Source organism: Entelurus aequoreus, linkage group LG20 (genome assembly GCF_033978785.1).
Source record: "Entelurus aequoreus isolate RoL-2023_Sb linkage group LG20, RoL_Eaeq_v1.1, whole genome shotgun sequence".
Lineage (NCBI taxonomy): Eukaryota > Metazoa > Chordata > Actinopteri > Syngnathiformes > Syngnathidae > Entelurus > Entelurus aequoreus.
The window spans coordinates 2,445,147-2,585,362 of record NC_084750.1 but is presented as its reverse complement, the minus strand read 5'-3'; the positions used below and the strand labels follow the sequence as shown (position 1 = coordinate 2,585,362).

The following is a 140,216-nucleotide window of genomic DNA, read 5'->3' as shown; positions in this document are numbered from 1 at the left end:
GTGAGCGCTTTGAGTATCTAATAATAGAAAAGCGTGATATAAAATCTAATCCATAGAATAAAATTCTAGCCAAACTTTTAATAAGGTCAAACATTCAATAAATCCTGCCTTTGAAAAGTCTGATTTAAAGGCCTACTGAAATGATTTTTTTTTATTTAAACGGGGATAGCAGATCTATTCTATGTGTCATACTTGATCATTTCGCGATATTGCCATATTTTTGCTGAAAGAATTTAGTATAGAACAACGACGATAAAGATTGCAACTTTTGGTATCTGATAAAAAAAAGGCTTGCCCCTACCGGAAGTAGCGTGACGTAGTCAGTTGAACATATACGCAAAGTTCCCTATTGTTTACAATGATGGCCGCATGAAGTGAGAGAGATTCGGACCGAGAAAGCGACAATTTCCCCATTAATTTGAGCGAGGATGAAAGATTTGTGGATGAGTAAAGTGCAAGTGAAGGACTAGTGGGGAGTTGAAGCTATTCAGATAGGGAAGATGCTGTGAGAGCCGGGGGTGACCTGATATTCAGCTGGGAATGACTACAACAGTAAATAAACACAAGACATATATATACTCTATTAGCCACAACACAACCAGGCTTATATTTAACATGCCACAAATTAATCCTGCATAAAAACACCTGCGTGTTTGTTATGCTAGCTCCTAGCTCCTCTGCTAGCTCCTAGCTCCATAGAACACGCCAATACAATTCAAACACCTGATCAACACACACAATCACTCAGCCCAAAAGACCGTTCACCTAACCCAAGGTTCATAAAGCTTATATATTTTAAAAAAGTTACGTACATACGCAAAAAAAAGTTGCGCACATACGGTCAAGCGATCAAATGTTTAGAAGCCAAAGCTGCATACTCACAGTAGCATGTCTGCGTCTTTGTCATCCAAATCAAAGTAATCCTGGTAAGAGTCTGTGTTGTCCCAGTTCTCTACAGGCGTCTGTGTATCAAAGTCAAAAGTCCTCCTGGTTAGAGTCTCTGTTATCCGAGTTCTTCCATCTTGACTGCATCTTTTGGGAATGTAAACAAAGAAGCGCCGGCTGTGTACTGTTGTTGCTGACTACGTTCGAAAAATACGTCCATTTCGCACCGACAACTTTCTTCTTTGCTTGCTCAGCTTCCTTCTCCATAATGCAATGAACATGATTGCAACAGATTCACGAACACAGATGTCCAGAATACTGTGGAATTATGAAATGAAAACAGAGCTTTTTCGTATTGGCTTCAATGTGGAAGGCATACCCGTGTTCGCCGGTCTACGTCACGCGCATACGTCATCCTCAGAGGCGTTTCGAACCGGAAGTTTAGCAGCAAATTTAAAATGTCACTTTATAAGTTAACCCGGCCGTATTGGCATGTGTTATAATGTTAAGATTTCATCATTGATATATAAACTATCAGACTGCGTGGTCGGTAGTAGTGGCTTTCAGTAGGCCTTTAAGTCATTCTCCCCCAGGAAATGACCAATATTGTCCAATATTTCACGTATCAATGTTGGAAGTCGTCATGGTTGTCTGATGTCTACCACCTGTGTCCTCTGAGAGCTTCACACCTGGCTAATAATAGGCGTGCTAATCAACTTGGAATATGCAAATGAGAAACAATGATGGCGGCCTCGGGGGCCAAGTTGTCAGATGTCGACACCCCCCCCCCCCCCCCCCCTACACACACACACACACACACCACCATATTTGCTCCATGTCACGTGTTTGAGAGCCATCTTCGAAAGCGGGATGTTTGACGTGAGTGCGTCCCAAGCACGCGCATGAAGGTCAATTTGACGCACGACGCAGAGCGGGACAACCCCCACCTCCCCCCCCCACCCCCACCCCTCACCACCCGTGGCGCGCTTCACCACAAATGTGCGAAAATACCTCAATAGTTCCGTTAATAATCGATGTGGAGACGACGACGACGCGGAAATGTGTCACCTTCATCCATCTCCTCCTCATTTCCCCCCCCACGCAAGATTTTCCAACCCACTCGAGCCAATTAACGCGTCGCCGTGTTTACCGTAATGCAGGAGGGCGACGGGCATGTAAAAAAAAAAAAAAGGATATACATTTTCTTACCTTTTCACGGCGAGTTCGTGGGGTGAGTCGTCAATGTCAGCCTGCTGTCTGCGCGCTCACACCACTGCAAGCGGCAGCGACGTCCTGATGACGTAGCAAGGATGCACCCTCCCTTCTTGCCTCCTTTCCTCCTTCCCTCCTTGCCTCCTTTCCTCCTTCCTAGCTACTACCCGGCACCCCCCCTCCCCCCCCCCCCCTCCCCCCCCCTCCCTTCACTACTGGCGTCATCCGGAGGACAAGAGAAGGACGATGAATCGGTCATAAACGCCAGAAAGTGGTACGGCCACGGCGCATGCGCAGACGCAGACGCCTGGTGCAGTGGCGCGTGTTAGCTCTCTCTCTCTCTCTCTAATTGGTTGGCAGGAATTTCCTCCAGGACGCCCCCTTGTGGAAAATCCGATTTAAAAAAAAAACATTAATTGAACGTGTTTCCTATTTCCCCGCCACTAAACAAAAGAAGCAGGGTTCAAAATCATCCGGGTTCTTGCTCTGACTAAACCGGTTTGGACAATTGAACATGTGGAAAAGTACAAATATTTTTATTTTTTAGATTAACACTGAAGTCCACTTTATTCAAAACTATACAATATACTATACTATATTTATTTTTTATTTGTTTCTGTATTATAGTTATAATTATATGCTTTTACTTGTAATTGTATTGAGTTTGTGGACCCCAGGAAGACTAGTGGGTTGTTGTGGCAACCAGCTAATGGGGATCCTTAATAAAAATCAAAACTATAAGTCATATATTATTATTCTTTTTAAACTTTCAACACTTTAAATTCTTCAACAGCTTCAGATCTATCCATAGATGTAAAGTGTGTATATATTTGTTGTCTTTTTACATGTGTTATTAAAGTTAAAAAGTTAAAGTACCAATGATTGTCACACACACATTATGCTCTTTTTGTAAAAAGAAAAAAAAACACTAAACACTAAATGAGGAATATTTTTCAATAACGATAAATAAGATAATTACAACCTTTAATAAGTCAATAATTCTTAATAACACTGATTTTGATGCCTTATTATTTTTGGAACTATCCTGAGTTCCAAAAAACGGTCACGCTCAAAATAAGTGTATTGTTTTTTTGTTTTGTTTTTTTACTTTCAACACCTAAAATTCTTCAACAGCTTCAAATTTATCCATAAATGTAAAGTTTTTTTTATTTTTATTTAAAAAAAATTTTTTTATGTTTTATGCTCTTTTTGTAAAAAAAAACAAAAAACTAAGAAAAACATTTTTTATCATGGTGAAAACACAAAATATGTAATATTTTCTAAAAACGAGTTGCAAAGGGGAATACTTTAGATAAGATAATTACAGCCTTCAATAGGTCAATAATTCACAAAAACTACTATTTTGATGCATTATTATTTAGGGACAAGCTGTATAAAATGGATGGGATAGATTATTTTTGGAAGTATGACAAATTTTCCAAAAATTCACACTATTCCTCCTGAGTGACAAAATATATTTTTTAAATATGTTTTATGCTCTTTTTGTAAAAATAAAAAAATAAAAAAAAGATAAAAACGTTTTTATCATGGGAAAAACACAAAATATGCAATATTTTCTAAAAAGGAGTTGCTAAGTGGAATATTTAAGATAAAATAAGAATGCTCCAAAGCATTCACACATATGCTTTTCTACACCAAAATTCTAGTTATTATTCTTCTTCTCCAGATTTTGGCGCGCTCTACCTTCCACATTTTTTACCCGATTCAAACCGTTCTAACTTCAAACTGTTCAGCCTACTCAGGAATCGCGGGGTTTCCTTTGACAAATTCCAAAAATTCCCAGATTTCCCAGAATTCCAGGTTTTCCAGGACTTTTTTCCCATTCAAAATTTCCACATTTTTCAACCGATTCAAATCATTCCACCTTCAACACATTCCACCTTTCTAGAAATTCAAACTTTTTTTTTCAACTTCAAATTCCAGGATTTTCCAGAATTCCTGGTTTTCCAAAGCCCTATTTCCACCCTTTTTTCTGGCAACTCCTTCTCCCACATGTTTCAACCCACTTCACCTGTTCCACCATCCAAACATTCCCCTCAATTAGGACAAAAAAACCAAGTTGTTTTTTGAACTGGAAAAAATTCCCGGTTTTCTCGAAATTCCAGGAATTCCGTAACACCCAGTGTGTGTGACAATCATTGGTACTTTAACTTGAACTTTAATACCGTTTGTCAATTCAACATGTTACTACTTCAACATTTCTCGAACGAATTGAAAAATGTCAACACCAACCATTTCAAATCATTCAAGTTTTTTTTTACATTTTCAAAAAAATTCCAGCTTTTCCCGAAATTCCCAATTTTTTAGGAAATTTCCATTGAAATCAATGGGACATTCTTCAAAGTTCCACAATTCCCACATTTTTCATCTGATTCAAACCGTTCCAACTTCAAAATATTCAGTCTGTTCAGGAATTGTGTGCTTCAACAATTCTAAAAAAAATTCCCGGATTTCCCATAATTTCTTTTCAAAAATGAATTGGCCATTTTTCAAACTTCCACAATTCCCACATTCTTCAACCCATTCAAACCATTTCACCTTCAACACATTCAACTCATCCTGGACATGTGAACTATCAATTTTCCGGGAATTCCCGTTTTATGGTAACCTATTTCCACCCTTCTTAAGTTCAACTACTCCTTTCACATTTTTCAACTAATTTCAACCATTCCACGGTCAAAATACTCCTTATATTCAGGACAAAAACCAAGTTGGTTAAGGAATTAGAACAAAGTTGGTTAAGGAACTAGAACAAATTCGCGGTTTTCCCGAAATTCCAGGAATTTCTCAATTAAAAACTGTAAAATTTCTTGACCGATTTGAACAATTCCAACACCAACCAATTCAGCTCCTTCAGGACATGCATGCTCCTAATCATTTTTTTTTTAAAAGTCCCGCTTTTCCCAAAATTCCCAAATTTCCAGGAAGTTCCCATTAAAATGAATAAGACATTTTTCCAAGTGGCACAATTCCCACATTTTTCAACCTATTCAAACCATTCCAACATCAACACATTCCACTCATCCTGGACATTCAAACTAATACTTTCCCAAGTTCCACACCAAATCCCGGTTCCCCTGGAAATTCAAACTCTTCAACATTCAAAGCAATTCCAACATTCAAACCATTTCAGCGTTTAAACGATTTCAACATTTAAACCATATCTACATACATCCTACATCCCATTAGCATTTCAGTTCAGCGTCAGCTTTTCAACATTCAAACCATTCCAATATTCAAACTATTCTTACATTCATACTACATTCTGTCAGCATTTCACTTTAACTTCAGCATTGGAGCATTCACACGCAATTCCTCCAGGAATTGCCTCTTCTAGTAATTATTTTTCTTCTCCAGATTTTGGCGCGCTCTACCTTCCACATTTTTCACACGATTCAAACCGTTCCAAGTTTAAACTGCTCAGCCTATTTGGGAATCGCGGGCTTTCCCTTGACTGATTCCAAAAATTCACAGATTTCCCAGAATTCCAGGTTTTCTGGGACATTTTTCCCATTCAAAATGAATTGGCCATTTTTCAAACTTTCACCATTTCCACATTTTTCAACCGATTCAAACCATTCCACCTTCAACACATTCCACCATTCTGGAAATTCAAACTATAATTTTTCCAACTTCGAAAAAAATTCCAGGATTTTCCACAGTTCCTGCTTTTCCATTTTTCAATCCACCTCAACTGTTCCACAATCCAAACATTACTCTTAATTAGAAAAACAAACAAAGTTGTTTTTTGAACTGGAAAAATTTCCGGTTTTCCCGAAATTCCAGGAATTCCGTAGTACCATTTGTCGATTCCACATGTTACTACTTCAACATTTCTCGACCGATTTGAAAAATTTCAACACCAAACCAAATTCCGGTTTTCCTGGAAATTCAAACTCTTCAACATTCAAACCATTTCCAACATTCAAACTATTCTTTCATTCATTCTACGTTCTCTCAGCATTTCAATTCAACTTCAGCATTGGAGCATTCACACGCAATTCCTTCAGGAATTGCCTCTTCTAGTTATTATTCTTCTACTTCTTCTTCTCCAGATTTTGGCGCGCGCGACCTTCCACATTTTTTACCCGATTCAAACTGTTCAAACTTCAAACATTCCTCTTAATTAGGACAAAAAACGAAGTTGTTTTTTGAACTGGAAAAATTCTCAGTTTTCCCAAAACTCAAGGAATTCCGTAACACCATTTTTTCAATTCAACATGTTACTACGTCAACATTTCTCGACCAATTTGAAAAATTTCCACACCAACCATTTCAACTCATTCAGACCATTGAAGTTTTTTTTTTTTACCATATTCAAAAAAAATTCCCGCTTTTCTCGAAATTCCCAAATTTTGGGGAAATTCCCATTGAAATCAATGGGACATTCGTCAAAGTTCCACAATTCCCACATTTTTCATCTGATTCAAACTGTTCCAACTTCAAAATATCGAGTCTGCTCTACTTCAAAAATTCTAAAAAAAAAATTCCCGCATTTCCCATAATCCTTTTTTTTTTTTGCATTTTCCCCATTCAAAATGAATTGGCCATTTTTCAAACTTCCACAATTCCCACATTCTTCAACCCATTCAAACCATTTCACCTTCAACACATTCAACTCATCCTGGACATTTAAATGATCAATTTTCCACATTCATCAAATCTCCAGGAATTCATGTTTTTGGTAACTTATTTCCACCCTTCTTAAGTTTGACTACTCCTTTCACATTTTCAACTAATTTCAACCATTCCACCGTCAAAACACTCCTTATATTCAGGACAAAAACCAAGTAGAGTGTCCGCCCTGAGATCGGTAGATCGTGAGTTCAAACCCCGGCCGAGTCCTACCAAAGACTATAAAAATGGGACCCATTACCTCCCTGCTTGGCACTCAGCATCAAGGGTTGGAATTGGGGGTTAAATCACCAAAAAATATTCCCGGGCACGGCTACCGGTGCTGCTCACTGCTCCCCTCACCTCCCAGGGGGTGATCAAGGGTGATGAGTCAAATGCAGAGAATAATTTAGCCACACCTAGTGTGTGTGACTATCATTAAAAGAAAGAATAAGAGAAAGTTGGGTAAGGAACTAGAAACAATTCTCGGTTTTCCCGAAATTCCAGGAATTCCGTAACACCATTTCCTAATTCAACATGTTACTACTTCAACATTTCTCGACCAATTTGAAAAATTTCCACACCAACCATTTCAACTCATTCAGACCATTCAAGTTTTTTACCATATTCAAAAAAAAAATTCCCGCTTTTCTCGAAATTCCCAAATTTTGGGGAAATTGGGACATTCTTCAAAGCTCTTGACCGATTTAAACAATTCCAACACCAACCAATTCAGCTCCTTCAGGACATTCATGCTCCTAATCATTTAAAAAAAATCAAAAAATCCTGCTTTTCCCAAAATTTCCAAATTTCCAGGAAGTTCCCATTAAAATGAATGGGACATTTTTCCAAGTGGCACATATCCCACATTTTTCAACCTATTCAAACCATTCCAACATCAACACATTCCACTCATCCTGGACATTCAAACTAACACTTTCCCAAGTTCCAAACCAAATTCCGGTTCTCGTGGAAATTCAAACTCTTCAACATTCAAACCATTTCCAACATTCAAACCATTTCAGCGTTTAAACGATTTCAACATTTAAACCATATCTACATTCATCCTATAGCATTTCAGTTCAGCGTCAGCTTTTCAACATTCAAACCATTCCAACATTCAAACTGTTCTTACATTCATACTACATTCCACCTTCAACACATTCCATCATTCTGGAAATTCAAACTATCATTTTTCAAACTTCGAAAAAATTCCAGGATTTTCCACAGTTCCTGCTTTTCCACAGCCCTATTTCCACACTTTTTCTGGCGACTCTTTCTCCCACATTTTTTAACCCACTTCAACTGTTCCACCATCCAAACATTCCTCTTAAAGGCCTACTGAAATGAATTTTTTTTATTTAAACGGGGATAGCAGATCTATTCTATGTGTCATACTTGATCATTTCGCGATATTGCCATATTTTTGCTGAAAGGATTTAGTATAGAACAACGACGATAAAGATTGCAACTTTTGGTATCTGATAAAAAAAAAGGCTTGCCCCTACCGGAAGTAGCGTGACGTAGTCAGTTGAACATATACGCAAAGTTCCCTATTGTTTACAATGATGGCCGCATGAAGTGAGAGAGATTCGGACCGAGAAAGCGACAATTTCCCCATTAATTTGAGCGAGGATGAAAGATTTGTGGATGAGTAAAGTGCAAGTGAAGGACTAGTGGGGAGTTGAAGCTATTCAGATAGGGAAGATGCTGTGAGAGCCGGGGGTGACCTGATATTCAGCTGGGAATGACTACAACAGTAAATAAACACAAGACATATATTTACTCTATTAGCCACAACACAACCAGGCTTATATTTAACATGCCACAAATTAATCCTGCATAAAAACACCTGCGTGTTTGTTATGCTAGCTCCTAGCTCCTCTGCTAGCTCCATAGAACACACCAATACAATTCAAACACCTGATCAACACACACAATCACTCAGCCCAAAAGACCGTTCACCTAACCCAAGGTTCATAAAGCTTATATATTTTAAAAAAGTTACGTACATACGCAAAAAAAAGTTGCGCACATACGGTCAAGCGATCAAATGTTTAGAAGCCAAAGCTGCATACTCACAGTAGCACGTCTGCGTCTTTGTCATCCAAATCAAAGTAATCCTGGTAAGAGTCTGTGTTGTCCCAGTTCTCTACAGGCGTCTGTGTATCGAAGTCAAAAGTCCTCCTGGTTAGAGTCTCTGTTATCCGAGTTCTTCCATCTTGACTGCATCTTTCGGGAATGTAAACAAAGAAGCGCCGGCTGTGTACTGTTGTGGCTGACTACGTTCGAAAAATACGTCCATTTCGCACCGACAACTTTCTTCTTTGCTTGCTCAGCTTCCTTCTCCATAATGCAATGAACATGATTGCAACAGATTCACGAACACAGATGTCCAGAATACTGTGGAATTATGAAATGAAAACAGAGCTTTTTCGTATTGGCTTCAATGTGGAAGGCATACCCGTGTTCCCCGGGTTACGTCACGCGCATACGTCATCCTCAGAGGCGTTTCGAACCGGAAGTTTAGCGGCAAATTTAAAATGTCACTTTATAAGTTAACCCGGCCGTATTGGCATGTGTTATAATGTTAAGATTTCATCATTGATATATAAACTATCAGACTGCGTGGTCGGTAGTAGTGGCTTTCAGTAGGCCTTTAATTAGGAAAACAAACAAAGTGGTTTTTTGAACTGGAAAAATATCCGGTTTTCCCGAAATTCCAGGAATTCCGTTATACCATTTGTCGATTCAACATGTTACTACTTCAACATTTCCTCGACCGATTTGAAAAATTTCAACACCAAACCAAATCTCGCTTTCCCTGGAAATTCAAACTCTTCAACATTCAAACCATTTCCAACATTCAAACTATTCTTTCATTCATACTACATTCTGTCAGCATTTCACTTCAACTTCAGCAATTGGAGCATTCAATTGCCTCTTCCAGTTACTCATCCCTTTCACCGTCCACCAGTCTTCCAACAACTCACATAGCCAACAGTTTGTCAGTCCTTCATGTTTGTCGACATCTAGTGGCCACATGGGGTTACTGCATGAGGTCGCCAGCGAAATCCTTGACTGCTTTTTTAAATCAAAATGACTGAACAAGTAAACAAATACTCAACAACAACAAAAATATCAACATATTTCGTTTTTCTAAGAGATAATTTTTGTATTATTTCACGCACTTCCGGTTCGTGCGCGCTTCAATTGACGCGCACCCGCGCCGCGTCGACTCTCCCCAGGCGAGCGATCAGCGGATTCGCGTCCGTTTCGTCCACGGTTCTAAATTCGGCGCGTGTGGAGGTTGCGGGTTCCACAGCGGCAGCATGAGGCCGCGCTTGTGCCTTGCTGCTGCTGCCGTGCGAGCGGACACGTGATGGACCTTCTGTGGAGGATCCTGGCGGCTCTCAGCCTGGACTGTCTCAGGTCTTCGTCCTCCAGCAGGTCAGCTTTTGTTCCCCCCCCCCCCCCCCCCCGAACCTCGGCTCGCATACAAAAACAAAAAAAAAGATGATATATCTCGCATCGTGTCGATGGGCGACACAAAACAACAACCGAATAACTGCGACGGGGGTCAATGGGGTTGTCATGGCAACAGGTGCTCAGTTAATTGGACGTGCAGGTGTGTCGTCGTTGTTCTAAGGTCGGACTGCACAATTTCTACGTGGACCAAAAGAGATGCGCTATAAACGAGGTTGTGGGAGTGACGTCATGATCAGCGATGATTGATTGCAGCTTGTTCACACTTTAGATTAGTGATTGGAATATTAACAAACACGTATGCAATATCACCGTAATCTTTTTTTACTATTGATCATTTTATCAAAATAAAAATGTAACTTTTGATCATTTTATTACATTTAACATTTTTACTATTAATCATTTTATCATAATTGTATTATTCATAATTTTAATCACAATACTACCAATCCTTTTATCAAAATATTTTTTTTTACCATGAATCATTTTATCACAACAATAATTGAACTATTAATCATTCTTTCACAGTAATAGTTTTACTATTGATCATTTTACTACAATAAATGTTACTATTAATCATTTTATCCCAATAATAATTTTACTATTAGTCATTCTATTAAAAAATATTTTTACTATTATCCATTTTATCCCAATAATTTTATTAATCATTTGTCAAAATATTTGTTTACTATTTATATTTTTCTACTCTTAATCACAATAATTTACTATCATTATATCACAACAATAATTTAAGTATTAATAATTTTTTCACAGTAATAATCTTACTATTGATCATTTTACTACAATAAATGTTACTATTAATCATTGTCCCCTAGAGGAGGACAATGTACCGAGGATGTCGTTGTGGCTTGTACAGCCCTTTGAGACACTTGTGATTTAGGGCTATATAAATAAACATTGATTGATTGATTGATTGATACCCCAATAATAATTTTACTATTAGTCGTTTCATTAATAATTTTATCACAATAATTTATTAATCATTTTATCACAACAATACATGTTACTGTATGCTATTGATATTTATAGTATGCTTATATATATATATATATATATATATATATATATATATATATATATATATATATATATATATATATATAGTATGTTAATATATGCTATGAATATATAGTATGATGATATATGTCTACGTGGAAATACTTCCTTGTGGTCTACATTACATGTCATGGTGCTTTCACAATATTATGTCAGACCCACTCGACATCCATTACTTTCGGTCTCCCCTAGAAGGGGGTGTTACCCACATATGCGGTCCTCTCCAAGGTTTCTCATAGTCATTCACATTGACGTCCCACTGGGGTGAGTTTTCCTTGCCCGTATGTGGGCTCTGTACCGAGGATGTCGTTGTGGCTTGTACAGCCCTTTGAGACACTTGTGATTTAGGGCTATATAAATAAACATTGATTGATTGATTGATTGATACCCCAATAATAATTTTACTATTAGTCATTTTATTAAAAAAAATATTTTTACTATTATCCATATTATCCCAATAATAATTGTAATAATAATTATTATCCCAATAATATTATCCCAATAATAATTGTATTAATCATTTGTCAAAATATTTTTTTACCATTTATATTTTTCTACTCTTAATCATTTTATCACAATAATAATTTACTATCATTTTATCACAACAATAATTTAACTATTAATCAATCTTTCACAGTAATAATTTTACTATTGATCATTTTACTACAATAAATGTAACTATTAATAATTTCATCCCAATAATAATTTTACTATTAGTCATTTTATTAAAAAAATATTTTTACTATTAATTTTATCACAATAAATTTCATCATCTTGTCAAAATATTTTTTTTTACTATTTATTTTTTTAAATTCTTAATCATTTTATCACAATAATTTAACTATTAATAATTTTTTCACAGTAATAGTTTTACTATTGATAATTTTACTACAATAAATGTTACTATGAATCATTTTATCACAATAATAATTTTACTATTAGTCATTTTATAAAAATATATTTTTACTATTCATTTTACCACAATAATAATTTTACTATTAATCATCTTGTCAAAATATTTTTTTTTACTATTTACATTTTTTTACTCTTAATCATTCTATCACAATAATAATTCATTAAGCATTTTATCACAATAATAATTGAACTATTAATGATTTTTCTACATTAAATGTTACTATTTATCATTTTATCACAATGATAATTTTACTATTATTCATTTATCACAATAATAATTTTACTATTAATAATTTTATCACAATAATTTATTAATCACAACAATTTTACGACAATACATGTTACTGTATGCTATTGATATTTATAGTATGCTTATATATATATATATATATATATTAGTATGTTAATATATCCTATGAATATATAGTATGATGATATATGCTATGTATATGTACATATGTTAATCATTTTATCACCATAATTTTGTCACAATAATATTGTTGCTGTTATTTCATCACAATAATGTTATTAATCATCACAATGATCATGTTAGTATTAATCATCTCATCACCATAATGTTGCTATTAATAACATCAATATGAATCATAACAGAATGATCCCTCCAGTAGGATCGTTGCTGATGTTTTAAAATGATCGCTCCTCTTTGGGGAAAAATGTTTTAAAAAAAAAAAAAAGTAACTTCACACAAATTAATATTTTCATTTTCACACCGCATAAATGTATTTTAGTCAACATTATTTCATAATTTTTTATGTGTGAAGGAAGTCTGAGCCCGAACTGAACAGAAGGAAATTTCACGTAAACAATTCAATCTGATAAGTTTAGTTTAGTTTAGTAAGAACACAGCAGACTTTGAAATAAAAAATAACTTTGTTGGTATATTTTGAATATGTTTGCTGGCAGGTCTCCCACCAAGCTGAGCTCCAGCGCGGAGAGCAGCTCCCTGACGTGCTCCATGTCTCTGGGCCCCGAGCTGCCCCACTGCCAGTCCTGCATCTCCTCGCAGGCCCGCCTCAAGCGCCTGTCATGCGGCCATCTTTACTGCGCCGCCTGCTGCGACCACATCGTCGACTCGGCCTTCCTGGACATCGAGGGCCTGTCCGACTACCCGTGTCCCCTGTGCAGGGCCGTCAGCGGGCCGGCGGTGCCCAACACGGCGGCCGCCCCCTGTGACCTCTGCGAGGCGCCGCTGACCCCCGTCGTCAATAATCAATAACAATAATTACGTCTTGTCAGCCTTTTGGTCATTTTAACTGCTTTTTTTCTTTAATCCCCTAAAATCGCATCGTGACGCTTTTATTGTTTTAAAAATGCTGCTGTACCTTTTTAAGTGTTCCAGATCATATTTATTTTGTTTAAAAAAAATAAAGACTGTGTGCAACATCCTTTTTCTTCCCCCAGTTTTGTTCTGCAGGACAAAAAAACACGCTGACGCAGCAGGCAAGGTTGTATTTTTGCCTCACACCTGTGAGAATCCTGCGAAGGACTGTGGCATTAGGGGAGCAGCTGTAGTGTGCGCAAACGACCACCAGGGGGTGTCTGTGAGCAGATAATACTGTATTTTATTCAAGTGAGGGATGAGGCAAAAAGTTATTAAAGCACAGAATGTAACTGATGGTTTTAATCAAGTGAGTACCTTGGTGTAGAAAACATGCTTTTTTTTTTTACTTGAATAAACATTCATCGCTTTTTAATGCACTGTAAAAATAAGTAGATTTTACAATTAAAAAAAAAAAGAAAAATGGCCGCTCAATCGCGAGAATTTTATCATAAAATTGACAGTATTTGTTTCTTTACGGTAAAATTCTGGCGACTGGCTTTTTATCGTGAAATGTTTTTTTTTTACAGTACACTATAATACATTTTCATCAACATGAACAATCAGAGATAATAATTTTACGTTTAAAGAAAGGAAATGTCAAAGTGCCTTTAAGAGAAAAAAAAACTACGAAATGAGCAGCTTCTCACAGGACACTTCATTAGGTACACGTGGCACGACTCAAACACTGTTGATAAAAACTTCATAATCTTGTGCTAAAAAAAAATAATTTTTTTTTATCATCTCGCGGCCAATCATCGCGCAGGTGTCGCTCGCCGCATCACGTTTCCAAATTTGCGACTCCAATCCGTCGCGGTGCTCCCCAAAGCACATTTGACATATTTTTTGGCCCGGATGACGCATTTTTAAGGCATTAAAAAAAATGTCTAAATAAAGTAAAAATATCAACGCGACAGCAGAGGAGAGCGAGCCAATCAGAGCACTGTTCAGTATCGTGGCTCCTGATTGGCTCAGCCTCAGGCAGCGTTACTATATTGGACTAAAGGAGTGTGAAAGGGAATAAATAACTCAATCATGTTTTTGTTCCAACTCTGAAACTATTTCATTTGTAATTAGCGTTAATTCCGGACTATGAACCGCTACTTTTTCCCTGCGCTTAGAACCCTGCGGCTTATAAAACGACGCGGCTAATTGATGGATTTTTCTGCGCTGACGGCCATAATGCAAAAAGTAAACAAAACGAGCGAAGACACTGGAAAAAAGTGTCTTATTGCCATCTTTTTGACGAGTTCGGTCACTGTTCAGACAGCGATTTCAACCGGAAGTAGAAGTGCTGTTCCGTTCTCTAGCCGTCCATAGCGTTTCTACTTGCATGGATTCTTCCTTCATCACTCCAAGCAACACAGTTGTAAGTTTTACAATATAACTAAAACAATTCATACTTACTAAACTGTCGCATGTGTTGATGTCAGAAGTAGTGTTTTCATGCATATTTGCATGTGCTATTGTAATGTAATCAAGCTAGCGTCGTTAGCATTAGCCAATATGCTAACACGTTTAGCAATGAATGCAAACACTCTGAACATTATTGCTCTTTTATATCCTGCACTACAACGAGCAAATGCAACAACATTTCGTTCTTATCTGTACTGCAAAGTTCAAATTTGAATGACAACAACCAAGGAAGTCTAAGTGTAAAATTGTTTCACTTTCGTAAATTCCCCAAAAAGTCACCGTGGAGTTTGAGTCCAAATATTTTTTTTCTTCTAAAAATGAGTGGGTGTGGCTTTTGGAAACAAGGATTCATTTACCAAGGGAACCGGTTCACAGTTAAAAACGGTTTACCCCAATTTTTGCGTTGGAACTAAGAATCCCAGCTTTTTATCTATTGCGTACGACTAGAAAATAATCCACCGAGGGGCCAAAGAAAGTTGCGAGTGCTTTGATAAAGAAGGTTAGAAACACTATTGGACAGAAGTTGTAATAAAGTCTACTTACTGTCAAATGATAAAAGATTTCATGTTTGCATGTGTGTAGAAATATTTGAATCCAAAGTGCTAGTGAATACCAAGAGATTGTAGTAAAAGTACTAGTGAATACTGGTAGATCATAGTACAAGTACCAGTGAATATTGGGAGATCCTAGTACAAGTACTAGTGAATACTGGGAGATCCTAGTACAAGTACTATTGAATACCGGGAGATCGTAGTACAAATACTAGTGAATACCGGGAGATCGTATTAAAAATACTTATGAATACCAGGAGATCGTATTAAAAATACTAGTGAATACCGTGAGATCGTAGTACAAGAACTAGTGAATACCGGGAGATCGTAATACAAGTACTAATGAATACCGGGAGATCGTATTAAAAATACTTATGAATACCGGGAGATCGCATAAAAAATACTAGTGAATACCGGGAGATTGTATTAAAATTACTAGTGAATACCGGGAGATCGTAGTACAAGTACTAGTGAATACTGGGTGATTGTAGTACAAGTACTAGTGAATACTGTGAGGTTATAGTACAATTACTAGTGAAGGCTGGGAGATCATAGTAAAAGTACAAGTGAGGACTGGGAGTTCACAGTACAAGTACTAGTGAATACTGGGAGATTATAGTACAAGTACTAGTGAAGACTGGGAGATTGCAGTACAAGTCGTAGTGAATACAGGGAGATTGTAGTACTAGTGAATACAGGGAGATCGTAGTACAAGTACTAGTGAAGCCTGGGAGATCATAGTACAAGTACTAGTGAAGACTGGAGGATTGTAGTACAAGTACTAGTGAAGACTAGGAGATCGTAGTACAAGTACTAGTGAAGACTGGGAGATCGTGGTACAAGTACTAGTGAAGACTGGGAGATCGTAGTACAAGTACTAGTGAAGACGGGGAGATCATAGTACAAGTATTAGTGAAGACTGGGAGATCGTAGTACAAGTACTAAAGACTGGGTGATCGTAGTACAAGTACTAATGAAGACTGGGAGATCGTAGTACAAGTACTAGTGAAGACTGGGAGATCATAGTACAAGTACTAGTGAAGACTGGGAGATCATAGTACAAGTACTAGTGAAGACTGGGAGATCGTAGTACAAGTACTAATGAAGACTGGGAGATCGTAGTACAAGTACTAGTGAAGACTGGGAGATCATAGTACAAGTACTAGTGAAGACTAGGAGATCGTAGTACAAGTACTAGTGAAGACTGGGAGATCGTAGTACAAGTACTAGTGAAGACTGGGAGATCGTAGTACAAGTACTAGTGAAGACTAGGAGATCGTAGTACAAGTACTAGTGTAGACTGGGAGATCGTAGTACAAGTACTAGTGAAGACTGGGAGATCGTAGTACAAGTACTAGTGAAGACTGGGAGATCATAGTACAAGTACTAGTGAAGACTAGGAGATCGTAGTACAAGTACTAGTGAAGACTGGGAGATCGTAGTACAAGTACTAGTAAAGACTGGGAGATCGTAGTACAAGTACTAGTGAAGACTGGGAGATCATAGTACAAGAACTAGTGAAGACTGGGAGATCGTAGTACAAGTACCAGTGAAGACTGGGAGATCATAGTACAAGTACTAGTGAAGACTGGGAGATCGTAGTACAAGTACTAGTGAAGACTGGGGAATCATAGTACAAGTACTAGTGAAGACTGGGAGATCGTAGTACAAGTACTAGTGAAGACTGGGAGATCATAGTACAAGTACTAGTGAAGACTGGGAGATTGTAGTACAAGTACTAATGAAGTCCTGGAGATCGTAGTACAAGTACTAGTGAACACTGGGAGATCGTAGTACAAGTACTAGTGAAGACTGGGAGATCATAGTACAAGTACTAGTGAAGACTGGGAGATCGTAGTACAAGTACTAGTGAATACTGTGAGGTTATAGTACAATTACTAGTGAAGGCTGGGAGATCATAGTAAAAGTACAAGTGAAGACTGGGAGTTCACAGTACAAGTACTAGTGAATACTGGGGGATTATAGTACAAGTACTAGTGAAGTCTGGGAGATCATAGTACAAGTACTAGTGAAGACTGGAGGATTGTAGTACAAGTACTAGTGAAGACTAGGAGATCGTAGTACAAGTACTAGTGTAGACTGGGAGATCGTAGTACAAGTACTAGTGAAGACTGGGAGATCGTAGTACAAGTACTAGTGAAGACTGGGAGATCATAGTACAAGTACTAGTGAAGACTAGGAGATCGTAGTACAAGTACTAGTGAAGACTGGGAGATCGTAGTACAAGTACTAGTAAAGACTGGGAGATCGTAGTACAAGTACTAGTGAAGACTGGGAGATCATAGTACAAGAACTAGTGAAGACTGGGAGATCGTAGTACAAGTACTAGTGAAGACTGGGAGATCATAGTACAAGTACTAGTGAAGACTGGGAGATCGTAGTACAAGTACTAGTGAAGACTGGGAGATCATAGTACAAGTACTAGTGAAGACTGGGAGATCGTAGTACAAGTACTAGTGAAGACTGGGAGATCATAGTACAAGTACTAGTGAAGACTGGGAGATTGTAGTACAAGTACTAATGAAGACCTGGAGATCGTAGTACAAGTACTAGTGAACACTGGGAGATCGTAGTACAAGTACTAGTGAAGACTGGGAGATCATAGTACAAGTACTAGTGAAGACTGGGAGATCGTAGTACAAGTACTAGTGAATACTGTGAGGTTATAGTACAATTACTAGTGAAGGCTGGGAGATCATAGTAAAAGTACAAGTGAAGACTGGGAGTTCACAGTACAAGTACTAGTGAATACTGGGGGATTATAGTACAAGTACTAGTGAAGTCTGGGAGATCATAGTACAAGTACTAGTGAAGACTGGAGGATTGTAGTACAAGTACTAGTGAAGACTAGGAGATCGTAGTACAAGTACTAGTGTAGACTGGGAGATCGTAGTACAAGTACTAGTGAAGACTGGGAGATCGTAGTACAAGTACTAATGAAGACTGGGAGATCGTAGTACAAGTACTAGTGAAGACTGGGAGATCGTAGTACAAGTACTAGTGAAGACTGGGAGATCGTAGTACAAGTACTAATGAAGACTGGGAGATCGTAGTACAAGTACTAGTGAAGACTGGGAGATCGTAGTACAAGTACTAGTGAAGACTGGGAGATCATAGTACAAGTACTAGTGAAGACTGGGAGATCGTAGTACAAGTACTAGTGAAGACTGGGAGATCGTAGTACAAGTACTAGTGAAGACTGGGAGATCGTAGTACAAGTACTAGTGAAGACTGGGAGATCGTAGTACAAGTACTAATGAAGACTGGGAGATCGTAGTACAAGTACTAGTGAAGACTGGGAGATCGTAGTACAAGTACTAGTGAAGACTGGGAGATCATAGTACAAGTACTAATGAAGACTGGGAGATCGTAGTACAAGTACTAGTGAAGACTGGGAGATCGTAGTACAAGTACTAGTAAATACTGGCTGGCAGTAGAGTAATGTGCTGGTGTTCCTAATGAAGTGTCTGATGATTTTCTTCCTGAGACGCGTCCAGGTGCATTGTGGGTCATCACCAGGTGCATTGTGGGTCATCACCAGGACACTTACTTCCCTTAGGCATTAAGAGAGGATAAAAAGGATTTTGGATCTCAAGAATCATTGGAGGCGTCGCTGCTTTTGTCCGCTTTGGCGTTGGGGCGTGTCTGTGCGGCGGCGGGGGCGTGGCCAAAGAGGAAGGTGTGTCTGTTGGCGTTGACGCCCCTGGAGGCGGCAGATGAGGGCCGAGGAGCCCTGCCGCTGTTGTGGTTGAGGGAGGTGGGCGGGGCCGTGGCGCCTTTGGCCACGCCCCCTCCTCGAAGAGGCCCGGACGCGGCGAAGAGGAAGGTGGCGTTGTTGTCCGTGGTCTGGTTGGAGTTGGCGTCGCGGCGAGGCTCGGCCGCCGTCTTCCCGGCGAGCGAGTCGGGTTGCAAGTCCGACGCCGCCTCAGCCAACTTGTCTCGCAGCTGCTGGACCTCCTGGCACAGTCGCTCCAGCGGGTGGGCGGAGTCAGCCGGGGTGGGGTGCGAGAAGGCCTGATGGACGACATCATCAACCGTTACTCGCCAAGAAGTAATCCAGCATGTACTTTAGTGTACTCTGTTGTGTACTTTAGTGTAGAAAAAATTAAAAAAATTTAAATATATATATCATAGAAAATACATATATAATGCACGATTCATCTATTTTATTTTTAAATGCGTTGAATTATATATTATGGCTGTACACTGACTACTCGGAAGTATACTTCTTACAGTACTGATCTTGGACCAAATATAATAAGAATACTAATAAATAATAACAAGATTTTTGTGTATACGAGCAGGCAGCGAGAACCTGGCATGTTGTACTGGCAGCAGATTTTCTCCTTTGCCCCCTCAAAACATTTGTGCCCACTCGCTCGCTGATCGACGAGTTCTCCCGTTGCCATGGAGACAGCACTATAGAGCATGACAGCCTCTTCACGTACATATTGGGAAATTAAATATATATATATATACACATATATATGTATTTGACTGAGGAAAGATGTTAATGCACTAAAAGAGTACACTAATGATGATGTAGGCATGTGCAAGCAAAACCATCTGTCTATAATTTATACTTTTTCTATATTTTATACTTTTTCTATACTTTATTGTTTTTGTATATTTTATAGTTTTTCCATAGTTTGTTTTGGTATATTTTATAGTTTATGTACTATATAGTATAGTATATATACATATTTTTTTTTACTTAATGCTTTTTGTATACTTTATACTTTTTGTATCGTTTCTTGTTTTTGTACATTTTCTTGTTTTTGTGTGTATTTTATATTTTTTGTTTCTGTAGATTTAATTGGTTTTGTATATGTTTTGTTTTTGTAGATTTTATTGCTATTGTATTTTTATATTTTAATACTATTTGTATATTTTATACTTAATATAGTTTTTTGTTTTTGAATACATTATTTTTTGTAAAGTTTGTTTTTGTATATATTTTTGTTTTTGGATAATTTTTTTTTGTATAGAGTATTGTATTTGTAATACTTTGTTTTTGTAAATTGACTATATACAGTCAAGAAAATAAGTATTTGAACACCCTGCTATTTTGCAAGTTCTCCCACTTAGAAATCATGGAGGGGTCTGAAATGTTCACGGTAGGTGCATGTCCACTGTATGAGAGATAACCTAAAAAGAAAAATCCAGAAATCACAATCTATGATTTTTTAACAATTTATTTGTGTGATACAGCTGAAAATAAGTATTTGAACACCTGTCTATCAGCTAGAATTCTGACCCTCAAAGACCTGTTAGTCCGCCTTTAAAAGTCCTCCTCCACTCCACTGTATTATCCTGACTCAGATGCACCTGTGTGAGGTCGTTAGCTGCATAAAGACACCTGTCCACCCCATACAATCAGTAAGACCCAAACATTCAGCATGGCTAAGAGCAAAGAGCTGTCCAAAGACACCAGAGACAAAATTGTACAACTCCACAAGGATGGAAAGGGCTACGGAGAAATTGCCAAGCAGCTTGGTGAAAAAAGGTCCACTGTTGGAGCAATCATTAGAAAATGGAAGAAGCTAAACATGATGGTCAATCTCAATGGGAGTGGAGCCCCATGCAAGACATCACCTCGTGGGGTCTCAATGATGCTAAGAAAGGTGAGGAATCAGCCCAGGACTACACGGCAAGACTTGGTCAATGACCTGAAAAGAGCTGGGACCACTGTTTCCATGGTCACTGTTGGTAATACACTAAGACGTCATGGTTTGAAATCATGCATGGCACGGAAGGTTCCCCTGCTTCAACCAGTACATGTTAAGTTTGCCAATGACCATTTGGATGATCCAAAGGAGTCATGGGAGAAAGTTTTGTGGATAGATGAGACCAAAATTGACCTTTTTGGTCATAATTCCACTATGCGTGTTTGGAGGAAGAAGAATGATGCATACCATCCCAAGAACACCATCCCTACTGTGAAGCATGGTGGTGGTAGCATCATGCTTTGGGGGTGTTTTTCTGCTCATGGGACAGGACGACTGTACTGTATTAAGGAGAGGATGACTGCAGCCATGTATTGTGAGATTTTGGGCAAAAACCGCCATCCCTCAGTCAGATCATTAAAGATGAGTCGTGGCTGGATCTTCCAACATGACAATGACCCAAAGCACACAGCCAGGAAAATCAAGAAGTGGCTTCATAAGAACCATATCAAGGTTCTGGAGTGGCCTAGCCAGTCTCCAGACCTAAATCCAATTGAAAATCTTTGGAGGGAGCTGAAAGTCTGTGTTACTCAGCGACAGCCCAGAAGCCTGACTGATCTAGAGAAGATCTGTGTGGAGGAGTGGGTGAAAATCCCTCCTGCAGTCTGTGCAAACCTGGTGAAGAACTACAGGAAACGTTTGACCTCTGTAATTGCAAACAAAGGCTACTCTACCAAATATTAATGTTAGTGTTCAAATACTTATTTTGAGCTGTATCACACAAATAAATTGTTAAAAAATCATAGATTGTGATTTCTGGATTTTTCTTTTTAGTTTATCTCTCATACAGTGGACATGCACCTACCATGAACATTTCAGACCCCTCCATGATTTCTAAGTGGGAGAACTTGCAAAATAGCAGGGTGTTCAAATACTTATTTTCTTGACTGTAGTGTGTTTTGTATATTTGATTTTCTTTTTATAATTTATTGGTGTTGTATATTTTATATTTTGTATACTTTGTTTTTTATATAATGTATTGTTTGTGTATATTTTATACTTTTTGTATACTTTAAACTTATATAGTTTTTAGTTTTTGTGTATTTTATTGTTTTTGTATATTTTATGTTTGTGTAGTTTGTAGTGTTAGTATAATTTAGTTGTTGTATAATATATAGTTTTTGTATGGTTTGTAATTTGTTTATATTCCATAGTTTTTGTATATTGTCTAGTTTTTGTATGTTCTATAGGTTTTGTAAATTGTATAGTTTTTGTAGTTTACTGTTTTTGCATATTTTATTTTCTGTTTTTGTATACTTTATTGTTTCTGTATGTTTTTGTATATTTGACAGTTTTTGTATATTTGATAGTTTTTGTATATTTTACGGTTTTTGTAGAGCTTTTGCCATTTCTCCATGGAGATAAATGATGGACAATGAGGTAATGATGGAAAGCACACCTCTTGACATACCTGGGCATGCAGCGCCCCCCGGTGGTAGCACTCTCTCCACAGCCCCACACAAGGTCCCATCAGCAGGGGTATGAGGGGCTGGTAGGGGTCCACTGGTCCATGAAGTCCTGAGTTGAAAGCATTGACTGCAGGGACTTCAGTGAGGGACCAGGCTTTCATCAGCCTCTCCAGCCCAGGAACGTTCTCCGAGGACGGCGCCCTGCGGTGGCTCTTCCGGTAAACACCTGACGTGCCGCCGCTGCGCCAGGGAAGCAGGTTGGCAGGACAGGAGAAGATTCCTCGGGAGAGGAGGAAGACAGAGCCCGGGATGGCATCGGTCAGCTGGGGGAGAAGAAAATACATGTAAGCTTCTAGTAGTTTCTTCCTGCAGCCACAAGAGGGAGCTAGTGCACTGCTTTGTTGATAACTAAGATCAAATGTATGGATATATATATTTTTTTGACACTGAATTTTGTAAAGTAAATTTTTTTTTTACATCGAATTATGCAGAAAATTTCATTGAAAAAAATTTGTTAGCAAAATGTGTGTGTTGAAGAACTCGAGTGTTTTAAAATTCAGCGTAAAAAATTCAGTACTGAAAAATTCAGTGTATAAAAAAATCAGTGTAAAAATATTCGCTGTAAAAAATTCAGCGTAAAAAAGTTCAGTACTGAACAATTCAATGTATAAAAATCCTGTGTAAAAAAATTCAGCGTAAAAAAAGTGTCCAAAAATTCAGTGTCAAAAAATTCTGTGCTGAAAAATTCAGTGTAAAAAATTCAGTGTAAAACTTCGATGTATAGACATTCAGTTTACGAAAATCAGTATATAAAAATTTAGTGTAAAAAAATGTAGTGAAAAATTCAGTGTTGAAAAATTCAAGTATAAAAATTCAGTGGAAAAAAATTCTGCGTAAAAAAAGTTCAGTAATGAAAAATTCAGTGGAAAAAATTAAATCTATAGACATTTAGTGTAAAACAATCAGTATATAAACATTTTGTGTAAAAAAATGTAGTGAAAAATTACGTGTATGAAAATTCAGTGCTGAAAATTTCAGTGTAAAACTTCAATGTATAGACATTGAGTTTACAAAAATCAGTATATAAAAATTTAGTGTAAAAAATGTAGTGAAAAATTCAGTGCTGAAAAATTCAAGTATACAAATTCAGTGGAAAAAAATTCTGCGTAAAAAAGTTCAGTAATGAAAAATTCAGCGTATAAGAATTCAGTGTAAAAAAATAGTGTAGATAAAATTTAGTGCAAAAAATTCAGTGTAAACAAAATTAGTGCTAAAAAATTCAATGTATTAAAATTCAGTGTAAAAAATTAAATCTATAGACATTTAGTGTAAAACAATCAGTATATAAACATTTTGTGTAAAAAAATGTAGTGAAAAATTACGTGTTTGAAAATTCAGTGCTGAAAATTTCAGTGTAAACAATTCAGTGCAAAACTTCAATGTATAGACATTCAGTTTACAAAAATCAGTATATAAAAATTTAGTGTAAAAAATGTAGTGAAAAATTCAGTGCTGAAAAATTCAAGTATACAAATTCAGTGGAAAAAAATTCTGCGTAAAAAAGTTCAGTAATGAAAAATTCAGCGTATAAGAATTCAGTGTAAAAAAATAGTGTAGATAAAATTTAGTACAAAAAATTCAGTACCGAAAAATTCAGTGTAAACAAAATCAGTGCTAAAAAATTCAGTGTATTAAAATTCAGTGTAAAAAATTCAGCGTAAAAAGTTCAGTACTGAAAAATTAAATGCATAAAAATCCCAAGTAAAAAAAATCAGCGTTAAAAAAAAAAAGTGTATAAAAATTCAGTGTAAAAAAAAATTCAGTGCTGAAAACTTCAGTGAGGGATTTAAATTAAATTAAATTAAATTCTGTGTAAAAAATAATAATTTTGTAACAAAGACACAAATTCAGCTGCATGCAAATGTGTCGTCACATTTACTGGACGCTTCCTGAGGCCGTGGGCCGATAAAAGCGCAGCTCCCTCCACTGCCACCAGAGGGCAACGGTGTGCAGATCTTACCCTGTTGGCGTCCGGGTCACTGTTCAGGTTCCCGTTGAGAAGCGGCTGCAAAGGACGCGTCGCCGAGACAGGCTGCGTGAAGCGGGCTTGTCTCTGCTCGCTGCACTGCAGGGACCAGTCCCACACCGAAGGAAGGGGCGGGTCAGGCGTCTCGGATGCGTCCCGCCAGCCGTTGACCGGCGTGTAGGTCTGGCCCTGGTTCTGAGCGGAGCAGGAACTGGTGTTTATATAAATACGAGTGTCAACAGCAAAGTGTTTCAGTACCTGAGAGCGTCGGCATCGCTCCCGCTGGCAGTTCCCCAGGAAGCTGGAGAAGAGCGGCAGGTGAGTGCTGTCGTGCAGGGCCAACAGGAAGTCGTCGGTCAGCTGGAACCGGGAGGGGTACTGAGACCACAGCTGCCAGACGCAGTCCAGGAAGAGCAGGAAGACCGGAGCCTGGGGGCGGGGAAGAACGCCGTGAGCGGACAGATGCCGAGCCAACACGGCGGCCGCCTTACGTCACCTCCTCCTTGTCGTTGTCACGGTGATAGTTGATGCGGCTGTAGAAGCGGTGGCCGGCCGTCACCCACTCCTTCTGCACCAGGCTCTGGAACCCCAGGCGGCTCCGGCAGTGGGGGTCGCACATCACCTGCACCAGGCTGGACACCACGCAGCCCATGTCTCGGTCGTCCGCCTCTGACACACCACACAGCTTTCCATGACGTCTGCACTCAATAATGCCAGCGAGTCACGAGTCATGTGACTCACCTTGCAGCACCACGGTCATGTGACCGCTGCGAAGAAGGCAGGCTACCTCGGACGCTTTCTTCAGACACGCCCTAGAAATGGAGAGGCGGGGTCGTTAGGATTAGAGATGTCCGATAATGCCTTTTTGGCTGATATCCGATATTCTGATATTGTCCAACTCTTAGTTACCGATTCCAATATCAACCGATACCGATATATACGGTCGTGGAATTAACACATTATTATGCCTAATTTTGTTGTGATGCCCCGCTGGATGCATTAAACAATGTGACAAGGTTTTCCAAAATAAATTAACTCAAGTTAAGGAAAAAAAATGGCAACATGGCACTGCCATATTTATTATTGAAGTCACAAAGTGATGAGGTTGATGTGGGCGGGGTTGAGGTGGGGGTTGGGGGGGGGGGGGTGTATATTGTAGCGTCCCGGAAGAGTTAGTGCTGCAAGGGGTTCTGGGTATTTGTTCTGTTGTGTTACAGTGTGGATGTTCTCCCGGAATGTGTTTGTCATTCTTGTTTGGTGTGGGTTCACAGTGTGGCGCATATTTGTAACAGTGTTAAAGTTGTTTATACGAATGCTCTTACGACATTTTAGCGAAAAAAAGTTTGCCAAAAAATTGCATTTTCTGCCATTTTCGGGTTTTGTCGGGACTCCTGAGGACGTTTTGAGACATCTCCTACAACTACAGCACCAGAATTGTGCTGCTGAAGCAAGTCCGTTTTTTGGAATTTTTTGTAATGGTCCCTCCCCCCTTACGACATTTTAGCAAACATTTTTTTTCGTAAAATATGCGTTTTCTTACATTTTCTTACATTTACGGGTTTAGTCAGGACTCCTGATGACGTTTTGAGACATCTCCTACAACTACAGCACCAGAATTGTGCTGTTGAAGCAAGTCTGTTTTTTTGAAATTTTTTATGACATTTTAGCAAAACATTTTTTTCGTAAAATATGCATTTTCTTCTAATTTCTTCCATTTTCGGGTTTTGTCGGGACTCCTGATGATGTTTTGAGACATCTCCTACAACTACAGTACCAGAATTGTGCTGCTGAAGCAAGTCCGTTTTTTTGAATTTTTTGTAAGGGTCCCCCCTTACGACATTTTAGCAAAAATGTTTTTTCATAAAATATGCATTTTCTTACATTTACGGGTTTAGTCGGGACTCCTGATGACGTTTTGAGACATCTCCTACAACTACAGCACCAGAATTGTGCTGCTGAAGCAAGTCTGTTTTTTGAAAAAAATTTTGTGAAAAAAAGTTTTCTCAAAAAAAACATTTTCTGCCATTTTTAGGTTTTTTCGGGACTCCTGATGACGTTTTAAGACACCTCCTACAACTACAGCACCAGAATTGTGCTGCTGAAGCAAGTCCGTTTTTTTGAATTTTTTGTAAGGGTCCCCCCTGACGACTTTTTTGCAAAAACAGGTTTTCTTAAAATATGCATTTTCTTCCATTTTCTTACATTTACGGGTTTTGTCGGGACTCCTGATGACGTTTTGAGACATCTCCTACAACTACAGCACCAGAATTGTGCTGCTGAAGCAAGTCCGTTTTTTTTAATTTTTTTATGACATTTTAGCAAAAAATAGTTTTCGTAAAATATGCATTTTCTTACATTTACGGGTTTAGTCGGGACTCCTGATGACGTTTTGAGACATCTCCTACGACTACAGCACCAGAATTGTGCTGCTGAAGCAAGTCCGTTTTTTTGAATTTTTTGTAAGGGTCCCCCCTTACGACATTTTAGCAAACATTTTTTTTTCGTAAAATATGCGTTTTCTTACATTTTCTTACATTTACGGGTTTAGTCAGGACTCCTGATGACGTTTTGAGACATCTCCTACAACTACAGCACCAGAATTGTGCTGTTGAAGCAAGTCTGTTTTTTTGAATTTTTTTATGACATTTTAGCAAAACATTTTTTTCGTAAAATATGCATTTTCTTCTAATTTCTTCCATTTTCGGGTTTTGTCGGGACTCCTGATGATGTTTTGAGACATCTCCTACAACTACAGCACCAGAATTGTGCTGCTGAAGCAAGTCCGTTTTTTTGAATTTTTTGTAAGGGTCCCCCCTTACGACATTTTAGCAAAATGTTTTTTTCGTAAAATATGCATTTTCTTACATTTACGGGTTTAGTCAGGACTCCTGATGACGTTTTGAGACATCTCCTACAACTACAGCACCAGAATTGTGCTGCTGAAGCAAGTCTGTTTTTTGAAAAAAATTTTGTGAAAAAAAGTTTTCTCAAAAAAAGCATTTTCTGCCATTTTTAGGTTTTTTCGGGACTCCTGATGACGTTTTAAGACACCTCCTACAACTACAGCACCAGAATTGTGCTGCTGAAGCAAGTCCGTTTTTTTGAATTTTTTGTAAGGGTCCCCCCCCTTATGACTTTTTTGCAAAAACAGGTTTTCTTAAAATATGCATTTTCTTCCATTTTCTTACATTTACGGGTTTTGTCGGGACTCCTGATGACGTTTTAAGACATCTCCTACAACTACAGCACCAGAATTGTGCTGCTGAAGCAAGTCCGTATTTTTGAATTTTTTGTAAGGGTCCCCCCTTACGACTTTTTTGCAAACTTTTTTTTTTCGTAAAATATGCATTTTCTTTCATATTCTTACATTTACGGGTTTTGTCGGAACTCCTGATGACGTTTTGAGACATCTCCTACAACTACAGCACCAGAATTGTGCTGCTGAAGCAAGTCCGTTTTTTTGAATTTTTTGTAAGGGTCCCCCCTTACGACTTTTTTGCAAATTTTTTTTTCGTAAAATATGCATTTTCTTCTATTTTCTTACATTTATGGGTTTAAGTCGGGACTCCTGATGACGTTTTGAGACATCTCCTACAACTACAGCACCAGAATTGTGCTGCTGAAGCAAATCCGTTTTTTTGAATTTTTTGTAGGGGTACGACTTTTTTGCAAAAAAATGTTTTCCAAAAAATTGCATTTTCTGCCATTTTCGGGTTTTGTCGGGACTCCTGATGACGTTTTGAGACATCTCCTACAACTACAGCACCAGAATTGTGCTGCTGAAGCAAGTCCGTTTTTTTAAAACTTTTTGTAACTTACGACATTTTAGCGAAAAAAAGTTTTCCAAAAAATTGCATTTTCTGCCATTTTCGGGTTTAGTCGGGACTCCTGATGACGTTTTGAGACATCTCCTACAACTACAGCACCAGAATTGTGCTGCTGAAGCAAGTCCGTTTTTTTGAATTTTTTGTAAGGGTCCCCCCTTACGACTTTTTCGCAAAATTTTTTTTTCGTAAAATATGCATTTTCTTCTATTTTCTTACATTTATGGGTTTAAGTCGGGACTCCTGATGACGTTTTGAGACATCTCCTACAACTACAGCACCAGAATTGTGCTGCTGAAGCAAATCCGTTTTTTTGAATTTTTTGTAGGGGTACGACTTTTTTGCAAAAAAATGTTTTCCAAAAAATTGCATTTTCTGCCATTTTCGGGTTTTGTCGGGACTCCTGATGACGTTTTGAGACATCTCCTACAACTACAGCACCAGAATTGTGCTGCTGAAGCAAGTCCGTTTTTTTTAAACTTTTCGTAACTTACGACATTTTAGCGAAAAAAAGTTTTCCAAAAAATTGCATTTTCTGCCATTTTCGGGTTTAGTCGGGACTCCTGATGACGTTTTGAGACATCTCCAACAACTACAGCACCAGAATTGTGCTGCTGAAGCAAGTCCGTTTTTTGGAATTTTTTTATGACATTTTAGCAAAAAATTGTTTTCGTAAAATATGCATTTTCTTACATTTACGGGTTTTGCCGGGACTCCTGATGACGTTTTGAGACATCTCCTACAACTACAGCACCAGAATTGTGCTGCTGAAGCAAGTCTGTTTTTTTAATTTTTTGTAAGGGTCCCCCGTTTGGTAAAACAGTTTTGGGGTGTGAACGGGACGCCATCATGTAATTTGTAATATCTAACAAAAATGCTCTGGATAAAGGTTATTTATATATTTAAAGACAAATATTTGTGTTTTTGTTCATTTATAGTATCAGCATGTCAGATTTGTATTACACGATGCCTTTATCTCTATTTTTACATTTTGATAAAAAGAGGTATTCTTTAAGTTATGTACATGTTGAGAGTTCGAGCAGAAATATGTCGTATAGGAATTAATTATACACCATAAAACATTAACAAAATGCTATGTCACATGAATGGTTATTAAAGTAATTACTTTGTGGAGTTAAAAAACACAAGTGATGTAAAAAAAAACATGGTGTTTACAAAACACAAAGCATTTTGGCTAATGAAGATAAAGTCAAATAAACAAGCACATGATATCACACACAAGTAAACACGCTGCAAGTCTGCTTGTATCGCACATGACATCACACACAAGTAAACACGCTGCAAGTCTGCTTGTATCGCACATGATATCACACACAAGTAAACACACTGCAGGATTGCTTGTATCGCACATTATACCAGACACATGTAAACACACTGCAGGACTGCATGTATCGCACATGATATCACACAAGTAAACACGCTGAGGTCTGCTTGTATTACACATATCACACAAGTAAACACGCCGCAGGACTGCTTGTATCGCACATGATATCTCACTCACAAGTAAACATGCCGCAGGACTGCTTATATTGCACATGATATCACACAAGTAAATACGCTGAGGTCTGCTTGTATCAGACATGATATCACACATAGGTAAAAACGTGCAGGTCTGCTTATATCACACATTATATCTCACATAAGTAAAACACTAAGGTCTGTTTGTATTGCACATTATATTAAACACACAAGTAAACACGCTGCAAGTCTGCTTGTATCGCACATGATATCACACAAGTAAACACACTGAGGTCTACTTGTATTAAACATATCACAGAAATAAACACGCCGCAGGACTGCTTGTATCGCACATGATATCTCACTCACAAGTAAACATGCCGCAGGACTGCTTATATTGCACATGATATCACACAAGTAAATACGCTGAGGTCTGCTTGTATCAGACATGACATCACACGTAGGTAAAAACGCGCAGGTCTGCTTATATCACACATGATATCTCACATAAGTAAAACACTAAGGTCTGTTTGTATTGCACATTATATCACACACAAGTAAACACGCTGCAAGTCTGCTTGTATCGCACACGATATCACACACAAGTAAACACGCTGCAAGTCTGCTTGTATCGCACATGATATCACACACAAGTAGAAACGCTGAGGTCTGCTTGTATCGCACATGGCATAACAAACAAGTAAACACACTGCAGGATTGCTTGTATCGCACATTATACCAGACACAAGTGAACACTCTGCAGGACTGCATGTATCGCACATGATATCACACAAGTAAACACGCTGAGGTCTGCTTGTATTACACATATCACACAAGTAAACACGCAGCAGGACTGCTTGTATCGCACATGATATCTCACTCACAAGTAAACATGCCGCAGGACTGCTTATATTGCACATGATATCACACAAGTAAATACGCTGAGGTCTGCTTGTATCAGACATGATATCACACATAGGTAAAAACGTGCAGGTCTGCTTATATCACACATTATATCTCACATAAGTAAAACACTAAGGTCTGTTTGTATTGCACATTATATTAAACACACAAGTAAACACGCTGCAAGTCTGCTTGTATCGCACATGATATCACACAAGTAAACACACTGAGGTCTACTTGTATTAAACATATCACAGAAATAAACACGCCGCAGGACTGCTTGTATCGCACACAATATCACACACAAGTAAACACGCTGCAAGTCTGCTTATATCGCACATGATATCACACACAAGTAGAAACGCTGAGGTCTGCTTGTATCGCACATGGCATAACAAACAAGTAAACACACTGCAGGATTGCTTGTATCGCACATTATACCAGACACAAGTGAACACTCTGCAGGACTGCATGTATCGCACATGATATCACACAAGTAAACACGCTGAGGTCTGCTTGTATTACACATATCACAGAAGTAAACACGCTGCAGGACTGCTTGTATCGCACATAATATCTCACTCACAAGTAAACATGCAGCAGGACTGCTTATATTGCACATGATATCACACAAGTAAATACGCTGAAGTCTGCTTGTATCAGACATTATATCACACATACGTAAAAACGCGCAGGTCTGCTTATATCACACATGATATCTCACATAAGTAAAACACCAAGGTATGTTTGTATTGCACATTATATCACACACAAGTAAACACGCTGCAAGTCTGCTTGTATCGCACACGATATCACACACAAGTAAACACACTGCAAGTCTGCTTGTATCGCACATGATATCACACACAAGTAGAAACGCTGAGGTCTGCTTGTATCGCACATGGCATAACAAACAAGTAAACACACTGCAGGATTGCTTGTATCGCACATTATACCAGACACAAGTGAACACTCCGCAGGACTGCATGTATCGCACATGATATCACACAAGTAAACATGCTGAGGTCTGCTTGTATTACACATATCACACAAGTAAACACGCCGCAGGACTGCTTGTATCGCACATGATATCTCACTCACAAGTAAACACGCCGCAGGACTGCTTATATTGCACGTGTTATCACAAGTAAATACGCTGAGGTCTGCTTGTATCACACATGATATCACACAAGTATACATGCCGCAGGACTGCTTGTATTGCACTTAATGTCACACACAATTAAACAAGCTGCAAGTCTGCTTCTATCGCACATGATATCACACACAAGTAAACACGCTGCAGGACTGTTTGTACCGCACATGATATCTCACACACAAGTAAACACGCCGCAGGACTGCTTATATTGCACATGTTATCACAAGTAAATACACTGAGGTCTGCTTGTATCACACATGATATCACACACAAGTATACACGCCGCAGGACTGCTTGTATCGCACATAATATCACACACAATTAAACACGCTGCAAGTGTGCTTCTATCGCACATGATATCCCACACAAGTATACACGCCGCAGGACTGCTTGTATCGCACATAATATCACACACAATTAAACACGCTGCAAGTGTGCTTCTATCGCACATGATATCACACACAAGTAAACACGCTGCAGAACTACTTGTACCACACATGATATCACACACAAGTAAACACACTACAGGACTGCTTGTATCGCACATGATATCACACACAAGTAAATACGCTGAGGTCTGCTTGTATCAGACATGATATCACACAGATAAAAACGCGCAGGTCTGCTTATATCACACATGATATCTCACATAAGTAAAACACTAAGGTCTGTTTGTATTGCACATTATATCACACACAAGTAAACACGCTGCAAGTCTGCTTGTATCGCACACGATATCAAACACAAGTAAACACGCTGCAAGTCTGCTTGTATCGCACATGATATCACACACAAGTAGAAACGCTGAGGTCTGCTTGTATCGCACATGGCATAACAAACAAGTAAACACACTGCAGGATTGCTTGTATCGCACATTATACCAGACACAAGTGAACACTCTGCAGGACTGCATGTGTCGCACATGATATCACACAAGTAAACACGCTGAGGTCTGCTTGTATTACACATATCACAGAAGTAAACACGCTGCAGGACTGCTTGTATCGCACATAATATCTCACTCACAAGTAAACATGCCGCAGGACTGCTTATATTGCACATGATATCACACAAGTAAATACGCTGAAGTCTGCTTGTATCAGACATGATATCACACATAGGTAAAAACGTGCAGGTCTGCTTATATCACACATGATATCTCACATAAGTAAAACACCCAGGTATGTTTGTATTGCACATTATATCACACACAAGTAAACACGCTGCAAGTCTGCTTGTATCGCACACGATATCACACACAAGTAAACACACTGCAAGTCTGCTTGTATCGCACATGATATCACACACAAGTAGAAACGCTGAGGTTTGCTTGTATCGCACATGGCATAACAAACACGTAAACACACTGCAGGAATGCTTGTATCGCACATTATACCAGACACAAGTGAACACTCCGCAGGACTGCATGTATCGCACATGATATCACACAAGTAAACATGCTGAGGTCTGCTTGTATTACACATATCACACAAGCAAACACGCCGCAGGACTGCTTGTATCGCACATGATATCTCACTCACAAGTAAACACGCCGCAGGACTGCTTATATTGCACGTGTTATCACAAGTAAATACGCTGAGGTCTGCTTGTATCACACATGATATCACACACAAGTACACACGCCGCATGACTGCTTGTATCACACTTAATATCACACACAATTAAACAAGCTGCAAGTCTGCTTCTATCGCACATGATATCACACACAAGTAAACACGCTGCAGGACTGTTTGTACCGCACATGATATCTCACTCACAAGTAAACACGCCGCAGGACTGCTTATATTGCACGTGTTATCACAAGTAAATACGCTGAGGTCTGCTTGTATCACACATGATATCACACACAAATATACACGCCGCAGGACTGCTTGTATCGCACATAATATCACACACAATTAAATACGCTGCAAGTGTGCTTCTATCGCACATGATATCACACACAAGTAAACACGCTGCAGAACTACTTGTACCACACATGATATCACACACAAGTAAACACACTACAGGACTGCTTGTATCGCACATGATATCACACACAAATAAATACGCTGAGGTCTGCTTGTATCGCACATGAGATTACACATTTTACACGCAAGTACATATAATCCATACTTGTTTTTTGCTGGTATCAAACCAATATCCAAATAACATCGCATTGGGATGCTTTTCATTCCAATCAGGTCGGTCAAAATTAACCCGTTAAAGGGGAACTGCACTTTTCTGGAATTTTGCCCATCATTCACAATCCTAATGTCAAACAAGAACACATTTTCTTATTTTTTAGGCATTTTAAGTCATAAAATATGGCGAGTAAGAGGTGGCTAACAATGCAGATAATGGGAGTACACTATCATCCGAAAAGCGCCAACAATACTCCATTTACATGTCGTGACCTGAATATGAACAAGTATTAGCAATATTGTTATTATAAGCGCTAACGCAGACAGACTATTCTTGGCGGCTAACTAGCTTACGCTGCTATATTGACATATTGAGCTGCTGCATCGCCTCTGAGTTGGTGAAAGTTAATTGTAGATTATAAGTCATGCCTCTCACGTAGACAGTACGTGAGAGGCATAAACTGAGGATATATATTATGATTATTACATTTTTTGAGTAAAGAGGGTGATTTGTGTTTTGACAAGACAAGTGTCACCTGGTGTAGTCCAACCAGTGAGTTCCTTCCAGGGTGGACAACCACTTGTCGTCAGGCACGGTCACGGACGTGGAGATATCTGCACAGAAAACAACAACAAGTTGTTTTCTCGCGCCGTTTGAAGAGTACAAAATCAAAGAAAAGGAACATGAAATAAAACACAGTAATTACTTTAAAACCAGAGATTCTCAAACTGTGGCTCCATCTAGTGGTACGCCAAATAATCACTTAATTGAATACTCAAACACAGTGTTACTGTTCAAACAGTGTGTAATGCTACATTGGCCAAAAATATTACCGTAAACCCAAAACTACAAGCCGCTATATTTTTCCTACACTTTGAACCCTGCGGCTAATTTATGGATTTTTCTTCGCTGAGGGCCATAATAAAAAGTTTTCCAAAAAAAAAACAAAAACAAGGAAATACTCTGAGAATGTGTTTTATTGTTTGTGCTATGGTGCTATCTTTTGGATGAGATCGCTCACTGCAGTTTGTCAGGTTCAAACACCGATGACATCTATTAAACAGACGAGAAGCAAGGAATCATGCAGAGACAGAGTTCAATTTGGCTCAATGAGCAGACACGTGTTTTGGGCTGTATTCTAGTTACAGATCCAAACTACGTTCTAAAAGTCCAGCCCGCGTGCTTCCTCTATTTATTTGGGAGGTCCCTGTTTACATCACTGAAGCTGTCGCTGAGGGAAGGGGGTAATCTCGACAACTCCAGTTAGACACAATATATGATTATACAAAAATGCAAATGTATTGACGCTGGTGATATTGCCTTGTCTCTGCTCTGTCTGCGTCACGGCGGTGTTCGGCCTTGGCAGTCAGCAGGCCGTTCCAGGGTCTGAACACTGATACCAGACTGGCTTGCAATCTTTTGGATTGCCAGCTTTGCACAGACAAAGAAAAATACCACTTCAGCACAATTGACAATAATTATAGCAACGGCCCTTAAAGGCCTACTGAAAGCCACTACTACCGACCAAGCAGTCTGATAGTTTATATATAAATGATGAAATCTTAACATTGCAACACATGCCAATACGGCCGGGTTAGATTACTAAAGTGCAATTTTAAATTTCGCGTGAAATATCCTGCTGAAAACGTCTCGGTATGATGACGCCGGTGCGTGACGTCACGGATTGTAGAGGACATTTTGGGACAGCATTGTGGCCAGCTATTAAGTCGTCTGTTTTCATCGCAAAATTCCACAGTATTTTGGACATCCGTGTTGGTGAATCTTTTGCGATTTGTTCAATGAACAATGGAGACAGCAAAGAAGAAAGCTGTAGGTGGGAAGCGGTGTATTTGGGCCGGCTGCAGCAACACAAACACAGCCGATGATTTTTACATTCCCGAAAGATGACAGTCAAGCTTTACCATTGGCCTGTGGAGAACTGGGACAACAGAGACTCTTACCAGGAGGACTTTGAGTTGGATACGCAGACGCGGTACCGTGAGTACGCACCTGCGGCTTCCAAACATTTGATCGCTTGCCCGTACATGCGTGCCGCTATGTGCATGTCACGTACGTAACTTTGGGGATTTTGGGGAAATACATGTGCTGTATGAACTTTGGGGAGGTGAACGGTACTTTGGGCTGTGGGATTGAGTGTGTTGTGCGGGTGTTTGATTTGTATTGGCGGGTTTTATGGACGGGAGGGGGGAGGTGTTTGTTATGCGGATTAATTTGTGGCATATTAAATATAAGCCTGGTTGTGTTGTGGCTAATAGAGTATATATATGTCTTGTGTTTATTTACGGTTTTAGTCATTCCCAGCTGAATATCAGGTCCCACCCGCCTCTCACAGCATCTTCCCTATCTGAATCACTTCCACTGCCCTCTAATCCTTCACTCTCACTTTCCTCATCCACAAATCTTTCATCCTCGCTCAAATTAATGGGGAAATCGTCGCTTTCTCGGTCCGAATCGCTCTCGCTGCTGGTGGCCATGATTGTAAACAATGTGCGGATTTGAGGTGACGTCACGCGCATATCGTCTGCTACTTCCGGTACAGGCAAAGCTTTTTTGTCAGCGTCCAAAAGTTGCAAACTTTATCGTCGATGTTCTCTACTAAATCCTTTCAGCAAAAATATGGCAATATCGCGAAATGATCAAGTACAACACATAGAATGGACCTGCTATCCCCGTTTAAATAAGAAAATCGCATTTCAGTAAGCCTTTAAGCATAAAAGTTGTGTGATAATATATACATAATTATTCTAACATGTTGCTGCAGTGTCCTTCCATTTACTGGTAGTGCTTTCAACAGGAAGTAGAATTGCCGTTCCAGTCTTCTAGCCGTCCATAGCGTTTCTACTCAAATGGATTTTTCATTTTTATCACGACAGGTAACATTTGTAAGCTTTACAGCATAACTAAAACAATTACTGCATACTAAACCGTCTGTAGGAGTGTTTTCACGCATATTTGTACGTGCTATCGTGATGTAATGACACTGGCGTCGTTAGCCTTAGCTAATATGCTAACACAATTGCGAGTGTCTGCGTTAGTATTATTAACTTCCAACGGCATTCTTTTTGTATTGTTTCAGATTCTCAAATTCCTCAGTAAATTCACCAATTCGCTAGCTTGCGCAGCTCGTGGGTCCATGACGATGACTTCTGCTATGTTTGATCTGCCGTGTTACTGACACCGTTTGGAAATAATTAAAGTATGTAATTAAACATTTACAAAATATTTCTGTGTAAATACCTAATTTCTCAACATATTTATAGTCCGGTGCAGCTAGTATATGGAAATATTATTTTTTCCCTAAAATTTAGTGGGTGCGGCTTATATGCTGGTGCGCTGTATAGTCCGTAAAATATACTTGTTAAATACAATTTCTGCCTTGTTTATAATGAATACTTATGCCTACTATGCTACTGTACTTTAATGTCGGTCATTATGGCGGTACTTGGAGAGCAAAGTGTTTTCCGAGGTGGTACTAGGTGACAATTTTTTTTAAAGACAATAGGAACAAGGTCAAATCTGGCATTCAGTACATAATATGTAAATGGCAGCGGTACAATATAAAAACATACAGTGTACTACAAATTTACAAAAATGATTTTATATAAAAAATAAGCAGATAAAGTAGATTATATGCGAATGAGATAAGATACTATCTGCCTTGCTTTTCTGTGCGGTTTAGTTTTTTCAGCAGTTTTAATGTGCGGTTTAGTTTTTTCAGCAGTTTTTATCGTGTGTGTGTGTGTGTTCTGGCAATGCTTACTTAATGGGGACATCGCTCTGTTTACACAGTCACCTTTAGGGGGCCTCTGACGGTATGGGGACAAAAAAACAGGTCCCCTAAAGGGAAACCTTTTTAAATGATAGTCAGATCTATTCTGAAGATGCCCAAGTGATTTTCATAATTTTAGAATATTTATGTTCTTTATGTTCAATGTTGTTAAAAATAAAAAGTAAAAACAAAAGTTTAAATGAGTTTGTATTTTATTTCTGTGGTTTAAGGTAAGATAAGATAATCCTTTATTGATCCCACAACAGGGAAATTTGGGTTACTTTTTTTTACGTGTTTCAAATATTGGTAAAAGAGAAAATAAATGTTCTTGAAAAGTGAAATATTTGTTATCCTGGCATTAGTAGTACTGTGATTCTGTATGGTATCCATCCTTAGTTGAAACAAATATATTTTTCCAAAAACAAAATCTGGTTCAGTGTTCCTTAGGATGACATTTTCATACAGCATGATTATAAAACATTATTGCCTTAAAGTATGATTCACATTAAGAATTTTCCATCCTTCTATATATGGTAGTTGGAGTTGCAGACAACTTCATTACTGCTAAATAGCAGTTTTCAGTAATGTCACAGAAGATGCAGGATTTGCTTTAACATTTAAGTGGTGAAACTTCCTATAAGAGGACAGCTGTAGTGCTGTATTCTGACCATCATGTCATATTTAATTTGAAGTTTTTTAAAATTTTCAATACATTTTTTTAAATGGTCCTCAGTCGTCACGTTCAAATTTGTGTGAATTATGCACAATTATTTAAATTTGGTCCCCGTGAACCATATTAACTCTTTTTCCCCAGGGTCCCCAGTAAGAATGATCAGCACATTACTTCATCAATCCAGAGATTTAAAGACGTGTATGAGCTAACTGGGCAGTGGCCATTTTACCTCATTTTTGTATGCCTCCACAACCTGTAGAAAGGGTGGTCCCCACAAGTGATGATCAAAAACTTGGTCCCCATTCCAAATTATAACCAGTACATGTGGGTGTGTGTGTGTGTGTGTATACATGCATTATTATTATGTATTATCATTACATCAGTGGTTAATTTAGTCTCAAAAAAATAATGCCAATAATATCGTTTATCTGCAATAACTTGTAGGTCAATATACAGTATAGTCAAGCGAAATTTGGGATCGGCCCAGGCCTAAGTATATATACACTTCATACTGTCTTCAAAGTAGTGTTGTACCGGTACCAAAATATCGGTACCAAAATGTATTTCGATACTTTTCTAAATAAAGGGGACCACAAAAAATTGCATTATTGGCTTTATTTTAATAAACAATTGTACGGTACATTAAACATATGTTTCTTATTGAAGTTTGTCCTTAAATAAAATAGTGAACATACAAGACAACTTGTCTTTTAGTAGTAAGTAAACAAACAAAGGCTCCTAATTTAGCTGCTGACGTATGCAGTAACATATTGTGTCATTTTTCATTCTATTATTTTGTCAACATTATTAAAGGCCTACTGAAATGAATTTTTTTTATTTAAACGGGGATAGCAGATCCATTCTATGTGTCATACTTGATCATTTCGCGATATTGCCATATTTTTGCTGAAAGGATTTAGTATAGAACAACGACGATAAAGTTCGCAACTTTTGGTCGCTGATAAAAAAAAGCCTGGCCTATACCGGAAGTAGCGTGACGTCACAGGAGGAAGGATTCCTCACAATTCCCCGTTGTTTACAATGGAGCGAGAGAGATTCGGACCGAGAAAGCGACGATTACCCCATTAATTTGAGGGAGGATGAAAGATTTGTGGATGAGGAACGTTAGAGTGAAGGACTAGAGAGGCAGTGCAGGGCGTATCTTTTTTCGCTCTGACCATAACTTAGGTACAAGGTCTCATTGGATTCCACACACTCTCCTTTTTCTATTGTGGATCACGTATTTTTATTTTAAACCACCTCGGATACTAATTCCTCTTGAAAATGAGAGTCGAGAACGCGAAATGGACATTCACAGTGACTTTTATCCCTACGACAATACATCAGCGAAGCTCTTTAGCTACTGAGCTAACGTGAAAGCATCTGGCTCAAATGCAGATAGAAACAAAATAAATAAATCCCTGACTGGAAGGATAGACAGAAGATCAACAATACTATTAAACCATGGACATGTAACTACACGGTTAATAATTCTCAGACTGGGCTTAACAATGCTGTTGCTAACGACGCTGAAGCTAACTTAGCAACTTAGCAACCGGACCTCACAGAGCTATGATAAAAACATTAGCGCTCCACCTACGCCAACCAGCCCTCATCTGCTCATCAACACCCGTGCTCACCTGCGTTCCAGCGATCGACGGCGCGACGAAGGACTTCACCCGATCACAGATGCGGTAGGCGGCTAGCATCGGCTACCGCGTCTGCTATCCAAGTAAGTACTCCTTGTTGTGTTGCTACAGCCAGCCGCTAATACACCGATCCCACCTACAACTTTCTTCTTTGCAATCTCCATTGTTCATTAAACAAATTGCAAAAGATTCACCAACACAGATGTCCAGAATACTGTGGAATTGTTCGATGAAAACAGAGCAGTTTGTATGGTGACACATTGGGTACGAATACTTCCGTTGCCGTCGTGACGTCACGCGCATACGTCATCATACATAGACGTTTCCAACCGGAAGTTTAGCGGGAAATATAAAATTGCACTTTCTAAGTTAACCTGGCCGTATTGGCATGTGTTGCAATGTTAAGATTTCATCATTGATATATAAACTATCAGACTGCGTGGTCGGTAGTAGTGGCTTTCAGTAGGCCTTTAAGGACAAGTGGTAGAAAATGAATTATTAATCTACTTGTTCATTTACTGTTAATATCTGCTTATTTTCTGTTTCAACATGTTCTGTCTACACTTCTGTTAAATTGTAATAATCACTTATTCTTCTGTTGTTTGGATACTTTACATTAGTTTTGGATGATACCACAAATTTGGGTATCAATCCGATACCAAGTAGTTACAGGATCATACAGTGGTCATATTTAAAGTCATCATGTGTCCAGGGACGTATTTTCTGAGTTTATAAACGAAATATAAATAAAAAAATTAAAAAAAAGGACCGGTATTTTTTTAAAGGCGGTATCGTACCGAATATGATTAATTAGTATCGCGGTACTATACTAATACCGGTATACCGTACAACCCTACTTCAAAGTGTGCTTTTTTTTTTTTACTAAACTAGGGACTTTTGTTGAGGCTCGGACCAATTATTAACGTTTACATCGTTTCCCATGAGGAACTGACTTCACCATATGAACTTTTCAGTTTACGAACCATGTTCATGAATTTGTAAATGGAGGTTCCACTGCACTGCATGTGCACTTTGATTAAAAACTGCTGCACTTTATATACTTCTGCACTTTAAACGAAGCTGCTAAAATGCTGATTTGTAATTCACATACCCTCTATGTATTGTACTCGTATTTTCAACGTGTTTATCATTATGTAATTTTAATATTGTTGTGCATTTTCAATCCTGTGTAATTTTATTGTGGATGTTAGATGCACCATAAAAGGACTAGAGATGAAAATTAGCATGGTGCTAAATCTGGTGCAGCCATCTTCTTAATGTCACTGCACATTGTTCTTCAAATAAACAAATGCAAACAAACAAGCTCTTCTGTATGTTCGTTGTTGTGCAGTGTGTGTGTGTGCGTGTGTGTGTGTGTGTGACCTACCGCCTAGACAGAGAGAGCGCAGGCGGCCGTGTGCCAGCTGGACGTCGGCCGGCGACGGCAGCTCCTCTCCCAGCTCTACGACCACACACAAGGAGGAATGGCTCCCGAACAAGATGAGCTCCAGGTTCCTGCAGAACACACACGACCCCGCCCTCGGTCAACCTTTCGCTAACACACTAAACATGGTACTACGATGACTCTCCCAAGAAATGATCCGCATGATTCTCCCAGAGGACACTAAAAAGACACGAGCTAACTGAGAAGCGTCTGTGAAGTGAAATAATGACGTCTCCTTAGGTGGCGGACAGAAAAGGTGTGCACCTGATGTCGTCCTTCTCGTGGTAGATGTTGTTCTGGAAGCTGGACATTCGTAGGAGGTCGCTGCCCCTTGGGTGCCGCCAGCACCAACGCTGTGGGGGATAAAGTCATATTTTTTAGGACATCTTTTGCAGCACTTGTGTTGCGTCAAAACAGTGCCAAAATCTGGTGCATTAAAAAAAAAACCTCCTTGCCCGCGTGTGGATTCTATTTGCGTTTGCCCATGTCTAGGGTCGGCAACCCAACATGTTAAAAGAGCCATATCGGACCAAAAATACAAAAAACTAATCTGTCTGGAGCCGCAAAAAATTAAAACCTTAAATAAATGTTATAATGAAGGCAACGCATGATGTAAGTGTCTATATTAGTTACCGTATACTATCAAAATGACTGTGTGTCGCAAATCTTCGTTAATCTATTTATTCTACACATTTTTACAACATTGGAAAACATTAGCAAAACTTCTCAGAGGGTGAAATAACTCCGGGAAATGACCGGCTTAGAGTGGCCAAAGGTGTAGGTGTGTGTGTCCATGTTAAAGGAAACGGCAGGCTGTCTTCTTCTAATGGATTTATTACGATCTTTGCAAGGTAGGAACGTTTACTGTGGTCTGGAACAACCTGGCACACAAACAACTATCAGAAATGCAGCCAATATTACATACAGATAATGTGTCATGAGGCATGCAAATATAAATGAAGTCCACTGACAAATTAAATGAGCTCAAACATACCTACAAACAAGGCATCATGATTCTAGCCTAAATAGCATGTTAGCATGGATTAGATTGCAGTCATGCAGTGACCAAATATGTCTGATTAGCACTCCACACAAGTCAATAACATCAACAAAGTTCACCTTTGTGCATTCATGCACAGCATAAAACGTTTGGTGGACAAAACGAGACAAAGAAGGAGTGGCATAAAACACGTTTTCCTTTGGCAGCGTCGGAGAGAGTAATAAATGTAAACAAAACGGTGAGTTCAAGGACCGCCGAAATTAGTAGGACAAAACGGCACGCGCCAAATACTCTCATCATTGAAGCATGTTTAATATAAAGAGTAAGATTTCTAACAAGGGCAGCACGGTGGAACAGGGGTTAGTGCATATGCCTCACAATACGAAGGTCCTGAGTTCAATCCCGGGCTCGGGATCTTTCTGTGGGGAGTTTGCATGTTCTCCCCGTGACTGCGTGGGTTCCCTCCGGGTACTCCGGCTTCCTCCCACCTCCAAAGACATGCACCTGGGGATAGGTTGATTGGCAACACTAAATTGGCCCTAGTGTGTGAATGTGAGTGTGAATGTTGTCTGTCTATCTGTGTTGGCCCTGTGATGAGGTGGCGACTTGTCCAGGGTGTACCCCGCCCTCCGCCCGAATGCAGCTGAGATAGGCTCCAGCACCCCCCGCGACCCCGAAAGGGACACGCGGTAGAAAATAGATGGATGGAAGATTTCTAACAATTTAAAAGGTTTGTGTCATGTTTGTTCTCCTACAGAAACCATATTGAAACAAAAAATATATTTTCCCCCTCATCTTTTTCCATTTTCAAACATTTTTGAAAAAGCTCCAAGGAGCCACCGGCGCTAAATAGCAGGTTACTATTTGAGTAGGCACCGGGCCCCTCTGTAGTGGAAAAGTCGGGATCCAAGGTCAAAAACCTTAAGAACCTCCGCTTTAATAGGTAGTAGTGTAAAACATATAGAGTAGTACCCAATACCAATATGTTGGTACCGGTACAAAAATGTATTTCCATACTTTTCAAAATAAAGGGCACTACAAAAAATATCATTATTGGCTTTATTTGAACATATAATATTATGATACATGAAACATATGTTTCTTATTGCAATCAAGGAAGAATTTATGCATGAAATAAGATGTTGAACATACTAGACAACTTGTCTTTTAGTAGTAAGTAAGCAAACAAAGGCTCCTAATTAGTCTGCTGACATATGCAGTAACATATTGTGTCATTTATCATTCATGAATTATTAATTTACTTCTTCATTTACTGTTAATATCTGCTTACTTTCTGTTTTAACATGTTCTATTCTACACTTCTGTTAAAATGTAATAATCACTTATTCTTCTGTTGTTGGATACTTTACATAAACCTTGTTTAAAGTAGTTACAGGATCATACAGTGGTCATAATTAAAGTTCTCCTGTGTCCAGGGACATATTTCATGACTTTATAAACACTACAAAAATGACAAAAGATTTTGTGATAATACCAAATATCGATGTATTCATTGTAGTATCGACTACTTGGTATTGTTACAATCAATATTTGTAAAGATCCACCCATTTGTTTACATTCAGGAGCGCTTATAATCAATTAAGAATCATTACAAGTAAGAATTACGATTCATTCAAAAATAAAAAATGTTGACACCCCTACAAATGATTAATTTTAAATACTGAATACTGGTATCGTATGTGTATATATCCGTTGATTTAGTTCTGGTGTAGTTGTAAAAAAAAAAAAAAAAAAAGCAGACAATGTCAAATTTCGGCGCAGATAATTAGCCCGGCCAATGATCGATCTCTAACTTGCTTTGGTTCCTATGGGAAGAAAATTGTTGAAAAATCTGAGCATTTCTGCTGCATAAAATAATTTTCTGTCAGATAATGTCATAATCTGCGTTTCATTACCCCTAAATATCGCAATAAGAAACTGGTAATGGAAACACCCATATTTTGAAAAACCTCTCAAACATCGCTAAAACATCCATGTGCTCTCAAAGTGTTTTTTGAAACATTTCGATCTTGAAGTGTTTCGCAAAAGCATGATGGAAACACTTTTTTCGCATCACCGAAACACCGATCCAGCGGGGCACAGACGCAAGACAACTAGGTCAGACTAGTCTCCGTCTCGCTTCCAATCGGTTGGCCGGGGCGAGCGAAACTTGCGGCCGTGAGGACGTTGCCTTTGAGCAATCACCCTTCTATTCTTCTATTGACATCACGACGACAGCTAATCTAACTAGAAATTTCCCGCGGAAATTTTGATGGGCCTGCTATCTGTGCCCTGGACCTCTGGCCGGGGGTTGCCGGAAGCCGCCATACTTATTAGATGGTGCCGAGTGTCTGAATCCGTGAGTTTTAGGTGTAACTGTACAAAATGAGCCACAGAGCTATCCTAAAACAGTAGCATGTTTACATAAAAATGGTAACACTTAGCATGTGTGCTAACGATAGCATGATAACAGTCAGCATGTTTCAAATACCAAGTTATATGACTCAATGGTCTATGGCTGCGGAAATAGAAAAAAAAGTGTAAAATTTGATTAAAAAGTGGAGAAATGGCTGAGTTAGAGCGAGTAGAAAATTAAGAATTTTTGTGTTTTTTGGCGCCGACATCTAACTTTGGAGTCAATGAGAGATTTAGCTGACTTTCTTGGCTTTGAGGGCCACCAGAAGCCAAATGGGACACATGACCTCCATAAAAGTGATATTTTCTGAGAGAGGACACGTGTGTCAACGTTTTCACTGAAACACATGACATTGGCATAAAAGATGTGGCCGTGAGGAAAGGTCGTTCACCAAAAGAAAAGCTAATTTTCAGGGCTTCGACGCTCTAGTAAATTAAGAGTGTACGCCATCCGCTTTACTGGAGGAAGTCCGAAGGCGCTCGCCTCATTCCGATGGCCATCAATCCAAAACCAAACATTGGACGTCAAAACCTTTTAGCCAGGGTTAGAGTAGACAAGTGTGTGAACAAAATGAGATGTTAAGCACCGAGCTACGTGAAAGTATGGCTGAGCTACAAGAGGAGGTAATCCTGCAGGTTGTTGCGTTCTGCTGGCAATATCCGCCATTATAAAAGGTTGTGTATCTATTCAATTGGCCCATAGCTATTCGTTTTCGGAATAGCGTCGCAAGGGTAACAAGAAATGTTCCCAACTTAAAGTTCCGGTTGGCACGAACGAGACCTTTCCGACGGTATAACATATGTGGGGGTTCGTTGACCGGTTCGTCTCGTATTAAGCGTAAGAGAAATGTGCGAAACAAGAATAATTAAAGCTGCAAGCAGCGATGGACGGGACCGACTTTGAGGGCTCATAAAATCCAAACCGGAGCAGTAATTAAAACTCTTTCATCAACTTTTAATCAGAAGGGTTCATTCAATCCCTCTCCTGTGCTAATTTGAAGCCGACACGACAAACGCGCTCAGAGGAGATAATGTTTGAAAAAAGGTGACTGTTTTTACTCAACTTTTGTTTTGAAGGGGGAATTGCAAACTTCCTGTTGATTTTTGCTGGGGGTTGTCAATATATGAAATGTAGGTCTAAGTGAGACCTACATAGAGGTTTTTGTTTCATGTCTCTACGACATTCCTACTGGAAGTTACAGGCAGTTTTGTCTGTGTTTTCTTCCTAGGAGCAGTTTTTTCTGTGTTTTATTCCTAGGGTGCGCTAGAGCGCAATTTTGAGTTTTGGGGTTTGGTTTTTTGATTAGATTGCAATTTTCGCCAGTCCTGATGTGTGTGTCCAGTTTGGTGAGTTTTGAAGCATGTTAAAGGGGTCAAATTACAGCTCAAAGAGGCAAAGGTGACTGTTTTTACAAAACTTTTGTTTTGAAGGGGGAATTGCAAACTTCCTGTTGATTTTTGCTGAAGGATGTCAGTGTATGAAATCTAGGTCTAAGTGAGACCTACATAGAGGTTTTTGTTTCATGTCTCTACGACATTCCTACTGGAAGTTACAGGAAGTTTTGTCTGTGCTTTCTTCCTAGGGGGCGCTAGAGCGCAATTTTGAGTTTTGGGGTTTGGTTTTTTGATTAAATCGCAATGTTCGCCAGTCCTGATGTGTGTGTCAAATTTGGTGAGTTTTGAAGCATGTTAAGGGGGTCAAATTACAGCTCAAAGCTGCGGTATAATAATAAAGAAAGAATAAAACCTTACAAATACAATAGGGTCCTCTGTCCCAAAGGGACATTCGGTCCCTAATAATTGCAGAGGGCCATAATAATCTTCCTGAAAGTGGAGTCTCGCGGGGTGAGATTTTACGAGAATTACAGCTCATGCCGCAAAACACCCTTCAATGGAAACACCCGCAAGTCGCAAATGTACTTCGTCGAAATGATAGAAATATCGCTTTTATTTTGCGAAAAATAGCAATAGATTTCTTGCAGGGTTGTTACAGCAACTTTAAGACTCACAGGGATGCGTCCGTCGTTGAAGTGGGCGAAGCTTTTCTTCAGCTCGGTGTCTAGAACCTTCTGAGGAACCACGATAAACCTTGGCAGACTAAAGAAAAGACTTGCATTAGCGCTGTCAGTTTATTGACCAAAGTGGGCTCGTGGTCATAAACAAAGCGTGCAGTGGGGTGGTGCCGTACCTGGTGGACATCTCAAAGCGCTCGTTGACGGAACTGACTCTCCAGCCGCTGGCGCCGCACCGCTCCACCTCCTGTTCCAAGTCGGACGTCGACTCGTACCAGTTCATGTGGGCGTCCCGCCGCCGGTTGCTAAGAAACTGCTTCATCTCTGGAGGGGAAGGACACCCACGTGATAGCTTAAAATGGCAAAATTCACTACTGACTGTTGAATAGGAGAACTATGGGGTGTTGTTTCTAAATGACCCCTGTGTGATTATAACCATAGAACAGTGTTTTTCAACCACTGTACCACAGCACACTAGTGTGCCGTGGGAAATTATGCAACTTCATCTAATTCAGGGGTCACCAACCTTTTTGAAAGCAAGAGCTACTTCTTGGGTACTGATTAATGCGAAGGGCTACCAGTTTGATACACACTTAAATAAATTGCCAGAAATAGCCAATTTGCTCAATTTACCTTTAACTCTATGTTATTACTAATAATTAATGATATTTACACTTAATTGAACGGTTTAAAAGAGGAGAAAACACGAAAAAAAATGACAATTAAATTTTGAAACATAGTTTATCTTCCATTTCGACTCTTTAAAATTCAAAATTCAACCGAAAAAAAGAAGAGAAAAACTAGCTAACTCGAATCTTTTTGAAAAAATAAAAAAAATTATTTATGGAACATCATTACTAATTTTTCCTGATTAAGATTAATTTTAGAATTTTGATGACATGTTTTAAATAGGTTAAAATCTAATCGGCACTTTGTTAGAATATATAACAAATTGGACCAAGCTATATTTCTAACAAAGACAAATCATTATTTCTTCTAGATTTTCCAGAACAAACATTTTAAAAGAAATTCAAAAGACTTTGAAATAAGATTTAAATTTGATTCTACAGATTTTCTAAATTTGCCAGAATAATTTTTTGGAATTTTAATCATAATAAATTTGAAGAAATATTTCACAAATATTCTTCGTCGAAAAAACAGAAGCTAAAATTAAGAATTAAATTCAAATGTATTTATTCTTTACAATAAAAAAAATAAATTTACTTGAACATTGATTTCAATTGTCAGGAAAGAAGAGGAAGGAAATTAAAAGGTAAAAAGGTATATGTGTTTAAAAATCCTAAAATCATTTTAAGGTTGGATTTTTTCTCTAAAGTTGTCTTTCTGAAAGTTATAAGAAGCAAAGTAAAAAAATAAATGAATTTATTTAAACAAGTGAAGACCAAGTCTTTAAAATATTTTCTTGAATTTTCAAATTCTATTTGAGTTTTGTCTCTCTTAGAATAAAAAATGTCAGGCAAAGTGAGACCAGCTTGCTAGTAAATAAATAACATTTAAAAAATAGAGGCAGCTCACTGGTAAGTGCTGCTATTTGAGCTATTTTTAGAACAGGCCAGCGGGCTACTCATCTGGTCCTTACGGGCTACCTGGTGCCCGCGGGCACCGCGTTGGTGACCCCTGATCTAATTGGTCCAAAAAATATTTTTCGCAAATCAATAATTATAATCTGCAAATAATGTGCCGTTGCTTAGTGTCTGTGCTGTGTAAAACTCGGCAGGGTAACCGTGTAATACTCCATGTCAGTAGGTGGCAGCAGGTAGTTAATTGCTTTGTAAGAGTCGGAATGTGTCGGGTGAGACGAGAATGGTTTGTTGTGATTAGAGATGGCCGATAATATCGGGGATAAATGCTTTAAAATGTAATATCGAAAATTATCGGTTTCAACCTCCCGATTTTCCCGGGAGACTCCCGAATTTCAGTGCCCCATTCTCCCGATTTCCACCCGGACAACATTATTGGGGGCCTGCCTTAAAGGCACTGCCTTTAGCGTCCTCTACAACCTGTCGTCACGTCCGCTTTTCCTACATACAAACAGCGTGCCGGCCCAATCACATAATATATGCGGCTTTTACGTTTGTACACACACATAAGTGAATGCAAGGCATAATTGATCAACAGCCATGCAGGTCACACTGAGGGTAGCCGTATAAACAACTTTAACACTGTTACAAATATGCGCCACACTGTGAACCCACACCAAACAAGAATGACAAACACATTACGGGAGAACATCCGCACCGTAACACAACATAAACACAACAGAACAAATACCCAGAACCCCTTGCAGCACTAACTGTTCCGGGACGCTACAATATACACCCCCCGCTACCACCAAACCCCGCCCCCCACCCCCCATCTCCCGAATTCGGAGGTCTCAAGGTTGGCAAGTATGCTCTAGTATACTCTGGACTGAAGCTGTGTGCCTTCATTGTTTTTGTAGCTGTTGTTTTGAGGCATGTTTAAAAAAAATAAAAATAATAATGCACTTTGTGAAAGTCAAAGTATAGTATTTCCCATAGTTGTAATGGGTATCAGGATTATCTCAGGGAGAGCATGTCCCAAATTCCAAGCTGCTGTTTTGAGGCATGTTAAAAAAAGAATGCACTTTGTGACTTCAATAATAAATATGGCAGTGCCATGTTGGCACTTTTTTCCATAACTGGAGTTGAAGTTGTTGTCTTATTTTGGAAAACCGTGTTTTTGATTGATTGATTGAAACTTGTATTAGTAGATTGCACAGTACAGTACATATTCCGTAGAATTGACCACTAAATGGTAACACCCAAATTATTGTATTAACTTGTTTAAGCCATGGTCCACGTTAATCAATTCATGGTAAAGATACATTGTTTAATGCATCCAGCGGGCCATCACAACAAAATTAGGAAAAATAATGTGTTAATTCCACGACTGTATATATCGGTATCGGTTGGTATCGGAATCTGTAATTAAGAGTTGGACAATATCGGAATATCGGATATCGGCAAAAAAGCCATTATCGGACATCTCTAGTTGTGATACCAATATGCAGACGACAGTGGGAGGCAGCGTGCAGGTAAAAAGGTATGTAATGCTTACACCAAAAATTAACAAAAGGGAAAGGGAAAGGAAAAGGCGCTGGCTATGCAAAACGAAAGTAAAACCGAACTGGCTACAAAGTAAACAGACAGCAAAAACTTACGGCGTCCACAAAGTACATCCGTACATGACATGACAATCAACAATGTACATACAAAGAAGGATAGCAACAACGTAAATAGCCTTGCTTGTTAACACAAAGCAGGTGCGCGGAATAGCGCTCAAAGGAAGACATGAAACTGCTACAGGAAAACACCAAAAAAACAGGAAGGGCCACCAAAATAACAGCGCAAGACAAGAAGTAAAGCCCTACACACATGAAAACACCAACAAACTCAAAATAAGGCACGACGACCCGTTTTTTTACGTTTTCTGCTGGTGGTGTGCCTCCGGATTTTTTAATGAAAAAAATGTGCCTTGCCTCAAAAGAGGTTGAAAAACACTGCCATAGAAAGGCTAACAGAGCAGTGACCCCACACCGTGCACCCCGTGGCAGAGTTGAGCTGGGGGTCGTCTCATAAGCTATTTCAACAGTGGGGAGAGGGTTTGCATTATTTATCCTACAGCTGACAGTCACAGCCTTGCTAGCGTTATAGCATGGCTCACATTTCCTCAACTGGTCAAAACTTAATAGGAAGAGAGTTTGTTTTTGATTAAGACTATTCATTTAACCCAGGGGTCGGCAACCCTCAGCTCTTTTAGTGCCGCCCTAGTGGCTCCCTGGAGCTTTTTCTAAAATGTTTGAAAATGGAAAAATATATATATTTTGTTTGAATATGGATTCTGTAGGAGGACAAACATGACACAAACCTTCCTAATTGTTAAAAAGCCCACTGTGTTCATGCTTCACTGATGAGAGCACCGTTTTGTCCTACTAATTTCAGTATTCCGTGAACTCACCGTAGTTTGTTTATATTTACAACTTTCTCGGACGCTGCCACAGAAAGACGTGTTTTATGCTACTCCTTCTTTGTCTCATTTTGTCCACCAAACGTTTTATGCTGTGCTTGAATGCACAAAGGTGAGCTTTGTTGATGTTATTGACTTGTGTGGCGTGCTAATCAGGCATATTTGGTCAGTGCATGACTGCAAGCTAATCCATGCTGACATGCTATTTAGGCAAGCATCGTTATGCCTCGTTTGTAGGTATATTTGAGCTCATTTAATATCCTTTACTTATGTCCTCTGTGTTTCATTTGTTTATATTTGCATGTCTCTTGGCACATTATCTGTATGTAATATTGGCTGCATTTCTGATAGTTGTTTGTGTGCCATGTTGTTCCAGACCACAGCAAGCGTTACCCAGCTTGCAAAGATTGTAATAAATCCTTTAACTTGGACACACATCTATACCTTTGGCCATTCTAAGCCAGTCATTTCCAGAAGTTATATTACCCTCTGAGAAGTTTTACTTATGTTTTCCAATATTGTAGAATAAATTTTACATTTCAATGTTTCTATCAACAAAGATTTGCGTCAGCCTGCGACACACAGTCATTTTGATAGTAGGCTAACATAACTAAATATAGACACTTGCATCATGTGTTGCCTTCATTATAACACTTATATAAGGCGTTGAATTTTTTGCGGCTCCAGACACAAATTAGTTTTTTGTATTTTTGGTCCAATATGACATTTTCAACATTTTGGTTTGCCGACCCCTGGATTAGCACAATGTTTATTATTGTGCTTGTAGGCTGCGGTGGTACGTTGCGTATATTCGGTAACTTACCTACGCTACCAAGAGCAGCGTTCTGGAAAGACAAAACCGACCCTGGTTTGAGAGGCTGGTATGTTTTGGCGATGGTGTGCGTCATCTGAGGAGGGAAAAAACGACAGTCAGTTTTTGGGATGTATACCGAGCAATGGTATATTTTGGTACCGGTTCCGGTAAAATTCACGACCAATCATACTCTGATCTGTATTTTTTTAGATCCGGCTGACCATGGTAATCTCGACACACCCACACACTCATAAAAAGTCACGGGTAGGAACTGATAATCAATTTGAAATATTGACAAATAAGGAAGCAACACCACACAAAACAATATTGTCTCTTCGAATACACGCACATTAATGAGAGTTAAGTGGGTTTGACTTGAACGCGCTTTACTCAAGACCGCCGATACCGCGCTTCTTCAACAGTCTTCTAAGCCAAAATGAATCCTCTTAAAAAAATTAAGTAATATAATACTCCATAAAATATCCGCTGACAGGTCTGTAGGTCTCTCCATCGCGCCGTGTTTGTACATCTAAACACACCTTGCTTAAATGCACACCCACCCAACATGCTAATTGATTGTACAGATTTATATGATATATTTCAGCATAGGAGCCCATTGCTGGGGGGCGAGCGCCCCCTAGAGGGCCGCCGAAAATATGGGATTCTCAGCTGTGGTCCGTATGGGCCGCAGCGGGAATCAGTTGTAATACAGTTTTTCACCACTTGTGGCAGTATTGACAATATCAAACAAACAGAAGAAGTCTGGAGCTAAAGTCATAGAGAAGTTTCTTAAGCGCAAAAATTATGACTAACATGGTGAAGCTGTATTTTCATTTACGCTTTAATTTTATTTACAGTTTAATTAAGATCCTTATTTATACCAACTGCAGTGGGAAAGGGATTCATATGGCCCCATTTGTCGCGGTTTATCTGACAAATGAAACGTGACAAATTGGGGGGTGAACTATAGCCACCAGATGGCAGTAGAGTGTTAAATATCTTAAAATGTGTTTTGTGGCAACTCCAGCGTTCACCACAGTGTCAGTTGCTATGTAGAGTGGTGCTATCCATCATTTTCAGAGTTGCAAAAATGATGAACCCCTCCCCCGTGGCCCACCTTCCTCTCACGCAAGATCCACCCAGGAATGTGGCCATATGAATCCCTTCCCTACTGTACATCATACACTAGCGATAAAAATACTGATAAATACCTGTATCAATAGATAATATAGACATTGGTATCGATAAAACCCCAACAATATTTATGCTTGGTCAGCTTTGCTCAAAAGCCTTGAAAACAAAGCCAAGCACCTCACACACTGCACCTGTGTCGGACTCAAGCAAGATGGACGCCGCTCACCTCTATGACCTGTGGATCAGGGGTCAGGCGGTCAAACAAGAAGCAGACAACTCGCAAGTCGCGGCAGTAGAGAACCAGCTCCTCTGGGGTGAACTTGAGCGAGGAGTTTGGCGTCACCAGCTTGGTCCTGTTGGGACCAACTACAACACAAAGAACACAATATTTCACTCGCAAATTGTTCATGATGCCCCGTTGTACTTAGATGGATTAATTTTTAAAGTTTAATACAGCTACATTAAAGTACAATTAATTCATTTTCACCAATAATCCACCTATTCAAAATCCTATTTTGACTGAAGCACATTCAATTATTGTAGGATTGATAAAAAAAACAAAAAACAAAAATTATATATACTGTATATATATATATATATATATATATATATATATATATATATATATATATATATATATATATATATATATATATATATATATATATATATATATACATGTACATACATACATGCATACATACACACACATATATATATATACATAAATATATATATATACAGACACTACATATATATATACACAAATATATATACAGACTACAAATATATAGACATAGATATATATTTGTATAGACATACATATTTAGTGTCTGTATATATATATATTTGTGTATATATATTATATATACATATGTTTGTATATAAGTATGTGTATATATATATATATATATATATATATATATATATATATATATATATATATATATATGTACATACATACATGCATACATACACACACATATATATATATACATAAATATATATATACAGACACTACATATATATATATATATACAAATATATATACAGACTACAAATATATAGACATAGATATATATTTGTATAAACATACATATGTAGTGTCTGTATATATATATTTGTGTATATATATTATATATACATATGTTTGTATATAAGTATGTGTATGTGTATGTATATATATATATATATATATATATATATATATATATATATATATATATATATATATATATATATATATATATACACATACTTATATACAAACATATGTATATATAATATATATACACAAATATATATATACAGACACTACATATGTATGTCTATACAAATATATATATACAGGTTACATATGTATAGACATATATATAAACACTACATATTTACATATAAAGACATATATATATACACATATGTATATACAAACATATGTATATATAATATATACACACACATATATTATACACACACATACATATATATGTGTGTGTGTGTATATATATATATATATATATATATATATACACATACAGTATATATATATAGACATATATATATATATATATATATATATATATATATATATATATATATATATATATATATTATATATATATATATATATACACGCACGCACGCGCACACACAAATTTACATACATATATATATATATATATGCATATATATATATATATATGCATATATATATATATATATATGCATATATATATATATATATATGCATATATATATATATATATATGCATATATATATATATATATATATGCATATATATATATATATATATATATGCATATATATATATATATATATATATGCATATATATATATATATATGCATATATATATATATATATGCATATATATATATATATGCATATATATATATATATATATGCATATATATATATATATATATATGCATATATATATATATATATGCATATATATATATATGCATATATATATATATATATATATATATATATATATATGCATATATATGCATATATATATATGCATATATATATATATGCATATATGCATATATATATATATATATATATATATATATGTATATATATATGCATATATATATATATATATACGCATATATATATGCATATATATATATATATATACGCATATATATATATATATATATATATATATATATATATATATATATATATACGCATATATATATATATATATATATATATATATATATATATATATATATATATATATATATATATATATATATATATATATATATATATATATATATATATATATATATATATATATATATTTATATATATATATATATATACACACACACACAAGTAAACACGCTGCAGGACTGCTTGTATCACACATATCATCAGACATTTTACATGCAAGCCCATATAATACATACCTGTTGTTTTGATATCAGACCGATATTCAATTGAACAAACATATTTCTATTATATGTAAAAAAAACATTTTTATCTTATAAATAACAAAATTACAAAATAGAAACAACAACACACTAAAAAGTTGAGCTACTGCATTTTAGTAGCCCCTTTATCATAGTTTCAGTTGTGGATGTTTGCTGGTCAACAGCGTGTGATCATGTTTAGGATAGAAGCATCACCTCAAAGTAACACCATTACCTACCAACCACAACCTTCTCAATGGAGGCCAACGCTACATCATGATCTCCTAAAAGAACTGGCTCTGCATTGTCCTGCAACACACAAAATATCGTCGTTATATCTCACACACGTGTTTTTCTACAGGAAGATCCGCTTCAGTTCTGCAACTTTTGTTTGTGACGCACTCACGTCCGGCTTGGGGGCGTCCTGGGGCACGAAGGCCACTCTGAAGTGCGTGCAGAAGAGCGTCCCAGACAGCCATCCTCTTCCTTCCCTGGCCGTCAACTTCTTCCTCACCATGGCCACTCTCTGCAGCACGCACTCGCCTGTTGGGGACAGACAGTACCACTTCAAAGGTCACACACAGTGTTGATTGTGTTGCAGAAGTTATGCTCCCTTGTGTGTCTGTGTGTGTGTCTTGCTAGGACTGTCTACTTCACAGAACTCAAACTGGAGGCCCGGGGGCCACATCTGGCCCGCTACATCATTTTATGTGGCCCGGGAAAGCCTGGACATAATATGCCTCAATAAAGTACAGTATCTTACTATCTATCTCCATTTTAATACAATAATACATGTACTGCATACTTGAATATTATCCAATAATGCAACAAATGCTTGACGGTAGGGATGGTGTTCCTGGGATTAAAGGCGTCACGATTTCTCCTCCAAACATATTGCTGGGTTTTGTGGCCAAACAGCTCAATTTTTGTTTCATCTGACATCACATGGACAAAGATAAGACCTTCTGGAGGAAAGATGTTGCTGTTTGGCCACAATACCCAGCAATATGTTTGAAGGAGAAAAGGTGAGGCCTTTAATCCCAGGAACACCATGCCTACTGTCAAGCATGGTGGTGGTAGTATTATGCTCTGGGCCTGTTTTGCTGCCAATGGAACTGGTGCTTTACAAGGTGTAAATGGGACAATGAAAAAGGAGGATTACCTCCAAATTCTTCAGGACAAACTAAAATCATCAGCCCGGAGGTTGGGTCTTGGGCGCAGTTGGGTGTTCCAACAGGACAATGACCCCAAACACACATCAAAAGTGGTAAAAGGATGGCTAAATCAGGCTAGAATTAAGGTTTTAGAATGGCCTTCCCAAAGTCCTGACTTAAACGTGTGGACAATGCTGAAGAAACAAGTCCATGTCAAAACATCAACAAATTTAGCTGAACTGTGTCAATTTTGTCAAGAGGAGTGGTCAAAAATTTAACCAGAAGCTTGCCAGAAGCTTGTGGATGGCTACCAAAAGCGCCTTATTGCAGTGAAACCTGCCAAGGGACATGTAACCAAATATTAACATTGCTGTATGTATACTTTTGACCCAGCAGATTTGGTCACATTTTCAGTAGACCCATAATAAATTCATAAGAGAACCAAACTTCATGAATGTTTTTTGTGACCAACAAGTATGTGCTCTAATCACGCTATCACAAAAAAGCCATGACATTATGTTCTTTACAAGTGTATGTAAACTTTTGACCACGACTGTATATACTGGGTTTTCCCTTAATGTAATTGAATGTGGCGCGCCGCCACTGCATTTTTATTATCGCCACACCTTAAAAATATGTTTTTTTTTTGTACTTGTAAACAAATTAAAGTGATATAATATATTGTACCCCCAAGAAGAAATCACACACATTTTTATGACTACAAACGGCACAATTCCAACAGGTTTTACCTGCCGTGCAAACACTTTCGTCTCGTGGGTCCGCGCTCCCCCTGACACAGAACAACACTTCCTCGTTCTCCGCCAATCACCTTTCAGGCACGGACGGTGTGTTTGCGAACATGGAAAAAACTCAAATCCAAACCACACGAACATAAAACATTAACATTAACAGTAGGGATGATGTTTGATAAGAAATTATCGAGTTCGAGTCTATTACCGAATCCTCTTATCGAACCGATTCCTTATCGATTCTCTTATCGAGTCCAGATAGGTTGTTGTATATGGAAAAAAACACACAATATTTGGTTTAACAAAAGCTCACTTTTATTATATTAGAAAACAATTTAATCTAAAAAATAAATAAATATTGACTGTTACCCCCTTAAAAAATAAAATAAAATAAATAAATATTGACTGTTGTTACCCAAAGTATATTAAGTGGGATTTTTCATAAAAACAAATATATACAGTAACACAAAAACAACCTGTCTGTGATCACTATAGGTGTATAAATAATAATATAGTGTTAAATAAAATCAGGCCCTTGGGCACAAAACTGAAAATAATACAGCTCTCCAAAAAGTGCAATTCTGCTGCTATTTGACATAACTGTTTGTTATGATGCTTTGACATTTTTGCACTTTATTTCTTTATTGAAAGAAAATTCTATGAAGAGAAAAGTTGTTTGCAAATGTGGTTACAATGCTAAAAAATGAAAAGTTAAAGCTAAAAAAAGAAATACACTTTATTGAGTTAACATTATTTCTTTATAGGGGGGAAGATGTGATGAGCTAGGGAATATAACAACTGCACTACCCATCATGCAACGGGAGTGACGAGCATGCGCGGTAGCCCCGAAAAGTGTTGCATGTTGTCACCCGTGAAAGTAAACGTCAAGAACTCAGCCAACACGCCTCGTCTGCATTATTTATAATTAGACAGACAACACATATACAGTGTGATTTTGTTTTGTTTACAAGGAAAGAAAAACAAAAGTTAAAAAAGGGAGATATATGTTGTATATATATGTATGTGCTGCGGTTGCTTTAAGAACGTTGCGACAGCTGCCGTAAACGAGGTGCGTTGCTAGCCTGGTTGCTATGTTTCCGGTTGGTCGTAAAAGTGTTCTTCATGTGTTTGTACCCTGCTCAAATCTCTCAGTAAAGTTATTCATTGGATTATACCTTTTGTTTTGAACTTTATTACACCTTGGAGCGCTTTTTCCCGTCCATTTTTTTCCTGCTTTCGCTATCTGCGCCTAATGACTGAGCTACGTGACGCCATTTCTTGTGATGTCACACGGAGCATTTCTGGTCGGGACGGGATTCGTTCCGAGGGATTCGAATAAAGAACCAACTATTTTCTTTACTATAGTGGTCTCGATAACGGGTACCGGTTCTCAAAAAGGGATTCGAGTCCGAGGACTCGGTTCTTTTCTTATCGAACAACCGGGAAAACCGGTTTCGAGTATCATCCCTAATTAACAGTATTAATTGATATATGTATCAGTGTTTCCCACACATTCATTTATTTGTGGCGGCCCGCCACAAAAGAATTACGTCCGCCACAAATAAATAAAAACATATATTTTTTATTTTTTCTGTCCAACTTCTCAGGCAAATCATATAGTTGATGTAGATGCCCTTATAGGCTGTTCAGATTTACTTTACAAAAGAGAAGTGTAGGATACTTCTCTTGTTGCCTTATTTGTATTTGACCACTACTGTTTTCTGTTTATTTGTTACTGACTGTGGCAGGACACCTCTGCCTCTGTTTCACTTTATGTTGCTGGTAAATAATATAGTTGTAGTAGTAGGCTAAAGTTAAATTATTTAGTATGCACTAATTAAAGGGGCAGAGCTTTAAGAGACATTTTAGCTTTCATATTTTTTAAGATATATTTTTTGTAAGAACCACAACTAATAAATATATTTTAGTGAATAACTTATTGTTCAAATCTGTATATAAATATGTACATAAAGTGTTGTAATTATATTGTAAAATGGATGGATGGATGGATGGATGGATGGACGTTTAAAACAATTAATTAATTAGTAAGTATACATTTTTTGAACCTTTTTAGAGAAAATCATATCATTGTAGTAAATTATGCAAATTACTCGATGATGTCATGGTGACCACGCCCATAGCCACGCACATAGCCACGCCCCCACCGCCACAGGTATCTTGGCAGTTTATGGGAAACACTGTATATATATATATATACAGTATATATATATATATATATATATATATATATATATATATAGCCTATTATTTGTGCACTATTGACATGTACTGAAAACTTGACCACCAAAAAAAGACTAACTACCAAAAACCGCGCTAAAGAAACCGGATGTAAACAAAACGCACGCCATTGTCTGGATCGTTGTCAGCATGTCTGTGATGTGTATGTAATTTTCATTTACGTATATTGCAGATATACCCGGAGAAAGCCATCTACAAAATGTGCAAATATTAGAAGGACACTAGCGGCTTTTAAGAAGAGAAAGTCCAAATCGCCTCTTTCGTCAGCGACATGGAGGGACAGAAGTAGGGTCTCTAAACACGAGCACATTTTATAATAACACCAGAAGAAAATGCTAGATTTGTAACTAGTTGTTTTTCATTTTAAAAAAGTCATTAAAAGTCTGTAACACTCTGTAACAAATCTCAACTCACTTCAATTCAATTGAAAATATGGCAAAATTATAAAAAATACATGTGAATACTAATTATTAATAATATATTTGTTTTAGAGAAAATCATATCATCATACAAAATTACTCAATGACGTCATTGTGACTAGAGATGTCCGATAATATCGGACTGCTGATATTATCGGCCGATAAATGCTTTAAAAAATGTGATATCGGAAATTATCGGTATCGGTTTCAAAAGGTAAAATTTATGACTTTTTAAAACGCTGCTGTACGGAGTGGTAAACGGACGTAGGGAGAAGTACAGAGCGCCAATAAACTGCCTTTCACACACACAATGGAATGCAAGGCATACTTGGTCAACAGCCATACAGGTCACACTGAGGGTAGCCGTATAAACAACTTTAACACTGTTACAAATATGCGCCACACTGTGAACCCACACCAAACAAGAATGACAAACACATTTCGGGAGAACATCCGCATCGTTACACAACATAAACACAACAGAACAAATACCCAGAACCCCTTGCAGCACTAACTCTTCCGGGACGCTACAATATACACCCCCCGCTACCCGCCACCCCCAACTCAACCCCGCCCACCTCAACCTCCTCATGCTCTCTCAGGGAGAGCATGTCCCAAATTCCAAGCTGCTGTTTTGAGGCATGTTACAAAAAAAAAAGCACTTTGTGACTTCAATAGTAAATATGGCAGTGCCATGTTGGCATTTTTTTTCCATAACTTGAGTTGATTTATTTTGGAAAACCTTGTTACATTGTTTAATGCATCCAGCGGAACATCACAACAAAATTAGGCATAATAATGTGTTAATTCCACGACTGTATATATTGGTATCGGTTGATATCGGAATCGGTAATTAAGAGTTGGACAATATCGGATATCGGCAAAAAAGCCATTATCGGACATCTCTAATTGTGACCACGCCCATAACCCCACCCCCACCGCCACAGGTAACTTGGCAGTCTAGGGCAAAGCCTGACATATTAAAGTTAAAGTTAAAGTTAAAGTTAAATATGTAAGATATTATCAAATATTGGTATAACTAGTCTGGAGCGGTACAGTTACAATACACTGAAATGTATCACGGAGGTTCATGCATCTGTGTGAGCAGCACATTTTTCTGCACACTTCAAAGCTTGAGGAACGTTCAAACAAACAAATACGGCTTCATGTCAGGCAGGAAGTGCGAGGGAGGGTCACACAGAACGACAACAAAGCGTGTCACCCTACAACTGCCCAACAAAATAAGAATGGTCGGTCCGCAGCAATGCAACGACCGTGTGGTTGCACGGCAACAGGAGCAAGTCTTGACAAATAACAAAATAAAAGTCCTTTTCCAACACCTCTCTTTGTCGGCCATAACGGAAGGGATGATATGTCCTCTGGCTCCCGCTCAGGGAAGGGAATTCCACAAGCAAAAAACAGGAAAAGGGCCATTTTTGTTGTGATGGGAGGAGGAAGATCTGGAAACATTTGATCCCACTAACTGGTATGATGTTTATCTCATGTCAGTCAGCCTCACGAAGAACACGTCAAGCTTCTGAGTTACAGAAATAAAACCAGCGTAGTTTGTCATGCCGCTTTGGTACGTCCGGCCATAGAAAAACTACAATGTCTATGTCGGGGGGTCCAGACTGTATCCACTGAGGGCCGCACACTGAAAAATTTAAACATTGCGGGGCCCATTTTGATATTTGTCATTTTTAAAACCAATACGTTGTATAGATTTCTTTATCCCCTCAATTAGGTCCCGGGGACCCAGAAGGGTTGTTCTTATAACATTTTATTTGATTTAAAACACAAAATTTCGGGATTAACTTCAGGTCTAGCTGTTGATATAAAGGTTTTTTAGTGTTTTTTTTAAATTTTTATATTGTATGCCTTTTTTGTCAGAACCCTGTTTATTATGGCAAAAACATAAAATATGCAATGTTTTTCCCAAAAATTTTTACAAATTGGAATATTTGATGTGAAGTAATTGGAGCTTTAAAAAATAACAAAAATCTCATTAAAATTCTTAGGTTTTCTAAAAGGGCTCCACTCATTAAAGTGTTAAAAATATATATTTTTTTCTTTTTTACTTTCAACGCTCAAGTCTCCAGATCTACTTCAGATCTGTCAGTCAATTATAAGTTTTTATTATTGTTTACTATTTTTATTTTTCATTTTAGGCCCTTTTTGTCAAATAAACCTGTTTTTTCATATGGCAACACAAAATTGAAACATTTTTGGGGAAATTATTGCATAAGTGGAATTTTTGATGTAAAGTAATTGGAGCCATGAATAGGTCAATACTGAAAACATTTATTTTGATTCATTATTATTTTTTGAGCAATGACAGTTTAAAAAGAAAACAGAATCAATCAGTTGTAATCAATATTACAACTTGTACTCGTTACATTTGCTCTTTTACTACACTTTTTTTACGTTTTTTAACTATTTTACCACTATTTGTAGAATGTGCTGCTGGCCGTTAAAAATAATAATATTTTAATCATTACTTTTTTTTCTATTATTCAATGCTCGAATCTCTAGATCAGGGGTCGGGAACCTTTTTGGCTGAGAGAGCCATGAAAGTCAAATATTTTAAAATGTATTTCCGTGAGAGCCGTATAATATTTTTTAACAATGAATAGAACTAAATGCGTGCATTTTTAAGTAAGACCAACATTTTTAGAGTATAATAAGTCTCTTATCTTACCATTAATGCGACTTCTGGTGCTGCATGGTTTTGCTGATGGCTTTGTAGTCTGGTTGATACGTGGTTATTTTCAACACTGTGATTACCAGCGGAATTATTCATTACTTATCATGTTAAGCAGTGTCAGCTAAGATTTATCTGAGAGCCAGATGCAGTCATCAAAAGAGCCACATATGGCTCTAGAGCCATAGGTTCCCTACCCCTGCTCTAGATCAACTTCAGGTCAACCTGTCGATATATATATGTTTTGGTATTTTATGCCATTTTTGTCAGAACCCTGTTTTTTATGGGAAATACATAAAATATGCAATGTTTTTCCACATATTTTTTCAAAGTGGAATATTTAATGTGAAGTAATTGAAGCCTTCAGTAGGTCAATAATTCATAACAACATTAATTTTGATTTATTATTATTTTTGAGCAATGACAGTTTAAAAAAACAAATTTTACTCGTTACATTTCACCTGTTTGCTCTTTTAGTCCACTTGTTTATGTTTTATAAATTATTTTACTAGTATTTGTAGAATGTGCCGCGGGCCGTTAAAAAAATAGCTGCACTTTGGACACCCATGGTCTGTCCTGTATGGTATAAATACTCAAGTTATATCATTTTGTACTGAAAGTGCAAAGAGGACGTTGATTGGAAGCAGGTGCTAATTGGAAAAATGTTATTTCTGAAATGTTATTTTTGACATTTTTCAACTTTAAGGAGCAAACTGCTGAGCCAGCGTTAATAGTCACAGTGCACCATAAATATAATACAGGTAATTATCAGGCTCACATGAGAAATTATAATAAATAATTAATTAAAATAAATAATACATAAATAAATAAATTAAATAAATAAACAAATACAATCAAAATAGCGCTGAGTAAAAAAAATAAATAAATACAATTACATTAAAATGGTGCGAGAATACATGTAGTGGACTGACGTGAACAAATCAAGCGCTCCTTTTCTCCGACTTTGCAGGAGTTCCACTGAGCTCAGTGTAAACAAACATGGCATCGATCGTCATTGTTTCAGACGAAGACATTTTGCTAACACCAAATGCCGCAAGCAGGGGGAAAAACAATGGCACTTCGACACATCAAACCTTATCAGCCACCTGAAATGCCAGCATTGATACAATGGTAAAGGGTGTGTACTTTTATTGAGCGCGTTAGTAAACCTGTCACATTCACCCGTTAACACACTGATGTTGTTTACAAAGCCTTCAAAGACAAAATGGACTATGCCCCAAAGCCAGCTGTGTAAGAAAAGCTACTTTTCACATTCGGACCGATACGGTACCAGTTCCCGGTACCTGGGAAACGATACCAGTACTCAACAGTATACATTTTTGGTACTTTTTTGTGTGTTAATAATGTTGTGGGATAATATTCCATAATATAATTGTAGAGCTCGAATTTAACCACGGCAACCGCGACTGCCCTTGTCATTTGCCGTAATGCCCTAAAAAATTGACCAGTATCGGCAGCAAGAACATAGTTAATGGACTAGGGATGTAACGGTTAACGGTATAATAATAGTTTGTGATAAAATTCTCGACGGTTAGTAATACAGTCTAATTTTTTAATTACCGAAAAACCGTCATTTATTGATTTATTCAGGCGGACAAACTACACGTTTACTCCGGAGATTTCCTCTCGGAGTAAACGGAGCCAAGCGCTTGGTTTAATGTCATTTTCCCCCGCTTCTCGGCGTGCATTTATTTAACTGCAGACTGTATCAGTGTCCAAATAACATCAATACTAGCTCAAATGTTTTGTCCTCTCATCGAACTGAACGAAGGCTGCGAATATTGTGTATTCGATGTGAGAGGTGTCACTCTTTATTTTTGTTGGCCAAACTGTTGTACTGAACCACTGACTAATTATTACTTTTGCCATAATTGGCAGCCCTAGATCTCATACATGAACACTATTTTTTTTTATCTATATGGACAAAAAGTGCAGTTACGTCTTATGGCCATCAGGTGCCATCTTTAAAAATTATATATATATATATATATATATATATATATATATATATATATATATATATATATATATATATATATATAATAATGTTTGCCTTGGTGCCCTTCCAACTGCCTTGGTGCCCTAAAATATGAGCACTCCTTTAAGGCAACAGTTGCCTTGACCTTAAAACGTTAAAATGTGTGACCTGTAATTCCACAAATTGATATACTAAAGGTTTTAAGTGTTGTAGCATACAAATGCTTGAAGTAGAATGGTCCCCTAAAATTATATTTTTCCTCTTTTATTGAGAATAATTGTCGTACCTTCTTAGGTAGCAGGTTATAGTATGTTTTGTGCATATTTTAGTGGTTTGAAACTTGAGTTTTCAATATTTTTGATTCAGGAAATAAAGAGTTTGAATGCTATCTACGTATTTGGAACTGTGATAACAAGGCATCTGCTGACTGGACCAAGCGTTGCTCTCGTGTATCGACAAATTCGGCATTCATGGTACCCAGAAGCTGCAAGCTGTAGGCACTCAGATTGTGTCGATTTTGGAACTAAATCGCAAACTGGGATAATGTCTCGGAGAAGCTTTCTATTATGATCAATTTGAGGGTCAGGACCGGACAATTAACAGTAAACAAGCATTGTAATGTAACTGCTGGTTCTAAACCAAACATCCTATTCTGCATCAGTCTGTATTTTCTCTCAGACTGACATACTGGCTTCATGGGCATTGAACATTGGAACATTACTTGGAGGCAGTTCGGCTGTGTCCGCTCTGAGTGCTGCTTAAGTACTTGTTTCCTCGCCAAGTGTTTGAGCTGTGTTTAGTCCAGCAACAGTGTACCCAAATATGGCACCGATTGTACAGACTGTCCCTTCGGTAAATAAACATTTACCAAATATTTCTGCGTAAATAACGGTAGGGATGGTGATTAAAGGCCTCACCTTTTCTCCTCCAAACATATTGCATGGTATTGTGGCCAAACTGCTAAATTTGTGTTTCATCTGACCACAGAACTTTCCTCCAGAAGGTCTTATCTTTGTCCATGTGATGTCAGATGAAACAAAAATTGGCCACAATACCCAGCAATATGTTTGGAGGAGAAAAGGGGAAGACTTTAATCCCAGGAACACCATTCCGACCGTCAAGCATGGTGGTGGTAGTATTATGCTCTGGGCCTGTTTTGCTGCCAATGGAACTGGTGCTTTACAGAGAGTAAATGGGACAGTGAAAAAGGAGGATTAGCTCCAAAAATCTAGGACAACCTAAAATATTCAGCCCGGAGGTTGGGTCTTGGGCGCAGTTGGGTGTTCCAACAGGACAATGACCCCAAACACACGTCAAAGTGGTAAATGAATGGCTAAATCAGGCTAGAATTAAGGTTTTAGAATGGCCTTCCCAAAGTCCTGACTTAAACGTGTGGACAATGCTGAAGAAACAAGTCCATGTCAGAAAACCAACACATTTAGCTGAACTGCACCAATTTTGTCAAGAGGAGTGGTCAAAAATTCAACCAGAAGCTTGCCAGAAGCTTGTGGATGGCTACCAAAAGTGCCTTATTGCAGTGAAACTTGCCAAGGGACATGTAACCAAATATTAACATTGCTGTATGTATACTTTTGACCCAGCAGATTTGGTCACATTTTCAGTAGACCCATAATAAATTCATAAAAGAACCAAACTTCACAAATGTTTTTTGTGACCAACAAGTATGTGCTCCAATCACTATCACAAAAAATAAGAGTTGTAGAAATGATTGGAAACTCAAGACAGCCATGACATTATGTTCTTTACAAATGTATGTAAACTTTTGACCACGACTGTATATATCTGCGACTTATAGTCCGGTGTGGCTAATATATGGAAAAATATGTTTTTTTACTAAAATTTAGTGGGTCATATGCCGGTGCCCTTTATAGTCCGGAAAATATGGTAACAGTGCTAATGCACACCAACAGCAGAGTACTGCATCCCAAATTAAGAGGAACTGCATTTTTGGGGGAATTTTGCCTATGCTTCACAATCCTAACGTAAGACAAGAACACATATGGTTTTATCTTTTATATGTTCTAACTTGTAAGAATGCAAGCATATTAAACATTCTTTTCAAAACATTTGATTTGTGTAATAATGTGGTCGCCGGCGAGCACGATCTCCAAGAGCCCGTCTGAGAAAACACGGCCGAAAGACATCTGAAGTGTATTCTCAGCTGCTTTTTATTTTTTCCCATTGGTATGTTTCCTCATTTTCAGCTGGGTCACCTGCTGAGTGAAAGCTTCCCGCTGTGAGGACCAGCAAACTGCAGCACAAACAAGATATTTATTAAATATATATTTATATCCTGGTAACACCTGCAAAATCCCTTTCGTATAAGCCAGGGGTGTCCACACTTTTTGACTTGGGGGCATGCAAAGTAACTATTTATATAGCCTATACACATCTACTGTAAGTGTACATATTATAATAATATCAATAATGTATGCAGTAATCAATAATTAATATAATCGAATATTAAGAGTATGTGAAAGTTTGACTTGTACCTTGTTTACTTCGGTGACGACCTCCTTAAAGTTTTGTAATCAATCAGAAATATCAAGCAGCTAAAATGGATAAGTGTGGAGAGAGTGTTTTACATTTTTCCCGTCATGCATTGCAACGGTTGCAATTTTAAAAATGTTTATGGTGCTTGGACATTTTTTTTATATTATCGACAAGTTTCAGGGAGCACGTTGTGTTATGTATGACCATTTTTGTGTTGGCTGCATATTTTTTCTTTGCATGTCAAACACAATTCATTGTCATTGAACTGATTTACTCACTCCGATTTTGCAGCAATCAGATTGTCAAATATTTGAAATCTATTTGGAAACGCCCCACGGGCCAGATTCCTCATGAAACTAAATAGACACTGGCAGGCCGCACTAGTGTCAGTATGGAGTGAAACTACTGCCAAAAATCCACAAACACACCAAAATGTTCTTACTCACACCCAACGATTTACAAGTAAGACAACAATTTTCTTCGCAAGTTCTGCGTACTCCCGCGTACAGCCTTTTTCATGCAGTGGAAGCTAAATATATCTGGTGTTTGTTCATTGTGTTTATTTATTTACAATATCTTTACAAAAAATTTTTTTCTCTATCACCACCTCGTCAGTTCTTACTTTTAATACCGTATTTTCCGGAATATAGAGCGTAACGGTATATAAGCCACACCACTAAATTTGAGAATAAATAAATATTTTCCATATATTAGCCGCACCGTAATATAATCCGCAGAAATATTTGATAAATGTTTATTTACATACCTTAATTGTTTCCAAATGGTGTCTGTAACACGGCAGTAAAACGGCTGATCAAACAAAACAGAAGTCATCCTCATTGGCTCACTAGCTGAGGAAGCTAGCTCTCCAATCAGCTAAACAGACTCAATGACTCCATGGTGACGTTTTGGTGAATTTACTGAGGAATTTATGACACCAAAACAATACAAAAATTAATGCCATTGTAAGACACTTGTAAACATGTTAGCATGCTAACGACGCTTGCTTCATTACATTACGATAGGTACAAATATGCATTAAAACACTCCTACAGACATCACACATGGGACAGTTTAGCAAGTAAGAATTGTTTTAGTTATATTGTAAAACTTACAAACGTCGCTTGGAGTGATGAATGAAGAAGCCATATGAGTAGGAACGCTACGGACGGCTAGAAAGCGTAATGGCACTTGTACCTCTGGTTCAAAGCTCAGTCTAAACAAAAGGGCAATGAAGCCGCTGCAGCACCTGCAGTGAGCAAACTCGTCTAAAAGATAGCGCCATAGCACAAACAATAACACACCATTTCAGTGTGTTTGCTCGTTTTTTTTCAAACTATTTACATTAAAGCCGGCCGTCGGCAAAGAAAAATCCGTAGATTAGCTGCACCGTTTCATAAGCCACAGGGTTCAAAGCCAAAAAAGGAAAAAAGTAGCGTCTTATGGTAACCAAACGTTTAAATTAATAAGAGTTATTATCAATATTGTAGCTGCCTAATAGGGATCGACCGTTTATTCGCGCCGATATTTGGCATTTTGACGTATATCGATATCGGCCTTCTTTTATCGGTATCGGCCAATATTTAATTACCGGTAGTGTTTTTATTACAACAGAAATACATCAGCAGACACAATATATACACATATATATACATATATATATATATCAGTGTTTCCCATAAACTGCCAAGATACCTGTGGCGGTGGGGGCGTGGCTATGGACGTGGTCACCAAGACATCATCGAGTAATTTGCATAATTTAATTTCAATGATATGATTTTCTCTAAAAAGGCTAAAAAAATGTATACTTACTAATTAATAATAACAGTTTTGTTTTGAACGTCCATCCATCCATCCATCCATCCATTTTACAATATAATTACAACACTTTATGTACATATTTATATACAGATTTGAACAATAAGTTATTCACTGAAATATACTTATTAATTGTGGTTCTTACAAAAAATATATCTTATAAAATATAAAAGCTAAAATGTCTCTGAAAGCTCTGCCCTTTTAATTAGTGCATACTAAATAATTTAACTTTAGCCTACTACTACAACCATATTATTTACCAGCAACATAAAGTGAAACAGAGGCAGAGGTGTCCTGCCACAGTCAGTAACAAATAAACAGAAAACAGTAGTGGTCAAATACAAATAAGGCAACAAGAGAAGTATCCTACACTTCTCTTTTGTAAAGTAAATCTGAACAGCCTATATGGGCATCTACATCAACTATATGATTTGCCTGAGAAGCTGGAAAGGACAACAACGAAAAAAATATTATTATTTTTTTTTATTTGTGGCGGACGTAATTCTTTCGTGGCGGGCCGCCACAAATAAATGAATGTGTGGGAAACACTGTATATACACTGATACCAGTATTTAATATTGAAAAAACATTTAAATATAGTGTTAAGGAGAGAGTACCGGTAAGTTAGTACCAGTGCGTCCTTTGGATAAGCTACGCTTCCGTGCTCAGACGGAAAGACGAGCAGGCAGCAGCTCACACATTCTCATACTTTCTGTAACATCCAGGAAGAAATAAAGTCCATCATCTTGAAAAATGTCTCAACTATAATCTAAGCTCAGAATTTAAAAAAATTTTTTTTTATATAAATGTTCGCAATATTTTAGGGTTCATGAGGAAGAAACCTTACAATGTATTAATTCTATAAACTGTTATAAAATTGTATAAAATTAAGTAGATGGTGAGTTATTGGGATGTAGAGAAATGCCATATTTTTACCAATTTTCTCAGTAGATTTGCTATATTTTGAAATGGAAGTGTTGATGCTCCTCTTAGAAACACATGATAAAGTTTGATGTTTTTTGCTGCTAAATTAAATAACATTAGCGCTGCATAAAACATTATGTCACGACTGGTCCCACCTTTCCTAAAAATAATGTTTAAAAACACCTTTGCTCAGTGTTCGGCAACCCACATGCGGCTCTTTAGCCCCGCCCTAGTGGCTCCCTGGAACTTTTTCAAAAATATATGAAAATGGAAAAAGATGGGGGTAAAAATATATTTTTTGTTTGAATATGGTTTTTGTAGGAGGACAAACATGACACAAACCTTCCTAATTGTTAGAAAGCCCACTGTTTAATATGTTTGTGTTTATGCTTCACTGATGAGAGTATTTGGCGAGCGCTGTTTTGTCCTACTAATTTTGGCAAGTAGCTTGTTTACATGTACAACTTACTCCGTCACTGCCACAGAAAGACGTGTTTTATGCCACTCCTTCTTTGTCTCTTTTTGTCCACCAAACATTTTATGCTGTGCGTGAATGCACAAGGTGAGCTTTGTTGATGTTATTGACTTGTGTGGAGTGCTAATCAGGCTAGTTTTATGTACTTATTGCATCATTATGCCTCGTTTGTAGGTATATTTGAGCTTATTTAATTTCCTTTACTTATGTCCTCTGTGTATTTAATTTATATTTGCATGTCTCATGACACATTATCTGTATGTAATATTGGATGCATTCCTGATAGTTACTGTATGTGCCAGGTTGTTCCAGACCAGAGCAAACGTTGCCATGTTGTTCCAGACCACAGCAAACGTTACCCAGCTTGCAAAGATTGTAATACATTCATTAGAAGAAGAGAGCCTGCCTTTTCCTTTAACTTAGACACACACATCTATACCTTTGGTCATTCTAAGCCAGTCATTTCCAAGAGTTTTCTCACCCTCTGAGAAGTTTTAATAATGTTTTCCAATGTTGTAAACATGTGTGGAATAAATATTACATTAAACAAAGATTTGTGTCTGCCTGCGACACATAGACACATAGTCATTTTGATAGTAGGCTAATATAGACACTTACATCATGTGTTGCCTTCATTATAACACATTTACATTTTTTGCGGCTCCAGACAGATAAGTTTTTTGTATTTTTGGTCCAATATGGCTGCTTCAACATTTTGGGTTGCCGACCCCTACCATAGCTGTTTACTGACATATACTATTCATCTTTAAATAACTGCAAATAAATATTTCAGCTCTTTATATCGGTTTCTGGCCTCCTTGACTTCTAATAATCGGTATCGGCCCTGAAAAAAACATATCACTCGAGCTCCACTGGCAAATGAGGAACATAGTAACAGATTATGAATAAATATTACTGATTGTGTTTGTTAGTTAGCACATGCCAAAAACGACTCAAGTTGAATTTAAAAGTCAATGAGAGCCACTGAATACGCTTCACAAAATGGAAATAGTGTTTTTAGACTGCATCAGGACATCACTGCAAGTTGCACAACAGAGACAGAGAAGTTGTTGTCCACCACACACAACATATTTGCACCACACCAGCTACACCCTGTGTTCACTGAGCCAGCAGCGTGTCGGCCAGGCACTCCGTAAACGTGGCAGCGCCCCACTCATTAAAGTTACGCAGCACAAAGTCCCACTGGACAGCGGGAATGATCTTTTCCTTCTATGCTGTGTTTACACATTTCAGCAGCCATTTTATTATATCTCGGCAAGGGACAATAGAAAGTGAACATGGGTAGACTTTAAATTAGTCCGTGTACAGCTTGTATAGCAGTGTAGATGTACTATGCACTAAAAATTACACCAGGAGAGCCCAACTTTGAAGCAATGGATGGAAATCACAATGGACATATATAAAATGGAGAAGATAACTGCTTTTATTAATTATAAATTGGAGAAATTTACTTCATACTGGGAAAATTTCGGTCAATTATTATAAGCCTGATTTTATTTTCTCGAATTAGTGATTGTACTGTTTAAAACATTTAAAAAAAAAGATGACTCCCTATAGGTCTATATATTTTTTTATAAATTAATATTTACTATCTGTTTATATTATTTTCTTTTATTTCTGATTATTAGTATTGTTAATTTACTATTATTATTATTATAATTATTATATTTTATTTATTTAATTGATTTATCTGTAAATATTGTTATATTACTTTGTTTTGTTTTCTTGCTGTTTTTTTCTTTTTATTTGGGGGGAGGGGTGGCATCGGGATATAAACAAATAAATATTTTGACATTTAGGGCAGACAATAGATATATTGATTGATTGATTGATATATTTTTATTTCAAATATGCATACAAACAAGAGCAAGCCTGATCCAATACAGTGCTATAGCCTTAACAGCCATTATAACAAAATGAAAAACAATGGAGAATAAAAAACAAAAACAAATGAGCATTGGACTTTCTTTTTCTTTTCCTTCTTTTTTTTTTTTACATATTTGAAAAGGAGTGAGAAGAAGTTTACACTTATTTAATCCCACCCCTTTTCTTTAAATCATAAATTACTCTGAGCTAGAACTACCTGTTCACTCAATGTACAAACTCAAAGAACTTATATATACTGTACATACATCATAGATATATACATACATATGCACACTACACACATACATAGCCACATCATTACCACTAGTGATCATGGAAATGGTATGATGCCACCACAACAACACCACTGCCTCAATGGGCAGCCCCACACTCTTCTGTAACACAAACAACCCAATATCAAAGCCCTTCTTCATCTCTGTACCTCTGGAATACCATGTACTTATACTTCTTTTTAAACTGGTTTATGTTTGGACATTGCTTTAACTCATCCTTCAAACCATTCCATAATTTCACTCCACAAATTGAAATACAAAAACTTTTAATGGTCGTTCTATAACTAAGCATTTTGAAATTTAAATTCCCCCTTAAATTATAACCGCCCTCTCGTGTGCTGAACAATTTTTGAATGCTTCCTGGGAGTTTATTTATTTTGGCTTTATACATTATTTGTGCAGTTTGATACAAAATAATATCATTAAATTTCAATATTTTTGACTGTAAGAATAGTGAGTGAGTATGGTCCAGATATCCAACCTTGTTGATGATCCGTACAGCTCTTTTCTGAAGTATAGTTATTGAATTTAATGAGCTTTTATAATTATTCCCCCAGACTTCCACACAGTAGGTTAAATATGGTAAAACTAATGAACAGTAAAGAATGTGGAGTGATTTGTGATCCAGAACCTGCTTTGCTTTATTTATTATTGAGATGCTTCTTGACAGCTTAGATTGTACATGTTTTATATGTGATTTCCAGTTAATTTGATCGTCAATTGTAATTCCAAGGAATTTTATTTCAAAAACCCTTTCAATATCCACTCCATCTATTTGTATCTGCACCCTTGTTTCACGTGTCCTCTTTCCAAACAGTATTAACTTAGTCTTAGTCAGGTTTAATGACAATTTATTATAGTCAAACCAAGTTTTTAGTTTACTCATTTCTTCCATAATGACTTCCTGCAACTGATTTAAGTCATCCCCTGAACAAAAAATATCAGTGTCATCAGCAAATAACACTAATTTCAATAATGTAGACACTTTACATATATCATTGATATACAGGATGAACAGTTTTGGCCCCAACACTGACCCCTGGGGGACACCACAAGCAATATCCAAACATGATGAACAGCAATCCCCCAACTTCACAAACTGTTGTCTCTTATTTAAGTAGCTTTTAAGCCAATCCAATACAACTCCCCTGATTCCATACTTTTCCATTTTATTGATTAATATATCATGGTTAATTGTGTCAAATGCTTTTTTTAGATCAATAAATATTCCCATTGCATATTGTTTCTTTTCTATGGCATTTGTGATTTCCTCTATTGTTTCAACTATTGCCATTGATGTAGATCTGTTTGATCTAAACCCATATTGACAGTCAGAGAGTAATTTATGCTTTTCTATAAATGCATCTAACCTGTTATTGAATAGTTTTTCTAATATTTTAGAGAATTGTGGAAGTAAAGAGACGGGTCTATAGTTTGTGAAGTGGTGTTTGCTCCCAGTTTTAAACAGAGGTATAACTTTAGCTATTTTCATTTCATTTGGAAATGCGCCGGTTTGAAATGACAAATTACAGATATATGTTAATGGTTTTGATATCCCTGTAATGACCTTTTTCACCAATGCCATACTAATGTCATTGGAGTCAGTGGACATTTTGTTCTTACATTTGTTTACAATATCCAACACTTCTTCTTCACCCACTGCATTTAAAAACATAGAATTGGGATTTCTCTCCAACAATCCCTCCATATTTTTACCAGTTGTCCGTGGATCTGGGATTTTTTCTGCAAGTTCAGGTCCAATACTTACAAAGAATTTATTGAAGGCATTAGCCACATCTTCAATATTATCATTTTCTTTACCATCATTTGTGAAATACGTTGGATAGTTATTTGAAGAGGTACTGTTTCTTATAATACTGTTTAATAAATTCCATATTCCTTTGATATTGTTTTTATTATCATCTAGTAATTTCTTATAATAATCTCTCTTATTTGACCTTATAATATGAGTTAATTTGTTTTTATATTTTTTATATTTATTTTCTGCTTCTTTTGTTTTCAATCTTATAAATTCCCTGTAAAGAGTGTTTTTCTTTTTGCAAGCATTTTGCAATCCCTTTGTGATCCAAGGACAATTGGTATATTTTCTTCTACTGGTGCATTCTTTTATTGGGCAATTTTTATCATATAATGACCTAAATATTCTCAAGAATATATTGTAAGCACTATTAACATCACCATTTTCATAAATTACATCCCAATTCTGCTCCAGTAAATCATGTTTAAATGAACTAATGGATTCCTCTGATCTCGTTCTTCTGTATTGGGTTGGCTTTTCTAGTTTTTTTGTCCTGTAGTTTCCATTAAATATCAGAAAAACTGGGAGGTGGTCAGTGATATCTTTGATCAATAGCCCACTTACGGTCTTATTCTCAATATCATTAGTGAATATGTTGTCGATTAGAGTGGCAGAGTGAGACGTAATTCGACTGGGTCTGGTGATTTTGGGATATAGACTCATACTGTACATTGTGTCAATGAAATTATCTATATCTTTAGTTTTACTGGGATTTAACATGTCAATATTAAAGTCTCCACAAATGAAGACAGCTTTACTAACGTTACTCTCCTTTGAAAACAGGCATTCCATCCAATCTGTAAAACGTTCTAAGCTTGTACCTGGCGATCTGTATACACAACTAATAATGACATTTCTACTTTTTTCCATACAAATTTCAATTGTTAGACATTCAAGTAGGTTATCAACCACAGTTGTCATATCATCCAGACGTTTGAATCTCAAGGTGTTATCCACATAGATTGCCACCCCTCCACCCCCCTTGTTTTGTCTATTCATATTAATAAAATCATAACCATCCAGTTCAAAATCTGTCACTTTTTCACTGTTAATCCAAGTTTCAGATACTGCAATTATGTTAAATGGTTGTGAAAAGGTGTGTAAATAGTCCTTGATGTCCTTGAAATTCCTGTTTAGGCTTCTACTATTGAAATGGATAATGGACAATTTGCCTTTAGTAATAATATTCTGGTTGTACTGTTCATTGGTGTAGTAGCAGCAGTTCTCATTGATATTGAGGAGGAAATTATTGTCCGGGTCTATATCATGTTCCAAGTCTTGTAGGTGGTGCTCAGTGTATTGAAATGCTTTCAACTGTACATTGTCATATTCACTTACCAACTGAATTATGTGGCTAGTGTCATCTTGCGTATTGTCAATGTGTGTCATGATTGTGTTTAATCGCTTTTACCTTACATTCCAGTTCATACGTCATATTCGTTCAGATCTTCGATGTTTCTAATCAGCAGCACTTTGGCGTTCTCCGGAGTGCCGTTGAGTTTGATGAATACTTTACAGTTCGCAGTCCAAGTTTGTAGAATTTTCTTCTCTCTCCTCATTTGGCGTGCTTTTCGGGCTATATCAGCATTTCGTTTGGTCAAATGGTCGTTCATGTATACGTTTGTTCCTTTTAGCTTCCTTCCCTGTTTTAGCAACGCGATCTTGTGCATCTTGTACATATATGATGTATGCAAATATGATGTAATGGATAGGAATGTCTGATGCTGGATGTCAATAAAAATGTAATGAAAAAAAATAAAATAATACTTCAAGTAACCATTTAAAAGTATATATAAACTTGTACTTTCTCATTGCTGTAGAATTGTTTACCATTGTACTGTAATTGGCAGGTAAATAACTTTGTTATCCTAAATAAATAAACAACAAATAAAATGGACTCTCATTAATGTAAGCAAAAATGTAACTTAAATAAATATTAAACATCTTTATGTAAATTTTTGTTCCGAGTTGAAAAAACGAGTTTGGGCATTCTCGAAAATTTCAGGCCATTTTAAAAGATCGAGAGGCTGTTTCCATCGGGCACAGTAGGTTTTAAATAGTTTTTATTGGATACTTTTTTTTCATGTAAACGAAAAAACATGCATGATAAATAAATAAAAACATCCTGTAAATGAAAAAAACAGTGTAAACGAAATAAATATATAGTGTAGTAGAATTTCTGACCTTTGACCTTAATTTCATGTCTGTCAAGAATGTATGCTCATTTTGATTTCTCTTCTATTCTGTGTCCCCGGCCGGGTGTGGGACAAAAGTGAATTTTAAGTCATGCCTGGCCAGTGGGCGGGACTTTTAACACAAGCGTGGGTAGAGCCATACTCAAGCATCAGAACCAGTTGGAGGCTCATCCAAGAGTTGCAGCATCTACGCTTCCTGGTGGTGATGAAGTTGTGGAAGAACGAGGACAGGTAAATGGTGAAATCAGATTAGTGACACAGGGACCACCTGCCACCACAACAGTGCTGGAAGGATCAACACACTCAGCGAACCACCTGCTGGCCACAAGAACCACAAGCCTACAACAAGAGCAGGCTGATGAGGAAGCTGTGAGAAGACTGACACAACATCAGCTGACTGGGGGAAAGAGAAAGGTGCGGGCAGGTATGTCACCAGCGGATCCAACACCATTTGCTCCAGTACCTGCACCAATATCTGCCCCCCAGGTAATATATATGCAGCCACAGAGCTGGAGAGGAGGTCCAATGATGGGAAGAGGAAGAGGAATGACAGGACAAAGGACGGAGAATTGCAGGGGGGAAAGAATGAGATGCTACAACTGTGGAAGGAGTGGTCACATGCGTAGAAACTGCAGATTTCCCCGTGGTCAGACGAAATTTTAACATATTATAACTTATAAATAATGGATGGGTATGTTCAGAGTAGCACGCTTTGTGTAGTATTCTAATGATTTGTTTTTAAGTTTATAATAATAATTATAGGGTCCATATTTGTTCCATAAACATAACTAATGGGGGTATAAATGGAAACAAAATAGAACAATATCACAATGAGAATAAAAATAGAACAGTAAAATAAGAGAAACTAGGCATTAACGACCATGATATAAAAAAGTATTGCACTGTTATTGTTTTGCATTCCCTGTCATCCTAGCCCCCCCAAAGAGGAGTTGTACAGTCTAATGATGTGTGGGACAAAGGATTCTTTATAGTCTAAACCAATAGTTCTCGAAGGAGGGTATGGTGTTTCCGCCCGGACAAAAAAGGGGGTACCAGAGATTCTAAATATTTTAAAATAGCGACAATTCAAAATCCTTTATAAATATAATTATAGAATAATACTTCAACAAAATAAATATTTAGAATTAAGTTCACGAGTCCAGATGAATCACTATTACAATATCCAAAGAAGGTTGATGATAGATTATAGGTATAGAAATCTTTATTATAATTTAATCACTTGTTTAATTTTAAAACGTTTTAGTTATTCTTACATTTTTTGTTGTCCAAATAGTTCAAGTAAGACCACAACAAATGAGCAATATCTTGCACTGTTATACAATTTAATAAATCAGAAATTGATGACATTATGCTGTATTTTATTTCTTTATTTTCCTGGAAAAAAAGGTTGAAAACCATTGCCCTAAATCATATTAAAGCCAAAATTATAAAATGCAGGTTATAAAGGAGGAACAAATTGTTAAGAGATAAATAATGATACAGGTTTAGATTGCTGCTGACCCTGTTGTATTTTATAAGACTGATTATTTTGGATTATTGTGTTTGTATTGTGAGAGAAGGAGAGCGAGTGAGAGAGAGAGGAAGAGAGAGCAGGTGAAGGAAGATTGAGGGTGAAGAGGATGGTTTGAGAAAATATGGGAAAAGGATGTTTATAACCTTACGTTACGTGAATGGTTTCTAGGAGAACAGAAAATAGAAACATTGTGTGAAGTGTAAGGAAGAGATGGATACAGGATGTTGTTTGTAAAGGAAAACGAAAGTGAAGAAAAGATGAGAAAGTGACAAATGAAGGTATTCGTAAATGGTATGCTGTTGATTGTGGTTAGCTTCAAGTTTGTTTAATTGCTTGTTTGTTTGTTTAGTTGTTTGAGTGAAATGGGAAGAAATCTATAGGAATAATTAGATGCAAAATGGAATAAAACTATGAGTGCGATAGATAATGAATGAATAGATGAGATAGGTTTATTTTGGTCATATAATCAACCATCAACCAATTTGTGTGAGCAGTTTAATAGTAAATTAGACATATTAACAATCATACACATTTACACACAGAAAAGAAAAGAAAAAGAATGACCGAAAAAAGAATAGGCGGAAGCCAAAGCTTATATTGGCCTATGACAGGGGTCGGCAACCCGCGGCTCTAGAGCCGCATGCGGCTCTTTAGCGCCGCCCTAGTGGCTCTCTGAAGCTTTTTCAAAAATGTATGAAAAATGGAAAAAGATGAGGGGGAAAAAAATATATTTTTTGTTTTAATATGGTTTCTGTATGACAAACATGACACAAACCTCCCTAATTGTTATAAATCACACTGTTTATATTAAACATGCTTCACTGATTCGAGTATTTGGCAAGCGCCGTTTTGTCCTACTAATTTTGGCGGTCCTTGAACTCACCTTAGTTTGTTTACATGTATAAGTTTCTCCGACTTTCTAGGACGTGTTTTATGCCACTTCTTTTTCTGTCTCATTTTGTCCACCACACTTTTAACGTTGTGCATGAATGCACAAAGGTGAGTTTTGTTGATGTTATTGACTCGTGTGGAGTGCTAATCAGACATATTTGGTCACTGCATGACTGCAAGCTAATCGATGCTAACATGCTATTTAGGCTAGCTATATGTACATATTGCATCATTATGCCTCATTTGTAGCTATATTTGAGCTCATTTAGTTTCCTTTAAGTCCGCTTAATTCAATTTATATCTCATGACACACTATCTTTATGTAATATGGCTTTGAATTTGTTGCGGCTCCAGACAGATTTGTTTTTGTATTTTTGGTCCAATATGGCTCTTTCAACATTTTGGGTTGCCGACCCCTGGCCTATGATATACATTTACTGAACATTAAATTACCTCGAACATCAACGTTAAAAGATGAAAGTAATTGTTACTATATTTTATAATGTTCAAAAAATTTTACTTTTCAAGGGTCTCCAAAACCATAACAAAAAACTACATGTGTTCAGCTCATCACTGAGGATGGTACATCATTTAACTCCTAAAACTGAAAAACATTTGTGTTTTTATTTTTATTTTACTTTACCTATTTTAAAAATCAATATCCCCCGTAAATGATAGTTTTCTCTTCATAATGTAAATAAGCTAAGAATACAAATTGGAAGGCTGTTGTTCTTTACTCGAAACATAATTGCCATTGTTTTAAAAGTAGATTATCTGAACATTTGACACATTATGACTTATAAAAATGGATTGGTATGATCATAATAATAATGCTTTGTGTATTATTGAAATGAGCCTGTTAAGTTTAAGTATTGGGTCTATATTTCTTCTATAAACATTTCCCCAAACTTCAAAACAATACTACATATGGAAAAATAAATGAATAATATAACATGTGCAGACATTTCTTATTCAGCATGTGTTTTACTTTATACCGAATAGCAATGGATTTGGATATTTTTCTTTAATATGTTCAATATGCGGCTTCCAACATATTAATGATCAATTACTATTCTCAAGAATGTAGTTCATATACTCTGTCAATTTCCACTAGATTCAACTTTAATTTTTGTTTCACAATTTGACTTTGCACCCTGGACAGGTCGTCACCTCATCACAGGGCCAACACAGATAGATAGATAGACAGACAACATTCAAACACTAGGGCAAATTTAGTCTTATTAATTTCCCCATATTGAGATCTATTACTCAAAACAACTACTTAACCACTATTGTGAAACATCTTTCTAATTTATGGGAGTATTGAGATAGGATTGAGGAAGATGTCTGCTGTGGTGGTGGTTAGTTTGGAAATCAATTTAATAAAAGTAAGTTTAAGTCGGGTAACTTTAAAGTGTAGTCTGACATTTTTAGTTTGGAGTAATTTATATTTTTAATTAGACATTGCATTCCACCATACATCTGGGAGGTGGCCTTGTGAGGTGTTTGTGCTGCGATATCAGGACAGCTGGCACAAAACAATGTGTGTGTGTGCATGTTGTGACTAGTGTGAAAGAGAAGATGGAAAAACGAGAATAAAAAACATTCTGCCTGTAGCATGACGTACAGCTTGCTCGCGCCTACTGATAGACAAATGATAGATTAAATTAATTTATAGATAATCTTTAAGTGAATTAAAAGGGTACTTAAATACACATGAAGTAGTACGTATAATCTTTGAATTAGGATTATTGATTAACATTTAATGGGATAGTTAAGACTGTTATTTTAAAACGTGATATACAAAATTGAACTAACCGAGAGGATATGAAAACAATGGGTGTACATGTTTTGAGTTCCAAATTCTGGAGGAAAAAAAACCTCAACAAAACGTAAAACCATACAGACGGACTTGGGTGGTAGCCACGGTTGTCCTAGGTCAAGCTAGGGTGGAGGCTGTTAAGCAGCCGGGGGACTGCCAACTTCTCTGAACAAGACAAGCTCCAGAGTTGTAGCCAGAACATGCTCACAAAAAAATACAGGTGTGACAGAGGACGCCCACAGCAGGACGAACAGCAGGATACAAACAGACCCCTGCTGGACATAAGTGTCAACGGACAATGTTCAACACAATCTTTGAAGCATTCCTTTGTGGTCAACCTGCACACACCTTGTAATGACCTGCTTACGAACTGTGCCCTGACAATTCAATACCGCACAGAAGGAACTTCCTGATGTTGCCTGACAGCACGACATCAGCTGACAACTACTGGGGACGCCTCCCAGGAACGAATGGAGGACGGGGACTGCTCCAACTGTCCTAGCACTGGCTGACTGAGGTGCGTCCGTGTGCCCTGCCACCCAAACCGCCAAAGTGTATGATCACCAATTAGACGACTCATAATAGGAGCCTTTTGACTCTTATATATGGTGGGACTCAAGGTATGGCCGCTCATGTGAACTATCCTTACAACAATTAGCATGGTATAAGATGGACAATTGCTGTCCCACATTGTTCCCTCTGTCCTGCCTACGAAACCAAAAATTTAGGTCAAATGATAAAACAGGGCGTAGCTGCCGCTGATTGAACCGATACGCTAATACCACATTTTTTATTATTTCGGTTGTCTGTTAAAAACATAGCTATTGGCTGCAATTTGGACACTCCTGCTGTAGGCTACAAGGAGCTAGCAGCTATACAACAGCTGAGCTAAAATAACAAAATTAAGCATATCAAATATTTATAGTTGCTTATTACATACACAAAGTCGCAGAAAAACAGAAGTCTGTAGAAAGTATTCAGTAACAAACGTGTCCGCATTATTAAACTTTCTACCACAGGAAACATACTGAACAAATACAGCAGTTACTGTCAGACTCTAATCCGGATTACCTTGTCTATCAGAGACATGGTTAAAACCCACAACACCTTTCGTTCTAATTAATTAGAACGAAACGTAATTAAGATTACAGAAAAGACAGATCGAGTGACAAAGGGGGGAGGAATTATGATTTATGAAAGAGAAAACATTAAAAGTAGACCAATTTGAGTATGTTAAAATTTAATTTAATTTACCTCAGAAATGTATTTCAAAGTAATTGTAGTATACCGACCGACCACAGCTAAAGACATTTTTCTCGATTCATTTTCAGACATCCTCAAACAGCATAGTATGAAAGAATTGAACGTCATGGGGGACGTTAAGCTGGACTGGTTAAATAAGACGCGTAGAAAGAAACTTAAGGATATTATAAACGGCTTCTACATGATACAAATGATAAGCAGCCCTACTAGAATTACAATTGGATGACAAAAATCAAAGAGATCATCTGTAAATACACGAATACAAAACCAGAAAGAGTGCTAAAATAAAAATACCTTGGATTAATAAAACAATTTGGATTCTAATAAGACATGAGGACTCAGCTCTCATAAAAGCAATTATAACAGGTCTAAATACAGATCGTATGATTTTAAAAGTTTGGAGGAACAAAGTTACAATGTTTATGCGGAAGTCTAAGGCTGACTTTCACTTAGAATTAATCAAAGCTGCAAAAGGGAACATTAGAAAGTTACGGAAAACCACATACAAACTTACAGGAAGAGAGCAAACAAGAAACAACACTATAACATTAAATATCAATGGCGCTACTATCACAGACAGGCTGGACATAAGTAATAATTTTAATGAACATTTCATCCAGTCTGTACAAACCCTGAATAAAAAGTCCCTCAAAATCAGTGCAAATAATTGTCATTTATTCAGGATGGACTAATTTTAGAATTAACAAATGAAACAAAGTTACACAAAATCTTCACTGCATTATCAGACTCACGATCTAGAGATATATATATATGGGTTGGACACTATCTTCCTAAAAACGTATAAGGATTGTATTATTGCTCGTATAACAACAATTGATAAACAAATTAATAACGGAAAACACTTTCCCTTCCACGTCGAGAAACTGCTACTATAATTAAATCCATAAAGCAGGAAATAAAGAAGACCAGAACATGTACAGACCAATTAGCCTTCTCCCCGTTATAACAAAAGGAATAGAAAATTTGAAGTTAAAAGGTGGCTTTGGAGCAACCAAGGCTGCTCACACGGTCACTAAGAGGGGCATTATGTAGACACATCAATTTAATGTGTATTATATTTATACATGAGAGCATTTTTGTTGTAAATTGTGAGGTATGGCTGTTAAAATCTTGGTTGTTGTTACGAATGATGACAGATGTGAACAAGAGCATGTATTGTCTTTGTGTGATGATTTAAATAAGGTGTGGTTGTATTGTATATTAAGAATGTGTCCATGAAGGGGCATTTTATGACTTTTCTAAATTTGATTACATGCTACAGCAGGGATCCTCAACAGGCGGACCGCGGTCCATGTCCGGACCCAGCGACGTGACCCAGCACGAATTATAGTAAAAAAAAAAAAAAAAAAAAAAATATTTTTTTTTTTTTTTTTTTTAATAATTATAATTATTAGAAAAAACTATAATAATTGTATTTATCTTTGAGGTATCGCTAGCGCAAGTCAATATTATTTGTTGTTTTAGTCAAATATCAAATATCTCCACGTTTCGTTTACACTTCTCCGTGTCTCTCTCTCTCTCAGAGACAGAAAGAGAGAGAGACGGGGTGAGAGCGAGAGAACGCCACTCTGATTGGCTGCGGAATCAGCCAATCAGAGTATGGGTTGTCATCTCTATCACAACGACGCGCTGATAGGCTGTTACCACCTGGGTCACACAGCGCTCATGCCACATGCATGGAACCTTTCTCTGCAGACACACAGTTGTCTAGTATCGCTACTTCGCTAACTGTTCACTCGTCAGTCACTGAATGTGAATCAAATCACAATGGCATGCTCCAAGTTGGTCCAGGCTGGTAAAAGAAAGGTGGACAGGGAAAACCGACGTTTCAAGGAAGAATGGACAGAGCAATATGTTTTCATCCAACCTACTGCAAGTACCAGACCAATGTGTCTAATATGCAACAGTACTGTTGCGCTGGTGAAAAGTGAACATCTGAAACGTCACTATCTGAAAGAGCACCGCGAATTTGAAGAGACATTTCCTCATGATTCAGAGCTAAGAAAAAAAGAAATCACGAGGCTGAAAAAGTCATATGAAACATCAAGCAAGATTTTTGTTAAATCTATGACACAACAACAAATAGCAACAGAGTGCTCACTCAGAGTGGCATGGGTTTTGGGTAAACACAAGAAGCCATTCTCTGGTGCAGAAATTATTAAATAATGCTTGACTGAAGTGATGGGTGCCATGTTTGAAGGCAAAGAAAAGGAGGAAATGACAGCTAAAATAAATCAAATCCCACTCTCTGATGCCACAGCTACCAGACGTACTGAAATATTTATTTTATTTAATTTCTTATTTATTTTTCTTTCAAAGAAAATCTTTCGTGTATTTTATTGGATATTTATTTTATTTTTGTTAATTTTAAGAAAATGTTAAACTACTACCTACCTCCTGCTACTATATAAGTTTGACCGATAATAAACGGACCCAGCCTGTTTCAAAATAACATTTGTGGACCTTCAAGATTTGTACTTGAGGACCTCTGTGCTACAGTATGATTATTTTTTGATTAATTATTGATTATTATGAATGTATATATTTATTATGATTAATTAGTGTCATAATTTTATTGCTTGATTTTTGGATCCCTTTAATTTAGGTAGCCAGGGACTACAGATGGAAAGTAGCTATTTAGATATAATCTGGTACAGAACATATCTGTTTCTGAACTTAATGTTTCTGTGCATTGTCCCATCATAGATAGACTAAATTAAATACAACTATTTAAAGGCCTACTGAAACCCACTACTACAGACCACACAGTCTGATAGTTTATATATCAATGATGAAATCTTAACATTATAACACATGCCAATAGGGCCGGGTTAACTTATAAAGTGACATTTTAAATTTGCCGCTAAACTTCCGGTTCGAAACGCCTCTGAGGATGACGTATGCGCGTGACGTAGCCCGGCGAACACAGGTATGCCTTCCACATTGAAGCCAATACGAAAAAGCTCTGTTTTCATTTCATAATTCCACAGTATTCTGGACATCTGTGTTCGTGAATCTGTTGCAATCATGTTCATTGCATTATGGAGAAGGAAGCTGAGCAAGCAAAGAAGAAAGTTGTCGGTGCGAAATGGACGTATTTTTCGAACGTAGTCAGCAACAACAGTACACAGCCGGTGCTTCTTTGTTTACATTCCCGAAAGATGCAGTCAAGATGGAAGAACTCGGATAACAGAGACTCTAACCAGGAGGACTTTTGACTTCGATACACAGACGCCTGTAGAGAACTGGGACAACACAGACTCTTACCGGGATTACTTTGATTTGGATGACAAAGACGCAGACGTGCTACTGTGAGTATGCAGCTTTGGCTTCTAAACATTTGATCGCTTGACCGTATGTGCGCAACTTTTTTTTGCGTATGTACGTAACTTTTTTAAAATATATAAGCTTTATGAACCTTGGGTTAGGTGAACGGTCTTTTGGGCTGAGTGATTGTGTGTGTTGATCAGGTGTTTGAATTGTATTGGCGTGTTCTATGGAGCTAGGAGCTAGCATAGGAGCTAGGAGCTAGCATAACAAACACGCAAGTGTTTTTATGCAGGATTAATTTGTGGCATATTAAATATAAGCCTGGTTGTGTTGTGGCTAATAGAGTATATATATGTCTTGTGTTTATTTACTGTTGTAGTCATTCCCAGCTGAATATCAGGTACCGTGAGTATGCAGCCTTGGCTGCTAAACATTCGATAGCTTGACCGTATGTGCGCGTCACGTACGTAACTTTTTAAAAATATATAAGCTTTATGAACCTTGGGTTAGGTGAACGGTCTTTTGGGCTGAGTGATTGTGTGTGTTGATCAGGTGTTTGAATTGTATTGGCGTGTTCTATGGAGCTAGGAGCTAGCAGAGGAGCTAGGAGCTAGCGTAACAAACACGCAGGTGTTTTTATGCAGGATTAATTTGTGGCATATTAAATATAAGCCTGGTTGTGTTGTGGCTAATAGAGTATATATATGTCTTGTGTTTATTTACTGTTGTAGTCATTCCCAGCTGAATATCAGGTCTCCCCCGGCTCTCACAGCATCTTCCCTATCTGAATAGCTTCAACTCCCCACTAGTCCTTCACTTGCACTTTACTCATCCACAAATCTTTCATCCTCGCTCAAATTAATGGGGAAATTGTCGCTTTCTCGGTCCGAATCTCTCTCACTTCATGCGGCCATCATTGTAAACAATAGGGAACTTTGCGTATATGTTCAACTGACTACGTCACGCTACTTCCGGTAGGGGCAAGCCTTTTTTTTATCAGATACCAAAAGTTGCAATCTTTATCGTCGTTGTTCTATACTAAATCCTTTCAGCAAAAATATGGCAATATCGCGAAATGATCAAGTATGACACATAGAATAGATCTGCTATCCCCGTTTAAATAAAAAAAATTCATTTCAGTAGGCCTTTAGTGAATTATTGAGGCCACAATAATTCACTAGGTGTTGTAAAATATCAAAGTACTATTGCAAAAGCGAACAGTGACCTCAAACATGACCTGTCCTCCGCCTCTGTTCTTGCAACACTTGACTATCAGCTGCCTTTTCTTTTTCTTGGATGTTTCTGAAACTACTACTACTACCACTACTATTACTATCACTACGACTAACACTGTCCCTGTTTCAGGGACAGAGGGGGGAGGTGAGTTCGGATTGGGTCAAGTTTGAGCGTGTTGAGGTTTTATTTAATCGATATGATCAATCCGGTACAAGGATAAAGGAACGTAATGATTTAGATTGACAATTGCAGTGGTTGGCGGAAGCAACCCCAACCTCAAAGGAGAATGCCAATTCAGTAATTAAATGTTTTGTGAATGGTCTAATATCCCGACATGGTTTCCCCAAAAAGATTAGGTCAAACAACGGCACCCATTTTAAGAAAACAGGTTATCATCTTCAGTCACAAGATCAGCACTTCTCAGGACCAGCAGCTTCCTAGGAAGGCGGAAAGACCATGAGACCAAAATGGTAAGTTTGCAAATTGTAGAATTTGTGTGCCAGTTCCTCTGTGCAGATTTGAGGATGAAAGCAGCCACCCCAGATTCCCTTGCACTTGCTAAGAGGGGCACGGTCAAAGCCAATCCAGGACCAACACCCGAGACCTGACTGGAAGGAACCGAGAGGAGAGACAACACCTTGCCAGCGATGACGAGAATGACTAAGGTTGCCAGCCAATATGTGTCCATCAGGACTCCAGCAGCTGTGGAAAGGAGGTGTCGGGAGTGCCGAAGCGGCGTGGAGGTTTTGAAGCAAGCCGAGGGCCTGGACCAAAGCCCCAACGCCCAATACTTTGCCCCAGCCTTCACCAAAGCCCCCATGACCCCATACTTTTTCTCAACTTTTCCCCAATTTCGGCCAGCACGGACATGCCATTAAACAGTCTGCCCAATGGACTGAACCACACCCCAAGAGGAGACAGAGACAGACTGTTTGAGTGGATCTCTTTCTTCACCAAGGCAGCCAAAAGCCCAACGAGGTGTCGGCAGGCCACCAGCCTGAGGCACCACCGAGCCATCTATACGAGCTCTAATCGAACATGGACTCATACGAAATTCAGTTGTGTGTTCAAAATCAATTGGTAATTAACAATATTGGTAACTACATTCATTGCAAATGCCGGAAAAAATATTTTTGCAAATGTCTTACAGTCATAAGTCTATATACATTCATCTATTTATGTTCAATGATGTTCATGATCAAAGTATTTGTTATTCCTTTTCTAAATCAAAGGGTAGGCCACTAATTGTGTTCTGTGAGATGGTTTTACTGCAGGCTGGTAACAGCGATCGCTCTGAAGGAGGGTCATAGACGGAATTTTTGCCTCGTATAAAAACATTGAGGTTTTTGCCTCTATCTGTGGTAGAGATTTAACTTAGTGGTCTACATCAGAAATTGTTTTGGTCCAGGGTCTAAAGACCCTGGAAGGCGGGTATGTAGTAGAATTTCTGACCTTTGACCTTTATTTCATGTCTGTCAAGAATGTATGCTCATTTTGATTTCTCTTCTATTCTGTGTCCCGGGCCGGGTGTGGGACAAAAGTGAATTTTAAGTCATGCCAACCTGTCTACAGAATGTGTTGACTGTCTAAAGGATTCGAGATGTTATGGAACAGATAGGGAAAACAAAAAAGACATTGACGCACTAACAAGAGAGATAAGAAAGGGATAAAGTCAAACGAAGAGAGTGTTTTGGTAGCGATTATTCCATGCTGTCGGGCGCGCCCGGGGGAAAACTTTCTGTGTGCTCGACAACTCAACCCAACCATTGTACCATTTGATTATGAGTAAAATAAAACTCTTGTGTTGAATCTACTTTGGTTCTCATTGACAACCTGGACTTTCCACTACAATAGTAAACGAAAACACATAAAATAACGGAAAAAAAATCTACTTCTATTCCACGGATTTCACGTAAAGCGGGTATTTTTTTAAACGTAAGGCCAGCGTTAAACGAGGGAACACTGTATATGTATATGCATGTGTATGTGTATTTTACTTTACATGCAGTCAGCTTGTATTCTCCCCTCTCCCCTCAGGCAGGAGACTACGCTCCATCCAGACCCATACCTCCCACCACCTAAACAGTTTTTTCCCCTCGGCCATCAGGCAAATGAACAATAACTCCTAACAGTAGCTCCTTGAATTCCTTCTAAGTCTATCTGATAGCTCAGTTAGAGCTCATTTTATTACCAAATATGTGTTATATGTGTTTTATGTTGCACGATTACACCAAGAAAAATTCCTAGTTTGTGAACCCGTTCTCAAACAATGGCAATAAAACTATTTTGATTCTGATTCTTTCGTCCCCCGGCCAAATTTTTTTTTAGCCAAATGCGGCCCCCAAGTTTGTACACCCCTGCTCTAGTGTGTATGTCTATGGGTACGCCCATATGGTCATGCAATTATCCGAGACTGACCAATAAAAAAAGCTTCTAACGTATTGTTCTGGTGAGGCTCTGCCCACAGGATTGGAGTTGAGTTGTGTAACCAAAAACATTTATTTTGTAACCAGAATTTTTTTTTTTTCAAACCCTTTTTTTTTAAAATTATTGTTGTGCAATTATAAATTAGTTGTTCCATAAAATTATAGTAATTTTTAGTCGCAGGATAACTGTTCTTGCCTGCCACAAAATTAATTTCCGTGAAAAAGCTACATAAGCCAGCTGCGGATGTCTGCACTGTCTTGATGGGGTTGCGCTCCCGCGGGTCGGCTTGGTTTTGGGTCATCAAGACACCGACCAGATCAGCGCTGGCAAATCCAGGTACGTCACAGTGACAACTGGGTAATCACCGCGCTGTAATTGTTAAGGTAAGATCAGATAAGACAAAGTTGCACAAGGTTTTGCGCAGTAGACCGGAGCAATTACAAACTGTTTCATAGTCCAGTACAAGGGTTGGCAACCCAAAATGTTGAAAGAGCCATACTGGACCAAAAATACAAGAAATAAATCTGTCTGGAGCCGCGAAAAATTAAAAGCCTTATATAAGTGTTATAATGAAGGCAACACATGATGTGTCTATATTAGCCTACTATCAAAGGCTGACGCAAATCTTCGTTGACAGAAATGTTGTATTTTAACTTTTATTCTACACATTTTTGCAACATTGAAATCGGTAGTAAAATGGAGGCTTGTCACAGGATGAGATAACTTCTGGAAATTACTGGCTCAGAATGGCCAAAGGTATAGATGTGTGTGTCCAAGTTAAAGGAAACGGCAGGCAGTCTTCTTCGAATGGATTTATTACAGCCTTTGCAAGCTGAGTAATGGTTGCTGTGGTCTGGAACAACATGGCACACAAACAACTATGAGAAATGTAGCCAATATTCCATACAGATAATGTGTCATGAGACATGCAAATATAAATTAAATACACAGAGGACATAAGTGAAGGAAATTAAATGAGCTCAAATATACCTACAAACGAGGTATAATGATGCGATATGTACATACAGCTAGCCTAAATAGCATGTTAGCATCGATTAGCTTGCAGTCATGGAATGACCAAATATGCCTGATTAGCACTCCAACAAGTCAATAACATCAACAAAACTCACCTTTGTGCATTCACGCACAGCATACAACGTTTGGTGGACAAAACCAGACAAAGAAGGAGTGGCATAAAACACGACTTTCTGTGGCAGCGTCGGAGAAAGTTGTACATGTAAACAAACTACGGTGAGTTCAACGACCGCCAAAAAAAAGCTAGCCTATATAGCATGTTAGCATCGGTTAGCTTGCAGTCATGGATTGACCAAATATGCCTGATTAGCACTCCAACAAGTCAATAACATCAACAAAACTCACCTTTGTGCATTCACGCACAGCATACAACGTTTGGTGGACAAAACCAGACAAAGGAGTGGCATAAAACACGACTTTCTGTGGCAGCGTCGGAGAAAGTTGTACATGTAAACAAACTACGGTGAGTTCAACGACCGCCAAAATTAGTAGGACAAAACAGTGTTTGCTAAATACTCTCATCAGTGAAGTATGTTTAATATAAACAGTGGGATTTCTAACAATTAGGAAGGTTTGTGTCATCTTTTTGCATTTTCACACATCTCTGAAAGAGGCGGCTCTAGAGGGTTGCTGACCCCAATAGCATGTTTCCCTTGCAAAAAGTGTGCTTTGCTCCTTTGAATTCCTACCTGGAAGACAACGTAGTCCAAAGACATCTCGACTCCTTGCGTTCGTCCCGCTCTGACTCAGCATCCTTTCCTGCAGAGATAAGCATGTGGTTTTTAAACGTTAGCATAATCATGGATTGTTCATGTAGTCATCCTGGAAGATGAGACAATGAGACAAGATGCATCCACAATGTAGCCCACCTGGCATCCTTCAATTGTTTACGGCAGCATACATTTTATATACAGAAGGTGTGTCAAATGATCCTGTCAATTGCGATTAATTGAGAATGCGCACATTTAACGCGTTAAAAACACTGCCTACACGCGGCGCAAAGATAACATTGAGACAAAGCAAAAAAGAAGTCTCACTCTTGTCACTGGATTTGGCCGGGTGAAGGGTGACAACTTCACGACTTAAATTAGTAGGGATAGGATGAATTATATCCAATTAATAGCATAAAATATTGATAATCAACTTCCATACGTGTTTGAATGAGTGACAGAGTAGATGAGTTTGGCGCTCATTACTTGTCTAATTCACGTCAATATGTTATTGATTTGCTAACATTTAAAGGAGTACTGATTTAATTTTTTCTTTTTTTGCATATTGTATATCACTGTGCCTTACGTTTTTATTACTGGTTGTGGCAAATCCATAGAGTTTCTCATATTTTTCTTTAATTATAAATCACTTCTTGGTCTGGTTCCCCCTTATTTATGCTCCGGTCGCTACAGTTTGCGGTCACGGGACATTCTTGATGTGTTGGTTCCGAGAGCCAACACAAGTCTTGGTAAAAAAAAGCCTTCAGATTTGCTGCTCCATGGTCTTGGAATGAAATACAAAAGGATCAGAGGTCACCTGAACTCATCACTTTGGGGGAATTTCAGGCCATTTTAAAAGACAAGATGTCTTGTATGTTCACTATTTTATTTAAGGACTTAATTGCTATAAGAAACATATTAAGTTAAAGTTAAAGTACCAATGATTGTCACACGCACACTAGGTGTGGTGAAATTTGTCCTCTGCATTTGACCCATCCCTTGTTCACCGTCTGGGAGGTGAGGGGAGCAGTGGGCAGCAGCGGTGCCGCGCCCGGGAATCATTTTTGGTGATTTAACCCCCAATTCCAACCCTTGATGCTGAGTGCCAAGCAGGGAGGTAATGGGCCCCATTTTTATAGTCTTTGGTATGACTCGGCCGGGGTTTGAACTCACAACTTACCGATCTCAGGGCGGACACTATAACCCAGGGGTCGGCAACCCGCGGCTCCGGAGCCGCATGCGGCTCCTTGACCACTCTGATGCGGCTCAGCTACATACATGCCGACCCCCCCGATTTTCCCAGGAGATTTATGGATCTCAGTGTCCCTCATAGATTACTCCCAGGGAAAAAATAATCCCATTTACACTCTAATTACTAAATAAAGGGCGTGCCCTAATTGCACTGCAGTAATTGTCCTCTATAGCATTTACATACAGCATGCCAGTCCAGCCACATGTTGCATGTTGTTATTACTTGCACACACAGGAGACAGCAAAGCATACTTACTCATCAGCCACACAGCTTACACTGACGGTAGCCGTATCAAACAACTTTAACATTGTTACGTTACAAATATGCGCCACACTGTGAACCCACACCAAAAAAGAATGAAAAACACATTTTTGGAGAACATCCCACCGTAACACAACATAAACACAACACAACCATTACCCAGAATCCCATGCAGCCCTAACTCTTCCGGTCTACATTATACACCCCCGCTACCACCAAATCCCCCCACACATCAACCCCCCGTCTCCGTGCGTTGGTTGAGCGGAAGAGTTAGGGCTGCATGGGATTCTGGGTATTGGTACCGTCAGTGTAAGATGTGTGGCTGCTGAGTTAGTACGCCTTGCTGTCACTTACGTGAGCAAGCTGAAATTGCATTCTACGTGTGGTCGAGCAGGTACACTGTTAGGGCAGACTGTAGAGGGCGCCAAATGCGGTGTCATCACGCTCTGATATTCGGGAGTCTCCCGGGAAAAATGAGAGGTAAGTATGACGCTATCAAGCGCCATTCATTCAAAACTCGCGGGCTGCACTAACATCAAATTTCCACATTAAAGTGCGTGCCGGTGCATGTGTCGGAGACCCCTAGTTAACATAGCACAAAGCGTTTAAGCTTTGTATGCGGTGTTTTTCATTTTAAATTTAAAATTTTTTTTTGTGGCTCCCATTACTTTCTTTAATTTGTGAAACTTGCCAAAATGGCTCTTTGAGTGGTAAAGGTTGCCGACCCCTGCTCTAACCACTAGGCCATGTTTAATGTACCCTAAGATTTTTGGTTAAAATAAAGCCAATAATCCAATTTTTTGTGGTCCCCTTTATTTAGAAAAGTACCAAAATAATTTTAGTACCGGTACCAAAATATTGGTATCGTTACAACACTACTGGCACCCATTTTTCTATTTTCAAAACACAAATATAAACTACTATAAAAAGGCAACTATAGAACAAACATGAACAATTAAATATAAGTCAATGTTTCCACCGATATTAGCAGAAGTCGGTCTCACAAAGCTAAAGTGTGGCCTCCCTCCTTGCGAGAACACATGGATCCAGTGAACTTTACGACTCCCCCCAGCGAGAAGTGCTTCTGCATTTACGGCCCAGCAAGGCCAGCCTTGTAACGCGAGAGCGGCGTTGATTATACAGGTGCTCAACACGCCTTACCATCATCGACAAAAGACTGAGGGAAGTTTTGCTTCTAGAGCCTGGAAAAGAGCACACTCAGCAGTTCTGGCCCACAATAAAACTATTTATTTTCAGGCACCGCCTTTAATGGCGTCAGCAAGGAGGTGCGAGCGAGGAAAAAAACAAGAGTCCATTGAGTGACGATGTTGTGCTGAGGTTTTAAGAATAGTGCTGGTGAAAAGCACGCCCGTTAAAAATGACTCACAAAAACACTTCAGGAAAAAGATACTTTTCTTTTCAACAAACTGCAAAACAAATAGCAAAATGCTTGTTTTGTGTCGCATTTGCGTGTTTCAAGATGGCGGCAAAAGTGCAAAGCTGGAAGTCAAACGCCCAAGATTAAGGGTGTCCATGTAAAAATGTCGGGTATAAACTTGGAGACAAGCCGTCCTGCATTTTAGTGACGTCATTTACAAAACCCACAACCAGTGAAGTTGGCACGTTGTGTAAATCGTAAATAAAAACAGAATAGAAATATTTGCAAATCCTTTTCAACTTATATTCAATTGAATAGACTGCAAAGACAAGATACTTAACGTTCAAACTAGAAAACTTTTGTTATTTTTTGCAAATATTAGCTCATTTGGAATTTGATGCCTGCAACATTTTTGAAAAAAGCTGGCACAAGTGACAAAAAAGACTGAGAAAGTTGAGAAACGCTTATTTGGAACACGCCACAGGTGGACAGGCTAATTGGGAACAGGCGGGTGCCATGATTGCGTATAAAAGCAGCTTCCATGAAATGCTCAGTCGTTCACAAACAAGGATGGGGCGAGGGTCACCACTTTGTGAACAAATGCGGGAGCAAATTGTCGAACAGTTTAAGAACCACATTTCTCAACGAGCTATTGCAAGGAATTTAGGGATTTCACCATCTATGGTCTGTAATATCATCAAAAGGTTCAGAGAATCTGGAGAAATCACTGCACGTAAGCAGCTAAGCCCGTGACCTTCGATCCAGCAGGCGGTACTGCATCAAAAGCCGTCATCAGTGTGTAAAGGATATCACCACATGGGCTCAGGAACACTTCAGAAATCCACTGTCAGTAACTACAGTTGGTCGCTACATCTGTAAGTGTAAGTTAAAACTCTACTATGCAAAACCAAAGCCATTTATCAACAACACCCAGAAACGCCGCCGGCTTTGCTGGGCCCGAGCTCGTCTAAGATGGACTGATGGAAAGTGTAAAAGTGTTCTGTGGTCTGACGAGTCCACATTTCAAATTGTTTTTGGAAACTGTGGACGTTGTGTCCTACGGACCAAAGAGGAAAAGAACCATCTGGATTGTTATAGGCGCAAAGTTCAAAAGCCAGCATCTGTAATGGTATGGGGGTGTATTAGTGCCCAAGGCATGGGTAACTTACACATCTCTGAAGGCACCATTAATGCTGAAAGGTACATACAGGTTTTGGAGCAACATATGTTGCCATCCAAGCAACGTTATCATGGACGCCCCTGCTTATTTCAGCAACACAATGCCAAGCCAGGTGTTACAAGAGCGTGGCTTCATAGTAAAAGAGTGCGGGTACTAGACTGGCCTGCCTGTAGTCCAGACCTGTCCCCCATTGAAAATGTGTGGCGCATTATGAAGCCTAAAATACCACAACGGAGACCCCCGGAGTGTTGAACAACTTCAAGAATGGGAAAAAATTCCACCTGAAAAGCTTAAAAAATTGGTCTCCTCAGTTCCCAAACGTTTACTGAGTGTTGTTAAAAGGAAAGGCCATGTAACACAGTGGTAAAAATGTCCCTGTGCAAACTTTTTTGCAATGTGTTGCTGCCATTAAATTGTAAGTAAATGATTATTTGCCCAAAAAAATTACTTTTCTTAGTTTGAACATTAAATATCTTGTCTTTGCAGTCTATTCAATTGAATATAAGTTGAAAAGGATTTGCAAGTCATGGTATTCTGTTTTTATTTACGATGATTTACACAACGTGCCAAATTCACTAGTTTTGGGTTTTGTATTAAAGGTAAACATGCTAGCAGCTACACAGCCACTAAGCACATGATAGCCGAAAAGCAAGACATGTGAAATAGGAGTCCCTAATGGAAAAATATTAGGGTAAGGGTGCTCAGAGACTTCAGCGTGAAGTGGGCGGAGCATATCCCGCAGTCATCGTGCATTTCCGCATTGTGATATCCTGTGAGATATCCGTGAAACACTACATTTCCCACAATCCCTGGACGTTGTTTACATGTTTCTGTCATGCGAGCTGCACTGACAACAAGGAGGTGCAGCTGCTCCACCTGCCTGTTTTGCAAAGTAGTCAAGGAAAAAAGAAAATGTCGCTGGTTTGTACGAACATTAAATGCCGCAAGAGGCGAGGAAGAGGAAGAATAGTACGAGCTGCGAGCTGCTCCGAGCAAAATGTTAAACTAAACCAGGGGTGCCAAACGTACGGCCCGCGGGCCTGATCCGAACAGGTTTTATCTGGCCCGCGGGATAAGTTTGCTAAGTATAAAAATGAGCCGAAATTTTTTAAACGTTTCCACTAGATGTCGCAATAGCAATTCTTTGCATCTTTGTAGATGATGCTACATATGTAAACAAAAAAATATACCACAAGATGTTAGTGCACCAGTCGAGAAAAATGAGCAAACTACATAAATAACATCCTGTAATTTGATTTTGATATTTTTTTTTTATCTTGATAGATTAGAAATGAACACCAATGAGTTGACTGATGAACATTTTCACATAATTTATTCAGAAAGTATAAATAACGACAAATAAAGATCGATTACTATTAACCGCAACATGTAAATGTAAAAAAAACAACAACAACAACATTATGATTGGTACATTTTCAGAATGTGCTTGTTCTATTTAAACAAAGAAAACAATCTGAAGTTGTCTTTATTTTTAAGTTATCGTGCCGTGGTTTTACCCGTCCGGCCCACTTCGGAGTAGATTTTTCTCCATGTGGCCCTCTAAAATTAGTTTGACACCCCTGGACTAAACCGACTAAAGCTCCGCTTTAGTGGCTCCCTGGAGCTTTTCAAAAATGTATGAAAATGGGAAAAAAAAGGGGGGAAATATTTTTTTTGTATATGGTATGGTATTTTGTATATTTTGAATATGGTTTTTGTAGGAGGACAAACATGACACAAACCTTCCTAAGAGCCCACTGTTTAATAGGTTTGTGTTTATGCTTTAAGTTTCTTAAGCGCCAAAATTATGACTAAAGTTGTGAAGTTGAATTTTCATTTTTCATTTCATTGACAGGTTACTTAACAAAATGAACATAACAAAACATTAACACAAACATTCATTATTAATCTAGTGCATTTATTTTAGCAGAACATAATTGTATGTACATTTATTTTTCATCAGTTATTTATGAGTACCTTATTATGCAGTATATTTAATTAGCATTTATTTTTATAATCAGCCTGACCTACATCTAAGGTCTATGTGTGAAATGAATAATAATGATTAAACACATGCTTTTATTTCATTTGGTTAGATAGAATTATTGAATATGATTAAAATCAAGAGTAAGATTACTAATTCAGTGTTAAAATTTGGGTGGGCTCCAGGCCCCTATGTCGTTGAAAAGTTGGGCCTCGAGGTCAAAAAGGTTAGGGACCCTTGAACTATTTTCAAAAAGAAAAATATGTTTTATAGGTTTTTTTTATTGTTTTGTCTTTTTCATACACAAAATATGTGCTTTATAAATATTAAAAAAGGATAAGTGAAATAGGCATTCAATTTGTGTGTACTTTACTGTATACAATTTGAAGAAAAAAATACTATATTGTGATATTGTTATTGGGATGTACAAACATTTGTTTGTACTGTACTCCTATTGCTGTACTGTATATCGGGATATTTATTTTTTGCCATATGGCACTGTCAGAATAATTGTATCTAAGTTATCACAAAACTTTCCCGGCGAGAGGACAAAAGCTGTCTTTGATCTTACCAAGCAAAAGGCTTGTAAAACTCCACTGTGTAGGATGGGAAGCGACATGAAGGTGTCGGTTTCTTTGATCTATTGTAATCCACAGGAAGATCTTGTCTTGACCCGAGATCTACAAAGCGGAGAGGAAGCAGGACCTGACGCAAGCTCCAGGCATCTTTTCTTTGAACTGTTTTGTGACCAAGGGCAACAGCTGTTTACCACACCCTCTCCCCTTAGAAACAGCTGTTGCCATGTAATCAGGGAAAGTCCAAATAAAAGAGGAGGTGTGCAATCCTTTCGTCAGAGCGTGGGACGACACTGTACAAGGGTACAGGTCTACAGGTCTGCGCGCTCTCCTCATTGAGCTAAATTGAATCCTGTCTCTGTTTAATTCCTTGCTTCTTGTCTGTTTAATAGATGTCATCGGTGTTTGAACCTGACAGGCACAGTACTTCTACTAGTTACTTTCTGCACTATTTGAGGAAATATATATCACATAAAAGCACACTATTACGCATTCTTTCTGTCTTCATGAGAGGTTTTGGAAAACATAGCAGATGGAGGGTTTTGCTATCACGTCTTGTGTAGTTTGGGATTTATTTGAGGCTTATCTGACTTTTTGCACATATAGTGTGAGTTGCCCTGCTTGGTTGCCTTGACTACGTTGAGCCGGCACGAGGCCTTCTGAAGGAGAAAGGAATGACAAGGATGTGATGTTTGATGTGTTGCTGTATTAGGGACAAGGATGTCATTCGAAAGACTAAAAAATTAACAATAGTCTGGCAAGACATTCAACAAGATCCTTGATTGTATTTTTTTTTTAGGGCCGGAAGCAGGGCCCTTGCCTACTGAAATTGCTGTGTTTTTTCTTCTATACGTTTGGACGCCTTTCTGAGGCTCTTAAAGGCCTACTGAAATGAGATTTTCTTATTTAAACGGGGATAGCAGATCCATTCTATGTGTCATACTTGATCATTTCGCGATATTGCCGTATTTTTGCTGAAAGGATTTAGTGGAGTACATCGACGATAAAGTTCGCAACTTTTGGTCGCTGATAAAAAAGCCTTGCCTGTACCGGAAGTAGCGTGACGTCACAGGTTGTGGAGCGCCTCACATCTGCACATTGTTTACAATCATGGCCACCAGCAGCGAGAGCGATTCGGACCGAGAAAGCGACGATTTCCCCATTAATTTGAGCGAGGATGAAAGATTCGTGGATGAGGAAAGTGAGAGTGAAGGACTAGAGGGCAGTGGAAGTGATTCAGATAGGGAAGATGCTGTGAGAGGCGGGTGGGACCTGATATTCAGCTGGGAATGACTAAAACAGTAAATAAACACAAGACATACACTACCGTTCAAAAGTTTGGGGTCACATTAAAAAATAAGGACATTTCAAGGAAAAGCACTGTACTTTTCAATGAAGATAACATTAAACTAGTCTTAACTTTAAAGAAATACACTCTATACATTGCTAATGTGGTAAATGACTATTCTAGCTGCAAATGTCTGATTTTTGGCGCAATATCTACATAGGTGTATAGAGGCCCATTTCCAGCTACTATCACTCCAGTGTTCTAATGGCACAGTGTGTTTGCTCATTGGCTCAGAAGGCTAATTGATGATTAGAAAACCCTTGTGCAATCATGTTCACACATTTGAAAACAGTTTAGCTCGTTACAGAAGCTACAAAACTGACCTTCCTTTGAGCAGATTGAGTTTCTGGAGCATCACATTTGTAGGGTCAATTAAACGCTCAAAATGGCCAGAAAAAGAAAACTTTCATCTGAAACTCGACAGTCTATTCTTGTTCTTAGAAATGAAGGCTATTCCACAAAATTGTTTGGGTGACCCCAAACTTTTGAACGGTATTGTATATATACTCTATTAGCCACAACACAACCAGGCTTATATTTAATATGCCACAAATTAATCCCGCATAACAAACACCTCCCCCCTCCCGTCCATATAACCCGCCAATACAAATCAAACACCCGCACAACACACTCAATCCCACAGCCCAAAGTACCGTTCACCTCCCCAAAGTTCATACAGCACATATACTTCCCTAAAGTCCCCAAAGTTACGTACGTGACATGCACATAGTGACATGCACATAGTGACATGCACATAGTGACATGCACATAGCGACGTGACATGCACATAGCGTGACATGCACATAGCGGCACGCACGTACGGGCAAGCGATCAAATGTTAAGAAGCTGCAGCTGCGTACGTACTCACGGTACCGCGTCTGCGTATCCAACTCAAAGTCCTCCTGGTAAGAGTCTCTGTTGTCCCAGTTCTCCACAGGCCAATGGTAAAGCTTGACTGTCATCTTTCGGGAATGTGAACAATGAAACATCGGCTGTGTTTGTGTTGCTGCAGCCGGCCTAAATACACCGCTTCCCACCTACAGCTTTCTTCTTTGCTGTCTCCATTGTTCATTGAACAAATTGCAAAAGATTCACCAACACAGATGTCCAGAATACTGTGGAATTTTGCGATGAAAACAGACGACTTAATAGCTGGCCACAATGCTGTCCCAAAATGTCCTCTACAATCCGTGACGTCACGCGCAGGATATCAGCAGGATATTTCGCGCGAAATTTAAAATTGCACTTTAGTAATCTAACCCGGGCGTATTGGCATGTGTTGCAATGTTAAGATTCCATCATTGATATATAAACTATCAGACTGCGTGGTCGGTAGTAGTGGGTTGAAGTAGGCCTTTAAATGGCGGTCGCTGTTTTGTTACGCTCAGATGGCGTTTGCACATTCCGAGATAGGAAGCAGGGAAAGGAGAAGGCAAAGATGCTCTGAAGAAAAGGATAAAATATTTTATTGCTGGTCCCCAGACTATCGCAGTTCTACTTTCTGCTTCCACTACTAAAGACCAGACCAGTGATTGAACCTTGTATCGTTATAAAAAAATTATACCATCCCTGAATCGTATCGGCAACCACAAATATCGAATCATAGTTAAAACGATTGGGTACACCCGTAATGGTCACAATATAATGATATAATTATAGTATTCTATCATCGGTCAAGTGCAGATCATTTACATGGTATAAGGTATATATTCCAGAGTAATCCTGACACTCAATCACACACAAGTTTGAAACTCAAACAGCCTTCATGTGTCAACAAATTTGAAACTTTTGTTGAAAAAATTGCACTTAATTATGATGGCCACCACTTCCATTGTTTCCTAATAAGACCAAAGGTGAACACCCTCAAAAGCACAAGTGTTGTGTGAAATGTGATAGCGTGGATTTAGTGGCTTGTAATTGTCTGCCGTGTGAAATGTTGTGTCCACCAGAGACAAATAAACAAAAGGACTTGTCCACACTCAATGCACTCCCTGGTGAACACTTTAGCTGCTTCATTATCCGCCTTTGGCAGATCGATGCTGCCTCTTCAAAAGCTACCATAAATTTGCTGCCGTGTTAAAGAGGAGCTCATTGTAGCCTTTGAAGACGGAAATACTTCTGGCAGTCAGTGTGATGTGTGGGTGCCACAACTCTTATCAGGAACAGCTCACATTATCATCCTCAGGCTCTGAAAGGGTGACAACTTGCTTTTTCAACAACCAGGTCCCTCTACTCTTCAGCAATAATCAACAATAACCCAGGCAATTCTAAAAAAAAAAACATTTTCCAATGTAAACCATCTCCTTAAACCACAATTACACTCATATCACACATCTATAATAAATAAACTGACTATTCTACAACCAAAATTGACAGTATCCGTTCGTCGCTCACACCTCAGCGTCGTCCTTGACATCCCGACAACACCCGTTACACAACGTCTTACACGCTTCACCCCCACAACGCTGCAGGAGGTTGAGAAGATTATTCATACTTCAAAACCATCCACTTGCTCCCTAGATCTCATTCGCTCTCCTCTGTTCAAAAGTCACAACCAAATTCATTCATAATTAACCAATCCCTCCATCAAAACTGGAACAGTTCCCACTGCTCTTATCAAAGCCCTTTTGAAAAAAAAACAACCCTTGAACCTAAATCCCTTTCAAATTACAGACCAATCTCTAACCTCCCAATCACATCCAAAACTCTCGAAAAAGTCATCTCCTCTCAACTCCACAATCGTCTCAAAAATAACAGTCTCCTGTATATGAAAAATTCCAATCCGGTTTCCGTCCCTCCCACAGCACAGAAACAGCTCTCATCAGAGTCACCATTGATCTGCTAAGGTCTTCTTACTCCAGTTCTACATCCCTCCTCATTTTTCTCGACATCTCTGCTGCGTTTGAGACCATTGACTACCACATCCTCCTTCACCGTCTCCAGCACTTCATCGGCCTTTCAGACACTGCCCTTCACTGGTTCCGTTCCTACCTCACTGACAGGACCGAGTATGTGGTCCTGGGGGATTCTAAATCTCGTCCTCACACCATCACCTTTAGGGTCCCCCAGGGCTCCATACTTGGCCCAACCCTCTTCACCATCTACATGCTTCCCCTCTGGTGTGTCGTCAGCAGACATGGAATTAATTTCCACTGCTATGCTGACAACACACAACTCTCCCTTAAAGGTTTCCCCCTCTGCCACTGTTGCTTATCTCAGCTTCTGCCTGGAGGAGATAAACACATAGATGAGCCAAAACTTCCTGCAGTTGAATGGCTCAAAAATAGAAGCCATCCAAATTGGTAACCCTCAACAACTCTGCTCTCCCCCGCATTATCTCAGTTTCACTCTCAGGCCACAAAATTGCCCTCTCTTCGTCTGTAACCAGCCTTGGGGTCATGTTTGATCCCCACCTCTCTTTCGACAATCATGTCTCCTACATATGCAAAACCTCCTTCTTTCACCTCCGAAACATCTCCAAACTGTGTCCTGTCCTCGCCCTCCAAGCTGCAGAGAAGCTCGTCCATGCCTTTGTCTGTAACGCACTTCTAATCGGGATCCCAGGCAGGAGCCTCCAAAACCTCCAGTATTGTTCAGAACAGCGCTGCCAGGGTCCAGGTAAGGGTGCGGAAGTATGAGCACATCACCCCCATCCTCGCAACCTTCATTGGCTCCCCATCTCTGCCCGCATCGGATAAATGGTTCTCCTGCACACCCACTGACCTTCTCACACCACACACCTCAACCAGAACCCGGTCCGGCCAACAGCACCGTCTGCTCGCGCCCAGGACACGGCTCAAGACTATAGAAGGGATCGGGCTTTTGAAGTTGCCATTCCCCGTCTGTGGAACGCCCTTCCTGACTACCTCAGGGCCTCACAGACGTTGGATGCTTGTAAGAAGGACTTAACTCACCTTTTTAGGAAAGCCTACAGCTAATCTTAATGTGTACATCGTGTGATGTTTTTATCCAATTTTTCTGTCTTTTATTTGTTTTTGTCTTTTTAATATGAAGCACTTTGAGATTTGATGTCAAATGAAAAGTGCATTATAAATAAAAGTTATTATTATTATAATATATAAAGCTTGAAGACCACATGTTGGTAAAAACTCAAAATTACTCAACATCAAGACCACATGTTGGTCAAAACTCAAAAATTATCAACATCAAGATCACATGTTGGTAAAAACTCAAAATTACTCAACATCAAGACCACACGTTGGTAAGAACCTCAAAATTACTCAACATCAAGACCACATGTTGTTAAAAACCTCAAAAAATACAAAAAAATAAGACATGTCAGTAAAAATCTTAAGAACACACAAAAATAAGACAGCAAGTTGGCAAAAATCTAAAAAAAAATTTAAAAAAAGATACACAAAATTAGGACAGCAAGTCGGTAAAAATCTAAAAAAACAAACAAAAAAAACCCCACTAAAATAAGACAGCAAGTTGGTAAAAATCTGAAAAAAATACACAATAATAAGACAGCAAGTTGGTAAAAATCTAAGAAAAAAATACACAAAAATGAGACAGTATGTTGGTAAAAATCTGAAAAATACACAAAAATAAGACAGCAAATTGGTAACAATCTAAAAAAAAATACAAAAATACAAAAGTAAGACAGCAAGTTGGTAAAAATCTGAAAGAAATACACAATAAGGCAGCAAGTTGTTAAAAACCTAAAAAAAAAAAATGCACAAAAATAAGACAGCAAGTTGGTAAAAATCTAAAAAAAAAAAATACACAAAAATAAGCCAGCAAGTTGGTACAAATCTTTAAAAAAATACACTAAAATAAGCTAGCAAGTTGGGAAAAATCTAAAAAAAAAATACACAAAAATAAGACAGCAAGTTAGTAAAAAAAAAATTGAAAAATACACACAAGACAGTATGTTGGTAAAAATCTGAAAAATACACAAAAGTAAGACAGCAAGTTGGTAACAATCTAAAAAATGTTTAATAAATACACAAAATTAAAACAGCAAGTTGGTAAAAATCTAAAAAAAACATACACAAAACTAAGACAGCAAGTTGGTTAAAATCTAAAAAAAAAAATACACACAAATAAGACAGCATGTTGGTAAAAATCTAAAAAAGAATACACAAAAAAAGGACAGCATGTTGGTAAACGCAGAAAAACTACTTTAAGCGGTGCCGTGATCACAGAGAGCTAACTAGCTTATGCTGCTATATTGACATATTGAGCTGCTGCATCGCCTCTGAGTTGGTGAAAGTTAATTCTAGATTATAAATCATGCCTCTCCCCTGAACAGTAGAAGGTTGTGGACATAAACCCACAAGTTGGTCAACGTCAGCGGTCCTGTTCTGTCTCCCTGTAATGTTTGTCTGATCTTGAATAGGGTTGTGCTGAAAATCTCGATGTCCCCTCGGGGATTTATAGAGTATTTCTGATTCGGATTCTGATTCTGAACTTTGACATCCAACTTAGACCCAGAGATGGCGAGAAAGACAAAAACCACACTTTTTTTTTTTTTAAAACTTTGTCAGTATTATGATTAATTGTTGATGTAAAGGGGAAGATATAAACATGCCATCAGTCTTTATCCCAGTGAGAGCAGACATTGTACAGTAACTGATTGTTTTATTATGTTTGTACATCTTGTTTAGCACTTAGCAATACTGCTACATGATGCTTAGTGTTTCACTAAGGCTGCATCTGTTTAGCTTCTAAAACTTGTAGATCATCCTTCTTATATTCAGGATCAAAAATAGACATTTCTGTATCATTTGTCCCAAAGTGACTTTGTTGTCTCTCATCAAGTCTGCCATGATTAGTAGTGTTGTTGGGAAGGGAAAAGTGAACGTTGTGATGCGTCAGAGAAATTAATACGACGCCGTATTTCCACCCTTCTTGAGACACCAACAAGGAAAAAGTGCCTTCCATATGAGGACCGATGAAGAAGTTAGGATGTAAATCATGGTCCGAATACGGAAAACTATTGCATCCAGTAGAGAATGTCTCATTTGCACCACTGGTGGTGAAATCTATCAAAATTAGGGTGGTCCCAAAAAGGAGGGTTTTTCAAATTGACTGTGCATCGGTTTTAAAAGTGCTACCCCTCTGGTCAACATATAAAATAACAAGTGTGTGTAAAAATCTTTTTCTCACATTGTGTCGACTTTTTCCTTATAAAATTGGGAACATTTTCTTATATTCTTTCTGTAATATTGCAATATTTTCTCATAAAATGATTACTTTTTTAATGTAAAATTATTACTTTTTAATGCAAAATGGTGACATTTGTCATAAAAAAATCAGACTTTTATCACAATATTGCCAATGTTTTTGTTGTTCTTGTAAAATAGTGAAATTTTTTAAGCAAAATAATGGTTTTGTCATAATTTTGCCAAGTAAAATTCCGACTATTATTATAATATTGCCAAAATTGTAGTTTTCTTACTAAATTGTGACTTTTGTCGAGTAAAATTACGACTCTTTTCATAAAATTGACAACATTTTAAAGTTTTCTTATAAAATTGTGACTTTTGTCGAGTAAAATTACGACTCTTTTCATAAAATTGCCAAAATGTTAGTTTTCTTATAAAATTGTGACTTTTGTCGAGTAAAATTATAACTAATTTCATAAAATTGCCAAAATGTTAAGCTTTTCTTGTAAAATTGCGACTGTTATTGAATACAAATCCAACTCATCATAATATTGCACAAATGCTTGTTTTTTCTTGTAAAATTTTGACTTGCGTTGAGTAAAATGACAACTTTTATTATAATACTGCCAAAATTCTAAATTTTACTTGTGAAATTGTGACCTTTTTCTCGTGAAATTCCAACTCATTTTTCACAACAAGCTTTTTTATATTTGCATAGTATGTATATATTATTAATGTTGTATATACACTTCTTTATATATCTAGAAAGGGTGGTCCTAAAGAGGTAGACATTTTTCGGAGGTCTCAAAAAGGTAAGAAATACAAGAATGGGTGTGTGTGTGTGTGCTGCGTGGCTCGGGTGACCAAGACCCTTCACCGTTGCTCCTGATGGGTCGTGTTTAGGACCTTGCATGGCAGTCAGTGTGTGAATGTGTGTGTGAATGGGTGAATGTGGAAATAGTACCCTTGAAGGTAGAAAAGCGCTGTACAAGCATCATCCATTTACCATTTATCAACATCGGCCACAAAGTCATGTGACCGCTCTCAGTCACATGACGACGACCATACTGCAACACTTGAGATTCCACTGGCGCGTCTCATTTGGAGGTAATCAAATTCGTAAAAAATACATTCCTCGACTGCAGTCTCCATGGCAACTGACAGATGTTGCACCCCCCCCCATCCCTTTTCAACACACACACACACGCGCACATCTGAGGATAGAATGCAGAAGCATCTGTTAGCGTTTCCTCTGCGGCTGCTGGAAATAACCAAAGGAGGGGAAAAAATTTTTTTTTAAAGCAGCACAAGGCTTTCTTGAGGAGTCTGAGTCATTCCACTTCTGCTTCTCAACACGCTACACATCTTAGCAATCATCTTCAAATAGATACAAGGTACTTTTGTCAGGCGACAAAAGCTGTGCAGTTGAGAACACAAAAGCTTCTAAAATATACTTTTCCAGAGCTCTGCAGAGCACACTTGTTTGTTTATTAGGATCCGCAATAGCTGCTGAAATAGTAGTAGCTACTTTTCCTGGGGTCTAATATTTCAAAATGGCTTATACGCATGCACAACATTAAGGCCAAAACATCACATTCAAAATAATGTGAATGCGGTAATGCTAACGTAATTCACAACATAATTCGTTAATTACGTACAATAATTATGCTAATGATAGAATATCAATATCAGTCTCAATAGAATATTGAGACTGATTTGGTGGATTTAAAGATTCATTTTTTATTTATAAATGAAATTGTAAATGGGTATTTGGTGGGTAGATTTTGAAATTTATTGTATTGTATTTTGTATGTTATATGTTGATGTATATTTTAACTGTGGGTCCCTGTCCATAAGCTGTGTGCTTCGAGCAATTACCTTTTTGCAGAACGGACTCTGATATTAACAAAATAAACAATAATGAAATACAAAACTATGTCTGTCTGTAAATAAATATTTAAAAAAAATGTATGCAGGCCATAAAAGTACAATTGTTTACAGGAAAGCTAGCAAGTTAGGAAGCAAGAATAGACCCAAAAGAAAAAGCCAAGGACCCAAGAACTGATGAGGGATGGGGCAGGGACCCCCTACTTATGTATCTTGTATAACACTGGTCCTAAAGGTACTATGCTATTGTGCAATTTTCATAATAATACAGGATATTGCTGCTAATCACAAGCTGGAAACTGCTGCGCTAATCGCTAGCTACCTTAAATGCTAACCTGAATATAATAATATCATGCTTTTATTTTGAAACTGCAAGTGAGTGAGGTGGCACATGCCGTTTGAAAACTGTTGGATCAAAGTTCATCTGTATTTGAAGGGATTTGCGGGAAAATTGCAGGGGGGAATATAAATATGTATATTTGAAGAAAAAAAAATGTCAAGATCCCCCCTGCAGTACCTCTGCAGACCCCTAGTTTGTGTTGCAGGCGGGATCTATGTGCAGATGTACCTAATGTAGTGACCATTGGGAGTTGTTTTCAATTAAATGATTATTAATTGACAACATTGGATAGGATTCTAAAATATCCAAACATCAAATGGGGGCGTTTGTACGCAACAAAAAAAAAAGGTTAACGGAATCTGTTGAGGAAGCTTTTTTCTAACCTTTGATGCATTTTACAGGCTAATTCTCTTCATTTAGGGAGCGAGCATGATTAGCTTACCTTGATGTCTGGCAGCATTTGTCTCACTTTGAACGTGCTTTTAGATCCAGTCAACATTGTGGAACGACGACAAAAAAAACTAACAAAAAAAACAAGCTAAATAAAGCTCATAGTGTTAAACAAAATTAAATAGGTCAATTGAGGGGAAAGTGCTGGCTGGTAATGTTGTCCTTGTTTGAACGTGAAATATATGTCGAATCTGCTGCAGCGGTTCTCACTCCGTCGCCAGCGTGTCTTTTCATCAAAAACTCTTTAATGGCAGAATGTTGGCGAATGTCGGTCGTCATCCGGCGGCTCTGCCGTCAGGAGGAGCGGAGAGAATTATTAGGAGCGGAGAGAATTACTCTCGCTGTTAGATGATGGATCATCCGCACGGAATGTTTACGCCTTCGACATAGTGGAACACCTCAAAGAGGAATACAGCTTCTTAAAGGGGCCGCACACCCGGAAGTAGCGACCATAAAGTGTACTCATCCAGGGAGGCAGTTGTCCTTAAAAGGTCGTATTTTTATTATATCAATTTAGCATTTTTGGAAGTGTGTTGTCCAAATATCGAAACTTTCCTGGAATTTAGATGGTTAATAAGTGCTTTTAGTAAGCATGTGTCGGTTGCTTTAATGCTAATGAGCTGCGGTTGTCCAGCCTGTCTCTTTTTACAAACACATACACTTCACATTAGTTTCAATTAGATACAAATTGCTCTGGTATTGATAATATGGTTATTCGGACACTAAATAGAGTGAGAAATGTATAAAATAGTGTGTACTGTTAATGGCGTGTTGTGTGTGATTTACTAAGACTGCGTGTACTAGTGTTGTAACGATACCGGTACTAAAATTATTTTGGTACTTTTCGGTACTTTTCTAAATAAAGGGGACCACAAAAAATGGCATTATTGGCTTTATTTTAACAAAAAAATCTTACAAATCTTATTAAACATATTGTAGCGTTGAACGGGTGTGACAAATGTCTTTGCTTGAAGATGTCAAGAAATGCTGACCCAATGAACGATCGGTTCAATCTTTTAAAGGCCTACTGAAACCCACTACTACCGACCACGCAGTCTGATAGTTTATATATCAATGATGAAATCTTAACATTATAACACATGCCAATACGGCCGGGTTAACTTATAAAGTGACATTTTAAATTTGCCGCTAAACTTCCGGTTCGAAACGCCTCTGAGGATGACGTATGCGCGTGACGTAGCCCGGCGAACACGGGTATGCCTTCCACATTGAAGCCAATACGAAAAAGCTCTGTTTTCATTTCATAATTCCACAGTATTCTGGACATCTGTGTTCGTGAATCTGTTGCAATCATGTTCATTGCATTATGGAGAAGGAAGCTGAGCAAGCAAAGAAGAAAGTTGTCGGTGCGAAATGGACGTATTTTTCGAACGTAGTCAGCAACAACAGTACACAGCCGCTTCTTTGTTTACATTCCCGAAAGATGCAGTCAAGATGGAAGAACTCGGATAACAGAGACTCTAACCAGGAGGACTTTTGACTTCGATACACAGACGCCTGTAGAGAACTGGGACAACACAGACTCTTACCAGGATTACTTTGATTTGGATGACAAAGACGCAGACGTGCTACTGTGAGTATGCAGCTTTGGCTTCTAAACATTTGATCGCTTGACCGTATGTGCGCAACTTTTTTTTGCGTATGTACGTAACTTTTTTAAAATATATAAGCTTTATGAACCTTGGGTTAGGTGAACGGTCTTTTGGGCTGAGTGATTGTGTGTGTTGATCAGGTGTTTGAATTGTATTGGCGTGTTCTATGGAGCTAGGAGCTAGCATAGGAGCTAGGAGCTAGCATAACAAACACGCAGGTATTTTTATGCAGGATTAATTTGTGGCATATTAAATATAAGCCTGGTTGTGTTGTGGCTAATAGAGTATATATATGTCTTGTGTTTATTTACTGTTGTAGTCATTCCCAGCTGAATATCAGGTACCGTGAGTATGCAGCCTTGGCTGCTAAACATTTGATAGCTTGACCGTACGTGCGCGTCACGTACGTAACTTTTTAAAAATATATAAGCTTTATGAACCTTGGGTTAGGTGAACGGTCTTTTGGGCTGAGTGATTGTGTGTGTTGATCAGGTGTTTGAATTGTATTGGCGTGTTCTATGGAGCTAGGAGCTAGCAGAGGAGCTAGGAGCTAGCGTAACAAACACGCAGGTGTTTTTATGCAGGATTAATTTGTGGCATATTAAATATAAGCCTGGTTGTGTTGTGGCTAATAGAGTATATATATGTCTTGTGTTTATTTACTGTTGTAGTCATTCCCAGCTGAATATCAGGTCACCCCCGGCTCTCACAGCATCTTCCCTATCTGAATAGCTTCAACTCCCCACTAGTCCTTCACTTGCACTTTACTCATCCACAAATTTTTCATCCTCGCTCAAATTAATGGGGAAATTGTCGCTTTCTCGGTCCGAATCTCTCTCACTTCATGCGGCCATCATTGTAAACAATAGGGAACTTTGCGTATATGTTCAGCTGACTACGTCACGCTACTTCCGGTAGGGGCAAGCCTTTTTTTTATCAGATACCAAAAGTTGCAATCTTTATCGTCGTTGTTCTATACTAAATCCTTTCAGCAAAAATATGGCAATATCGCGAAATGATCAAGTATGACACATAGAATAGATCTGCTATCCCCGTTTAAATAAAAAAAATTCATTTCAGTAGGCCTTTAATGATCAAGTCAATTTTAAACACACGCACACAAGTGAAAGCACAGCATACTTAGTCAACAGCCACACATGTCACACTCAGGGTGGCCGTATAAAACAACATTAACACAGTCACAAACATGCACCACACTGCGAACCCACACCAAACAAGTAGACAAACACATTTCGGGAGAACATCCGCACCGCACCGCAACACAACATAAACACAACAGAACAGATACCCAGAATCCTTTGCAACACTAACTCTTCCGGGACGCTACTATATGTTTCTTATTGCAGTTAAGTCCTTAAATAAAATAGTGAACATACTAGACAACTTGTCTTTTAGTAGTAAGTAAACAAACCAAGGCTCCTAATTAGTCTACTGACGTATGCAGTAACATATTGTGTCATTTATCATTTATTATTTTGTCAACATTATTAAGGACAAGTGGTAGAAAATGAATTATTAATCTACTTGTTCATTAACTGTTAATATCTGCTTACTTTTTTTTTTAACATGTATTGTCTACACTTCTGTTAAAATTAGGGATGTCCGATAATGGCTTTTTGCCGATATCCGATATTCTGATATTGTCCAACTCTTTAATTACCGATACCGATATCAACCGATATATACAGTCGTGGAATTAACACATTATTATGCCTAATTTGGACAACCAGGTATGGTGGAGATAAGGTCCTTTTAAAAAAAAATAAAATAAGATAAATTAATTAAAAACATTTTCTTGAATAAAAAAGAAAATAAAACAATATAAAAACAGTGACATAGAAACAAGTAATGAATGAAAATGAGTCAAATTAACTGTTAAAGGTTAGTACTATTAGTGAACCAGCAGCACGCACAATCATGTGTGCTTACGGACTGTATCCCTTGCAGACTGTATTGATATATATTGATATATAATGTAGGAACCAGAATATTAATAACAGAAAGAAACAACCCTTTTGTGTGAATGAGGGGGAGGGAGGTTTTTTGGGTTGGTGCACTAATTGTAAGTGTATCTTGTGTTTTTTATGTTGATTTAATACAAATAAAAAATTAAAAAAACGATACCGATAACAAAAAAACCGATACGGATAATTTCCGATATTACAATTTAAAGCATTTATCATCTCTAGTTAAAATGTAATAATAATTTATTCTTCTCTTGTTTGATACTTTACATTAGTTTTGGATGATAGCACACATTTGGGTATCAATCCGATACCAAGTAGTTACAGGTCTTACATTGGTCATATTCAAAGTACTCATGTGTCCAGGGACGTATTTCCTCAGTTTATAAACATAATATAAATTTTTTAAAAACGAAAGATGTTGTGATGCCAAAAAATATTGACGTAATCATAGTAGTATCGACTAGATACGTGCCTGTACTTGGTATCATTACAGTGGATGTTAGGTGTAGATCCACCAATGGCGTTTGTTTACATTTGGATGCCGGTGAGCTACGGTGTATAGTGAAGCATGCTTAGCTATTCCTCGTCCTGCAGGGATGATACTTGTAAGAAACTTACTTTATTTGTCGCCATGGAGACCAGGATTAGTGATTTAGAAGTAGCTAAAACACTGCCGACGGCGGATGGACTTTAGCCACTAGCTAGCTAGCCATGTCTTAAAGCACCTCTTCCTGAGGGTGTTTCAGTGTTATAACTTCACCTTTATCCTTAGTTTTTAAGCCAAAATGCGTCCGTTCTCCCTTTTCTGTCTACACACTGTGTCTGTTTGTAAGTACTCCGTGATTGTGTGCCGCCGAACATGCTCCTCTGCTCGTAAACCAGCAATGTCACAACGTGACTTTGACACGGGCGCAGGGGGGGGGCGGTGGTGGACCGGTACTTTTCAGAGACGGTATCGTACCGAAAATGATTCATTAGTATCGCGGTACTATATTAATACCTGTATACCGTACAACCCTAGCGTGTACAATTGTGAAGTGGTTCAGACCGCCTTATTTATATGAGGATTTTGCGTGTACTATACGGGGCATTGCCATGGAGACACTCATTTACCGCACATTCATGTTGCCATGCCCCTACCTGTGGCGCTTCGCTATGTTTTCAAACGTGCAGGAGACATCTACCACTTTTTATGGGCAATTTACAAGCAGTCGCGGAGTGCATCTACATTGACACCATTTTAAAAAAATGTTCTTTTACCTTTGGAGGTGGTAAAAGAAAACGCCGCTCAATACGCAAAAATGTATACTTAAAGGAGGTTTTTTTCCATATAAGAAATCTTTTAATGATATATATTTCACAAACGTTATAAAAAAGAAATACTAAAGGACATCAAAACGCATCAATTGAATTTGTTTCAATCAGCCCCTTAAGTCCTCTAGCAGCTATACAATTATAAAATGATGTTGCTGAATAGACTGTTTAATTTTTTTTAAATTTCTGACCATCCGAAAATGTTGACACACACACGGAGGATTGTCGCCTGTGTGTGGAACTGTCAGTTTGCACAGTTACTAAATAAAACACAACATAGCTGATGAGTGTTGATAAATCACATTGCACGTGATAAATAATTACTCCCACTATTGTGGACCTTTTGATGATCCGCATATATTTTGCAATTTAATGAAGACAGCGACACAAAATGGATTGCACGCCTTATTTTGCTCACTTAGCAGATGCAATCCTCTGCTCGCAAGTTTAGTAGATCAGCTTTGCGTGTGCTATCAAGTTTGCAGGTGTTTTAGTACACGCAAACCTTTAGTACATCAGGCCCTAGTACGTGTCCAACTCCAACCTGGAGGAGAGGATTGCACCGAGTCAGGCCTCCACCTTCACATCTCTACTACTTGGGTGTCCAACCTGAAGACTAAGTTCACCACAACCAGGTGGCAATCTCTCAGGGGTGAAACTACAAAATAAAAGTCAAATAAATAAAATAAAGTATCCTTCATCCAAATTTTATCAGCTATCACAACATTTATCTTAACTTGATATTATGTTGTCGACATATAAATATTACAATATTATGTTGACGTATTAATATTAATACTTTTATATTGACATATTAATATTGTAAGGTTGTCGACATATTTAATGTTATTGACTTAATATTATGTTTTTGATACAATAATATTCCACAATTATGTTGACATGATATAAGGTCGTCAACATATTTAATGTTGACATATGTTGACATATCAATATTACAATAATATTATTTTGACATAACGTTATGTTTTTGACACAATAATATTACAATATTATGTTGACATATTATGTTGATGACATAACAATATTATGTTTTTGACATGTTTTTGACAATATTATTACAAAATTATGTTGACATAATATAATATGTTGACATAATATTATTATGTTTTTGACACAATAATATTACAATATTATGTTGACATATTAGTATAAGGTTGTTGACATAATAAATTGTTTTGGATACAATACTATTACAATAGTATGTTGTTGACATAATATTACAATATCATGTTGACGTATTATTTATTACAAGGTTGTCGACATATTTAATGTTGAAATATGTTTTTGATGCAATACTATTACACTGTTATGTTGTTGACATAATATTACAACATTATGTTTTTGACACAATAATATTACAATATTATGTTGAAATATTATGTTGATGACATATTAATATAATATGTTGACATAACAATATTATGTTTTTGACATGTTTTTGACAATATTATTACAAAATTATGTTGACATAATATAATATGTTGACATAATATTATTATGTTTTTGACACAATAATATTACAATATTATGTTGACATATTAGTATAAGGTTGTTGACATAATAAATAGTTTTGGATACACTATTACAATAGTATGTTGTTGACATAATATTACAATATCATGTTGACGTATTAATATTACAAGGTTGTCGACATATTTAATGTTGAAATATAATGTTTTTGATGCAATACTATTACACTGTTATGTTGTTGACATAATATTACAACATTATGTTGTTGACATAACATTATGTTTTTGACACAATAATATTACAATATTATGTTGTTGACATATTAATAGTATAAGGTTGTCAACATACTATTTAAAGGCCTACTGAAATGACATTTTTTTTATTCATACGGGGATAGCAGATCCATTCTATGTGTCATACTTGATCATTTTGCGATATTGCCATATTTTTGCTGAAAGGATTTAGTATAGAACAACGACGATAAAGTTCGCAACTTTTGGTCTCTGATAAAAAAAAAGCCTTGCCCCTACCGGAAGTAGCGTGACGTCACAGGAGGAAGGGCTGCTCACATTTTCCCATTGTTTTCAATGCAGCGAGAGAGATTCGGACCGAGAAAGCGACGATTACCCCATTAATTTGAGCCAGGATGAAAGATTCGTGGATGAGGAACGTAAGAGTGAAGGACTAGCGTGCAGTGCAGGACGTATCTTTTTTCGCTCTGACCGTAACTTAGGTACAAGGGTTCTTTGGATTCCACACTCTCGCCATTGAAGCTAACTTAGCAACGGGACCTCACAGAGCTATGCCAAAAACATTAGCTATCCACCTACGCCAGCCGGCCCTCATCTGCTCATCAACACCCGTGCTCACCTGCGTTCCAGCGATGGACAGCGTGACGAAGGACTTCACCCGATCATCTATGCGGTCGGCGGCGCAGAGACGGAGGAAGTCAAGGTGAGGTTGCCGGCTAGCGCGTCTGCTATCCATCTCAAAGTCCTCCTGGTTGTGTTGATGTAGTCCGCCGCTAATACACCGATCCCACCTACAACTTTCTTCTTTGCAGCCTTCATTGTTCATTAAACAAATTGCAAAAGATTCACCAACACAGATGTCCAGAATACTGTGGAATTTTGAGATGAAAACAGAGCTTTTTGTATTGGATTCAATGGGGTCGAATACTTCCGTTTCAACGATTGACGTCACGCGCATACGTCATCATACATAGACGTTTTCAACCGGAAGTTTAGCGGGAAATTTAAAATTGCACTTTATAAGTTAACCCGGCCGTATTGGCATGTGTTGCAATGTTAAGATTTTATCATTGATATATAAACTATCAGACTGCGTGGTCGGTAGTAGTGGCTTTCAGTAGGCCTTTAATATTGACATGTTTTTGATACAATAATATTACAACATCATGTTGTTGACATATAAGGTTGTAAACATAACATTTAATGTTGACATAACACTATTACAATATTATGTTGTTGACATATTAATATTATATGGTTGTCGACATAAAATATGCTGACATATTACAACATTATTTTGTTGACATAACATGTTTTTGACACAATAATAGTACAATATTATGTTGTTGACATATTATAAAGTTGTCGACATACTCTTTAATGTTGACATATGTTTTTGATACTATGATATTACAATATTATGTTGTTGACATACAGTATAAGGTTGTCAACATAACATTTAATGTTGACATATTACAATATTATGTTGTTGACACAATAATATTACAATATTTAATGTTGACATATTACAATATTATGCTGTTGACACATTAGTATCACAATACTATGTTGACATAGTATTATATTTAATGTTGACATATTACAATATTATGTTGTTGACACAATAATATTACAATATTTAATGTTGTTGACATATTACAATATTGTGCCGTTGACACAACAGTATCACAATATTATGGTGACACAATAATATTACAATATTTAATGTTGTCATATTACAATATTATGTTTTTGACAATACTATTACAATATTATATTGACATATTAATATAAAGTTGTCGACATACTCTTTATCGTTGACATACGTTTTTGATACTATAATATTACAATATTATGTTGACATAATATAAAGTTGTCGACATACTTTTTTGGTACTATAATATTACAATATTATGTTGTTGACATATAAGGTTGTTAAAATAAAGGGTAATGTTGACATATTACAATATTATGTTGACACAATAATATTACAATATTTAATGTTGACATAATACAACAATATTATGCTTTTGACACAATATCACATTATGGTGACACAACAATATTACAATATTTAATGTTGACATATTACAATATTATGTTTTTGACACAATCATTTTACAATATTATGTTGTTGACATAATCATTTTACAATATTATGTTGTTGACATATTAATATTATAAGGTTGTCGACATATTTAATGTTGGCATGTTTTTGATACAATAATATTACAATATTATGTTGTTGACATACTAATATAAGGTTGTCAACATATTATGTTGACAGTATTACAATATTATGTAGTTGACACAATAATATTACAATGTTATGTTGTTGACATATTAATATTATATGGTTGTCGACATAAAATATGCTGACATATTACAATGTTGTTGACATAACATGTTTTTGACACAATAATAGTACAATATTATGTTGTTGACATATAAAGTTGTCGACATACTCTTTAATGTTGACATATGTTTTTGATACTATGATATTACAATATTATGTTGTTGACATACAGTATAAGGTTGTCAACATAACATTTAATGTTGACATATTACAATATTATGTTGTTGACACAATAATATTACAATATTTAATGTTGACATATTACAATATTATGCTGTTGACACAATAGTATCACAATACTATGTTGACATAGTATTATATTTAATGTTGACATATTACAATATTATGTTGTTGACACAATAATATTACAATATTGAATGTTGTTGACATATTACAATATTGTGCTGTTGACACAACAGTATCACAATATTATGGTGACACAATAATATTACAATATTTAATGTTGACATTACAATATTATGTTTTTGACAATAATATTACAATATTATATTGACATATTAATATAAAGTTGTCGACATACTCTTTATCGTTGACATACGTTTTTGATACTATAATATTACAATATTATGTTGACATAATATAAAGTTGTCGACATACTTTTTTGGTACTATAATATTACAATATTATGTTGTTGACATATAAGGTTGTTAAAATAAAGGGTAATGTTGACATATTACAATATTATGTTGACACAATAATATTACAATATTTAATGTTGACATAATATAACAATATTATGCTTTTGACACAATATCACATTATGGTGACACAACAATATTACAATATTTAATGTTGACATATTACAATATTATGCTGTTAACACAATAGTATCACAATACTATGTTGACATAGTATTATAATATTTAATGTTGACATATTACAATATTATGCTGTTGACACAATAGTATCACAATACTATGTTGACATAGTATTATATTTAATGTTGACATATTACAATATTATGCTGTTGACACAATAGTATCACAATACTATGTTGACATAGTATTATATTTAATGTTGACATATTACAATATTATGCTGTTGACACAATAGTATCACAATACTATGTTGACATAGTATTATATTTAATGTTGACATATTACAATATTATGTTGTTGACACAATAATATTGCAATATTTAATGTTGTTGACATATTACAATATTGTGCTGTTGACACAACAGTACCACAATATTATGGTGACACAATAATATTACAATATTTAATGTTGACATATTACAATATTATGTTTTTGACAATAATATTACAATATTATATTGACATATTAATATAAAGTTGTCGACATACTCTTTATCGTTGACATACGTTTTTGATACTATAATATTACAATATTATGTTGACATAATATAAAGTTGTCGACATACTTTTTTGGTACTATAATATTACAATATTATGTTGTTGACATATAAGGTTGTTAAAATAAAGGGTAATGTTGACATATTACAATATTATGTTGACACAATAATATTACAATATTTAATGTTGACATAATATAACAATATTATGCTTTTGACACAATATCACATTATGGTGACACAACAATATTACAATATTTAATGTTGACATATTACAATATTATGTTTTTGACACAATCATTTTACAATATTATGTTGTTGACATATGAATATTATAAGGTTGTCGACATATTTAATGTTGGCATATTTTTGATACAATAATATTACAATATTATGTTGTTGACATACTAATATAAGGTTGTCAACATATTATGTTGACAGTATTACAATATTATGTTGTTGACATATTATAAAGTTGTCGACATACTCTTTAATGTTGACATATGTTTTTGATACTATGATATTACAATATTATGTTGTTGACATACAGTATAAGGTTGTCAACATAACATTTAATGTTGACATATTACAATATTATGTTGTTGACACAATAATATTACAATATTTAATGTTGACATATTACAATATTATGCTGTTAACACAATAGTATCACAATACTATGTTGACATAATATTATATTTAATGTTGACATATTACAATATTATGCTGTTAACACAATAGTATCACAATACTATGTTGACATAGTATTATATTTAATGTTGACATATTACAATATTATGTTGACACAATAATATTACAATATTTAATGTTGACATATTACAATATTGTGCTGTTGACACAACAGTATCACAATATTATGGTGACACAATATTACAATATTTAATGTTGACATATTACAATATTATGTTTTTGACAATAATATTACAATATTATATTGACATATTAATATAAAGTTGTCGACATACTCTTTATCGTTGACATACGTTTTTGATACTATAATATTACAATATTATGTTGACATAATATAAAGTTGTCGACATACTTTTTTGGTACTATAATATTACAATATTATGTTGTTGACATGTAAGGTTGTTAAAATAAAGGGTAATGTTGACATATTACAATATTATGTTGACACAATAATATTACAATATTTAATGTTGACATAATATAACATTATGCTTTTGACACAATATCACATTATGGTGACACAACAATATTACAATATTTAATGTTGACATATTACAATATTATGTTTTTGACACAATCATTTTACAATATTATGTTGTTGACATAATCATTTTACAATATTATGTTGTTGACATATTAATATTATAAGGTTGTCGACATATTTAATGTTGGCATGTTTTTGATACAATAATATTACAATATTATGTTGTTGACATACTAATATAAGGTTGTCAACATATTATGTTGACAGTATTACAATATTATGTAGTTGACACAATAATATTACAATATTATGTAGTTGACACAATAATATTACAATATTATGTAGTTGACACAATAATATTACAATATTATGTTGTTGACACAATAATATTACAATATTATGTTGTTGACACAATATAACACCAGGCATGTGTTTGCAGTTTCTGAAGTACCTTTGTTGTGAGCCTCTTCGTCTCTCATCCGACCTCTTGGAAACAAACCAGTAAAAGTTTCTCTTTGGACTAAAAACAAAATCACGTCAGAAAAAAACAACAGAAAAAACGTATTTGCTTCCTTTGGAGACAGGAAAGGAAACGTGTCAGCAATCCCAGGTGTGCTCAGGTGTGCAGACTCTCCTGGTCCATAACGGGGACGAGAGCGACGTCTGGATTTTACAGCACAGGTGAAACTCTTGAATATTTCATGAGTCTCCAATTTCTCTAATAAACAAAACGGTCGGCGACACAAAACCTTCTCGCATCATCCGAGCTGCGCTCATTCAAGCCGTTGCACAAAGCCGCTTGGCACAAAGGCACATCAGCAGTAAAAGTCTCTGGACTTCCTTGTGTCGCTCAAGTTTCTGATACTCGTGCAAACTTCACTTCGAGATGGGAATTGTAAAATACCAAATCAATCACAGACTTTTTCAAGACAATGATGTGGTCTGATCAATAAAGTGTGGAAGAAAACAGACCATCTGTGAATATCAGTAAAACTAAAATGATATAAACGGAGAAAAGAAAACACATTTTTGGGTGTAATAATAGATAAAGTAGCAAGAAACACGTCAATAATGAATACAACTCAATATAAACTCGCTTCATATTCTCTACTGCTCGCTAGTGTTACCATATCTGAGTTATTGTGCAGAAATATGGGAAATAACTACAAAAGTACACTTCATTCACTAAATGTGTTCCAAAAAATGTCAGTTATAAAAATACATAATGTTGGATATAGAGAACCTTTATTTATCGCATGAAATGGTAACTGCATGCATGTTGGAAATACACAAGCAGGTTTACTGGCTAAAGAGCTGATCGTAAACAAGAGGGCGGACTTCCACGCCAACATTTTTCAAGCGCATGCAGAGCTCTAAGAGAGTTCAACACTACAACTCCCAGGGTTTTCGTACTCCCCCATGCAATTCCCAGAAGGCAGCCAAAAGGCTGTTAGTTTAGAATTTACCACTCAACGACCGACAATTAGCCACCTTTCTGTTGTACATGGAGCCATTACAGCAGAATGTGGTGGACCACTCCAATGCTCATATTCGGGGGAGGGGTATGCTTGACAAGAGACTAGAGAGAAGATTAAGCTTTTGTCTTGTTGTAGGACTGGAGCTAATTTTACATTCACTTTTTAGTTTGTTTTTATTTGATCGTGTTTTCTTTTCTGTCAAATGTTCTTGTAAAATTTAAACCTTTTGTTGTACAATGACAACTTTTTTTACACATTACTTTTTTTAATTAAAAAAAATATATATACATATATTTATTTCCACAACATTTTTTCACATTACTTTGTGTAAAATGGCAAACATTTTCTTGCATAATTTGAACTTTTGACGTAAAATATTCCTACAGTGCATCATTATTCTACAATGACAACGTTTTTTTCACATTACTAACTTTTTTCTTAAGAAAAATACTTTTCTATGATATATATTTACCTTAACTTTGTACCGTAAATTCTCAGAAAAGTCGTAAAAATTATTCTATGAAAACCTTTTCTCACAGTATTGCAACTTTGTTTTTCCAAAAAATACTTTTTTTTTTCAATATATTTGACTTCATCCATCCATTTTCTACCGCTTGTCCCTTTTGGGGTCGCGGGGGGTGCGGAGCCTACTTGACTTTAATCATGTAAAATTGCATACTTTTATTTCTTTTTTTTTAAACCTTTTTCCCTCTTATATTTCTGCACAATTTTTGATAAAATAACTTTTTCCTCACAATATCCGGTTTAAAACAAAAACAAAACATTTTAATCATACAAATGTTTTCTTGTAAAATGTTTTTACTTTTTCCTCAAAATATTGCAACATAATTCTAGTACAATGACAACCTTTTACTCACAATATTACTTTAAAAAAAAAAAAAAAATCTAAATAAAATCAAAATTCTCAGAAAATCCATAAGAATTATTGTATGAAAACCTTTTCTCACAATGTTGCAACTTCTTTCGACAAAAATGACTTTTTTGCACCACATATTTTTACTTTGATTATATAAAATGACATACTTTCTTCTTTAAAAAAAAAAAGAAAACTTTTTTTCCTAAATAATTTTTAAAGCGCATGCAGAGCTCTTAGAGTTCAACACTACAACTCCCAGGGTTTTCATACTCCCCCTGCAATTCCCAAAAGGCTGTTAGTTTAGAATTTACCACTCAACGACGGACAATTAGCCACCTTTCTGTTGTAAATGCAGCCAACTGTTTTTCCACAATATTACAAACTTTTTTCTTAAGAAAAATACTTTGCCATAATATATTGTACCTTAAACTTGTACAGTAAATTCTCAGAAAATTCATTAAAAATATTCTATGAAAAACCTTTTCTCACAGTATTGCAACTTTGAATTTTTTTTCCAAAAAAAAAAGATTTTTTCTCTCAATATATTTGACTTTAATCACGTAAAATTGCATATTTTTTTCTTTAAAAAAACCCCACAATTTCCCCCCAAAAATATTTTCTCTTATATATCTGCACAGTTTTTCATAAAATAACATTTTCCTCACAATATCCATTTTAATCCTAAAATGTTTTACTTTTTCCTCAAAATATTGCGATATAATTCTGGTACAATGACAACCTTTTACTCACAATATTTTTTCTAAAAAAAAAAATACAAAAAATTTCCCCCCACAAAATATTTGACTTTAATCTTGTCAAATTACATAATTTTGTCTTGTAAAATAAAATAAAAATTCTCAGAAAAAATAAAAATTGTATGCACCACATATTTTTACTTTGATTATATAAAATGGCATACTTTCTACTTTAAAAAATGAAAACTTTTTTTCCTAAATACTTTTTAAAGCGCATGCAGAGCTCTAAGAGAGTTCAACACTACAACTCCCAGGATTTTCGTACTCCCCGTGCAAATCCCAGATGGTTTTAACACAACACAATTAGCCACCTTTCTGTTGTAAATGCAGCCATTACAGCGGAACGTGGTGGACCACTCCAATTCTGGTACAATGACAATCTTTTTTTTCATTTTTTTTTTCAAAGAAACTTTTTTTTCCATAAAATATTTGACTTCGATCTGATCAAATGACATCATTTTGTCTTGTGAAATAAAAACTCTCAGAATAATCCTAAAAATTCTTGTATGATAACCTTTCCTGATAAAAACATGTCCCGTGTAAATGCAGCCATTACAGCGGAACGTGGTGGACCACTCCAATTCTGGTACAATGACAATCTTTTTTTTCTTCAAAGAAACTTTTTTTCCCATAAAATATTTGACTTCGATCTGATCAAATGACATAATTTTGTCTTGTGAAATAAAAACTCTCAGAATAATCCTAAAAATTCTTGTATGATAACCTTTCCTGATAAAAACATGTCTCGGTAGAGACAGCAGTGTGCTTAGGTGACAAAAAAAAATACACAGTTGAAGTTAGATAAAATACAATTGTTGACAGGCTCGCTGCTAATTAAAGAGCTTCAAAAAAAGGTGTGCGCAGCGTTCTTCCAACACAATGAGGATTTATTCAAACGGTGCACAAAATAAGAGGAGGACAAGAAGAACCTGGAAAGATGAGAAGAGATCTTCTTGCCGTCAGATTTCTCCGTCACACGCACAACAACAAAAAGGAGTGAAAGAACGCACACTTTTGGTGTTCATGCAGAAGATTCCTACAAAAATAAACGTTGCAAGAAATGTTTTGCCGTAGAGAAAAGAAGAAGGTGAAAGAAGAAAAGCAGAAAGAAGTTTTGAAGAGAACTTGCTAGAAATAAAAATAGATATTCATATTGTCATCTTTTGCTGCAAACATCTTCCCCCTTTTTTTTTTTTTTTTTTTTACAAACTTTGGGCGTACAAAAATAACATTTCTTATTTTACAACCTTTTATTCTGCTTAAATACAAAATGTCATTTAGTTCTTCCTTTGGAGTGTTTTGTGTCAAATACACAAAAACAACAACTGCTTTCCTCAAAACACAAAAACACAACAAATGAATCATTTTTTGCACAATCTGATATTGCAACGTCGAAAAGCAGCAGAGTTGCGTGGTTTGCGTTTTTGTGCCAACAGTCGACTTCCAAAGGGAAAAGTCAAAAGGCAGTCGAGAGCGCCCCCCACTGGCCGTGGCAGTGAACTGCAACTCGCCTGTGCTTTACACCTCCTGTCGTCAAACGTCACCAAATTTGTTACTTGTCACACGGACGCTGTTAAAGAGCAAGTCGCCGACGCAAGACGTTAACATCCAAGGGAGGCTTGGAGGCGGCAGTCGTCATAGAAACGGCAAGCCATGTGATGTTCGGGACGAGCCGCGACCAAGGCAATGATGAAAACGGATGACAACGAAAAAACGTTTGTCATGATGGACGCGAGAACATTTTTTACTGTTACGACGTACGCAAGAAAAACTTTTCCGTTACGATGTACGCAAAAAAACGTTCTGTTACGACAAACGCGAGAAAAATCTTTGTCAGATTACGCGAGAAAAATGTTTTCTGTTACGACGGACGCGAGAATTTTTTTTATGTTACGACGTACGCAAGGAACATGTTTTTTGGTACGAGGTACGCAATAAAAACTTTTGTTACGACAAACGCGAGAAAAATATTTACGATTACAACGTACGCAAGAAACACTCTCCTGTTAAAAGACGCGGAAAAAATATTTTCTGTTACAACGTATGCGAGAAAAATATTTTCTACTACAACGTACGCAATGAAAATATTTTCTGTTACGACGTATGCGAGAAAAACTTTTCTGTTATGACATACGCAAGAAAAAGTTTTAGTTCCGACGTATGCGAGAAAAAAACCTGTTACAACGTACGTGAGAAAAACGTTTTAGTTACGATGTATGCGAGAAAAAAACCTTTCTGTTACAACATACGCGAGAAAAACGTTTCTGTTACGACGTTCGCAAGAAAAACTTTTCTGTTAGAAGACGCGGAAAAAACTTTTAAATCACGACGTAAGCGGAAAAAAAACTTTGTCACAACCGACCCGAGAAAAACTTTTCTGTTACAACCGACGCGAGAAGAAACTTTCCTGTTGCGACCGACGCGAGAAAAACCTTTCTGTCGCGACGTACACGAGATGAAACTTTTCTGTTACGACGGACGCGAGAATACCTTTTCTGTTACGACGTATGCGAGAAAAACGTTTCTGTTGCGATGGACGCGAGAAAAACTTTCGTTAAGACGTACACAAGAAAAACTTTTCTGTTACGACGACGTACGCAAGAAAACTTTTCTGACATATGCGAGGAAAGTGCTTTGATTTGTGCAGAAGCTTGTAGTGAACTTTTAAAAATAAACTTGTCATCTTTCGTCAAAGTCGCCCTTCAAATAAAAACAAACACAATCTTTGAAGTTCAAACTGATTTCATCAACTCTTCCATTGAACTCCAACTTAAACTTTTGTTGTTCAGTGCACTTACGAAGTGTTCAGAAACTTCTTGTATGAACAAACAAACACTTTGTCGTCTTGCCTGGCCGCCAACTAGACCGCTTTGGTAGAAAGCAGGTTTTAGTATAAGTCCTGTGACCTCCTTTATTGATCCATTTATTGTATTGATCCAGAGAATGTATTGATCCATAGAATGTATCTGTCCTTAACGGAAGAGTTGAATGAGTTAAGTGGTGAATGAAGACAGGCGGACATGTTAATGTAGTGTGTGTTTGCACGCTACAACAGCTTCTTCTTCCTGGCTGGATGTGAATAATAATCTGTCGATGAAACTTGATTTATTGTTGTAGACATCCTGATCTCACTTGTCACGGTGAGAATTGGATGAATTGATGGATGAATGATATTTGTGTTGCACTTTTTCCACAATTGCTTCAAAGCACTTAGCGTTAGGAAAGCCATACATTGAAGCTTGCTGGTGGTAAGCCGGTTTGTACCAGTACAGTGTCTTGCCCAAGGACACAACGGCAGCCACTAGAATGACAGAAGCTGGAATTGAACCAGAAAGCCTCGAGTTTCTGCACGTCTGTTTGATAGTTAATACAGAGTGGCATGTTTCCTGTGTCTCAATTGCTGCTATATTGACATATTGAGCTGCTGCATCGCCTCTGAGTTGGTGAAAGTTAATTCTAAATGATAAGTCATGCCTGTCACCTGGATAGTAGAAGGTTGTGGACATAAACCCACAGGTTCCAACTTGGAAAGCATAGAAAAGAAGAACATACGTAATCTTGTCGTACGTAAGGGTTACAAAAGTGTTGAAGTGGATGGAAGGTTAGACTTGACAGGAAATGCTGCACAGCCAGAATCTTTAGCCCACTTGCACACACAAGAGGAGACTTTAGTGACTTGTGGAGTTCTGCATGGCGCCCTCTGGTGCCCACTGAGGGTTTATAGTGTCTGACAACAGCAACAAATAATGAAAGAAATAATAATAACCTTCGAGACGTAACTTCGAATTAGAGGACTGGAAAAGTTTGTTTACATTTGCATCACTGTGTCTGTGCTTACATTTACTGTATGTATTTAGTGTATGTATGTAGTGTATGTACATACATATGCATGTATGTATTTACTGTACGTATGTAGGTATTTACTGAAAATATGCAATATGCATGTACTGTATTTACTAAACATAAGTATGTAAGTATTTACTGTAAATATGTATTAATGCATTTACTGTTAGCATGTATGTATGTACCGGGGCTGTCTTGGTTGACAAGACTCTGCAGCATTGCGTGGACATCGGGGGCGGTACTTCTGGATTGGCAGACCGGGGTGGTGGTTCCTCTATTTAAGAAGGGAAACCGGAGGGTGTGTTCCCACTATCGTGGAATCACACTCTTCAGCCTTCCCGCTAAGGTCTATTCAGGTGTACTGGAGTAGAGGCTATGTCAGTTGAACCTTGGATTCAGGGGGAGCAGTGTGGTTTTTGTCCTGGTCGTGGAACTGTGGACCAGCTCTTTACTCTTGGCAGGGTCCTTGAGGGTGCATGGGAGTTTGCCCAACCAGTCTACATGTGCTTTGTGGACTTGGAGAAGGCATTCGACCGTGTCCTTCGGGAAGTGCTCAGAGAGTATGGGGTATCGGACTGTCAGCTCCCTGTATGATCGGTATCAGAGCTTGGTCCGCATTGCCGGCAGTAAGTCGGACTCGTTTCCAGTAAGGGTTGGACTCCACCAAGGCTGCCCTTTGTCACCGATTCTATTCATTACTTTTATGGACAGAATTTCTACGCACAGTCAGGGCGTTGAGGAGTTCCGGCTTGGGTTCCGGTTTGGTGGCTGCAGGATTAGGTCTCTGCTTTTTGCATATGATGCGGTCCTGATGGCTTCATCTGGCCGGGATCTTCAACTCTCACTGGATCGTTTCGCAGCAGAGTATGAAGCGACTGGGATGAGAATCAGCACCTCCAAGTCCGAGTCCATGGTTCTCGCCCCTAAAAGGGTGGAGTGCCATCTCCGGGCTAGGGAAGAGACCTTGCCGCAAGTGGAGGAGATCAAGTACCTCAGAGTCTCGTTCACGAGTGAGGGAAAGAGCGGATCGTGAGATCGACAGGCGGATCGGTGCGGCGTCTTCAGTAATGAGGACCCTGTATCCATCTGTTGTGGTGAAGAAGGAGCTGAGCCGGAAGGCAACGCTCTCAATTCACCGGTTGATCTACGTTCCCATCCTCACCTATGGTCATGAGCTTTGGGTTATGACCGCAAAGAGAACATCACGGGTACAAGCGGCCCAAATGAGTTTCCTCCGTCAGGTGGCGGGGCTCTCCCTTAGAGATAGGGAGTGACAGATAGAAGGTCTGTCATCCGGGGGGAGCTCAAAGTAAAGCCGCTGCTCCTCCACATCGAGAGGAGCCAGATGAGGTGGTTCGCGCACCTGGTCAGGATGCCACCCGGACACCTCCCCGTACTTACTGTATGTATGTATTATGAATGTGTGTATGTATGTACTGTATACATGTAGTACATATGTATGTACGGTATATATGAATATATGTATTTACTGTATATTTGTATTATGTGTGGATGTACTTACTGTATGTATGTACTGTATATGCATTATGTACGAATGTATTCACTGTATCTATTTATTACCTATGTATGTATTTACTGTAGATATGAGTTATGTATCATTTGTGTATTTACTGCATATATATGTATGTATATATTGTGTATGCATGTATGTTTTACTGCATATGTGTTATTTATGTATATGTTATGTATGTACTTATGTATTTACTGTATGTATATATGATGGATGTGTTATGTACACAAGAATGGCTGTCAATGAATGCTGCCACATGTCGTATACATTCTCTCCACTAGGAGGTGACAGTGGGCAGGCCATAGAAGGAGTCTATCACTCCCCCCCCCCCCCCCCCCCACACACACACACACACACACACACACACACACACACACACACACACACACACACACACACACACACACACACACACACACACACACACACACACACACACACACACACACACACAAGTATAAAAGCCGCAGTAAAAGGTAACAGAAGTGCAGTTATTAGATTCTACGTTCAAACGCTCAGAGATCACCTGTTTAAATCTCGCTGGGGCTAAAAGGAGGAAGAACTAAATGTCTTCCGTTAGAACCAGGTGTGGTCCATTAGGACCTTGTGGTCCACACGTGTCCCAGAGAAGGTTAAAACCAGGTGTGGTCCATTAGAACCCTGTGGTCCACACGTGTCCTAGAGCAGGTCAGACCCAGACGTGGTCATTAGAACCCTGTGGTCCACACGTGTCCTAGAGCAGGTCAGACCCAGACGTGGTCATTAGAACCCTGTGGTCCACACGTGTCCTAGAGAAGGTCCGACCCAGGTCCATTAGAACCTTTGGATGTCGGCTTGTGTGTCCTTCTTGTCCCTGTAGCAGTAAGAGCAGTAGTTTCCCGTCTCAGGATGTCCATAGTAGTTGCAGTTCGGCGTCTGACAGTGAATGGACTGCAAGCCGCCAGCGCCACCCAGGGAGTAATGTCTGCCGGGCTCCTGGAAGCTCCGCCCACCGGGCTCGCAACCGGAGTAGTCTGGCGGGGGAAACTCGGCGTGGTACGACAGCGCCATGGAGGCGGGGCTGAAGGACGTGTCGTGGCCTTGCGAGTTATTGCACAGAGGGCGGGTGGGGCCCGTGGGGGAGGGGCCCGTGGGGAAGGGGCGCGGGAGGGTGGCGTAAGACGGCACTTCGTTGTTGGAAGAGCCGCCGGCTAGCTGGCGCCGATTATCTCTGTTGAGTACTTGAAGGTGCGGCTCGTTGACGGACGCTCGTGGGATGGTCATGAAGCGCGAGTACACATCCGGGCTGAGGATGTTGGTCTTCAAAGACGGCGACGAGCTCTCGCACACTTCCTCTTTGGCCTCGTAAGATCGGTAGTTCAGCTCGCCGCCCGCCTCCTTCTTGGCGTAGGCCACGCCCTTACGCTCCGCCTCTCGCCGCTGCTCCTGCTCGGCTCGGAAGCGCTCCTCCACTTCGGTGAGGTACCGTTGGATCCTCTGCTCGCGAAGCGGGTGCTGGTTGTCCGTGGCGAGCATGCCGGCGAAGACGAACTTCCTCTCGCCTTGCATGGCGGCCCGCAGGATTCCCAGGCTGACTTTGACGTCGGCGCTGTACTTGTAGGTGTCGCTGTCCGTGCTGCTGCCCGTCCCGTTGAGGCGCTCGCTGCCCGAGGAGGGGGAACCCTTCCCGGAATCCTCAGAGACGTTGGCGGTCGGGGAGCCATCTTTAACGTTCTTGGAGGTCTTTTTCTTAAACCCGCCCTCCCTCCTGGCCGCCATGAGGCCTACGTTCCTCCTCAGCTTGCTGCCCAGAGTCTTGCTGAAGCTGCCAAGCTTGTCGGCCACAGACTCCGCCCTCTTCTTGTCCTTCTTGCCTTTGTCTCTGTGTCCCGACGAGACCGAGGAGCCGTTCTTGACCGACGGACCGCCGCCGTTGGCCGCGGTGCCGCCGTCTCCGTTGCCATTGGAGCTGCTGCTGACCGACTCTTTGTCCGACTCGCCCGAGTCTGGAGGCGTGCGGGCGTCCTCCCCGGCGGACGCGGTGGGGGACTCAGGCTGTGCCAGCGGGGCTTGCTGGAAGGAGCAGAAATACGAGTCAGTGGAATTCAACCTACTCACTCCACTCTTAACGTGGAAAGACATTAATGTTTCTTGTTTTCATATTAGCAATTTTAAGCTAGCAAACTAGCGCTAGTGCGTCCGTGAGTCTATCAAAATGCAGTTAGCACCATTTTTCAATAATTTTTATTCAAAACGGTCATACTAACTGTCAGGAGTTTTACCGCGGGTATCATTAATATCGTTTATCGTTACATCCACAGTGAGAGCCGGCTCAGTATGCAACTAGACCTGACGTCACGTGCAATACAGGTACCGTAACATGGTGTTGTTAGACTTTTCGCGATCAATAGTACCGCCGGGATTTGGTCGGTGCAGAAAAAAGTGCAGAATTCGGTGGCCTTCCCTATGAAAAACACCAACCTAATTATTTATAACTGCCTGAAATGGACTTATGCTGTTTTTATGATTTAAAGTGGGGTGGTAATTGTTGTTTTGTGACCACAATAATTACTTAAGTTGACTCCTGACGCTGTAAAATTAATGATGCAGACACGTTTGTTACTGGATACTTTATAATATGCTTTTGCCTTAGAGACTTTGTATGTGTAAGTAATATGCAACTGTACTTATTTGATACTTGTTAGTGTTGACAAATGTCACCTCTGCTTGTTCAATGGTTATTACTTATGTCTAGCTTGTGTGCTTGGATGCTGTGTAGCTGCTAGCTCCCAGTAGCCTATAGCCTAGCATGTTTACCTTTAGTAAATGACTTTAGTAAAATAGAAGAAAAGTCTTCTTTGCAGTAAATAATTGTGCTGGCATGCACACTTTTGTTGTCGTCACCCCCCCCCCCCCCCATTTAGGTTAGTCCCCCCTTGTTAGTTTATTCCCCCAATTAGGTTATTTTCCCCTCATTAGATCAGTGTTTTTCAACCTTTTTTGAGCCAAGGCACATTTTTTGCGTTGAACACCACCAGCAGAAATCATTAAAAAACTAAACTCAGTTGACAGTAAAAAGTCGTTGTCGCAATTGTTGCATATGACTTTAAACCATAACCAAGCATGCATCAATATAGCTCTTGTCTCAAAGTAGGTGTACTGTCATGACCTGTCACATCACACCCCGACTTATTTTGACTTTTTTTTTGCTGTTTTCCTGTGTGTAGTGTTTTAGTTCTTGTCTTGCGCTCCTATTTTGGTGGCTTTTTCTCTTGTTTTGGTAGTATTTTCCATGTAGCAGCTCCATGTCTTCCTTTGAGCGATATTTCCCGCATCTACTTTGTTTTAGCAATCAAGACTATTTCAGTTGTTTTTATCCGTGATTGTCATGTCATGTTCGGATGTACATAGTCTTTGCTCCCCAGTAAGTCTTTGCTGTCGTCCAGCATTCTGTTTTTGTTTACTTTGTAGCCAGTTCAGTTTTAGTATCGTTCTGCATAGCCTTCCCTAAGCTTCAATGCCTTTTCTTAGGGGTGCTCGACCTTTTGTTTATTTTTGGTTTAAGCATTAGACACTTTTTTACCTGCACGCTGCCTCCCTCTGTTTCCGACATCTACAAAGCAATTAGCTACCGACTGCAACCCGCTGATATGGAAGAGTATTACAAGGTTACTCTGCCGAGCTCTAGACAGCACCGACACTAGACAACAACACATCATTTGCAGACTATAATTACTGGTTGGCAAAAAATATTTTTAACCCAAATAGGTGAAATTAGATAATCTCCCACGGCACACCCGACTGTATGTGTGCCGTGCCACAGTGGTTGAAAAACACTGCATTAGATTACCCCCCCTTGATTATTTCCACCCCCTATTAGTTTATTACCATTAGATTATTCACCCTCCTGTTAGTGTATTCCCCCCATTAGATTATTTCTCCCCATTAGATTATTCCCCCCCTTGTTAGTTTATCCCACCCACCACATTAAGTTATTTGCTCTGGTCGAGCATGCACCCGGCGACTCCTGCGGTCTGGTGTGCTCACCTCGTAGGGCAGCGGCAGCCAGTTGACGTTCATGTAGCCGTGCAGCATCTGGAGCTTCGCCTCCAGAGAGAGAGCCACGCTGCAGAAGACAAGCGAGACATATGAATTGCAAGCGACCCATTGTGACGATGATGTGGAGCGACAAAGGAGCGGCCGTTCACAAAGTCCGTGGAGTGGGAGGTTATTTTGGGAGCAGGTCTTTAGTTTGTCCGCTCCATTCCTGGATGCTACTTACACCTAATCTTGTCGTCAGCGACAGCGAGCGTCTAATCTTAATCCCTAAACACAAACACACCACACTCTGCAAGGACAGCTCATTTGACACTTTCTGGTAGGGCTGCACGATTAAATCGATTTGAGTGACAGACATGTTGGCCAATCCGAATTGTTGGAACTTCGCTCTTATTCGTCTCTGGCTTCAAACACGGAGAAATTGGTCTCACTCTGTGCGCCTATATTCAACACTCTTTCCAGCCATTCACAATCTTTGTCTCAGTGGGCGGAGGGTGACTCAGCAAGGCTGCACAAACAGGAAGCACGGACAGAGAGTTCGCCGCTCGCCAGTGAAAAGTGCCACAAAGTAACAAAAATTAGGAGGAAGAAGTATTAGGGGTGTGGGAAAAAAATTGATTCGAATTCAAATCGCCATTCTCACGTTGTACGATTCAGTATCGATTCTCATTTTTCAAAAATCGATTTTATTTTTTTATTTTTTATTAATCTATCCAACAAAACAATACACAGCAATACCATAACAATGCGATCCAACTCCAAAACCAAACCCGACCCAGCAACACTCAGAACTGCAATAAACAGAGCAATTGAGAGAAGACGCAAACGACACAGAACAAACCAAAAGTTGACGTTCATGTAGCCGTGCAGCAAAGAATTATGAGAAATACTTCCAACCTTATTGAAAATAAGATATTCTTCATCTCAGTATGTTAATAATGACTGAATTAATTAATTACATACAACAAAAATGTTGTATATACCATTGGCGTTGTTAGGCCTATTTTAGGGGGGCTCAAGCCCCACTAAAATTTTCTAAAGCCCCCTTAAATAATTTGGTGTTAAAAAAAAATATATATATATATCTTTTTTTTTTTTTTTTTTTACAAATACATGCCGACATATTCATTATAAAGTGGCCCGAATATGAGTTTGAATAAATAATCATATAACCTGTCATTATTCACTCAGTTTCCCCTCACTTCATAGCGTAAGGTAGAGAGCCCCTTTAGTGCGTCGGTATCCAATCCATTCCACTTGTTCATATAGAAAATGCCCACATCACTCAAAATCCAGTCCGCATTTTCTCTGCGACCTTGCTTGCGGTCCTGCAGGTGTACGAAGCACATTAGCACACAGCACTGCAGAACAAGAACCTTGTGTCTGCAATTGTAAATAATTTAGTTTTTAAGTTTTGTGTTTCTTGTAGAATCTATATAAAGTAATATACATTAGCCTATTGTTAAAATAATGAAAAAAACATCATTAAATATATTTGTTTTATTGTATTGTTACATTAATAGCTGTTGTATTATTATAGGATGCTTGTTAAACATTTCATAGGATTTTCAGAGGGTGGAAAAACCAAGACATTTAATATAAAATGTAAAATGAATAAATACATAAAAAGAAAAAGGAAAAAAATGGTTAAAAGCCATCGTCCCGGGGAGCATTTAATTTCGTCCCGGGCATTTTTTTAACGACGTTAATCCCAAACCATGGAAGTTACATTTTATTGTTTGCGTTATTTGTTTCAGCATCGCACTTTGAAGATGGTCCCTCAGCTCTTTGACAGCTTTGGCTCTTTTTCAGATCAGCAGACGGACTCTAAGTCTTTCTTATTTACAGTATATATAAACGTTTCTCATTTCTATTCAGACTTCCATATATATTTAATTTCCTTAACGGCTTGCCATAATATATATATATATAAATATATTATATACAAGCCAAATTATCCCGATCCAGATATTAATTTAATTAAAGTAATTAAGTAATATTTCGAGGGCTTGAATTTACAACCATTTTAGTCACATATGTGCCCAAAATGTAATCTGTGCAACTTCAAAATATTTGGGAACAAACAATTATTGTATTGTGAGCTAAAGTGGTGGCATTAGCCTCTACGTTGTGAATTAATAACTTAGAGGCTAATGCCATGACTTTTATTGTGTTTCAGCGTATCTTGAAGGATCATGCAAGTAATTGTTTCTTGTTGATGCTGTAAACAAAATGTCACTGTGCAAACACATGTTTGTTGTTGTACTGAACACAGATTGAAAATAAACCCACTGAAATAATAGTAACAACAATTATTAATTTCTAAGTCTTTGTTAGCCGTTTGTGAAGTTTTGTGCTGGTGCGCTACGTTCGCTCGCATCCTGTGCATCTCCTGTGGGCTAAGCCCCCCCTGTCCTTAAAAGCTAGTGACGCCCCTGGTATATACTAATTCATAGATGTTATTTTATTATATATAATGGTCAGTAAATGATTCTATATAATTGTAAACGCTTTGAAGTGGGAAAGGGGTAGGATTAAATAAGCTTTGCTTCTTCCTACTCCTTTTCGGGCGTGATGTAAAATTAAATGATATGAAATTGTGTGATGTATTATGATGTAAGTGTGTTCATGTTCGAAATAAACTAAAGAAAGAAAGAAAAAAGAAAGATTATCAACAACAGTATCAATATTAGTTACAATTTCAACATAGCAGTGATTAAAAATCCCTCATTGACATTTTCATTAGACATTTATAAAAATAAAAAAAATAAAAATGAACAATAGTGTCACAGTGGCTTGCACTTGCATCGCATCTCATAAGCTTGACAACACACTGTGTCCAATATTTTCCCAAAGATAAAATAAGTCATATTTTTGGTTCATTTAATAGTTAAAACAAATTTACATTATTGCAATCAGTTGATAAAACATTGTCTTTTACAATTATAAAAGCTTTTTACAAAAATCTACTACTCTGCTTGCATGTCACCAGACTGGGGTAGATCCTGCTGAAATCCTATGTATTGAATGAATAGAGAATCGTTTTGAATCGGAAAAATATCGTTTTTGAATCGAGAATCGCGTTGAATCGAAAAAAAAAAAAAAAAAATCGATTTATAATCGAATCGTGACCATTGGGACACCCAAAGATTCGCAGCCCTAAGAAGTATGGTTACAAAGGCAAATGTCCCGAGGTGGGGAAACGTCAGCTTCAAATCAGATGGGCAATACGAGCCCATCAACACGGACGAACGAGCGAGAACGCCGTGATCACGTGATGACAACAAACAAAAAGACAATATCCAACCTAGTTTTTCCCGACTGGGGAAAAAATGCACTTAAAGATGTTCAATATTTATTTACAGAAGTAAGAGTCCATTTAGTTGTTTTGTTTATTTATTTAGTTTGAGTTATTTACCTTCCAGTGACAGTACAATGGTAAACAATTCTACAGTAATAGGAAATAAGTTTGTATCCTTTTAAATGGTTACATTACATTATTAACACTGTATAGTTTGTATTGATTATTTCTTCAGTTTAAGAGCGTGATGTAAACAAAAGCTCTGAGTCTGTCTGCATGAAGACAAAAAGTTTGAAAAGTAAATGATTGCATATTGTTCCAATGTGTGGCACCTTGAGACAAGAATATATTTATTGACAGTCTAAAAGTAACGTGTCTTCCTTCACTCTTTACACAATTTATGCATTTGTATGTATTAAATATAAAAATCACAATTTTGGAGAGAAAAATTGCATTTACTGTAAATTACCGGATTATAAAGGCGCTACTTTTTCTTTACACTTTGAACCCTGCGGTTTATAAGACAGTGGGGATAATTTATGGATTTGTCAATTAAGTTTAAAAAAAAAAAAATTAAATACACTGAAAATGTGATTTATTGCTTGTGCTATGGCGCCATCATATGGACGAGTTCGCTCACTGGTGCTTTCAACCGCGGGTAAAAGTGCCATTCCGTCCTCTAGCCGTCCATAGCGTTTCTACTCGTATGGAATCTTCATTCATCACTCTAAGTGACGTTTGTAAGTTTTACAATATAACTAAAACAATTCTTACTTTCTAAAGCGTCCCATATGTGATGTCTGTAGGAGTGTTTTCATGCATATTTGTACGGGCTACCGTAATGTAATCAAGCTAGCGCCGTTAGCATTAGCTAATATGCTAACACTTTTACGAGTGTGTGTGTTAGTATTGTTAACTTACAATGGCATTCTTTTTCTATTGTTTCAGTTTCACAAATCCATCCATCCATCCATTTTCTACCGCTTGTCCCTTTCTGGGTCGCGGGGGGTGCTGAAGCCTATCTGAGCTGCATTCGGGCGGAAGGCTGGGTACACCCTGGACAAGTCGCCCCCTCACACTCACACACTAGGGCCAATTTAGTGTTGCCAATCAACCTATCCCCAAGTGCATGTCTTTGGAGGTGGGAGGAAGCCAAAGTACCGGGATGGAACCCACGCAGTCACGGGGAGAACATGCAAACCCCATACAGAAAGATCCCGAGACCAGGATCGAACCCAGGACCTTCGTAATGTGAGACCTGTTCCACCGTGCTGCCTCAGTAAATTCACCAAAACGTCACCGTGGAGTTATTGAGTCTGTTTAGCTGATTGGAGAGTCAGCCTGCGCAGCTAGTGGGTCCATGACGCTGACTTCTGTTTTGTTTGATCAGCCGTTTTACTGCCGTGTTACAGACACCGTTTGGAAAAAATTAAGGTATGTAAAAAAACGTTTACAGAATATTTCTGTGAAAATATGGTAGTTTTTCGTGCAGCCCTAGTTGGTAGCGGGGGAAAGTGGTTGATGGCGCCGTACCTGGCCAGCGTCGTGTTGTTGATGTCGTTCTTGCCCCATTCCCAGTCTTTTCCGGGGTCCACAGCAAAGTGCAGAGGCAGCATTTTGTGCTCCGAGTCGGTGAGCGGGATCACCACTGCGGCAAACGGAGGACACAAAGTAGGTAAAGCGGGCAAATGTCTTTCCAGAAAAGATTAAAACATTAGTCCCAACGATGGTCTCCAGGAGTCACCTTGCTCGTTGGAGCTGTCCTTCTGCTCCATGGGGACCAGAGCGGAGAAATGCGCCTGGTCGTAGGCCAGGACCAGCGGTGAGCGGTGGCACTTGGCAGCTGCCACTTCCAGAGGTAGGTAGATTCCCCCAAACGGGATGGGAGCGAAGGCTGTGGACAAGAAAAGCACGACATTGTCACTTTGTCTGGAACAAATAATCATCTTTGTGATCAATTCATACCATTGGACAAGGTCTACACCTGGAAGTAAGTTAGATATCATTGTTATTATTGTGTGAATGGCCAAACAGTCACACAATAAGATGCTACACCAATAAATCATCTATTTGTTATTATTATTATTGTGTGAATGGCCAAATATTCACACAATAAGATGCTGCACCAATAAATCATCTATTTGTTATTATTATTATTATTGTGTGAATGGCCAAACATTCACACATAGAAGGTTCTACACCAATAAATCATCTATTTATTATTATTATTATTATTATTGTGTGAATGGCCAAACATTCACACAATAAGATGCTACACTAAGAAATCCTCTTTTTGCTATTATTATTAATGTGTGAGAGGCCAAACATTCAGACATATAAGATTCTACACCAATAAATCATCTATGTGTTATTATTATTATTATTGTGTGAATGGCCAAACATTCACACATATAAGATTCCACACCAATAAATCATCTATTTATTATTATTATTATTGTGTGAATGGCCAAACATTCACACAATAAGATGCTACACTAAGAAATCCTCTTTTTGCTATTATTATTATTGTGTGAGAGGCCAAAACATTCAGACATATAAGATTCTACACCAATAAATCATCTATGTGTTATTATTATTATTATTGTGTGAATGGCCAAACATTCACACATATAAGATTCCACACCAATAAATCATCTATTTATTATTATTATTATTTTGTGAATGGCCAAACATTCACACAATAAGATGCTACACCAATAAATCATTTATTTGTTATTATTATTATTATTATTATTGTGTGAATGGCCAAACATTCACACATAAGATTCTACACCAATAAATCATCTATTTATTATTATTAATATTGTGTGAATGGCCAAACATTCACACAATAAGATGCTACACTAAGAAATCCTCTTTTTGCTATTATTATTATTGTGTGAGAGGCCAAACATTCAGACATATAAGATTCTACACCAATAAATCATCTATGTGTTATTATTATTATTATTGTGTGAATGGCCAAACATTCACACATATAAGATTCCACACCAATAAATCATCTATTTATTATTATTATTATTTTGTGAATGGCCAAACATTCACACAATAAGATGCTACACCAATAAATCATTTATTTGTTATTATTATTATTATTATTATTGTGTGAATGGCCAAACATTCACACATAAGATTCTACACCAATAAATCATCTATTTATTATTATTAATATTGTGTGAATGGCCAAACATTCACACAATAAGATGCTACACTAAGAAATCCTCTTTTTGCTATTATTATTATTGTGTGAGAGGCCAAACATTCAGACATATAAGATTCTACACCAATAAATCATCTATGTGTTATTATTATTATTATTGTGTGAATGGCCAAACATTCACACATATAAGATTCCACACCAATAAATCATCTATTTATTATTATTATTATTTTGTGAATGGCCAAACATTCACACAATAAGATGCTACACCAATAAATCATTTATTTGTTATTATTATTATTATTATTATTGTGTGAATGGCCAAACATTCACACATAAGATTCTACACCAATAAATCATCTATTTATTATTATTATTATTGTGTGAATGGCCAAACATTCACACAATAAGATGCTACACTAAGAAATCCTCTTTTTGCTATTATTATTATTGTGTGAGAGGCCAAACATTCAGACATATAAGATTCTACACCAATAAATCATCTATTTATTATTATTATTATTGTGTGAATGGCCAAACATTCATACGATAAGATGTTACACCAAGAAATCATCTATTTCTTGTTATTATTATTATTGTGTGAATGGCCAAACATTCACACAATAAGATGCTACACCAATAAATCACCTCTTTGTTATTATTACTATTATTATTATTGTGTGAATGGCCAAACATTCACACATATAAGATTCCACACCAATAAATCATCTATTTATTATTATTTTGTGAATGGCCAAACATTGACACAATAAGATGCTACACCAATAAATCATCTATTTGTTATTATTTTGTGAATGGCCAAACATTCACACAATAAGATGCTACACCAATAAATCACCTCTTTGTTATTATTACTATTATTATTATTGTGTGAATGGCCAAACATTCACACATAAGATTCCACACCAATAAATCATCTATTTATTATTATTTTGTGAATGGCCAAACATTCACACAATAAGATGCTACACCAATAAATCATCTATTTGTTATTATTATTGTGTATATGGCCAAACATTCACACATATAAGATTATACACCAATAAATCATCTATTTATTATTATAATAATAATTATTATTGTGTGAATGGCCAAACATTTACACATATAAGATTCTACATAAAAAAATAATCTATTTTTTATTATTTTGCCGCAAAAGCTCAACAGCCCACAGTTTTCATCCGATCGGAACCGTTCAGAGCATCGAAACGTTCGGCTCGACCGGGAAACGTGAGCTCCCTGAAAATTAAAAAAAATATATCACGGATTACCCAGAATTCCGGGACACTCTGCCTATTGAAAATGAATGAGCCAATTTTTAAACTTGCACAATTTCCACATTTATCAACCACTTTGAACCGTTCCACCATCCACACACTCCACTCACCTTGGACAATCAAACTACCATTTTTCCAAGTTCCAAAAAAAATTGCAGGAATTCCTGGTTTTCCAAAGCCCTATTTTCACCTCTTACTGGAAAGTTTTCACAGTCCACATTTTTCAAACGTTTTTGACCATTCCACCTTCAAAACATTTGTCTATGTTGGGACAACAAACGCTCCCATTTTTTTCCAGTACAAATATCCGGTTTTCCCGAAATTCTATCCATCCATTTTCTACTGCTTGTCCCTTTTGGGGTCACGGGGGGTGCTGGAGCCTATCTCAGCTGCACATGGGCGGAAGGCGGGGTACACCCTGGACAAGTCGCCACCTCATCACAGGGCCAACACAGATAGACAGACAACATTCACACTCACATTCACACACTAGGGCCAATTTAGTGTTGCCAATCAACCTATCCCCAGGTGCATGTCTTTGGAGGTGGGAGGAAGCCGGAGTACCCGGAGGG

The 140,216-nt window shown here is 37.7% G+C and overlaps 3 protein-coding genes across 10 annotated transcripts in view; all 3 read right to left on the bottom strand.

Annotated features, from left to right (window-relative positions):
* sv2a (synaptic vesicle glycoprotein 2A) overlaps window positions 1–10,053 on the bottom strand; it is a 65,728-nt gene extending 55,675 nt beyond the window's left edge. For 2 of the 5 annotated variants that reach the window (XM_062029180.1, XM_062029184.1), the window contains exon 1: window positions 2,095–2,252. The gene's annotated coding sequence lies outside the window, so the exon portion shown is untranslated. Of the gene's footprint in view, window positions 1–1,896; window positions 1,977–2,094; window positions 2,253–9,923 lie in introns of those variants that run through there. The other 3 variants (XM_062029181.1, XM_062029185.1, XM_062029182.1) reach the window with 3 other exon arrangements.
* An 8,605-nt stretch (window positions 10,054–18,658) lies between these two features.
* Window positions 18,659–108,319, bottom strand: mtmr11 (myotubularin related protein 11). 2 transcript variants are annotated; one of them, XM_062028717.1, is made up of 17 exons: window positions 107,791–108,319; window positions 90,992–91,061; window positions 56,004–56,140; window positions 55,837–55,906; window positions 53,371–53,510; window positions 52,020–52,104; window positions 47,365–47,512; window positions 47,186–47,273; window positions 42,026–42,114; window positions 41,705–41,832; window positions 34,741–34,819; window positions 25,440–25,510; window positions 25,195–25,367; window positions 24,957–25,127; window positions 24,693–24,893; window positions 22,663–22,995; window positions 18,659–19,551 (listed from the first exon to the last, which is right to left on the bottom strand). In XM_062028717.1, the coding sequence occupies exons 1-17, from the start codon at window positions 107,845–107,847 to the stop codon at window positions 19,129–19,131; spliced, it is 2,463 nt and encodes an 820-aa protein (XP_061884701.1). In that variant the 5' UTR covers window positions 107,848–108,319; the 3' UTR covers window positions 18,659–19,128. The 2 variants fall into 2 exon arrangements, with proteins under 2 accessions (XP_061884701.1, XP_061884702.1); XM_062028718.1 differs by having other exon boundaries at window positions 18,660–19,551; window positions 22,675–22,995; window positions 107,791–108,318.
* Window positions 108,320–128,242: 19,923 nt separating this feature from the next.
* otud7b (OTU deubiquitinase 7B) overlaps window positions 128,243–140,216 on the bottom strand; it is an 86,184-nt gene continuing 74,210 nt past the window's right edge. For 2 of the 3 annotated variants that reach the window (XM_062028714.1, XM_062028715.1), the window contains 4 exons: window positions 136,910–137,059; window positions 136,699–136,813; window positions 131,853–131,931; window positions 128,243–129,878 (listed from right to left, as the gene is read on the bottom strand). In XM_062028714.1, the coding sequence (XP_061884698.1) occupies window positions 128,640–129,878; window positions 131,853–131,931; window positions 136,699–136,813; window positions 136,910–137,059 (1,583 nt within the window). In that variant the 3' untranslated portion in view covers window positions 128,243–128,639. The remainder of the gene's footprint in view (window positions 129,879–131,852; window positions 131,932–136,698; window positions 136,814–136,909; window positions 137,060–140,216) is intronic. The other variant, XR_009822074.1, reaches the window with a different exon arrangement.

Bases quoted from the DNA above. Each gene is read 5' to 3' on its own strand.
- mtmr11 (XM_062028717.1), bottom strand. From the start codon at position 107,847: ATGTTGACTGGATCTAAAAGCACGTTCAAAGTGAGACAAATGCTGCCA. The intron at 53,511-55,836 runs GTAGGTAATGGT...TTTGTGTTGTAG, and splicing joins CATTGAGAAGGTTGTGGTTG to TTGGTCCCAACAGGACCAAG. The intron at 41,833-42,025 runs GTGCACACCTTT...TGTGTTCTGCAG, and splicing joins CACGAGAAGGACGACATCAG to GAACCTGGAGCTCATCTTGT.